This window comes from Syzygium oleosum, unplaced genomic scaffold, assembly GCF_021117445.2.
Source record: "Syzygium oleosum isolate NSW1041296 unplaced genomic scaffold, Sole_v2.1 Sole_v2.04, whole genome shotgun sequence".
In the NCBI taxonomy this organism is placed as follows: Eukaryota; Viridiplantae; Streptophyta; class Magnoliopsida; order Myrtales; family Myrtaceae; genus Syzygium; species Syzygium oleosum.
This window is the reverse complement of record NW_026607488.1, coordinates 5,022,835-5,134,504: the sequence shown is the minus strand read 5'-3', so window position 1 is coordinate 5,134,504 and position 111,670 is coordinate 5,022,835. Positions and strand designations below refer to the sequence as shown.

At 39.2% G+C, this 111,670-nt stretch overlaps 7 protein-coding genes and 1 pseudogene across 10 annotated transcripts; 4 read left to right on the top strand and 4 right to left on the bottom strand.

The window, feature by feature from the left end:
• Window positions 1-5,605: 5,605 nt before the first annotated feature.
• Window positions 5,606-12,091, top strand: LOC115674474 (carotenoid 9,10(9',10')-cleavage dioxygenase 1-like). Its single transcript, XM_056310760.1, has 13 exons — window positions 5,606-5,710; window positions 5,834-5,977; window positions 6,595-6,697; window positions 7,012-7,271; window positions 8,073-8,252; window positions 8,356-8,434; window positions 10,090-10,171; window positions 10,262-10,324; window positions 10,427-10,565; window positions 10,637-10,952; window positions 11,059-11,108; window positions 11,649-11,816; window positions 11,975-12,091. Exons 1-13 carry the CDS (start codon window positions 5,606-5,608, stop codon window positions 12,089-12,091), a joined length of 1,806 nt encoding a protein of 601 aa, XP_056166735.1.
• A 10,560-nt stretch (window positions 12,092-22,651) lies between these two features.
• Window positions 22,652-27,159, bottom strand: LOC115674475 (carotenoid 9,10(9',10')-cleavage dioxygenase-like). Its single transcript, XM_030596865.1, has 13 exons — window positions 27,052-27,159; window positions 26,659-26,796; window positions 26,411-26,516; window positions 25,770-26,028; window positions 24,951-25,131; window positions 24,779-24,857; window positions 24,616-24,697; window positions 24,450-24,512; window positions 24,225-24,363; window positions 23,821-24,145; window positions 23,649-23,713; window positions 22,894-23,055; window positions 22,652-22,807 (listed from the first exon to the last, which is right to left on the bottom strand). The coding sequence occupies exons 1-13, from the start codon at window positions 27,157-27,159 to the stop codon at window positions 22,652-22,654; spliced, it is 1,863 nt and encodes a 620-aa protein (XP_030452725.1).
• A 5,606-nt stretch (window positions 27,160-32,765) lies between these two features.
• Window positions 32,766-36,855, bottom strand: LOC115674476 (carotenoid 9,10(9',10')-cleavage dioxygenase 1-like). 2 transcript variants are annotated; one of them, XM_030596866.2, is made up of 13 exons: window positions 36,705-36,855; window positions 36,307-36,444; window positions 36,114-36,216; window positions 35,374-35,633; window positions 34,954-35,133; window positions 34,777-34,855; window positions 34,605-34,686; window positions 34,428-34,490; window positions 34,152-34,290; window positions 33,734-34,064; window positions 33,574-33,638; window positions 33,313-33,474; window positions 32,766-33,222 (listed from the first exon to the last, which is right to left on the bottom strand). In XM_030596866.2, the coding sequence occupies exons 1-13, from the start codon at window positions 36,810-36,812 to the stop codon at window positions 33,094-33,096; spliced, it is 1,839 nt and encodes a 612-aa protein (XP_030452726.1). In that variant the 5' UTR covers window positions 36,813-36,855; the 3' UTR covers window positions 32,766-33,093. The 2 variants fall into 2 exon arrangements, with proteins under 2 accessions (XP_030452726.1, XP_056167092.1); XM_056311117.1 differs by having other exon boundaries at window positions 35,377-35,633.
• A 6,912-nt stretch (window positions 36,856-43,767) lies between these two features.
• Window positions 43,768-47,349, bottom strand: LOC115674519 (carotenoid 9,10(9',10')-cleavage dioxygenase 1-like; annotated as a pseudogene).
• Window positions 47,350-49,604: 2,255 nt separating this feature from the next.
• On the bottom strand, window positions 49,605-52,953 carry LOC115674524 (exosome complex exonuclease RRP46 homolog). Its single transcript, XM_056310334.1, has 8 exons — window positions 52,719-52,953; window positions 52,430-52,543; window positions 52,254-52,354; window positions 51,641-51,661; window positions 50,845-50,917; window positions 50,685-50,752; window positions 50,129-50,261; window positions 49,605-49,924 (listed from the first exon to the last, which is right to left on the bottom strand). Exons 1-8 carry the CDS (start codon window positions 52,822-52,824, stop codon window positions 49,809-49,811), a joined length of 732 nt encoding a protein of 243 aa, XP_056166309.1. The 5' UTR covers window positions 52,825-52,953; the 3' UTR covers window positions 49,605-49,808.
• A 3,004-nt stretch (window positions 52,954-55,957) lies between these two features.
• LOC115674397 (probable glycosyltransferase At5g03795) lies at window positions 55,958-60,686 on the top strand. Of its 3 annotated transcripts, none has more exons than XM_030596785.2 (5): window positions 55,958-56,183; window positions 57,345-58,347; window positions 58,431-58,558; window positions 59,117-59,465; window positions 59,588-60,686. In XM_030596785.2, the coding sequence occupies exons 2-5, from the start codon at window positions 57,409-57,411 to the stop codon at window positions 60,251-60,253; spliced, it is 2,082 nt and encodes a 693-aa protein (XP_030452645.1). In that variant the 5' UTR covers window positions 55,958-56,183; window positions 57,345-57,408; the 3' UTR covers window positions 60,254-60,686. The 3 variants fall into 3 exon arrangements, with proteins under 3 accessions (XP_030452645.1, XP_030452643.1, XP_056166794.1); XM_030596783.2 differs by having other exon boundaries at window positions 57,361-58,347; window positions 59,588-60,375; XM_056310819.1 differs by lacking the exon at window positions 55,958-56,183 and adding an exon at window positions 56,303-56,622 and having other exon boundaries at window positions 57,361-58,347.
• A 1,157-nt stretch (window positions 60,687-61,843) lies between these two features.
• LOC115674437 (uncharacterized) lies at window positions 61,844-65,323 on the top strand. The gene is made up of 4 exons (XM_030596832.2): window positions 61,844-62,196; window positions 62,821-62,940; window positions 63,043-63,113; window positions 64,920-65,323. Exons 1-4 carry the CDS (start codon window positions 62,059-62,061, stop codon window positions 65,161-65,163), a joined length of 573 nt encoding a protein of 190 aa, XP_030452692.1. The 5' UTR covers window positions 61,844-62,058; the 3' UTR covers window positions 65,164-65,323.
• Window positions 65,324-77,480: 12,157 nt separating this feature from the next.
• On the top strand, window positions 77,481-79,023 carry LOC115674254 (ethylene-responsive transcription factor TINY-like). Its single transcript, XM_030596597.2, has 2 exons — window positions 77,481-78,253; window positions 78,367-79,023. The coding sequence occupies exons 1-2, from the start codon at window positions 77,836-77,838 to the stop codon at window positions 78,702-78,704; spliced, it is 756 nt and encodes a 251-aa protein (XP_030452457.1). The 5' UTR covers window positions 77,481-77,835; the 3' UTR covers window positions 78,705-79,023.
• The last annotated feature ends 32,647 nt before the right edge of the window (window positions 79,024-111,670 follow it).

The following is a 111,670-nucleotide window of genomic DNA, read 5'->3' as shown; positions in this document are numbered from 1 at the left end:
TATTTGTTGTCGTTCGTTATATGCTGTTGAGGATACCGTGTTAGAACTGGAGTTGAAAGTTGAGGTTCGATGGCATCAACCTCGATCTACGGTTGCTAAACTAGTTATGACACTTCATTTTCGTAGTATGTTAATATTATGTTCGTATCACGCTTTGTATCATGAAGATTCGTTGTTATATTATGGTGAATGGCCTTTGTATGTTTAGTGCGTGTTAATAGGTTAATTTTGAGCCATCATTAGTGTTATCAATGTAGTTTTACATATTAGATCTCAGGATAGCATTGGGATGTCACCGTGACCATCTAGGCCCGTTTAAGCCAAAAATGAGTACCAAAAGCCCGCTGTACAGCATCTTAAGCGTGCTATACAGTGGACTCTAGGTTCCATTACGGACCATTTGAGGGCTCCGGGTGGTCATGGAGCATATGTTTTAGCTTAATATGTCATTTAGGGTGTTTTTGGGCTTGCATGGGCCTTAGAGATCAAACCAGCGCTCCATGCTGGCTGTCCAGCGCCTTCAGTAGGCTTCGGGCTCTCATTCGGCTCCTATAGCGTTCCCGAGCAGTCTCGGGACGTCCCTTTTACCTTAATATAAGATTCGGGGTTAAAATCGCATATTTAGGCGTTAATATGGTGAAATTTGGGTCGTTATGGTTTATTAGTGGTGCAGCGTCATGTTTAGGGTCATTTAAATGCATAATCATGATATCTTTATAATAGATAGAAAAAAAGTGAAAAAAAATGATAACAGAAAAAGCAAGAAATTGGCATTTTAGTGATGAATCCCATATTTCGGAGTAGTTAAGTTCAAAATAGCTATACATTATTTTTAGCTCAATTTGTGGCATATGAGCACATTTTAGGGTAGCATAGGTGTTAGATTTTGTTATTTTAGGTATTAAATTGAAAATGGCAAGAAAAATGATAAGTGGAAAAGGTTAAAATAATGGAATTTGCATTTAGTGGGAATTTATTTTTTTGTAGTAACATTTTAGTTAGGGGCACTTAGCGTTGTTGGTAGATCATTAACATCGATTAGCTTTAAGATGCATGTAATCTAAAATACTAAAATTGGGTTGTTACTTGGTAATGACTTGCATGAGTAGGGTTAGTTTAGTTTATATTTGACCATAGTCCATTATTTGTCTTATGTGATCATCGCTTAGTTTTTATTTTATTTTATTAAGAAGCATGCATCATTTAATAAAAAAGGATAGGTGCACGTTTATTTTTTAGTATTAGCTCACGGGGTCCTGTCTCGGTCTTTAATAACATGGCGGTGAGATATTCTTAGCCCAATATTCTATCGGGTTTATTTTCCGCACTTTATGTTACGTTATTATATTTATGTATTTATTTATTTGTTTTGATATTGTGTTGCTATGTGAATGGTTGATGTAATTAAGCAAATTAACAATGCATGATCGCATATGTGCGTAGGAGCTTTAAAATGACCAAGATTGCATGAATAAATTGTTTCAAAACAGAGAGAAGAGGTACCAAGTTTGGGCATTAAATACAATTTAGCGTAACCAAGTCCTCGAACCCAAATCTCTTATTCGTGAAAGTAAAATGATATCCCGCATTTTACTTGGCCTCAAATTGGCCTCCAATAGGTTAGTGGTGCTTCCATAAGTGAAAAAGAAATTTACATAATTAACCGAGTCAACCAAAGTCACGACCAGTAGGATTTGGGAGAATCGAAACCAAGTATAAGCACCACCTCGTAAGAGTAACGTCCGCGCTAACTTGGTTATCTGTCAACTTGGTTTCATGAGGACCAATCACAATCCACTTGAAGGTACTTATAGCTTCTTCAATCCTCTTAGTGTGTCCAATACACATGTGTAGGAAGGCTATGGTGGCGAAGAGTGAAATAATGAAATTTAGTCCACAGATGGATCGAATCGAGGATATAATCATCGGCATCGTGTATCTCCTACATAATCCGATATCAATGAGCGACCAAAATTATTTTCCTGTGTGAAGAACCGGTCATGCTTTTATCATATTGCAAAGTGTTTGTTCGAAAATAAAATAGGTGAGAACCAAGTAAAAAATCAATCATCGTCTAGACCTCGATAGCTTAAGATATACATATGAAAATGATCTATTTCCAACGTGAGTAATTAATAAACAAGAAAGTGAATTGCATCACAGCTCATATGTTATGATCGTGTCAGTCATATGAAAAGCTAATCACGCCATAATGTCAAATTATTTGTATCAGCAATAAACTACTTAGTCATAACACTCGCTAAGTACGAGAAAGGAATCCAATTGAGACTGTCAACTTATTTTCATATTCTCGGACCACTACTTAATTGGGAAAATTGTCTAAAAGTACTAACCTATTTCACTTTTTCCAATTTAGTCGTAAAACTTTCAATTTTGCCAATTGAGCTCATTCGACCAATTTTAACCAGAAATCGCTGACGTAGATGTTGGCCGTCCTACGTGGCGTCAGCACCGGTCGATGCTGACATGAACAAATTTTAATAATATTTTAACGTTTTTTTTTATTTTTATTTGTATTTTTTCTTTTCTTTCTCTTTTCCTTCTACACTGCTTTCTCACTGTGGCCGGCAAGGTCGCCGGGCCCTTGCCGGCTGCAAGCGAAGGTCGCAACCCTCGCCCAGATTTCGGCGAGGCCATCGTGGCTACGGGCGACCAACCTTGCCTGAGGCCAGCGAGGCTACCCTCACCCGCGACCACGCGATGGCCTCACGCAATCAAGCGAGGCCAGGTGAGGGAGTCCTGGCCCTTGCCCACGGCTGGAGAGGGCCCGACGACCCTCGCCTAGTGGCCAACAAGGGTTGTTGGGCCCTCGCCGGTCGCCGACCACAGTAAGAAAGTAGTGAAGAAGGACAAGAGAAAGAAAAAGAAAAGAAAAAAGCAAAGAAAAAAATAAAAAATTAATGACGCCTGAGAAAGTGTAGAGAAGTAGGAGGTAACACAAGTGAAAACTTCAATAGATAGGTCGCTCGCCACTCGTAGGTAATTAACCTAACAGATAAGAGCAATACTCGCCATCCGTAAAAATCCATCAAAAGGATAAGAGTAAAACAAGAAATCCTTCTTGTTCTCTAGCCAAAGGCTCAATTAAGTTTTGAATCAAATAAGTCTTGTATTCTCATTCATCATAGCATACTTATATAGATGAGCATGGAACAACCCTCCAAGCATAAGTAATTATCAAGATTCTTTGGAAAGACAAAAGACTCATAGGAAAGACAAACAACATTTATTAAAAAACAACCATAATTATATAAGGACTCTAGAAACTTGAACAACACTTACTAGACCTTGAAAAGATGAGAATTAAGTTTAATTGGTTGTGGGTCTCCATGGATTACTAGTTCCAAAGACTGAATTAATGGCATTCATGTTTTTGAGGAACCGAACAGCATTCGGCACGTCGTGATCGATGAGTCAACTTGGAATCGACCATTGGCTTGCAAATCGACAACTTGTTAGTTGATTGATGAGATCAACAACTTGACGTCTTCAAGGAATGCTCCGGCATCAGTTAATAAAAATTTCGACAAAATATTAAAATATTATAAAAATTATCTGCGTCAACGCCGACTGCGCCACGTAAGACGGCCAGTGTCCATGTCAGCAATTTCCAGCCAAAATTGGCTAGATTGACTCAATTAGTAAAACATGAAAAGGTTTAGGACTCAATTGGCAAAATTGAAAAGTTTAAAACTGAATTAGCAATATATTTAGGACTTTTTGGACAATTTTCCCCTTCTTCATTGATAGTTGGCATTCAGGTAAACTCTCCTCTATCACATAAAGGCTTGTTATTTATTGATTTTGAGTGGCTCTTGTTTGCTTGAGGAAAGAGCCAAAGTTACATTGAAAAAAATTATGATTATGGTCGTTTGTACAGTATGCAATTGTCCTGAACTATTCTGGGCTAATTTAATTACCAACATTCATCTGATTATCCGTGAAGAAGAATGGAATTGCAGGCAATAATAAATTATTACCAAATGGGAGCTAAATTAATTGCATGCTTGACTTGATGCTATCAAGTTTTCATATAGCATATTCTTGCCATTACTAAAGGAATATAGCCACAGTCAGTTGTCACCTTACCAGCCAACACCAACACAAACAAAACCCGCAACATCTAAAAATAAATAGAAAAAAAAAACAGATGACGGCTTTCACAATGTGAAATTTTATGGGATCACAGTCAATAGTTTTAAAAGTTTCAGCTGTTAAATGAAGACGTGATTTAATATTTGAAATATTCTAACACATGAAAACTGAAGATCCAATCCCTTCGGCGACAAAAACTTGAGTTTTCCCGCTGACGGCCATTATGAAACTGCAGTTTCATCGCTAAAAGCTCCAGAGGGTAGCATGTCAACCTTCACATGAGATGCGGGCATTCGAATCTTCGTATATATGTGCTCTCGACCTCCCTAGTCTCATTCTATCAGTATCAGATCTTGTCAAAATCTGCCTACCTATCTATCTGCGCATCGAGTTTCCTCTTAGTCAGCCAAAGATGTGCTTCACGCATGAAGTGGATCTTTCCTAAAAGAAAATTTTGTTTCACTAAGAAGCAATTTGAATATTCTCAGGGCAATTGCAGATTATTCTGCTGGTACAACACTTTGTAGGGAAGCACACATCTGGGGCTTTCGCTTCTCTTTGTCTCTTATGTGCAAGACTTCGTGGATTTATTGGACAGAGCATATTCCAACGACACCATCGGGCAACTGGGGTTTTGTCGTTTTTGATCGGTCAGTTCTTTATTGGATAGAGCATCTGTCATTGGCTGTCATCGTGATCACTTATCCAAGGTTATATTAGAGTATTTCACTGAATATCTTAGCCACATATCTGTGTATCTAAATCTGTATTTCTTTTATAATGGTATTGCAAATGGAGCAATCTGGCGGTATCGCACAACGTTTTAGTCATTTTGCTTAGTTGGCAATGTAAGAGCTGTTTTCTCTGACATAAGCAGGGTTCTGATGTTGACACGTGTACAATTTTTAAATTTTGGTTAACGAACTCGTTCCATTAGCAGCTGAGAGCTTCAGTCTCATGAATGCTTTGTGTAAGAAAAATTTACAATGGTGGCGTAACTTAAATAAATCCTACTAAAAATGGATATGTGGACGGAGATCAAAACCGATTAGAGAAAGTTATGTTCTAGCAATGCATAGTATAACCACTCAAAAGATATATATTCTATTGAGATTAGGTAGGTGGCAAATAGAATGCGTCAAAAGTGGTAATAAACTTCTTGAACTTGACTAGAGTAGCTATTCGATTTACTCATTAACTAATTAAACAGAAAGTGGATGTTTCACATAAAAAGTGTGTAGTGAGAAAGTGGATTTTGTTAACGATGCTATGTAGACAGATAAATAGGCGAGCCAAATTCAAGGAAAACATGTGGTGTGACGCCAAATTTAATATGGTAGACCACCTATTCTTTAGTCATTCCTTAATATGTAGATGAACAAGCCGAGAGCAAGAGATTAATTACGTCATTGGTTTGATTTATTCACATGCGTTGTTTGTCTCTATAAAGAACATGAAACCATGTAACCCGTGAAGAGAGAATCAAAAAATGGCAGTCTCTCCTCTCGCTTTGCATGTGCATGCATCCACCAACAGGCACTCCGTTTCTCCTACCTTCGATCACCTTAAAAAGTCCATTTCCCCAGCTCTAAAGGTGTGTTACACGAAATCCAAATCTTTACGCACAAGAGATCTTGATCATGTGTGTGTTTTTTTTTGGTATTAATTCGAATAATTACTGGTTTGATCTAATTTCGAAAAAATTGCATGAGCACAGCCTATTTGGAAGGAGTTGCAGCAACAACTGGCGTTGAAGAAGATTGATGTATCCAACACAGTCAAGAAAGCTTCAGGGATTGTGTTGGATGTCTTAGTGGATGGCTTGTACCGGTTTGTGGATCAACCTTATCTGCCATCTCAGGTAATTAGAAGCGAGGTTCTCTCATATCTCATTTGCTCCATCTAAAAGTTTCCAGTTTCGGGATTGGCCTGTGGAAGAGGTGACACAGAACCCAGAAAATTTCATAGTTACTTCGTCAACAAATTTTCTGATGCTGATAAGCTAAACTTGAACAGTTTTTTTCCCTATCTTGGCGTGGTTGATAACACCACCATATCATGCAGCAACAAATAAGTAAACACGGGTTCGTCGATCTGCAAACACTCATTCAGGCGCACACGCTCACTGGCAACAATAGAAAGAAGTATCTTTTGTGTATTTTGTAAAGTACGATGAAAGTTGTCTTATTCATAGAAAAGATCAAATAAAAACCATGCAAACCCTAGGTGACACTAGCAAACCAAAAAATATCCTTAAACAGTAAAGAATTCAGAAAAATAAACAAAAGCCTAAAATAACGGGAAAAAATGATGTGAAAATAGTACTTCGAAATATGCCTAAACAATGATTTTGAGGTCAAAAATGACTGCAAGCAGGGCTCCAACACAACGTAGTGCTCTGAATAACATTGTATCCCTATATATGGAAACATAAGGATGCATATATATCTGATTTTTCTGAACTAATGACTTGAACAGAAGAACTTTGCACCTGTTCAAGAAATTGGAGAAGCTGTTGAAGTTGCTTGCTTGGAAGGGGAATTACCAGCTGGTTTCCCTGAAGGAGTTTTTGTTAGAAACGGTACATACCTAGTCTGAATTTATGTGCCATTTAAGTTTCATATGTATAAGATTTCACGTGTTAGGTATGCGTGTATGATGCATATTGTGTGTCAAAATTTAGGCTTTTACGAATAGGAGCAGCTGTAATCAAATATGTCAGATATAGATCTTTGCATTAGATAGAGTTGCGTAGGTACTGATGTCTCGTGCAATATGCGAGTTGTGCACATTGTTATCATATATCCAAGATCATGCTTATTATCTTCTTAATAGAAAAAAGTTGATGGCAATTTTCATTTATCAAACTTGATTATAAAATTTCCTCAATTTCAGGTCCAAATCCTCAATTTGGATGTCTACAATCCACAGTGTCGCCATTAGGAATAACGAATGAAACATGGGTAGAAGGAGAGGGAATGCTTCATGCATTGTTCTTCAAAAAGACTTGTGACTCAGACTGGAGCATCTCCTACAAGAACAGGTACGTCGAGTCCGAGACATTCAAGCTTGAAAAGCAAAGAAACAAACCCTCTTTCATCCCTGCCATTGAAGGAGATCCACTAGCTGTTGTAGCTGCATTTTCTCTGAATCGGGTAATTTTCGAGATGCTCTTTGCTCTGCCCATTCATGTATGTGATGAGTCTATGATTTGATCAATCTGCAATTGCTTGGAACATTTTAGATGCCTGTTAGGGTTCTATTTAAAAGTTCATCTTGTTTCATTCGAACAGTCCACAAGGATTTAGATTATGTGACTCACTTGTCCCCTCTTCGTGTGACCAAATGAACACAACAAACACCACAGTAGTAAAATGAACTAGATAATTCACAACTGGCGCACAAAAGATTTGACTTGGAAGACCCCAACCGGGGAAAAATTGCATTGCAAGCTCCCCAAGATACTCTCGCTATGTAAAATAGGATTACAGCTTGCCTCTTCTAGTATCACTAGAGGCAACACGATTACCAAAATAGGTCAAACCTCATTGAGCGAGATGTCGAAAATACTCTAACGGAGGAGACTTGTCAACGATTGACACCGGTCAACTTATAGTACCCAGTCATGAGCAACACATTAGAATTTCATGAAAACGTGACTGCCCGACTCCCTTTTTTTTAAAAAGATTTTCTGGTAGGTGGGTCCCAATCCAAGTGAGGTGGGACCCATCAACATTCTATCTAAATCATTATTGTGATATAAGGTATAAGAGTCACGGACTAACCAACAAACAATGAAAGCCCGAAAATTTCTTTCTTATTGTTTTGTATATGAATTATGAAATAAAAAAGTTAAATAGACTTAAACAACATCCTACACAATTTTGTGAAGATCCTTTTGTTAAAGGAGCCGAAGTGTTTAAAAGCTTGAAATTTATGATTCGGTGCTTCAACAGATTAGACTCAACGCTGATAACAAGTTCTTGTGCAACACAAGTGTGTTCGAGTACCTGGGGAAGCTATACGCGATATCGGAGAATTACTTGCCTCACGAGATCGATTCACAAACCCTAGAAACACTCACTGTTTGGGACTTCAATGGAGATTGGGATCGACCTTGCACTAGCCATCCAAAGGTATACTATTATTTTCACCTTAATTTTTCATTGAATCATACATGTTTATTGTACTGATGGATCTTTTTGAGGTTTGTTTTCCAAAATTATACGTATTGAACAGAAAGCTCCGGGGAGTGGCGAACTTGTAATAATGGGGATTGATATCAAGAAACCTTTCCTTGTGGTAGGGGTGGTATCTGGTAATATCTCTTCTCTTCTTAGTCACTTAGAAGTTGTATAGTTATTAGTTTTAAGTATTTGTTTGAACAAGTTTCATATGATTCCCATGAATATGTCTAGCACGTGAATGACATTTGAATTAGTATTAACAACAATCGATGCAAATTTACTACCCAAGTGGTTGTTATCGAAAACCGAAATTTCAACAGGATTTTCATTCTTTTTTACATTCACTAGTGTTTTAGGTAGAATTCTACTCCTCCATGCCCAAAGTACGAATTTTTTTTCCGTTGCTGGTATATTTAATTATAAGTGTCAAAAAAATATTGGTAACAAAAGAAATGACCGGTGACTTTTATGAAATATAAAAAATTACCAACTTTATTTACATAATTTACTTGCCCTTCAAATGTAGTAACTGTTATATGAAATTACCAACATAAATTAGAGTGAATTACTAACTTTTGTCAAATTAAGTGACCAACTAGTTTGGATTACCAACTGTCATTTGAGTTACTTACTAATGTTCATTTTTTTTTTAATTTACCAATTATTCTATAGAGTTATCAATTTTTATAATTTTCCTCGGTTAGCTAATCTTAAATTAGCTTGAGTCTCTAACTTTTGTCCCATTTAGCTAAGATCTAAAATTGGTTACTAACTCTTTTTTGAAACTACTAACCTTAGTTGATGAATTCATTTAAGTATTGTAAATGTAAGACGTTGATAAGAAAGCAAATGAAAGTTGGTAATAGATAAGAAAAGTGAGTTAAAAAGTTGCTAACCAAACCTAATGGGTCATTCAGCTGGGAAAAAGTTAAAATGTCACTCAAATAAAGGTTGGTGATTCTAAATAATAGTTGGTAACTTAGCCGTCGGTTAGAGTAAAGGTAAATGCAAAAGATGAGAAAATTTAGTTTTTATTGGAGATGAGAGAAGTTAGCAATTAAGAAAACTAAATCAGCCTTGACGACTAACTGAAATAAGAGTTTGTAAAATAAAAGAAAGTTAGTAAATTAATTGGAGAAAAGTTGGTAAATACTTTAATTAAGGTCAGTAATTTCTAAAAAGAGTTAAGTAACTTCAACGATTTGTAGGCATATGAAAGAGTTGGTAACCTAAAACTAGTTGTTGATTTAAATGGAAAAAAGTGTGCTAAGTCACTCAAATAAATATTGCTAGATTGATATATAAGTTAGTAAATTTATTAGCAGTTTTATTCGATGCTAGAATCACACCAGCTATTAATGTGGGATTTAAGGAGTTGGTAAGACAGACAACTAAAAGTTAGAGAAGATAAAAGAAATTTATAATTTGCAAATTGTCGAAAAAAGTTGATAATTTCGTAAAAGTGTTGGAAAGTTACCAAAACGTTACAAGGAATCAAGTGATTAATAATATTTTTTGTTAAGAGTTATTTTACACCTACATCTTCCTTCAAAAATCTACTAGAATAGAAAAGAAAATTGCTTTTCTTCAACGAACAATGGGATCGTCCGGGTCTCATATATTATCTTTAATTGCTAGGGTGATACTCTTTACCCTTTAATGCTTATCTGATAAGTTGATTTTTTTTATTTAATAAACTATGGTTTAGATTATGAGTTCACAGTACAGTTAATATGTGATTGAAGATTAGTAGCCTCTAATTGATCCTAGTTTGACCTGTTTTTAGCTGATGGAAAGGAGCTTCTTCATAAGGTGGATGTCCAATTGGACAAAGGTGTCTTCAGCCATGAGATTGGGGTCACAGAAAGGTTTTAGCAAACTATTATTTCGCCCGTTATCGATATTATTATAATTATTTCTTGACAAATTCGAGATTAAATCATGTTTTCCTCGTTCAGTTACAATATCATAGTGGATCAATCTCTTTCAGTGGACATATCAAGACTTGCCAAGGGAGGCCAGTGAGTACACATCTCATTGAAAAATAATGTTCCCAAATGATTGATCGTTCATACTAATATCAACAAGTTCCTAAAGTTGTGTCGGTTCTTCTCACAAAATAGATTGTTGAAGTATGATAAAGAAAAAACATCGAGGTTTGGAGTAATGCTGCGATACGGCGATGCCGATTCTGTCCAATGGTTCGAAGTAGAAACATGCAGCACGTTTCACATCCTCAATACATTTGAGGATGGAGATGAGGTATTAATTGCCTTCTTCACATCATAATCCTTCATTTCCTGTGTTTCTCACCAATTAATTAAGAAAAACAGGTTGTGGTAAGGGCTTGTAGGGCCGTGACATCCATATTCCCGGGTCCGGATTGGGGTGAGAACAAGTTGGATTGGTACACAAGAGGATATAAATTACCTCCAAAAAATGGAAAAAATGGCAATGAAGAAGAAGGTTTTCTTTTTCATTCTGTGTATGAGTGGAGATTGAACATGGCAACCGGAGATGTCAAGGAGAGAAATCTCAGTGGCCCTCACTCCTCCATGGAGTTTCCATTCATCAATGAGAATTTCATAGGATTGAAGAACAAATTCGGCTTTGCTCAAGTCGTCGATTCAGCGGCAAGTTCTACCTGCGGTAACGAATAATGATGGATTTATCTAGTGAAATTACTAGTGTGTAGGATTAATATCGTGAACAATATATATTGTCCTTACTGATTTTTCATCCTTTTAAATCACAGGGCTAGCTATGTATGGAGGTCTGGCAAAATTATACTTGGACGAACCTCAGGTTGAGCCATCTACCTCATGAATAGTTACATCTCTCTGATATCAATAAACCACTCTTTTTGTTTTTGAATCATTCTACATTCGTCACGCAATATTCTTAGGTGTCTGCTAGAATAAGCTAAGGATGAGAATAATTTGTTTCATCTGCCTGGCTGTACCAAAAAAGATAAGATATGCAAGATTATTGCAGCACGAAACAATAGAGTTCTGTGAGGATTACTACAGCAAAAGTTTCTAACATTATTAGGAGCTACAAATCTAAGTAATTTAAGGCAGAAAATGAAAAATTATTGTAAAAGTTCGGACATGTCTCTTACTAACGCCACCTAAATGCCAAGTGCTCCTTTTGACAAAGGTCATGAATCACGGGTCAATACCCTCTTGACCCAATGTTAAGTTTTCACTCAAGTCAATTGTTTTTTTTTTTCCTGACATGCTTGCAAATACCTTATGTTGTCCACAACTATTGTTTCGTTGTTTTAGTACTTATAGTATAGTTCGATTTGTTTCTAATGAATAGAGTCTATTACTGTTGGACCAGGAGGGAGAGAATGGACAGGCAGTCAAGGTTGAATATCACGAGTTTGGGGAGAGCAACTTTTGCAGCGGAAGTGTGTTCGTCGCTAAAAATGGCAGTGCTGAAGGAGAAGAAGAAGATGATGGTTGGATTACAGCTTTTGTTCACAATGAAGTGTCTGATGAGACTCAAGTAAGTTTCTTATCCCCCTAAATACTTGCCCATTGCACTTTTTCTTGGCTCGTCCCTAAAAGCATTTAGATTTATATCACTAGTGACCGCGAGTTTCAAAGAGGATCAATAAAGGTGCTTTGCCATTTATTAATGTTGGACATGCTCCATGCTTGCAGGTTCACATAATCGATGTGAAGGATTTCGAAGGCGAGCCGGCGGCGAAGATAAGGTTGCCACAGAGAGTGCCGTACGGATTTCATGGCACTTTCATGGCCACACCTAATAAGCACTAATTAGCCCACAACTTTGGTCTGTCATCAGGTTTCTGTGGCATAATAAGTATTAGCATGTCTTGTGTCTATGTAATTATATAAAGTGTTGTGATTTTCTCATTGTGATGCGCTCGTAGACTTGTGCATGTTTATGGAGGTCTAGACATATTTGGATGTGCTCTACGAATACTTTAATTGGGCTATTTATATAAGTGAGTTGTCAATGATTCTGTTAGAATATGTTTTGAGTTTGAGCCTGTTTGGCGAAACACGACCCGGTATATATATGTACAGGAAGCTTGGCTTATATTATTTGGGTAACCAAGTGTGGCGTCATTAATTAGGAATGTCCGGAAAGTTACCGGTTTTATCGAGTGAAAAATAAGGGTGTTAACTTCCTATTGCAGTCGGTCAAATCTTCTGAAAAAGAAGTTTCCTCAATTTCATCAATTATATAAATATTGTGTTTGAGGGATCTTTGTTTTTGGTCGAGAGGGCTTTACTCGTGGCTTTGAGTGCTGATGTTGATGTGCGTGTGCCTTGACTTGCCACATCCGTTCAATTACATCCTGGAATCATTTGAGAAGTGTTTCGAAGCCGCAGGGTAACTCTCCGTGATTTATTTCATCGAACAACTACATGAAGCTAAATACTATGGGTTTTAGTGTAATTTAGGGCTGGTAAATACTTGAGTGACCGAGCAATGGTAATTTTGTAATTCTCCAATTGATTTGTGAATTCTTTTCGGCCGGCTCTCTCCATGGAGTAGGTATCTATACGCGGATCAAATCAAGTAAATCTCTCTTGTTCTTATTGTTCCTCATTGATTTCTTTGGTGATTTCGTTCTCTTGCATTATTTTTGAATTGCAAAATCCATTAGCTTCTACATTATTTCACAACAATTGGCATCGGAGCTAGGGCTAGAGTTTTCTGGATTTTACTTGAGCTCTTGCTCGTCTGATTAGAAATATTGTTGCTACACTTACGTCTGGAGTGAAAGTAGAAATGGAGGAACTAAATGAAAGAGAACAATGTATGGTTACGGAGCATCAAGACGCGTGCGCTATTAAAGGATTTGATTTAGACCTTTGCTCGTTTGATCACTGTTCGGAAATATTGTTGTTATACTTATGTCTGCAGCAAAAGTAGAAATTAAGAAGTTTAGTGATGCCGAAACGCGATAGAAAAATTGACTGAACAAGAAAATTCGTCAGAAGAACAATTCGTCCTCCAAATATGATTATCAAATCAAAATTATCCAAGTCTGCTGAAAGAAACCCTAAAACAAGTTTATATAACCCCAAACGAAGCCCTACTAGGATTAGGAAACATCAAAACGTAAAATTACGAAACTACCCTTTACTAAATTAACCCATAAAACAATACTAAAAAAATAGAAAAACCCATCTAAACAATCTCGAATCGCGAAAATCCATCGTTAGTCACAGCCAAAGGCAGTGAGTATTGATCAGCACGCCGTTTCGCTTCAGCCGACCAAATTTGAGCTCAATCCGACATCATTGACTTCAAACCCGCCGATTCGTCTAGTCGCATAACGGGTCCGCCGGTCCCCATTAGGTTAGGTGCATCATCCTCCCCTGCTAGAGAAAGATTCGTCCTCGAATCTGCTTCGCCTTCATTGTTGTTGTCAATCTCCTCAGGATCTTCTTCCTCTTCATGGTAGTAAGGTGACAAATCTGCTACATTAAAAGTTCCGGATACATTATACTTACCCGGCAATTCGATCTTGTAAGCATTGTCACTAATTCGCTCCAAAACTCTGAAAGGTCCATCAGCTCTAGGTTGAAGCTTGCCAAACCTACCCGCTGGAAATCGTTCCTTCCTAAGGTGAATCCAAACTAGATCACCTTCCTTGAAGACAACTCTTTTCCTGCGCATATCCACGCGTTGCTTATACTTCATGTTCTGCCTGTTGATCTGATTATGGACCTGAGAATGCAGTTCTTTGATATGCTTTGCATGTTCTTCAGCTTCCGAACTAAATTGCTTGAGAACTGGTATCGGTGTAAGATCTAAGGGAGTAATTGGATTACGCCCATAAACCACTTCGAAAGGAGTCTTGCCAGTAGTTCGGTTCTCTGACCTGTTATATGCAAATTCCGCCTGAGGCAATGCCAAGTCCCACTGTCGCGGATTATCTCCAATCAAACTCCACAGCAAATTCCCTAAGCTTCGATTGACAACTTCTGTTTGACCATCAGTCTGTGGATGATGAGATGAACTAAATTTCAAACTTGTACCCATGTACCTCCAAAGAGTGCGCCAGAAGTGACTCACGAATTTCACATCACGATCTGAGGTAATGGACTTAGGAATTCCATGCAGCTTAACAATTTCCTGCAGAAATAATCGAGCAACCTGTGAAGCATCATAGGACTTGCTACACGGGACAAAGTGGGTCATCTTCGAGAATCTATCAACAACCACCATTATTGAATCCTTACTCCGTTGCGTTCTTGGTAAACCCAAGACAAAGTCAAGACTGACATCCTCCCACGGCGCAACTGGAACAGGTAGAGGCATATACAATCCTGCATTAGTACTCTTGGTCTTTGCCACATGACATACCCTGCACCTCTCTATAAAACGTGTCACGTCACGCTCCATCCGAGGCCAATAAAAGTGTTCACTCAACAAGGCCTTCGTTTTATCCACGCCAAAGTGCCCAGCTAAACCACCCGCATGTCCCTCAATAATAATAGATTCCCTCAAAGAACATTGAGGAATGCACAATCTGTTACCTTTAAATAGGTAACCCTTCACGATCTGAAATTGCTGAAAAGGCTCCGTTTTGCTCTTCCTCCAGATATCCCCAAAATGAGGATCATCAACATATAAATCTTTAAAAGTGTCAAAGCCTAGAACTTTTACCTTCATCGTAGACAGCAAAGAGTGTTTTCGGCTCAATGCATCTGCCACACTATTTAGCACTCCTGCCTTATGCTTGATGGAAAAACTGAAAACTTGAAGGAACTCCACCCACTTTGCATGCCTTGCATTCAATTTGTGCTGCCCATTGATATATTTCAAGGCTTCATGATCAGAAAACAAGATAAACTCTTTCGAAATAAGGTAGTGCCTCCAATGCTCCAAACTCCTCACAATAGCATAAAATTCTTTATCATAAGTTGAATATTTCCTTTTCGCCTCATTCAACTTCTCACTAAAGAATGCCACGGGTTTACATTTTTGACTTAGGACACCCCCAATACCCACACCTGAAGCATCACAATGCACCTCAAAAATCTCATTAAAATCAGGAAGCACGAGAACAGGTGCTTCAGTCACCTTCTTCTTTAATAATTGAAAGGCAGCTTCTGCCTCCTTAGTCCACACAAATTTACTTCCTTTCAGACAATCCGTCAGAGGTGGAATAATAGTACTGAAATCCCGAATAAATCTCCGATAAAAAGACGCAAGCCCATGAAAGCTACGTACCTCATGAATATTTTTCGGAATCTCCCAATTTGTAATAGCCTCAACCTTAGTTGGGTCCATATGAATGCCTTCCTTAGTTACTATATAGCCCAAAAAGGTCACACGATCAGTCAAGAAGTGACACTTCTTGGTATTAGCGTATAATTTCTGTTCCCTCAACGTCTCAAACACCATTCTCAAATGCTGCAAGTGTTGATCAGTCGATACACTATAAACCAAAATATCATCGAAATATACGACGACAAACTGGCCAATAAAAGGACGAAACACCTGATTCATCAATCTCATAAAGGTGCTCGGTGCGTTAGACAACCCGAAAGGCATCACCATCCACTCATACAGACCATCTCGAGTTTTAAAAGCGGTCTTCCACTCATATTGAGGACGCACCCTAATATGTTAATATCCACTCCTCAAGTCTATCTTCGAAAAGATAGTCGCTCCATGCAGTTGATCAATTAAATCATCAAACCTCGGAATAGGAAAGCGATACCTGATCGTGATCTTGTTAACAGCTCTGCTGTCCACGCACATTCTCCACGACCCGTCCTTCTTAGGAACCAACAAAGCTGGCACTGCACAAGGGCTCATGCTCTCTCGAATTGCACCTTTTTCTAATAGTTCATGCACTTGCCTCTGCATCTCCTCATGCTCCTTAGGATTCATTCTGTAAGCTGCCTTGTTAGGAATAGTAGCTCCTGGAACGAGATCTATACAATGCTGAATGTCCCTCATGGGTGGCAATCCAGGTGGCAATTCCTCTGGTACGACATCAGCAAACTCCTCAAGTATAGGTAGAACTTGAGTTGAAATTTCTGGACTATCAAGATTCTGCTCCACGACCACGACAGCAAAAAGCTCTGGGGCATTTATCGCCTCCTCCTGGAACTCTGATTTGGAAAGCAGATTACTTTTCCCTTCTTTTCTCAAATCTGAAGGACCCAGAGTAATGGTCCGGCCATCCTTCTTGAAGGTGTATGTATTTTTGAATCCATCATGCTGTGTTTTCCTGTCAAATTGCCAAGGCCTCCCCAACAGAATATGACAAGCATCCATTGGAACTACGTCACCCCACACTTCATCAGTATATTTCTTCCCAATCGAGAACTGCACTAAGCACCTCTTGCTCACTTTTACCTCATTCCCCTTCCTAAGCCATGACAGCTTATATGGCTGAGGATGTTCGACAGTTTTCAACCCCAACTTTTCTACCATAATGGTAGATATTACATTCTCACAACTTCCCCCATCAATGATCATACTACACACCTTTCCCCCACTAGTGCACTTAGTATGAAATATATTATGCCTGAGCCACGATTCATCATCTACCTCAGCAATATTTAAAACCCGACGCACAACTAAAGACTCACCAGAATCGGCATAGATAATGTCCTCCGGATCTGGATCTGCATCTGCTTGCTCGCCTTCTGATTCATCATAAATTGGGTCTTCATCGAAAGTTGGATTATCTACAAGTGTCACAAACTGTCGGTTCGGACAATCAGCAGCAAAATGCCCGAGTCCTTGACACTTAAAACATCGCTTGCTTGCAGCTCCTCCCCTGCTAGATCCAGCACTACCCTGCTCTCCTTTTGTTGCAGATTTTGAACCAGCGCCCTTAACTGCTGCCGGAGCTGAAGAACTCCCTGCTTTCCCCCGGGACTCTTTATCTGTCCACTTGGAACTGCTGCCTGTCCACTTAGAACCGCTGCTAGACCACTTGGACTTACTGCTTTTTCTTTTAAACTGCCCCTCCACCTTTTGGGCTAGTCTGCACACGTCCTCATATGTCCAATGCTGCTGCAATTGGACAACATCAGAGATCTCATATCGCAGCCCTGCCAGATATCGTGCAATCGTCTGCTCGTTTTCCTCTGCCACATCACAACGCATCCGCAATCGATCAAATTCTTCTGTGAATTCCTCAACTGTCTTATCATCTTGCTTGACGTTAAGATATTCGATAAACGCCTCTTGCCTATAATGGGTAGGCAAAAAAATTTTCTGCAATAACTTTTTCATCTTCTCCCAGCGATCCACCTTCGGCTTGCCCTCTCTAGCGCGTTGCTTTTTTACGTGTTCCCACCAAATCGAAGCATGTTTTCGCAGCCTGATAGCCACTAACTTCACTTTTTGTCCCTCAGTTAGGTCTTTAAGATCAAAAATCCGTTCTACCGTATACAACCAATCAATAAACTCATCAGGATGAGCCTTACCATTAAACTCAGGAATCTCGATCTTTATTCCGAAATTTTGTGAAGAACGCTGATTTCCAGGTCGTACTCCTCGATTCCGCCCCTGGTTCAGAACCCCAAAAGGGTTTACGTCCTCCTCTTCATCATCGGATGAATCCTCAGATTCCGCTCCTTCTTCGGATTGAACGCCCAACCTCGCCTCCGCAAGTTGTCGCTCCAAATCCTGGATTCGTCTTCTCTGTTCTTCAATTTCTACGTCTCGCAGATCTCTTAGACGCGGTTGATCGTCTGCTTCAGGAACGCCTCCACGCCCCCGGCCACCACGAGCCCGCCGTCCACGACCGCGATTCTGTTCAGCCATTGATTCAAGCAACCTGTGCTCTGATACCAATTGATGCCGAAACGCGATAGAAAAATTGACTGAACAAGAAAATTCGTCAGAAGAACAATTCGTCCTCCAAATATGATTATCAAATCAAAATTATCCAAGTCTGCTGAAAGAAACCCTAAAAAAAGTTTATATAACCCCAAACGAAGCCCTACTAGGATTAGGAAACATCAAAACGTAAAATTACGAAACTACCCTTTACTAAATTAACCCATAAAAAAAATACTAAAAAAATAGAAAAACCCATCTAAACAATCTCGAATCGCGAAAATCCATCGTTAGTCACAGCCAAAGGCAGTGAGTATTGATCAGCACGCCGTTTCGCTTCAGCCGACCAAATTTGAGCTCAATCCGACATCGTTGACTTCAAACCCGCCGATTCGTCTAGTCGCATAACGGGTCCGCCGGTCCCCATTAGGTTAGGTGCATCATTTAGCATAATAAATAACATTGTGTTGTGAAGCGTTAAGACGTGTGCGCTGCTTTTTTTTTTTTGGGTAGAACTCCCGCGCTATTAACAACCCAAAGTTTGAGTAAGGCGTTGATGAAAGATAAGTTATCGGAAATGATTACTGTGGCCGATAAGAATTAATTAATGGAGAAGGCAAAGAGTATAATCCTATTGAACCTATTAAATGAGGTGTTAGTAGCAGTGGCCAAGGAGAAGGATGTCGCAATGTTGTGGGCAAAATATAAGACCCTTTTTTATAATGAAGGGCCTATATAATCACTTATACATATTAAAGAGGATGTTTCAGTTTCGATTTGCTGAAGGTACTTCCATTAAAGTCCATTTCGATGAGTTTAACAAATTCATGATGGAGTCAAAGGATTCGACGAGGCCCTAATTGATGAAAAACAAGATATGATGATGTTGACGTCTCTACTAGAGCCATTGGAGTTCCATATTGATTCACTGTTATTAGGGCATATTACGATTACCTCAGAAAAGGTAAAATCCACATTGCTCTATAAGGAGTGGTAGAGAAACTAGCGAGATGACATTCTAGGGCAGGATGCAGCATGGGGACTAATGATTTGAGGTAGAGATGTACATTGGAGTCTAACAACAAAGGTAAAAGTAGGCCAAAGTCGCACTATTGGAGGTCCAATGGTTGTGTGAAGAGTTTTGAGTGTAACGAGGATGACACATGAGTAAGAATGCTGAAACTGGGATATAAAGGTGGTAGAATGCCACAACAAGTGTGGAAAACATTGCCAAGGAGAGCATTAATAGTGCGAAGACCATATTGCGCATGACTACCGGTTTGTCAGAAGACAAATGGGTACCGGATACAGGGTATTCTTATCATATGTCGTCTCATAGGAACTAGTTTATCATTTATCAGACTAAATATGGTGGTAGAGTTGTAATGGGGAATAACATAACCTACAAGGTTGTAGTGACGAGGGAGATTCTAATTCTAATGCATGATGGGTGAGAGTGCATACTAACAAACGTGAGACATGTATGAGAGCTTGAAGATAACCATATTTTTCTAAGGACATCAAGTGTGAGCATTCCACTAAAGGTGGATTACTTAATATCTCTCAATGTGCCATGAGAGTGATGAAAAGAAAGAAGGTAAATTCTCTCTATCATCTACGATGAGAGTCGTGATAGAATTTGCAGCATTTTCATCAAATGTATCATATTCACATGTGATTTAGCTACGATATGTTGTTGTTGGGTCACATTTAAGTTAGTTACCAATATTTTTGGTTTTTCTAAGTTACAAACTTCTCTTATTTCTAACAAAAATGCTTCTCTTAATGTCGGCAACTTCTATTTAAACTTTCTCACCAAAACCTTAAATTTGCAACTATTATATGAAATTCCCGAACTTTATTTGGTGACTTACCATCTTTATTCTTGATTATGTAATCCCGTAGAAAAGTTGATAAATTAAAAAAGTCAAATAAACGTCAACAACTAACTCAAATAAGATTTGGTAACCTAACTTGATCAGAGAAAATTTGATAACTGATTCATATTAAAGTTAGTAAGTTCATATAATAGTTTGGAAAAATGTAAAGTATAATTAAAATATATAAATAAAATTTGGTGAAATTTACAAAAGGTTGATAACTAAATAAATAAACTTAGTAAGTAATTCAAATGAAAGTTGATAACTCAAAACTAATTAGTAACTCAATCAGAAAAAACTCGGTGATCTACTCTAGTCAGATTGGTAATTTCTTTAAAAAGTTGGTGAATGTGTTGCTAAAAAATGCAAACAAAAATTTATAAGCAATATGAAAAGCTGACAATGTTAAAATAGCCAATAAATGAAGATCGCTAATAACTCAAATTAGTGTTGGTAATCAATACTGTCCAAAGGAAAATCGAAATGATCACTATATAGACATGACTACATATAAGTATCAATTTTTTGGGGGATCTCGGCTAAAGAGAAGGATCAACTCTGTCAACTTCGATGTGCGTGAGAGAAGAGAGAGAGAGAGAGAGAGAGAGAGAGAGAGAGAGATTACGTTTGAAGGGGTCAAAGTAGATCAAATGGAGCGCAGAGCAATGAACTTGAAGTGTCATGCGTGAAGATAGCATTTCTTTGTCTCTCCTTTCTAAAGGGTCGATAAGGTTTATATACTCGTACTTATTGAGTCCATGCGATGCGATTATGTAATTTAACAATTTTACATAGAGCCAAAGGATTATTGTTTCATTTGAAAATTTATTCTACGAATATCCCTGCTTAGTTTGCATTCAATGAAAGAAGACACTTTGTTAGGCTGGTCCAAATTGGAAAGGGATGTATTAGTTTGCCGAGGACGACAAAGTATTAGATCTATTGTCACACACCAAGCCATCAGTCGACACGGATGCTAATACTCAACACAGTATTCGTCCACCCACTTCCCTCCACTTTTCTCCGTGATCTCTAATATGGGTTAAATGCATATTTGGCGTGCTCTGATTGGTTGTTCCCTACCACATCAAGCAAAATATTACATACATCTGTTTTGCCATGTGGGTCGTGCATAAGTCCACTCATTGATTGTCATGTGGCCATAATGGGCCCACTTCTCTCTCCTTCATTAGTCTCTCTCTTCTCTTACTGTTTTTTTTTTCCTTTTCTTTTTGCCTTTTGAGGCCATGGACGACCCTCGCGGCCGTGGATTGCAGCATCACCGGCAGCATGCCAACACTCATCCATGGCCGTTGTCGGCATCATTCGGGCATTGCTAATGATTCCCTGGGTATCAATCTTTCCCATCCACCATGGACAAAGGAGGGATTCTTTTGACAGATCTCACTGGCCAGCCATGGACGACCGGCTCACGAGCGACGCTGACGCTCATCCATTGCCGTTGTCGACATCGTTCAGGAATTTTATTAATCCCTCTGCTAAACGACACCTCATTGTTATCATTTTCAATACGTTGCGATTGCTCGGAACGAGCAGCTCACGGTTCATCCATGGTCATCATCAGGCATTGTTCGGCTAGATTTGGTTGGCTCAGTCAGAGCCAGCGACTCTGCCGGTGACGACGATGGGGGAGGCATAGAGGTCGGGCTCAAGTGAGGTAGAGGGCATGTGAACATCGGTCCCCGTGCAGGTGCAGGAGAAAGAAAGAGGAGGTAACGAAGGAGAGAGATTAGATCTTAAAAGTAGGCCTATTATGGCTACATAACAATCGATGAGTGGACTTATGCATGGCTTATGTGGCGATATAGGTGTACCTATTATTTTTTCACCACATCAATGTCACATGTCACGAGACTCAAAGCCATGGATTATTTCCACGAAAATGTCATTTCCTCGTCAGGATGATCAGAAATTAATCACTTCAATGAGAAAACGATGACAGTGAAAGTTCCTGATTTGTTGAAGATGGCGTGTAATGCCAATTGTCTTAAGCCCACTTGACATAAATTGGGTTGGTAAGGCTGTTTTGGCATTATTGTTAGGCTGAAGGGTCGGAGGAATATGCCTCTTTTGAATTGACTCACTCGCATGCTCAAATAGGTAACATGTTGATGTGCTATGTTGGTCATTGCCATATCTAAATGTGGAATTGACTCCGAATTTTCAAGAATTTTTAAATATCCATATACGTGAAACTGCTAATAGTTTCAGAAGCTTGGGGAAATGTAGGTAAGAGCTTCATAAAAATGAGCGTTTGGCATCCAACTTTACATCAATTCTTGCGGTGAGGGGCGTAATTATGAGAAAAATTACGAAAATCCTCTTCCACTTTATTTCCGATATCAAATACCCTTCTCATATTTCAAAATATTACAATTATTATACATATTCTTTACAATAATTTTCAGGCCCACACATGATTTAGCATATTGGCATTATATTTCTCAAAACACCCCATCCAAAAAATAAAAATAAAAAACACCAACATCTCCCTCTCCACCGCGCACCACCATTGCTCCTTCGGAGGCCGTCGCTGACCCCAGCTCAAGGCCAGATCGAGATTGAACTCCTGCCATGGTCGAGCTCTGCTAACGAGCTCAATGCCGACCTCACACAGCCTCGATGGCCCTGAGTCGTGGGCTCAGTTCAAGCTTGTATGGCCTCGCCGTCACGAACCGCGAACGGTCTCACCACATGGGGTTTGACAATGAAAGTTCCGTGGAAACCGTATGGAACTCGAGAGGGCAGCATTATTTTCGCAACCGGCTCGCCACAAAAGTTCCTGGTGTCAACTATATGTACCTGCAATGAAGTAGCAAGAACTAGTGAAATTTGAACTTACATGAAAAAACCATAAAAAATTATACTTGTCGTGAATATTCACGAACTTGGGAGATGTCGGTAGATTCGTCGTGAACGAAGGTGGTTATCCAACCATCGTCCTCTTCTAATCCAGTTTCTTCAGGAACAAATGCAGCTCCGCTGCAGAAGACGTTCTCTCCAAATTTATGGTACTCAACCTTAATCGTGTCCTCAAACGGCTTCTCTTTCTGGTGCAAACAAGAAGATGAACATGTGCATGAATTACGCATAATTGCATCAACGAGTAGGAAACAAGGCAAAAAGAACAGAAAAAAATGTTTAAAAAGCCTCTTTTTTTACGGCAAAAGGACACTATAAGTGCCATAACTTGTGTACGGCGCTCACTTTGGTGCCATAACTTTTTTTCGGATCACTTTGGTGCCAAGTCGGAGGGAAAACGATCACTTAAGTGTCAAAACTTTTTTTTGGATCACTTCAGTGCTAAAATTTTTGAAAAACGATCACTTAAGTGCTAAAATTTTTGAAAAACGATCATTTAAGTGCTAAAATTTTTTAAAAACGATCACTTAAGTGCCAATCTCCGGCGAGCCACGTCAGTTTCAAAAATTAATAAAAAAAATGCCGCGTCAGATTTCCGGCGAAAAATTGTGTACGGCACCGGAGTTGGCACTTAAGTGATCGTTTTTCGAAAATTTTAGCACTTAAGTGATCGTTTTTCAAAAATTTTAGCACTAAAGTGATCCAAAAAAAAGTTATGGCACTAAAGTGAGCGCCGTACACAAGTTATGGCACTTGTAGTGTTCTTTTGCCCTTTTTTTACCGATGAAAATCCGGCTTCCGGTTCGTCTAACCATAGCTTGGCTAGGCCTCCATACTTGGGCATGCCTGAATTTATCATAAAAGTCGAAAAAATCGGTAAGGATGATCGACAAGATTCACGGAGCAGGTTCATAGTTTTGGAGGATGACAGAGTTTAATATATGATCAATCACCTGAGGTAGAGCTTGCTGACAAGTCTGCAACTTGGGTATATCCAAATTTGTTTTTAAGGCCTGTGAAGTTGCCATTGATCATAGGGAAGTCCATGGAGTATTTGGTTCCTGTGAGATTTCTTTCCTTAACTTCTCCGGTTTTCATGTTCAATCGCCATTCATACGCACACAAAAAGAATGATGTTTCGTCTTCTGTCGAGGTGGCAACACTTCCTTCGCTTGATCTAATTGGCTTCAATCTTTTCGAAAACCATTCATATTTGTTCAAACCAAAATCCGGGCCTGGAATGACTGATTCAAGAGACCTACAGCCCCACACTACAACCTTGTTCAATGCCATGAATTTTTACACAATTTTAGAATTGATCCCTGAAAAATATAATCGCGGTTCAGATAATAGTTACCTCGTCGCCATCCTCGAAGCAATTCAGAATATGCAGAGCGCTATTGGGTTCCACATCGAACCAGCAGACTGAACTAGCATCACCATAGCGAGGCATTACCCCGATCCTTGCATACTCTTCCTTCTCGAATTTTATCAATCTACATTGTCAATCAAAAGTTGAATTCCAATCAACATGAGTCGCATATACACACTAGGATTGAAGTTATAGGGCCGTATTACTCACGTTCCTCCTCTGATGAGTCGATTTATGTCTATTGTGATTGGAAAATCCATGATCACATTGTACCTGCACATAATCCTTGGTCGCATCAACAGATTCACTAGCTTCGACAGATATTAAATTGACCAGCAGGCCGCATATTTTGTTAACAGGACACACATATACTAACCTCTGCGTGACCCCAATTTCATGACAGAGGGGACATCTATTGAGATTGAGATCGGCTTTATGAACTAGTTCCTTGCCATCAGCTGAATATTTGGATCAGAAATTTGTAAAAAAAGCTTTTACCAAGTTGACGACAGAGTGTCGTAAAAATTAAGAAGAGTTACCAGAGATCACTCCAAGTTCCATGAACGGTTTTACCGCATCTACCCCAACCATAATTAACTCCCCGGTCTCCGGTGCTCTCTGGCATATGTGAAACGAGAGAGAATGGGTTTTTTTCAGCTGCATAATATAATGCATGATGTTCAGATAATGTACAGGTTCATGGTGACGAACCTTTGGGTGGCTTGTAAATGGTCGATTCCACCCTCCATTCACATTCCAATCGCCTAGAGTTTCGAGCGAGAAAATGTCGATCTCTTGAGGCAGGTAATTTTCTGCGATCGAGTAGATTTTCCCTCCATGTTCGAGGACATTAGTGTTGCTAAACAGTTTGTTCACCTTCCCAAATCTCAACCGAGAAATTTCAAGGGAGAAATAGCACGGTCAGAACAGGTTAGCTTAACATCTGCAACATTTTCTACCATCTAGTTTTGAAATCACCAAAATTCGTACTCAGAATCATCAGTTAATCAATGGCAAAAGAACACTATAAGTGCCATAAGTTATGTACGGAGATCACTTTGATACTATAACTTTTTTTTCGGATCACTTTGGTGCCAAATCGGAGGAAAAGAGATCACTTTAGTGACTCCAGCCAAAATTCCGGCCAAAAAAAGAGCCACGTCAGATTTCCGGCGAGCCATGTCAACATCGAAAATTAATAAAAAAAGAGTCACATTAGATTTCTAGCGGCCATGTCAGCATTGGCACTAAAGTGATCGTTTTTCAAAAAAGTTGGCATCAAAGTGATCCGAAAAAAAGTTATAGCACCAAAGTGATCTCCGTACACAACTTATGGCACTTATAGTGTCCTTTTGCCGTTAATCAATATTGATATCAAACTGCGCATATTTACACAAATAAACCCCTTAACTACATTCAAAGGTCCCCAGTTCATTCCTGAAATGTCCTGATATTTCCCTTAAACGACAAACTTAGGCCTATTATTTTTAATTATGCAAGGATGGACATGATTAGGTTGGTGGACGCACCAGATTTAGCAGATGAGCAGACAAAACGGCCAAGGAGTCGCCTTCAATTGCAGGTAGAAAGGACGGTTTGTCCCTTTGTTTTTCTAGCTTGTACGTTTCCGTTTCAACATATCTGTTCTTGTATCGTAAAGTCCACATCCCGTCAATATATTTGTTCAAGTACACAGCATGAAGCATTCCTTCTCCTTCGATCCAAGCATGACTTGATCGTCCAAACATGGATTTGGTTGATTTTAGTCCTCCAAATAGTGGGTTTGACCCTGCAATTGTGGTAACAGAAACTAAGAAAGAAGAAGTAAATACGACTTCATACTTCAAGGGGAAATTCGTTCGTAAAGTGAGCAGCATACATGAAGCGAGGCATCTTAGGATTAGTTCATAATAGTTTAAGCTTTTTGTCCCATCAGTAGATGACATTGAGTCTGAACAAATTGTATGACAAGGCCAAATTTGTAGCATATCGCTCACAGTTTCGTTTCATTCGACAACTATAAAACCAATAAGCACCAAAAATAAACAGCAGTTACGCTTCTCTACTGCTATTTTTAGCCTGAGCTAGTGCATGCTTTAGCTTCTGTAGCAGCATCATAAGATAAAATTCATTTTACTACAAGATATAATCGGAAACGTGCATGTCCTGACCGTTTCTAATGTAAACACCCTCTGGAAAATCATCCGGTATATGCCCTTCAATATTGTCGCTGATGTTAACGGCACTTCCCAATTCACTAACTGGCGCGAAATTTCTCTGCACATATCCGATGAATTGAACAGAGGAATAAATGAGAACCCGGTTGGTCCTTCACATGTAATATCTTTAAAAAGGTGATCTTGAATTCCCCTCGTCTAGTGAATTATCTCCTTAACTGAATGGGGTCTAAATAGCTAACCTGAGATGGGAATAATGGTTGGTCATCGAACTCAAACACCGAGTCGACAAATGCATCCAATATTTTCAGGTACACCTTCTTGATCACCTTCGAAACATCAACTCGAACAGGAGATTGCTGCAAATCTTTCCCATGTGGCTGCTCACAAAAGTTGCAAAATACGCAGTCAGTTTGGCAGATTGTCAAGATATCTCCTTGTGAGTGACTAGTTAAGCACTTCAACGACACTCGGAGCTACATGATTCGAATTGAGTGTGATAATTTCACTAAGCTAAACTCAAGTTAGATGTGGCTAAAGTGATGAAATCATAGTGTTAGTGTGTGTGTGTGTGTGTGTGTGTGTGTGTGTGTGTGTGTGTGTGAGAGAGAGAGAGAGAGAGAGAGAGACTTTACTTTGAAAGCAGTAGAGAGGTTAGACTTGAAGTGATCAAAACTGAGGGGATTGGAGGACCTCTGAACGGAGCAGTTCACTTGAAATGCCATGAGTGAAGAAGCAGCCATCTCTGCTCTCTTCTGCAGAGTTGAAGATTGACAATGTTTATGTTCATGCGCTATTTGGCGCATAGGTCAGCCCTTCATGCAAACATTTGTTCTGCGAAGGAGTACTTATTCTGTCCCCCGCCGGTCCAAAAAACAAAAACTTTGACGAGACTGCTTTGTTAGATGTGCCGACACAAAAGAAAAGACGGGCTTGAAATCAACTTATTTGAGGAACAGCAGTTGCGACCCCAATTGAAAATAGAGTTAATATTACGAAAAATCTCAAATCAGTACATATATAACAAATTTATTTAAATTAATTTTTTTTAACATCAAAAATCTCAAACCGGTATACCTGTAATAAATTTACCCTCCGTTAGTTTTCATTAAATTTTATTATCAAATTATTTTGTTAAATGACACGCGATAGTTGATAAATGTATCAGTTTTGGATATTACCCTCCGTTTATCACATGTGTACATATCTGTGATTTTTTGTGATATTAATCAGTTTAATGGAAACTAACGAAGAATAAATTTATCACAAATGTACCAATTTAGGGTTTACGGTGGTCAAAAAATTAGTTTGGGATAAATTTTTCACGGACCTTCGGAACCATATCACATCTCGGATCTGATGAAATAAGATGAATTGAGACGGTATTTTGTAAATACGTAATTATCAATTAGTTTTGGTAAATTTATGTGTACCAATTTAGGGGTTTTCGTGGTATTAACTCTTGAAAATAAGATGATAGAGAAGCTCACGGTTTGGACACGAGATGACTGCCTCCAGATAGTCCAGTATTTACTTCCACTTAGCTGGCTCACGACATGACCCGTTTGCACGACACATAGTCAAAAACTCAGTGGAGTTGGCATCCATGTATGAACACTTTATACGACAACATCACAGCAATATACTTACAAGAAATTACATTGATAATTTAGTTTTGTCGATTGCCGGTGTGAGCAGGGGGATCATTCTAAGCCTTTAGTAATAAGAAGACATATGCCTTTTTGTCTTTTTCGTTGAATAGGAATCTCCGGTGATCCTTTAAAATGGCACCTTCCATCTCCAAATGCCCCCAATCGCTGGCCGGCTGCAAAAGCCCCCAATTCGCTGGCCGGTCAAGTTGACGTAACTTAACATTTCTTAGAGGTGCATTAGGGAGCACTTTTTTAGAGAAAGTCTTCGAGAAAATGTGAATCGGGGGCTTTTTCAAAACTAAACTTTGTAAAGAACTTTTGCTAGTATTGTTTTATAAAAAATCTCAAACTTTTACCCGCGAAACTCAGCTGCCGGCAAACCTCGCCTAAGGTCGCTTGACCTCAGGCGACCGTCGCTTGGGTTCCCACAACCTCAGGTGAGGCTTGCCGACTGCCAACCTGAACTCTCACCGGTGACATCGCATGAGGTGGGGACATTTTTTGGAATTAAGAAAGATTAGCAAGGGCAAAGTTGGAAGAAAAATATATATTTGCATTCCGAAAATGCTCAAAGCACTTCCAGACCTGCATCTGGCTAAATGCTTTAGAGACCTTTGAAAATGCAATCATCTCTCCAAAACTCTTAAAAAAATTTGCCAAACGATACTTACATTTGCCCAACGTGCTTTAGGAAAGCGTTTCCTAAGGAACTTTGGGAGCCATAATACAGGTGTTTGGGAACAATTTTAAAAAGCCCATTCAGCAAAAATCATAGGGAAGGCTCTAAGCCCAAGACTGAAAGCTGCCTTGGGTTTTCAGCTTTCTCAGCATGCAATGTTCTTGAGTTAGTAAAAAAAATTTCTTCCGAAACTACCCTCATAGATTTTTTGATTTTTCGGTTTTGCCATCATCTATGACTATTCATCATCTTCTCTGCTAAGCTCAACCAGCATGGTCACACATGGCTACGTGGGGATGGTGACGGGCCAGTGTGGTCACACGACCCAGTGATCATCGCCTGGGGTCGCATGACCTCTGCGAGGGCCTACGTGACCCAGACGGCCCTCACCTAGAGGTCACGCAACCTCGAAGAGGCGCCATGTGACCCAAGCGAGGGCCACCTGAGGTCGCGCTACCCAGAAGACCCTCGGGGATCGCGCGACCTCCGTGAGGGGTTGCAAGGGTCACGCAACCTCGGCGAGGGGCCGCTTGGGGTCGAGTGACCCAAACAGCCCTCACCTGGGTCGAGCGACCTCCGTGAGGGGTCGCAAGGGTTGCGCGGCCTCAAGCAATCCTCACCTAGGTTGCATGACCCTCGTTGAGGGTCACTCGACCCCAAGCGGCCCTTGTTGGTGGTCGTTGGAGGCTACATTAGGTCGTTTGACCTCAGGCGACGGTCGCCGGCGCCAAATCTAGGTCGCCAATGAGCGCCTACCCTTTGTCGGCTCCGATGAAGGGTTTGAGTTTTTTTTATAAAAAAAAAAAAGAAGAAAAGTTCTTTGCAAGAATAATTTTTCCAAACACTATTTTACCCAAAGTTGCTTTGCAATCTAACAAACACAATTTGCATTTTAAGTCCTTTGCATTTTTCCAAAGACTTTCCCAAAAGTCTAACCAAACGCAGCCATAATATACGTTAGATATGAAGAATGAGTTATATCCATTCAACAAAGCATTATATGTATCAGAAATACTCATTCAATCAACAATATCAAATCAAACATTAATTGTCCATTTCATTAAACAATTGTCTTGCTTAAAGTCCCGTGACAAGGGCCACAAAGATCCCCCTTTAGCTAAGTCCCAACTATTTAGCCGGTGACTTGGCCCAAAAGTATGTTTTGAAAACAGTATGCATACTCACAACCCCTTAACGGGTTCATAACATAACAACAATGAGCATCAAACCACTATCATCATCCTCTAATAATGCACAAAGTCAATCCAAAATTCAAAAAAAAAATCCAAAATTCATCTCATGAATCGATTTTACAAACCAAAATATAGAACATTCCATAAATCAATTCATCAAGCAGAATACACTTCATAAATCGAGCTTATAAAGCAATACATATAACCTATTGCAATTTCTTTCGTAAGACATTTCTCAAACCATTCAGAAATAATCAACTCAAACTATTTTAAAAGGATACTTTACTATACCAATTCAGATAACCAAAATCATAGTAAACGATCGATCCAACTCTCAACAATTATGCTCTAAACATTAATTTTTTGTTTTAACAAATTCATACCATGCAATGCCTTGCATAACTATGTATTTAATCCCTCTCACTTTCAAAATATGAGTTTACATAAACAATGAAAAAATAAGCACTACGCACCTGATAATGCAATCAAACAACAAAAACTATTTCGAGCCGACGAATCGAAATCCTATCACTTAAGTGAGAAATGGATATCAAAATCAAATAGATAACTCCCTTAACTAAAACTTGACTAACTAAGCATATTCAGTGACAAAATGACTCCGATGTGCCAACAAAAAGCTCGGCTAAAGCAAACCATTTATTGTTGTCAGCTGTAATGGGAGAGCTCGCGCGTGGAATTTGGTCGAATCATATCTCTCTCTATCAGACTCCAATTCCAATAAGCTTACGGTCAAAAGAAAGCTACTTTCGAAGTAATAAAAGATCCTAAACATCATCAACCCAAAAGATGGCCAAAAATGGGCAAAACGAATGGCAAACACAGCAATTCCAAACGTTTCCATCCAAGTACGTGAAACTTCAAAAATTTACCCCATTCAAACCGTAACTCCAAATTGACTTTTGTAAAACCCCATAGCTCCATGACACCCTAAAATTTCATTATTACATAATTTTGCAGTTAAACAACTCCTAGATTGAACCCAGTAACTTCGAATTTGAATAACTCTGGATTACAACTTAACTACCAAAATTTCTTTGATTAAATGAATAAAGGCTGTGAATCATTGCCGAGCACTACGAAACGGAGTTAATCTGGCTTGTTGGGACCTCCGGAGCGTACATGCAAGGAAACCCCTCTTTTCTTTCTCTCTTTCTGGTGTCTTCTCCATTTTCTCTCTCTCCCTTCTCTAACTCATGAATGGTGCTGTAAGAGGAAGAAGGAGACTTCTTGGGCGGAGGAGGTGGCTGAGGCCTTGCTGAAGAAATATTTAGGCTTTTGGCCTCCCATTTTTTATTTTTTTTTTTTTGAGCCCGATTATTACAAATGTGATGTCTCACTATGCCATTCTACGCAAAACTGATCAAACTCTGCCAAACATAGCTCCAAACCTATGTTAGTCACTTGATCTTCCTTCCTATCTGCTTTTCGATCATTGCCTTCCTATTTATTCAGGGGATGATAGCTTTACAGCAATATACTTTATAAAGAGTAACATCACAAAATTATAATTTAAGTCTTGTTGATTGCTGGTGGGAGCAGGGGAATTATATTCTGAAGTCTTTAGTATAAGAAAACAGACAACTTGTTTTTTCCTTCTTCTTTTTGGCGTGTGTTAGACATAAATTGATTGAATTCGAAACTCTGGCGATCCTTGAAGATGCCCTCTTCCGTCTGCGAATGCCTTAGCTGGCTGGTCGAGTTGATATAAGTTATCATTTGTCAGGTGAGATCTTATTTTGGCTTTATTGAGAGATTGTTGGCTATTGGAAGATGCTTCTTTTAGTTGACAAAGAGTACTCAAAAGGAAACATGTCATACAAAACTCATTTTTATAACGTGATAGAGTCAACTTTGTTTCATCCACAACTACAAGGTACCTTCTTGTCACCACGACAAGAAACTGAGCGTTTAAAGAACGGGAAATTCCTGTGTGCGGCGTAGCCGAGCCGGCGCTTCGCTTTCATCGATTGCGAATACTTCAGCTCTAACACTTGATATGGTATTTAAAAGCAACAATGCATTTGCTGATGTTTCTTTCTGTTCTATTGTGAAAGCCCGCTTAACACTTCATTATTAATGGGTAAGATTCTCGAGCATGCAGATGTTGACACCTAAAATTGCGGGGAGGTCGCGACAACAGAGAACCAGAGCAATACTTAAGAGCATCACCCACAAATGCGCCAATTAAGTTTTGTACATCACCTACCCCTATACAAAAGACATGACTTCTTGGACTTTCTGAGAAGATCAAGATTACAGTATGCATGCATTATTCCAAGCCTCGTCTCTTGGAGATTCCAAATTCCAATGCCTACTTGATTCCATAATCATCGGTCCCGTGAAATTAATATGGTCCCCCTTCATGAATCACGACTCAGAACACAGTAGGATCATGTCTTTTTCCCATGAAAATCAGTTTAAATACTTCCTTGTTGCGTTGGATTGTTTCCCCATAGGACCAACCAATACATGTTGAAGAAGATGCAAATGGGTGACTGGTCCTATGATTAGCCATACATTAGTGCAAAAGTGAAAACAATTGGGAATATACAAATGATTAGCCGTTCGTACCTCGCGTAATCCGCAATGTTTTTGCTCGGGTCGATGTCATTATCGTTGATGGGTGATTATGATTTTAGTGGTTAGACAAACTATTTTATTTGGTATCTGCTGCTAAAGATTGAATTCTTTCGTAAACATAATCTATAATAGTAAGTGTGAATAAGTTACGTGATTAAATCCCTTCAATTGTGAACCTAATTTCAACTATATTCTCGTGCTTTCTCTGGTTGTCATTCAATGGGTTGATCGTCTAAAACCGCTTCTGAATCATATAAATTAAATATATGCGAAATGAATTTTTACGAAACCTAACGTCCACGTGGGCATCTCAGTGCTCGCCACGTGTGACCGGCATCTTCAGGACCCGAACAAGAACTACGGTTACAAGACGTGAGCTCAGCTGAAAAAAGATCTCACAATAGCGACAGTTTGACCGCAAATGCTCTGTTCTTCTACAAAAACTCTGCTTCTTCGTTGCAGAAATCTAGCGCAGCACTTACCACTTCGTCTCCCTCTGCCTTTGACTGGTTTGATTTGCAACTTCTCATATTTATGTGCAAAGTATACTGACTACGCCTGGAGATCGATCTGCTTTGGTTGGGAAATAAAAGCTCCATGGAAACCATATGGAACTCGGCAGGGTAGAGTAATCTTGGCGACGGGCTTGCCAGAAAAATTCTTGCAGTCGATTAGATTTACCTGCAATACGATAACGAAAATGCTTCAATCTAGATGCAGCACAAAAGAGATCATCAATAATGATTAGAAGTTCCGCGGTTATTCATGTACTTGAGAAGTGTTAGTTGATTCATTGTGAACGAAAGTGATTATCCAGCCATCGTCCTCTTCGAATCCGTTCTCTTTAGGGACAAATGCAGCACCAGTGCAGAAGATGTTCTCTCCAAATTCATGATACTCCAACTTAATGGCATCTTCAAACTGGTCCTCTTTCTGGTGAGTAGAAGAACAAATTGCACATTAATTGACCTTACTTTGATCAAAGAAAAGGCGACAAGATCAACGAGGGGGGGGGGGGAAGCCTTTTGTTACCGAGGAAATTCCAGTTCTCGGTTCATCGAGATATAGCTTGGCTAGGCCGCCGTACTTGGGCATGCCTGAATTCATCGCAATAACAAATCAGAACAGATATCAAGAATAATTTTGCAGAAGAGACCTGTAAATCTGGAGGAAGACGGTATTCTATAGTCACCTGAGATAGAGCTTGCTGAGGAATCTACAACTTGGGTGTATCCAAATTTGTTTTTAAGGCCTGTGAAGTTACTATTGATCATAGGGAAGTCCATGGAGTACTTTGTCCCTGTGAGATTTCTTTCGTCAGCTTCTCCGGTTATCATGTTTAATCTCCACTCATATGCGCGCGAAAATAATGACCCTTCTTCTTCTTCCTCAGTTGTCGGGGCGACATTTTCTTCACTTGATCTAATTGGCTTGAGTCTCTTAGAGAACCATTGGAATTTGTCCAACCCAAAATCAGGGCCCGGGATGATCGATTCGAGAGCCCTGCACCCCCGCACTACAACCTGTGATCCAGTTTCATGAATAAGTCCATTGCTTTGGAGGAATGATCCTCGCAAAAAAAAGTTTCTTAGTTCCAGATCATCTGTTACCTCATCGCCATCCTCAAAACAGTTCAGAATGTGAAACATGCAGCTCGTTTCAACGTCGAACCATCGCATCGAGTTACCATCACCGTAGCGAGGCATTATCCCGATCCTCGCATACTCTTTCTTATTGAATTGTATCAATCTACCCAACGAATGAAAAACATCGCAACTAGTCAACATTGTTTTAGTACTTTCACCATATGAAAGAGTGGGAATTGGAAAACAGAAACAGTTAATTTTCTGGGAAGAATGTTCTAATAACGACAGCAGGTAACTCACGGTCCTCCTCTAACCAGTCGATTTATGTCTATTGTAAGGGGAAAATCCATGATCACATTGTACCTGCAGAGCCGGTGTCCACATTTAGAATTGCAAGCTTAAATAGATGTTGGAACCATGATGTGTACTAGTCACATATCCTGGTAAGATTACATACAATAATCTCTCTATATATACCTCTGAGTGACCCCGATCTCATGGCAGAGGCTGCACCGGTTGAGTTTGAGATCAGCTTTATGAAGTAATTTCTTCCCATCAGCTGAATTTGAATCAAAAAGCGATCAAGATACTCCCAATTTTGACTATAAATCAGCATACAGCTCACCTTAATAAATTTCTTGAGAATTACCTGAGATGATACCGAGTTCCATGAAAGGCTTTACTGCATCAACCCCCATTATAACTAACTCCCCCGTACCTGGAGCTCTCTGCCACATGGAAAAAAAAAAAAAGATGTCGCTTTTTATTGTCCATATGCAGGCGATGCACAATCTTTTTATGTCTGTGCAGGTTCACAAAGACAGACCTTTGGATGGCTCGTGAATGGTCGATTCCAATCTCTATCTACATTCCAATTGCCTCGAGTCTCCAGTGTAAAAATGTCGATCTCTTGAGGCATGTGATTTTCTGCAATCGAGTAGAATTTCCCTCCATGCTCGAAAACATTAGTATTACTAATCAGTTTGTTCACTGTCCCAAATCTCAACTGGAAAAAAAGAGTTTATAGTGAGCAAAATTCTCGGTTAGTAATGCTTCATATGACATGTTCATGATATACTACAGCTCTTGCTGTACAGCAGAACTTATTTCCCCATATCTTCTATCTGAATCACATAGATAACAAGATCAGACTGTGCATGTGTCAAAAAATAAGCTAAATGCATGATCCTTTAAACAGAAAGACTCGAATTATGAAAGAGGAACGTAAGTAGATCAGTGAAAGCACCGCATTTAGCAGATAAGCTGACAAAATGGCCGGCGGATCACCCTCTATGGCAGGTAAAAAGGATGGTCTGTTCCTTTGTTTTTCTTGCTTGTATGTTTCAGTTTCGACATGTCTGTTGTTGTATTGGACAATCCATCTCCCATCACTATCTTTGTCGATGTACACGGCATGAAGCATCCCTTCTCCATCAATCCAAGTGTGACTTGACCGTCCAAATATGGATTTGGTTGATTTTAGCCCCTCAAAGAGAGGATTTGGCCCTACAATCAGCAAAAAGCAGAAATGAACTAATCAAAATTTCATTACTATGGAAAGCATCCATGAAAGCCAGACATTTTGGAATTAATCGTAAACCAAATCATATTTTACCTTTCACAATCAGTACATACATCCTTGTCCCATATAAACAGAACCCTTCGTTTGGTTTATCGGGTAGGAAGTTTGGATAAATCCAGCCGAAGAACGAATGTTATTTTGTTATTTTTTCATTGTCCATGGTCCAGGTCTAATTTTTATGATTAGGCTATTTTTGTTTTGCATATTGCATTGTTGTACGATAATTTCGAGCACTTGCATCTCATTCGACAACTATAATATTCCAAAGCAAAGCATAGGTCACTACATCATACCTCCTTCATCTTTTTTATGTAGGCTTATCATGTGAATGTCTGGCTCGTGTGAAAAAGATGAGATAAAACACTCGCTACGAGACACATATTTGGCACAGTGCATGTCGTTACCGTTTCTAACGTAAACACCCACCGGAAAATCATCCGGGATTTTCCCTTCAATGTTGTCGACTTTAATGGCTTCTCCTAATTCACTGACCGGAGCGAAATTTCTCTGCACAATTATCGTCTCACAGGATCTTCAAAATATGAACTTCACTGTGCTATGAATATTGTATTAAAAAGTCAGTTCTGGTAAGTTTACCTGAGATGGGAGCAATGGTTGGTCCATGAACTCGAAGACCAAACTTACCAACGCATCCAACGCATTCGAGCATGCAATCTTGATTGCACTTGGAAAATCAACTCGAAGAGGGGCTCGCTGCGGATCTTTCGAACATGGCTGCTCATGGATTCGCACCATTCAGTCAGCACACCAGATCATATCTCCGTTCGATTCATTGTATATGAATATCAGTTAAAGCTTCAAGATTTGAATCTATAACTCTAATTTGCCCGATCACGGACTCAGTTTAATGGGACGAAATTTCTGAACATTGACGTTGAGAGCAATAAGATGTACATGTTTAAAACGGAATAGACCTTAAGTTCTAGGCGTGGCGCAGTTGCAGAAACTATGTGATGTGGCTTCACTGAACGTACCTGCAGAGCTGGAGAATAAATGGAGGTTTTGAGGCGTTCAACGTTGGGAGAGATGGAATGCCCACAGTTGGATGCGTTTACTTGCAAAGCGAAAGAGGAGAGAGCCATCTTTTCCCCCTTCTTCCTCTTGTTTGTTCACCAGTTGACCTGATTTTCTCCCTTGTATATGTAGGCCCAGAAGGTAGAGACATTTTATGCTTTACGCAATAGAATTCTATAGTCATGACAAAAAGAACCAAAGAAATATTATTCAAATATATTACGTTTATTTGTATGGCAAGCCCATCGCTATCCGTGATATGCTTGTTTGTACTAGGAAAGTTTCTCTTAAAACTCGGAAATTCTTCTCTTGGGCTACATATTTTATTTGACGATGTTGATATTGTCACGCAAAACTGCAGAAGCGTAAGCAAAACTGGACAATCTAAGCGAGAAATAAAGGCAGAAATTGAACTTGACACCGAAGATTTACGTGGTTCGGCTAGGCATGCGCACTCCGCGAGGAGAGACCGATGAGTTATTCCACTATATCAAGGTAAAGAGTATACAATGCTCGATTCACGCACTCATTCAAGTGTATCCCGGCCCCAGTTAGACCGAATAAGCTTCCCAAGCAATAATCAAGGAAACCTTACTCTCTCAGTTACTCCTGAGGGCTCTCTAGAGCTCTCTCTAAAGTTAGGCTTGACGTAATGAGCGCAATAGGTCAAATTCTGCATTAAGCATAGGACAACTGCTCCACCTTTTCCCTAGTGCATATTGACAATCCAATTGGCAATTTACAACAGTCGACAAGAGGGGAACTTACAATTGCATAAACTGAATGTCCAAACGCTTAGACACTTTTCTTATACGACTCATCCAACTCACCCGTAACATCCCAATAGTTTTCCTTTGCATCTCCATGCTCGACACTTCCTTCCTACACCCAAAACTATCAATTGTCACTCCAATTCAATTGCCTTCGCTGATCATTGTGAAGCTTCATACTCAGCTCTTGCCTCAAAACTGTTAGCCGCTATGGAATCTTGCGACTCTATGAACCTGATACATATGTCACACGCTAAATATCTCTTGGCTCCATGTGCAGCTCCACCTATGTCTGGACATCGTCTAGACATCTTTGGCAACTAATCCCTAACTTCTCATAAACAGAGTAGAGTCGTCAAAGGTGACGTTCTTACGTAAAATCATGTTGACTCTTCTCAGTGCACCGTAGCACGTGTCCCTTCACCCCTTATGCATAACCCACGAAAATGCCCTTTGCTCTAGCGTACCTTCACTCACACGAGCATAAGCGAGGAAACCAAACACCCTCGGTCCAATGTAATCAGCAAACACACTTGACCACGTTTCTTCAAAACTTCTACATTCAATTGCATGCAATAGTGATCTGTTTCCTAATTAATAGGTCGTATTACCTGCATCAGCCTAGAATCCTTATCTATTCTAGCAATGGAGGGTAGTAAGCGAGCTCTCTCCAATGTAGTTTTTTAGTTTCTCCATTCTGCGACTCCTCCATGCTGTGGCAACTTTATTGGAAATAACGTGTTCGAGGCAAAATACGTTGCTTGTTGTAACCAGAAAAATAATAACTTCGATAACAACTTTAATAATGACCAAGTCAATGAATAAATATATTGAATGAATCTTCTCAACAAGTGAATAGTGCACCAATGCAAACCAAATATAGACTAGCAAAATTGCTACAAAAATGTAACAAAATTAAACCGCTAACCAAATCTCCTTAAGGCAATTAGTTCCTGTTAATGGTACTGAGTAGCTTAACAAACTATGCCTCTCAAAATACAATATCTCGAACCCGTTTGAATTAGCACTATGAAAACAAAACCTTGATGAACACGTCTTGAAAGCGACACAATTAAAGAAAAAATTTGAAGAGAACTTTTTACTCTACTTCTCTATACTCTCTATACTCCACGTATTATATCTTCTTTGGAATGAAGAATAGTTTGATTCTATTTATAGAGTTTGAATGGACATGAACCGAAAAGACACATGAACTCAAAAGATTCATGAACTTAACCAATACATGTACCGAAAAGATTCATAAACTCAAGAGATACATGAGTTGAAGATATTCATGAACTAAAGAGATTCATGAACTTTACAGATACATGAACTGAAGAGATTCATGAACATAAGATATTTATGAACTTAACAGATACATGAACTGTAGTGGCATGTGAACTAAAGAGGCATGTCTTGTTTTGGTCACATACGTTGTGTAACAGTCTGAATTTTCGATTCTTTTTCCGGGATTTGTAAAATGAATATTTTTACCAATGCACTTATAGTAAGATCTCACCCAGAACCGCGCATTCTCGGGATGCTAACCTTAGGGGTAAGGCCAGCATGGGATTGAGTTCGCGTGATCAAAGAACTCGACCTTGGTTCGATCTTTGACCATAACGATTGACGAGAGAATGTTTTGAGCCAACAGAGACCGGTCTATTTGATTGATCGTGTCCAAAGGGAACTAGTGACAGACCCTCGCAATTATATGACAATCAAGGTCGTCTTGGTTCGAGCAAACTTAAACCTGATTTGACTTAGTATCGGTCACGGGTCGAGAGCGCGTAATCCTAATGAGCCACCCGTTAGCAAGAGATAAACTAAAGTTGCAATTGTTTGATCTTAGTCATTTCTTGGAATTCGGGCCCGGGAATCGAGAATTTTGAAAGTGACAATTTTGAGCGGCCGATGACGTTTTTGGCTTGGCCAACCTTGGGGCCATCCATTTCTGCAAAAAAATGAATTTCGGTCCGGGGCCGGAAAAATGACCATTTTGCCCCTGAGACCGCGAACGAATTTTTAGGACTGGATTAAGTCGGGGGACTGAGAAATATCCTGTATGGCCGAAATTATGGAGGACAAGAATGCCCCTCACCTTTTTGGATAATTACAATAATGCCCTTTGACTTTTTGGGCAAGAACGATCGTGGGCCGTCAGATTTTGGATGAGATTGAATCGTGGCTGTTAGATCGGAGGGTAGTGAGAAGGGTATTTTGGTAATTTTCCGGAGTCAATTATTGGGGGGGTAGTATTTTAATAGCATTCTCTCTCTCTCTCTCTCTCTCTCTCTCTCTCTCTCTCTCTCTCTCTCTCTCTCTCTCTCTCTCTCTCTCTCTCTCTCTCTCTCTCTCTCTCTCTCTCTCACGTTCTCTCTCTCTCCTCACCCCCACCCCCACCGATCGGTCTCTCTCTCTCTCTCCCCTCTCCTTCGTGCGTGACCCAGCAAGGCTGGCCACCCGCTCGCCGCCGCCGGTCGCTGCCTAGCCCAGCCGCCCGCCGCCGCTGCTTCTCCTTTTCGGCCACCGTCCGTCCGCCTCTCTCTCTCTCTCTCTCTCTCTCTCTCTCTCTCTCTCTCTCTCTCTCTCTCTCTCTCTCTCTCTCTCTCTCTCTCTCTCTCTCTCTCTCTCTCTCTCTCTCTCTCTCCCTCTCCCTCCCTGTTTTCCTATTCCGATCAGCCCAGCCATCGTCGAGCCACCCTTGGCCGCCCTCCCCTGCCCTGTACGACCAGGACGCCACCCCCAGCCGGCCGTGAACCGCCCGCCAGCCACCCGCCCGCCGTGGAGCAGCCGCACGCCCGCCTGGCTACTGGCGACGTTACTGCTGCTGGTCCGCTATCCCCGCCCCTGTTCAGCCGAGTTGTTTTGTTTTTCTAGGGTAAGTGTTTTCCCCAAATGCCACTTAGGACCTCGGGTATTGCTAGGCTCGTTTAGGACTCGAATTTGGTAGTTTAGGTGGTTATTTTGGGACTGAATTTTGTGGCTGGTTGTTTGGTTGTCGTGGGCTGTTTTGGCGATGAAATTTCGAGGTTTAGTGGACTCGGTTAGGGTTGAGGTGTTGTGTAATGGTTGCGGCTGAATTGTGCAATTGATTGGCGAGATTGTGCTTTGAATGGAAATTTTGTATGTGGTTGTGTGAATTGTGTTTATTGGCTGATTTTCGAGTGATTGTCGGACTGAATGTGGCGTGTTAGTGTGGCCGTGTGCCTCGCGTGTGTGTGGACGTGGATGTGGTGGTGATGGTGTGATCGTATATTGGGGTTGCGTGTTAAATGTGTATGGTCGTGTGGTGTTCGTGTGACAAGAATGTGCATTTGTAGAGTGTGTGTGAGGCGTGAGGTTGTGTATGACCGTGGGTGTGGTTGGCCGTGTGCATGTGTGGTTTGAGTGGAACGAGGATACAGAAATGTAGGATTGGTTGGAAAGGATCCGTCCTGAGGCGTGTTCGTTTACGCGGGACGATGCTGTCCCTGACGAGGTGACGATGCCCGGCCCAACGGGGTGACGATGCCTGAGGTGGTCAGAAGACCGTTGACCTGATGCGTTTTACGCGGGCGCGGTAGAAGGAAAGTGTGTGTAGGATTCCGTCTAGAGGCGTGTTCGTTTACGCGGGACGATGCCGTCCCTGACGAGGTGACGATGCCCGGCCCGACGGGGTGTCGATGCCTGACGAGGTCAGAAGACCGTTGGCCTAATGCGTTTTACGCGGGCGCCGTAGCGGTGGAAAAGTTGAGAATGAGCGGGAATTGGCTTGAGGTGCGAGGTTTGCGAAAGTGATGCGTGATGTGAGTCAATGTGCGAGTGTGTTTGTATCGAGTGCTGTGGTGCTCGATTATGAGGTAAAATACTGCTAGGCACGGTATGTGACGTGTCCAAGTAGGTTTTGCTTTATAATCGAGACACGTGCGCAACTGTGATTTACTGTTGTGGTGTATTGGCTGTGTTATTGGCTAACGTGCAAGGACGTGTATGATAGATTCCAGGTAGGGTCGCATGTGATTGTTAGTTTGATTGATTGTAGTGTGTTATGCGTGTTTTCGTTTGGCAGTACGTGAGTGCCTACGTGGAGTTTGGGGTTGTACACTTATTGAGATTCGTCTCATGATTGTATAACCATCACTTTCAGACCCCCAGCCGTAAACCCAGGGAGCCCGCTTCCTCTTTTTGAAGTACGAAGAGCCGCCATGGTGCCCAGTGAAATTGCAGGCGATGCCCAAGAAATTTTTCGGAGGATCAAGCTGGATGAATCAGGAGCTGAATGGAGAAGGGCGACCCTTAGGCTTTCCCTAAGGAATTTTAGGGGTTGTGCAGAATAGGTCGACCTATAGGGAAGCTAAGTTAACCGGGCCATCTGACCTTTCTGTTATGTCGATGGTTCGAATGCTTGTCTGTTAAGTTTGCTGTAATACTCTGTTTGTATGCGTGGTGTAATAGCGTTGTATATATAAATGAATGGTTGTTGTTCTTTGGCTGTCCTGTAGTCGTCTTTTATAGTCAGGAGTTTTGTGTTCGCTTCCGCATGCGTTTCTGATATTTGGGTTGGGTCGGCGATGTTCCTGGGACGTCACAACTATTCGACCGGAGCAGGGGATGTCGCGAGCTCGTTGGGGTTCGGGGCGTGACACGTTGATCCATTAACCCATAATTACAACAATCCCCCACATTAATAGATCAACAAAATATTTTTAACTCAAAGAAATTCTAAGAGTACCTGTGGAAATACACTGCATCAAGATAGGTAGCTTTCACTTTGAACCTTCTTTAGTGAAAGCCTATCTGACTTAGTTAACTAGTTGATGGATAAAGCCTTGAATCGCTAGTTGTTTGTGTAAGCTTAGACAATAGACATCAGACAGAGTATCTCCGATTCAAGATTGGTTCTCGATTGTGTTCATTCTTTCGGCCCTGAATCTCTCGGGATTCATTCGTGCTTTAGAAAGTCTAGCCTTTAAAAATTTTCATAGAGTTGGCCAGCTCCATGCATATAGGTGCATTTAGCATGTCATATCTTACTATGATGTTGTATTCCTAGCTTAATGAATCATTAAACGCATAGCGTAGCTTAAGACGCTGTAGGAAGCACTCGAATCCATTTGCTTTAGGACCAAAGGCAGCTCCGCTGCAGAAGATGTTCTCTTCGAATTTTTGGTACTCGACCTTGAACGTATCTTCATACTGCTTCAGATAGTCCAGTAATTACTTCTGTCTAGTTAGGATTTAGTTGCATAATCATTTGTTGATTTCCTAAATCTCAATTGCATACATTTCAATTGTCTAATGTATAATATAACAGTGACTGCTGAAACTGTTTCGCAGGCAATGATCAGTAGGGGAAAACATCTTGCTAACTGAAATTGTCCACATATAAACTAAGACTTTGTTAGGATTCCCCATAAATAAAATTGGGATATAAATCGGGGCTCATGACATGACTCGTTTGTATCAAACATTGTGAAGCTCGTCGGAGTAGGCATGACCCGATTATGAAAACTTTATTAAAGGTATGATGAAATCACAGCAATGTACCTATTAGAAAAAGACATCACAACAATATTATTTAGTTTTGTTGATTGCTGGTGTGAGCAGGGAGATTAGATTCTAAGCCTTTGGTACTATGAAAACGGATAACTTCTTTTTTATTGTGTGCGTTAGAGATGGTTTGATTGAATTGGAAACTACGGTGATCCTTAAAAACGACATCTTCAGTCTGAAAATGCCTTCGCTGGCCAGTCCTTTTGATAGAAGTTGACATTTGTTAAGTGATGTCTTGTTTTGGCTTCATTGAGAGATTGTAGGCTATTAGAAGATGCTTCGTCTAGTTGATAAAGAGTAAACAAAAGGAAGCATGTTATACAAAACTCTTTCTTCCAACGGGATAGAGTCAACTATGTTTCGTTGATTGTGAATATTTCAGGTCTATCACTTACGATATTCAAAAGCTACAATGCATTTGCTGTTGTCTGTTTCTGTTCTATTGTGAAAGCCCAGTTAAGCCTTCATTATAAATTGGTAAGATTCTCAATCATACAGAATTAGAGAAATAATTAAGAGGACAGAATGAAAAATAATTGGCACCCACCAATACCATTTCATTTTATAGCTGGGGACAAAGATTGCAAACTTTCACCTTCCCCCTAAACAAAAAACAAGAATTTCTTGGACCTTCTGAGAAGACCAGAGCAAAAGTATGCATGTATAGGCTTGCAAAATTCACATCCATCGTACATAGAACATTTAACTGGATTGATTTGCAACTTCTCATATATATGTGCAAAGTACACTGACTATGCCTGCGGATCGATATGCTTTGTTTGGGCAACAAAAGTTCCATGGAAACCATATGGAACTCGGCAAGGCAGTGTAATCTTGGCGACTGGCTCGCCAGAAAAATTCTTGCAGTCGATTATATATACCTGCAATTCAGTAACGGAAATGCCTAAATCTAGATGCAACATAAAAAATCAGCAATAAAGATAGTAAGTGCTGTGGTTATTCATGTACTTGAGAGGTATCAGTTGATTCATTGTGAACGAAAGTGATTATCCAGCCATCGTCCTCTTCAAATCCATTTTCTTTAGGAACAAATGCAGCACCAGTGCAGAATATATTCTGTCCTAGTTCATGATAATCCAACATGATTGCATCTTCGAACCGGTTCTCTTTCCGGTGCATAGAAGAATAAATTGCACGTTAATGACCTTACTGTCATCAAAGAAAAGGTGACAAGATCAAGGGGGGGAAGAAGCCTTTGTTTACCGAGGATATTCCAGTTCTCGGTTGGTCAAGATATAACTTGGCTAGGCCACCATACTTGGACATGCCTGAACTCATTACAATAACATATCAGGATAGATATCGAGAACGATTCGCGAAAGAGACGTGTAAATTCGAGGAAGATGGTATTCTATAGTCACCTGAGACTGAGCTTGCTAAGGAATCAACAACTAGGGTGTATCCATATCTGTTTTTAAGGCCTGTGAAGTTACTATTGATCATAGGGAAGTCCATCGAATATTTTGTTCCTGTGAGATTTCTTTCCTTAGCTTCTCCTGTTTTCATATTTAATCTCCTTTCATATGCACGAGAAAAAAATGACCCTTCTTCTTCTTCTTCTTCAGTTGTCGCAGAGACATTTTCTTTACTTGATCTAATTGGTTTGAGTCTCTTAGAGAACCATTGGAATTTGTCCAACCCAAAATCAGGGCCCGGGATGATTGAATCGAGAGCCCTGCACGCCCACACTACAACCTGTAATTCAGTTTCATGAAATAAGTCCATAGCTTTTCGAGAAATGATTCTCGGAAAAAAAAATGCTTAACTCCAAATAATTTTACCTCATCGCCATCCTCAAAACAGTTCAGAATGTGAAACGTGCAGCCTGTTTCAACATCGAATCATTGCATGGAGTTTCCATCACCGTAGCGAGGTATTATCCCAACCCTTGCATACTCTTTCTTGTTGAATCGTATCAATCTACATGATGAATTAAAATATTGCCACAAGTCAAACATTGTTTTAGTTCCTCTGTATGAAAGAATGGGAATTGGCAAGAAAATGAATGTTCTAATAAGGACAGCGGGTAACTCACGGTCCTCCTCTGACAAGTCGGTTTATGTCTATCGTGAGCGGAAAATCCATGATCACATTGTACCTGCAGAGCCGGAATCTACATTTATAATTGCAAGCTTATAGAGATGTCTGAACCACGATGTGTACTAGTCAAATATCTGGTACGATTACATAAATAATTCACTATATATATTGCTAACCTCTGAGTGACCCCAATCTCGAGGCAGAGGCTACATCGGTCGAGTTTAAGATCAGCTTTATGAAGTAATTTCTTCCCATCAGCTGAATTTGAATCAAAAGGCCATCAAGATACTACCAATTTTGAAAATGAAATTGCATAAAGCTCACTTTAATAAGTTTCTCGAAAAATACCTGAGATGATACTGAGTTCCATGAAAGGCTTTACTGCATCAACCCCCATTATAACTAACTCTCCTGTACCTGGAGCTCTCTGCCACATGAAAAAAAGACAAGGGAGTTTGGTTTTTGTTGTTCATATGCAATCAATGCACAATGCTTATGTCTGTGCAGGTTCACGAAGACAGACCTTTGGATGGCTCGTGAATGGTCGACTCCAATCTCTATCTGCATTCCAATTGCCTAGAGTTTCTAGTGTAAACATGTCGATCTCTTGAGGCATGTGATTTTCCGCAATCGAGTAGAATTTCCCTCCATGCTCAAAAACATTAGTGTTACTAATCAGTTTGTTCACTGTCCCAAATCTCAACTGGAAAGAAAAAGTTTAAAATGGGCAGAATTCTCGGTTAGTACTGTTTATATGACATGTTCAGGATGTACTGCTCATACAATACTGCAGAATTAAATTGGCCAGACTGCATGTGTCAATAAATAAGCTAACTATGAAAGAGGAACTTAAGGAGATCAGTGAAAGCACCGAATTCAGTAGATAAGCTGTCAAAATGGCCGGCGGATCACCCTCTATGGCAGGTAAAAAGGATGGTCTGTTCCTTTGTTTTTCTAGTTTGTATGTTTCAGTTTCGACATGTCTGTTGTTGTATTGGACAATCTCCCATCACTATCTTTGTCGATGTAAACGGCATGAAGCATCCCTTCTCCATCAATCCAAATGTGACTCGACCATCCAAATACGGATTTGGTTGATTTTAGCCCTCCAAAGAGAGGATTTGGCCCTGCGATCTGTAAGAAACAGAAATGGATTGACAATGCTGGCTAGGCGAAATTTCATTATTATGAAAAGCACCCGTGAAAGCCAGACATCTCGGAATTAGTCACAAACGAAATCATATTTGATTTTTCCTTATCTCATATGGACATTACCCTTTTTGATTTATCAGGTAGGAAGTTTAGATAAATACAGCAGAAGAACGAGCATCATATTTTGTTATTTCTTCATTGTCCATGGCCATAGTCAAATTTGTACAACTACGCTATTTTGTTTTGCATGTTGTATGGTTGTACATTGATTTATGTCGAGCACTTGCGTCACATTCGACTATTCATAAAAAGTATCCCAAAAAAAAAAAGGATAGCTCACCATATCATGCCTCCTTTTATCTGTTTTTTGTAGGCCTATCATTTGAATGTCTGGCTTTTGTGTGGAAAATATTGAGATAAACCCATTCACTACAAGACCCAATTTTGGCATAGTGCGTGTCCTTACACAATTTTGTTTTGCATATTGTATTGTTGTATGATGATTTGTGTTGAGCACTTGCATCGCATTGGACTATTCATAAAAAGTATCCCAAAAAAAAAAGCATAGCTCACTATATCATGCCTCCATTATCTGTTCTTTTATAGGCCTATCATTTGAATGTCTGGCTTTTGTGTGGAAAAGATTTAGATAAACCCATTCACTACAAGACACAATTTTGGCATAGTGTGTGTCCTCACCGTTTCTAATGTAAATACCCCCGGAAAATCATCCGGAATTGTCCCTTCAATGTTGTCGACGTTAACATCTTCTCCTAACTCACTGACTGGAGCGAAATTTCTCTGCACAGCTCAGATGATCACACAAATAAGAAACCGAAAATCGGTTAGCCTTGCACAGGATCTTCAAAATATGAACTTCACTGTGTTTTAAATAGTCTTAAAAGAAGTGTAGTTTCGATAAGTTAACCTGAGATGGGAGCAATGGTTGGTCCACGAACTCGAACACTGAACTGACGAATGCATCCATCGCATTCACGCACAGATTCTTGATAGCACTCGGAAAATCAACTCGAATAGGGGCTCGCTGCAAATCTTTTGACAATGGCTGCTCATGGAGTTGCAACATTTAGTCAGTTTAGCAGCTTATATCTCCATACAAGATTTGAATTATTAACTCCATTTCTCCTGATCATGGACTCAATTTAGACGAGCATATCATTAATTAAGAAACTTGTAGTTAAAGGAGAAGTGACAATAACCATTGCCATTCAAAGGAAAATCAGCATGCTCACCTTATAGACATGACTACATATAACTATCAACTCTTATAGGGAGCTCGACAAAAGAGCAGGATCGACCTTGTCAACTTTTATGTGAATGTGTGAGTGTGTGTGTGTGTAAGAGAGAGAGAGAGCTACTCTGAGAACACGAGAGAGACTGCATTTGAAGCGATCAAAGTTGATGTGAATGGATGGCCTCTGCACAGAGCAGTTAACTTGAAGCGCCATAAGTGAAGATGACATCTCTCTGTCTCTCCTTCTACCTAAAGGGTTGACAGGGTTTAAATACTCGTACTTATTGAGTCAATGCAATGCAATTATGTATTTTAATTGTTCCACCTAGAATAAAGGATTATTGTATCATTTGAAAATTCTATTCAGCAAATATCACCACTTAGTTTGCATACAATGAGAGAGGACACTTCGTGAGGCTGGTCCACATTGGACAACGACGTACCAATTTACCAAGGACGACATAATATTAGATTGATTGTCACACACCACGTCATTGGTTGATGTGACATGCTACTACTCCTTACAGTATTTATCTCCGCTTCTCCCTGTGATCTCTAAAATGGGTTGAGACTCCAATCATGTTTGGCATGCTCTACTTGTTTGTCGCATGCCACATCAATTGGTGATTTCATGCATTACGAGACTCATTATCGTGGATTACTTTCTTGAAAATGTCACTTTGACATCATGGATAACCAGAAATCAATCACTTTTAAGAGACAATGATAACAGTGAAAATTTCTGATAATTGACTGATGGGTGTAATGTCAGATACCTTAAGCCCACTAGGTCAAGAATTATTGGGGAAGAAGAGAACTTTCGTTTTTGGCTGGAGTAGGATGGAAGTATTTCATTGTTCTCACAGAGTATCTTCTTGTGTACATATGCTTCCATTTTCAGTGGCTAGCTGGTGGAGTTGCTATCTGATAGGTGTTGGGGATGCTATTTGGCTTTATTGCTAGATTGGAGGGTCAGAGGAATATGCCTCTTTTGAATTGTCTCGTTCACATGGTCAAATAGGTAATCACTGAAGGAGAAAAACAAAATAGAATGTCAAGCTGGAAGAAACACACCCCCGACAGACAGTGAAGAAAATAGACTCTGAAGGTTGTAACCTATGAAAAATGACAACATGAAGTTCTACATCTCTTCCTTATGTGAGAATCTTCTACTGATGTGTTATTAACCATCTCTGATCCGTTAGGATTAGGCACACAAACATAACAAAATAGAGAGTAAAAACGAGAAAGAGAAATCGAGACACGAGATTTATCCTGACCATTAAACTAGGGTTACATCAAACATAAGATTTCCTTATAATTAGCACCTCTCACGTCTCTGTTACAACTCTCAATTATAAGATGAAAAGATTATATATAAGCGGCAGCTATTCATGGGCCCAAACTCAAACTACTAAAAAAATATGAATTCGAACTATAAAAGTCCTCTGACAGCTCGGGAGTGTTGCCCCTTACGACCCCCGCCAGGACAGCCTCCCAAACCCCCGCCCTCTCACCGGGGAGTGGAACTCCGGTGCCTTCCTGTCTACGAGAAATATAAACCGCACCCAACATCATCCACAATCATAAACCTATAGCTGATTCAAATTACTTGTCCTCTATCTCTTGCCATCTCGAATTCATGGTGAAAACCCAGCCAAGGTGAATTCTCCACCCATTTTTCATTTAAAAAAACTGATATTAGCATGTCGTCTGTGAATGCCAGTGAATGACATTCCTAGAGTAATTTTCCAATTCATGTGGCTAACAAAACAGGGATGGTCAAATTTCAATCGGCTAAGACAATGTTTATAGCAGCAAGATGCACGTGCACCAGGAATAGGATATATCTACACAGGTTTGACATGTGCGAGTATGTAGCCATTCATTCGTGACCAAAACCTAAGTAAGAAGGAAAGGAGTGCGCCTTGGGGACGAAAACTAAGTTGATAAGTTGATAACTACCTTGTACAAATGAGCACCCACATTTGTGAGCTCGAGTAGATGAGAAGATTCATGATGACTCATTACCTGAAATTTCTCGTTTGCAGCCAAACATGGACTCCAAAAGAAAGAACACAGCAAGATCACCAAAATATATATTATCTATGTGTATAACTGCTTCTCAATAGATGTCTCGAACAACTCTGTGGAAGTCAGACACATATTTCCCCCTATCTGCAGCATCATTGAAAGATCCGCCTAAAAGTTCACAAAATTTTCACAAAAGAAACTTGTTGACAATTACAAGGGTCAATATCAAACACGAGCTACGGATTGCAGCAGTGTATTCATCCTGCCTTGGATGAGTCACCAGAAAGCTGTGGTTGTAAATTTCTCCGGAGGAAATCAGACATTTTTGAGGTTGCCGCACGACCGCGTTCTAAGCAGTGAAGATAATCATCCACTTGAAGAAAGAGAAGCAAACCAAAAATTTCAGAATTAGGTTGAACGGAGGCATGTTGAAACCAAATCAGGAACCATTTCATGAGACAGAAATGCATTATCCTCTCAAAGCCAAAAACTTTAGCAATCTTAAATTTTTGCATTGAAAAAGTCTGTTTATCATAGGAAACATTTAATGATAAACTTAACCATCTGGATTTAATACCTGACATGACGCCATGAGTAACAGATGTAATAAGCCCATGTTCCATTTGTTCACCTTTTTCTGATGATGATTCTTCAGGAAGGACAGAGAGAATCGAGTTCGGTAAAACCAGATACACAAATGCCTTCATTTTCTGCCAAAACATTCAACAGAAAACATAGGTCATTGGATCCCTGACTATACACAAATATGTGTTCCGCATACATGGCTATTTTGGGGAAAGAATAAATACATCAGACTCAAACAAATATGCATATTTTCCGATTATTCTTTAGAAAACAAAGAAAGATTGTCGAGAGAAAAACCTGTTCACTGTTTAAATAAACTGCCCATACCGATAAAATTCAAGCAATGGTATCTCGTCTGTGTTAGGTTAAAACAAATAGAACCTTGTTTCGCCATCCACAAATCATAAAGTATTTCTACGAATAAAGCTATTCATCACATACATCCAGACGTTTAATGGCCAAAAGAAAGGGTTGCGCTTATCAACTGATGCAATTTAGAAAATCCAACTGTTCACCATAGAGATAAAACTCCATGAAGAAAAAGTCACCTCTTCCTCTAACTTAGTGGGGTCCAACATCACGAGTCCACTTTCGGCCAAACAACAACATATTGCAACTGCATAAACCAACAAAAGTATCAGTAGAAATTCCAATTCATATTGTTACAAGACATGAAAAGTTTTACAAAAAACAATGAGCTTCAATTACCAGCAAGATGCTTCAGAGGAATGCCAGCGTCTACAAGAGCAGCACATGATGCATTTATGGCACAAGGGAGAAGCTACCAAGATTCAGTCAAGGAAGTTTCATTGTAACAACTCATAAGGAACAGAATTGAAATTTCACGTGCAATATTATGTCAAGAAAGTCGAAGATGCTCTATTGCTCCATTTGTCAATTTGGGATAAATCCAACATCGACAACAGTCACAACTAATAAAGCCTTTATTGTAGTGCTTGAGAGTGAAGCCTGACACACATCATCTTCTCTTAATATCGGTTGTTTTCCTAGGCAAGAAGAGCTCACAACGAAATCCAAACCACCATTCAAGCTATAAAAGTGTCCAAATTATGATGCAAATCCAGAAGTTGACAAATTCATACCCAAGAAACTTGCAAAGCTGCCTCTGTATTTTTCCATCCACTATCAGCCCCTAAAATCAATATCTGATCTATTTTTTCCCTAGATCAAATAACATTCTTTAAGATTGATCTCAGCCATCACAAAGGCCAACCACCATCTAAAATCTTCCGATCATCAAAAAGCCTCTAATTAGCACTACAATGTCTGACAACAAACAGAAAAGGCACTTTAATGGGTCAAGCACAACAATACAGACTAAGTTTACAAGACCTATCTCCATGTGAACTACCCCTAACTAATTCTTCATCTTAGATTTCTCTGCCTTCATTAAATTATCCACCTATCTAACCCAGAAATGATGACGCATCTTGAAAGACTGTAGAAACCACTTGCATATATAATTCACAGTCATCATGGATACAGCACCGTCATCATGGACAACCTGCAAAATAGAATAGATCACCCAGCATAAGGAAAATACATAACAGACTCAAATCATTGTATCTGACCACCTTGCATCATGAATAGCAAACTTGTCAGAATGACAAACTTGTCTTGCATCATAACTAGCAGCTGGACAAGAAATCAAGCAAAATCCAGCTCAAAGGAACCTTTGAAGTTCCAGAGGTGTGCACGACGGGAAAAAAGAAACCACGGTGGTTGTTTGTCTCAGATTCTAGAACTCTCAAGCCACCAAAGTTTCCCAGCTAAGCTATCTTAGATGCATCCCACCAGAATTAAGCAAAAGCGAACGTCAATGCTCAAGACCAATAAAGAAGCTAATACATGTAGTGCTGATTAAACGCAGTATTAACTAACTGAAAAAATGTTGGCCTCCTGGTTACATCTAGCTGCCAAAATAAGGTGAAGATCGATAGACCGGTTAGGGACACTAAACCCATACATTAGGTGCGAAGCTCAACTAAAGGACAACAACCAATATCTAGCATCTAGCACACTTGCCGTTCGTAGAAGTAAAGCGAATCCTCTGCACATGGAAAAACACAGACCCGCGCACAATGCGAACAACTAACCTGAACAATCACCGAGGTCGTGGTATTCGGATGTATAGTCAGAATGCAGATGCTCTGCAATGTCCTCTTCAGCACCATCTCATATTCCTTCTCCTGCTTCCCTGCAATCACTCGAGAATTGATGCAACGTGCAATTCTCCACAGCAACATACGAAGGAGGCAAAAGGAATCCTCACCAATCTGCCCTGTTTTGGGTTTCCAGATCACCTCAACGGAAGCTTTCTCCGGGTTCTCGTTCTTCTTGGTCCCCCCCTTCGGCCCATAAACCGCAGCAAGAACCTGGGTATTCCCTGCACACCCACAAGAAATCCCCCCAAGAAAAACAAAACCCACTTCGATTTCAAACGAATTAAGCCGAAAAGAAACGCCTTTGATCGAAAAAAGAAGGGGAGACAAAACCAACACCTCGAACGGCAATGCTACGGGAGAAAACGCAAGAAGGCAAAGAACAGAGAGGAGTTTTACCTTGAGCCCAGCTGGCGGAGCCGTGAGCCCGGTTGAGGACGCCGCGCGAACAAGAGAGGGGCCTCAGCTGGTTGGGGCTGCGGCCGTCGGCTCTGTCGATCTCCATCTCCGCCGCGAAGACCGGCGGGATCAGCGGCCCTGGTCGTGTGCTCTGTGTGGGGAGCTTGAAACTTAGGGTTTAAGGGCTTCGCCGGATGCAAGTCGACGCCCATGGCCGTTGCGCCGTTTGCGCTAAAACCCCCCCACTTTTCTTTTTTCCAAAAAAAAAAAAGGAATCGAAAATTTATTAGACTTATGAGATATTTATTTAGGTTAATACCACGAAAAACCCCAAACTGGAACATTTGTGACAATTTTACCCCAAACTAATTTTTTGACCATAAAAAACCTCAAACTGGTACACTTATGACAAATTTACCCTCAGTTTGTTTTCATTAAATTTTACTGTCAAATTGCTTTGTTAAATGATACGCGACAATTAACTGATGTACCAGTTTTATGTTTGATCCTCCATTTGTCACAGGTGTACTAGTTTGTGATTTTTTATAGTATTAATTCAATTTAACGGAAACTAACTGAGGATAAATTTGTCACAAATGTACCGGTTTAGGATTTTTAATGGTCAAAATATTAGGTTGGGGTAAATTTATCAAAGGTGTATCAATTTTGGGTTTTTTGTTGTCAAAAAAATAGTTTGGGGTAAAATTATCACAGGTGTACCAGTTTGGGGTTTTTCGTGGTATTAACCCATATTATTATTAGTATAAAGTCGAGATATTTAGCTTATTTATTCAAACGAAATAAATTACTTGTAGGATGAGAATGGTTGAAATAGTAAAAAGACGTAAGAGGCATTGATGGCATGAAGTAAAATTTATATTGGCCGTCTAAAATTACTAGTTAAAAAAACACCACGCGAGGGAAATAATAAGAGAGCGATCAATGTTTTTAAGATCCGTTTGATCCTAGAAGAACAGGCTCATATTTGTGTGAAAACAAGAAAACGATTTGAGTTATCAAAAGAAAAAAAAGCGAAAGACACGAGAATTTTAATTCTGATTACCGTCAGGATTTGATATCAGCAACGCAGACTTTATGTAATCAGGATTTTATTGACATAATTAAAAGGTTTAGGACTGAATTGACAAAAAATGCAATAACTTTAGGACGTTTTGTATAAATTTCCCGTCAATCAGATATATTTCTAGACTTTGAGTCGGCCCATCTCGGGAAACCCCCATTCCCGCAAGGGAAACGATGACCACTAACTTTTTACGCCATAATATTATAGATAATTCACTTTGTAAGATACTCGGATTTGTCGTATACGTCCCGATTCATTTCAGCACGGAAAGAGACTTATTTACCAAATTATTAATTAAACGTAGGTTAGTATCCACATAATATTTTTTATACACCTAAAAAGAAAGAATAGGGGTTGGTGTGCTTATACACGAGTTTGGCACGACTCTATTGTTAAATTGGCGTGCAATTGTGCATGTAGTTTTGCGGCGAGGATTGATGATGATTCGGAAATCGATCCAACGAAGGTGACATCTGGGTGGGCCTATCATGCATGCTCGTGGAGAATCTGTCTGAAATTTTGGCTCACGCTCGTTGAAAGGCGCGTGGGGACCACGTTGCCTTGGTCAATTGAAACAAGCCGACATTGATTTTGGAGTTAATATCACGGAAATTCTTGAACTGGTATACATGTAATAAATTTACTTCAAATTAATTTTTTGACCACCAAAAACTCCAAACCGGTACATTTACGACAAATTTGCCATCCGTTAAATTGGATTAATACAAAAAGCAAAAGGTAGAATCCTAAACTGGTACATTTGCCAACTGCCACATGTCATTTAACTCAGCAATTTGACAGTAAAACTTAACGGAAAATAACGGAGGGTAAATTTGTCACATATGTAACAGTTTGGAATTTTTCATGGTATTAACCATTGATTTTACGGAAGATGAAACGAATAGTCCCAGAATTTTAGTTTAATGCGCAATGTAGTCCCTAAAATTTAGCCCAGTGTGTAATGTAGTCCATGAACTGTAGTTACTTATTCAATTTAGTCATATAAAAATGTTCAATGTTGTCATTTCATTAATTTAACTTCAGGGACAATACCGACCATTTTCATATAATTCAGGGAATGTATTAAACATGTACCGAGATTTTAGGGATCACATTGAATATTTTAAAAGTTTGATAATAACATTACACATTGGGCTAAAGTTCATAGACCACGTTGCACATTAGGCCAAAGTTTGAAGATCACTTATGTAATTATCCCTTGATTTTTAGGAGAGGAAAGCGTGTTTGGAATTTCAAATCCTCTTTGGAAATTGTATTTTTCTTTGCCAAACATTGTATGGATTTTCAAATGAGCCCATGGGAGCCTGTACGCTACTACTTATTCGCTATTTCTGCCTTATTTATATTCATATATTTAAGTTAACCACCATTCTATCCAAATTTTAAAACTCGCGTTTCGCCCTCATTTACATATTGCTCTTATCTCGAACACTGTAATGCAATTTAGTTTTGAAGAGAAAAATAGAAGTCAAATTGGCTAAAGAAAAATTGATAAAAATGATTAAAAGCGAAGAGCCAGCCCCCTTCTTTTCATAACAAACCCATTTGATGAAACTCATTAATTCTCCTTGCAGTGCAATGACCAACTTTATCGAGTGTTTTCTTTCTAAAAAAGAATCCAGACGGTGGTAAAAATAAAAGGAAAAGAAAATGATATCGGATATATATTTTTTTCGTCGTCCCGGCAAAGTCGTTTTTTGTATAGCTGATTCATTATAGCGTCGCCTAAAGAATAATATAATTGCACTTGCGCACAGCGAATGCATGAAAAAAAACTACTATGATCTTATGCGACGATAAAAAAATCCAGCCGGGTGAATGCATCAATATTTTCAACATTTTAGAACATTTTTTTTAAAATTGATGAAAATTAAAGTGCGAGTTCCATACTATTTGGAAAAAAAAGAAATTTTTTAAAAAATATAAAAATATAAAAATCGTACGGCGCTCCGCTCGACAAGACCTCGCGACACGCGCCGGAACGCGCGCGGGCCTGAGCAGCAGAACTCCTTCCCCGGTCCCCGCCGTGCGTAACGAAACCGAAAATGATGAGTGGCAATTCGCGTAAATATCCATCGAAACCAAGGCCGGCCACTTCAGGCTCGCTCGTTTGGCTGCTTTTCGCTTTCGTCACGACAGGAGAAGAGGAGCGCTCTCGGGGAATCCCGGATAAGCTCACGCTCGAGCAGTCTTCTCTCCCTCAATCATTCGCTCGTTCGTTCACGTATTGCGGAGGAAGTCGCCGAGAAGGCGACGACGGTGATGCTTTGCTTGCTCGACCGGCTTTCTGGGGGCGGGGGGCAATCTCGCGATTCTTGCAGCTGCCCATGTTGACTTTGCGTTGACGGAGCCGAGCGCCGGTGAGTGTCGCGTTCCGATCGGCGCCTCTTCGGTGCTGGTTTCTGGGTCCGAGCTCTTTGTCCGTCCCGTGTCTTGTCGTGTGATGTGGTGCGTGCTTGGGTACGAAGAGGGGTGGGGTGAAGTGGGTGAAGCTGGGTCCCCGGTTCTTGGCTCCGTTGACGGTGGGTGATCGCCGAGTTGGGTGGTCCTCGGTGCTCGCTGCGGCGCGGCGAGGTTGGGTCGCGTTTTTGGGCCGCCGTGATTCGGCGTGGCTCCGGGGAATGCGAGGGGGGGTGGTGAATGGAGTTGTGGGTCTTCGGCAGTGAAGACGAGGGGTGTCGTTTGGATGTACGGGGGTGCCGCATCTGGCGTGGTCGAATGGAGTTTCGAAATTCGACCTCGTTTTAGTGCGGATTGATGTCTCGTTGGTTGGAGAAAATGCTCGATAGAAGAAGATTGGTAGTGGTCCGGTTGCCCTGCTGTCATGCATTTTTTGCTTTGAATTTTTAACTAGTGGGTTGCATGAGTCCCTCCATATGATTCATACACTGTTTATGAACTGAAAAGCCTAGCTCAGGTGTCCCTCTATTTGTTTACTGAAAAAGTAAATGGGAAGGGATTGAAATGAACAAAGAAGAGACTCGACCATATTGCCGTTGAAGCTCTGTACCCATTACGCATGTAACTTTGCGTTAGCATGACGAGATTGATGCCAAAACCCGGGTAATGGATCTATTGGCTGAGTTCCCCGATTAGGTATGTTAGAATTATGCGTTATGTGTAGATGCGTGACAAATTGGCTTTGCCAACTTATGAAGTAATGGAGAGGACTCTTTAGCATTCTTATAAACTCTCCTAATTGTTGGTTGAGCATGTAGGTGCAGCTGCTAAATTTTTATGCTTTCCTTATTGAAATTGCTTGGACTGCTTCAACCTTTCAATTAAGACACTTCTTTTCGCTCTCGTATTTCAATAGAAGAACCAGGGAAACAGAGTTGCCGCTGTACAGATATTGCTGATGTTTTGTGTAACATTAACTCTATGGAGCTGGAGTTGCTCTGTTTTCCTTGCATCTGGAACTCTAGTTAGCAATTTCAGTAACATTTACTTATAGGTTACATAGAAGTAGCGGAAATCATGTACATTTTGGTTCAGTAATTTGGGAATGCTGACTCTTGCAGTTGGAAAAATGTGCAGGGTTGTGGGTCTGCAGGGTTTTATCTTGAGCTTAGAGGCTACAAGCTAATGATTTGCTTCCCAATGGATCATAAATTTCATTCAATATGTCAGCTGGAGACAAGAAAGTTGCTATGGCTCGTGGGAATATCATTTGCTATGGTTCTATTGCTTCAGTCTATCGAACTTCCACGTGGGAACGTCCTCGGATCTCTATTTTCTGCAATCAAGGTTCCGATTGAAGGGGATATTGTTGATGTGGAAGAATCGCCATTTATATCAGATATGTCAGGTAATAAGACACTTTCAAATGACTCGGACACAACTACTGCTTCTACCGTTCATGAAGGAGTGGATGACCATGGCTTTGAAGAGAGAGGCTCAGTTTTGTACAATGGCACTTTACCAAAGAGTAATACAGTCTCCAATGAATCTTATGGTGTAAATAACTATACAACTGGTGATGAGAAGTCATCAATAGAGAATCAAGTGGGGGTAAATGGAACTACCGCGCCCATTGCCAATATATCAATCGGTGGATATGCACCGGAGGAAACTATGGTGCCTGACAGTAATGAGAGGCTTTCTCTAAATAGTTCTACTATGTACAGTAACTCCTCAGCTGCCAATAAGAAGAACAATGTCAAAATACCTGAAAATGATGAAAGCACAGTTAGTTATATAGCTCCCTCACCTGCACGTGCAATTCCACCTGTAGATTCATCTTCGAACTCCGCCTCATCAATAAAAGAAGGCCCCCATGTGACAATTTCCATTCCATCATCTGTTTCCAATACTTCTTCGACAGAAGTATACTGGACTCCAACTCCTAAGCAAGATGTTAAGTCTAACCAAATGCAGGGTGATGTCTCCTCATTAAGTGACAGTTCTCCTACTGCTTCCATTCACGATAGGTATAAAACACCTCAGGCACCAACACCAGAAGTAATTACAATAGCAGAGATGAATGCTTTATTGCTTCAAAGCCGTGTTGCGTACCGGTCAATGGTAAGAGCTGCACTTTTATTTATTGGACCGTGGTAACATGAACTCCATCTGTAGAAATTCACATGTTTGCATTGTGGTTGCAGAAGCCACAGTGGTCTTCAGTAGTTGATCAAGAATTGTTAAAAGCGAAATTGCAAATTGAGAATGCTCCCATCATGAGTGACACAAGCCTGTACGCCCCTCTTTATCAAAATGTTTCCATGTTCAAAAGGTAAGACATGCACTTGATCCTTTTTCTTTTTGTTCTCATTTTTGTTTTTTCCGAAACCGGGGCGGGGGGGGGGGGGGGGGGTGGGTGGGGGTGTTTGGTTGTTTGTGCTGTGGTGCAAATTCATACACGAGAGCCTGCATCATTTACTTTTCGTTTCTTTTACCAGCACTCTTTCTATTAAATCCATTCTAGTCATTATGCATGGTAAAATGAACATGGGGAATCAAGCTGGGTGAATTTAATGTAAGATATTACTTATGTCTTATAGCTTTATGTTCGTGACTGGGCATAAAAGTTGTATACTTGAGTAGGAAGTGCTCCTTATGAGGTTCAAGAACTATTGAGTTAAATTAGTGACTCAGCTAGTCAGCTTAATTCCAATTTGGGCAACAAGTTTACTGTTGATATGGTAGGTTTCTTTGGACAAGAAAAGACAGTAGGTTCACAACCTATACCATGTCCATAAAAGAAATGCAAGTTGGTTCACACCATAGATGATGTCTGCGTAAAGGATGTCTTGCAACTCTTTGCTCTAAAATCATAACTGAAAAATTGCAGGAGCTATGAATTAATGGAAGAGATGCTCAAAGTATACATTTACAAGGAAGGACAAAAGCCAATTGTACATCAACCGGTGCTCCAAGGGATATACGCTTCTGAAGGATGGTTTATGAAGCTACTGGAAGCAAACAAGAAATTTGTTACTAAGCATGCTAGAAAGGCCCACCTATTTTACTTGCCATTTAGCTCTCGGATGCTCGAGGAAACCTTGTATGTCCCCAATTCCCACAGTCATAAGAACCTTATACAATTTTTGCGAAATTATTTGGATGTTATCAAGGGAAAGCACCCATTCTGGAATAGAACCGGAGGAGCAGACCATTTTCTTGTAGCTTGCCACGACTGGGTATGCTTTAAGTTTTACTTTCAGCACATACGTATGTATGCAAATCACATTAGTTCGTCTGCTGTAACTATATGCTTTATTTATAGCCACCATCTTCTGAGTTCCTTCAAAAACTTCCTCAGGCCCCATCTGAAACAAGGAGAGTTATGGCCAGGTGCATAAGGGCGCTCTGCAATTCTGATGTCAAAGAAGGCTTTGTTTTTGGTAAGGATGTCTCGCTACCAGAAACCTATGTGCGGTCAGCTCAGAAACCTCTCAGAAATCTTGGAGGCAAACGCCCTTCTCGGAGGTCAATCCTGGCTTTCTTTGCTGGAAACATGCACGGATATGTTAGGCCGATTCTATTACAGCACTGGGGCAACAAAGATCCCGACATGAGGATATTCGGTCCCATGCCCAACGACAAGGGTAATATGAACTACATTCAGCACATGAGAAGTAGCAAGTACTGCATATGCGCGAAAGGTTATGAAGTAAACAGTCCTAGAGTTGTGGAAGCCATCTTCTACGAGTGCGTGCCCGTGATCATATCCGACAATTTCGTGCCCCCGTTTTTCGAGACTCTGAACTGGGAATCCTTTGCCGTTTTTGTACTGGAGAAGGATATCCCAAACTTGAAGAACATACTCCTCTCTATCCCGGAGAAAAGATACCGGCGGATGCAGATGCGGGTCAAGAAGGTACAGCAGCATTTCCTTTGGCACAGTAGGCCAGTTAAGTACGACATCTTTCATATGATACTCCATTCGATTTGGTTCAACAGAGTGTTTCAAATTAACCCCAGGTAGATATGGTAAATTGAAAGAGATGTACATAAGTGGTTCGGGTAGTGGATTTTCGCGAGAAATGTACACTGTACAGACATCCACGCTCTATTTCCTTCCTCAATTGTTTCCCAGTTATTCAGTCATCAGCTGCGCTTGCGCACAGAGTATATTACTCATTGCCAATGGAGCATCCACCAATAAAGATCATTTATTTCATGCCTGTTCGATGTAAACACCGAAGGGTTCCTCTTCTTGCGCGCGTATCGGGTCAAGTTAACGACGGAAAAAACCGCATGTGGGGGCGAGATCGAAACGGGTTCCAAGGAAAGATACAGAAGGGAGCAATCTGGTCATGTGTTTTTGTTGTACCAAACTGGTGATCTGTTCCTTAGAGAAAAGCACGGAGGAGAGACGAACAATGGAGGATGAATGCTTTATTCTTGTGCTTTTGACCTGTCTATCTTGCTTTGTTCTGCGCCTCCTTTCCGCCGACCCACTAGCAAAGATTCGCGACCCATGCTGCATCTTGCTATGATCCGCAAGATGCAACTTGCGCTTTTGCGTAAAGTTTGTGATGCTGCAACACTCCTAAGAAAAAACCTGCACAGGATGTTTAAAATGTAACGAAATTTCGTACAGCGATCGTTGTACTTATTGAAGTTTGGCGCAAGGCGAGGAAAAAATTAAAAGTTTGGGCATGTTTGGTTCGTGAAATTGTCTATTTTTTCGACTTTTCATTTTCATTTGAGAGTGAAAACAATTCGGAGAAAGCATTAGGCTAAATTTCGAAAAACGTCCTTGAAATTGAAATGAGGAAAATTGTTCTCCAAATCAAAGTGGCAAATATCTAATACATCTTGTTTTTTTTTTCTCGGGATTCTTCCCACATTAAATTAATGTGTTTGGAAAATCACAAGAAAAGTTTCTCTCTATTAAAATTTTTTCCTTGCACTTAGGATCCGGGGGACGCCCTCGCCTGGCCAGATTTGGAAGGGCGTTGAGGCACTCACCAGATCTGGGCGAGGGGTCGCGCGCCCTCGCCCTCGCCCAATGCCGGCAACCTTGCCTATGTGGCCAGCGAGGGTCGTTGGTCCTAAGTTTAAGGAAAAAAAAGAATAAAAATGAATAAAAAATTCAAAAAAACTATTAATTTAAAAATTCTCCCCGCCAACATCAGCTAGTCGTGTCACGTAAAATTACTGACATTCATATCGGCGATTTCTGGTCAAAATTGGCCAGATGGACTGAATTAATACAAATGCAAAAAGTTTAAGATTTCATTGGCAAAAAAAAAATTTCAGTAATGAATTGACACAATTATAATAAGTTTAAAATATTATTTTTTATAATATCGGCAACATCCATCTTTGGCCAGAAATCCAATCTCAGCCGCCGGATCACGCCGACAAGATTTACCGGAAGCCAAGGGCACGACTTCTTCCTCCAGCAGCCGTCGTCCCGTTCACGCGCGACGGGACGCAACCGTCTCGCCATCCGTTCCACGTCGGATGGCGGCGGCGTGGGGGCATTCGAGTCATTTCAGCCGCGCCCGGTCTCACCGAACGAAGAAGAGGTTCCAAGCTAAAGTTAAAAAAAGGGCGGTTAAAGCAGAGAGAAATAAAACGGACTTTTGACCTCCGAATGCGACTTCGATCTTCCTCTTCTCCTCCAGATTCCGCGTTCTCGAATTCCGATCTCGATCCGGCGATCCGACGGGATCGCGATCGCGCATGAATCGCCGTCGCCGGTGAGGGGATCCGATCGACGACGACGACGACGGGGCCGGTCCAGCGGGGGAATCCCGGCCGATCGCGGCGGCGGCGGCGATGGAGAGCAGATCCGGCGTGACGATGAAGGTGAGATTCGACGGCTCGGCAGCTCACGGCAGGAAGATCGAGAGCTCCTCGAGCCGAGACTCCATCGCCTCGAAGCACAAATCCGCCTCGGCCGTGGTGAAAACCGAGGTATGCTTGTGCCGTTCTCTGTTTGAAAACGGGGGGGTTGGTGCGGAGTGGGATCGCGGCTGGAGCTGGATTGCGGCTGAAATGCGTCCTTGATTTGTGTTCTGATTGATCGACCGCGGTTTGGTCGCGGTTGGAGCTGGATTGCCGCTGAAATGGGATCTTGATTTGTGTTCTGATTGATCGACCGCGGTTTGGTCGCGGCTGGAGCTGGATTGCCGCTGAAATGCGACCTTGATTTGTGTTTTGATTGATCGACCACGGTTTGGTTGCGGTTGGAGCTGGATTGCAGCTGAAATGCGTTTTTCATTTGTGTTCTGATTGATTGACCGCGGTTTGATCGCGGTTGGAGCTGGATTGCAGCTGAAATGCGTTTTTGATTTGTGTTCTGATTGATCAACCGCGGTTGGAGCTAAATTGCAGCTGAAATGCGATCTTGATTTGTGTTCTGATTGATTCAGTCGATTGAGTCGAGCTCGTTTGATGGATTATAGGTTCTACGAATGACATTGAAAGTGAAATCGAGTTTTATCCGGTTCTTCCTCGAATGCAATTTTATGTTCTTCTCGCTTTTTGAATGTGGTGCGAATTTGAGAATGACAAGGTTTTATGTCAATGTTTTTGAAGGTGAAGTCTAAGACGACGCCGAGCTCATCAAAGACCGCGACGACGAGAACGACGACCACTAAAGTGAGAGAGAAGAAAGTGTTCAGTTTGGCCGGCCAGAAGTTTGATCCTCCTGAAGAGGTTCTTCATCTACTGCCAAGCAACTCTTGTGCATAAAATGTCAGCTGGTGTTGGAATGAAATTCATTTCTCCATTTTTTTTTGTTTTGTTCCCTATTGTCAGAGAGAACCCTTGAGGATATTTTACGAGTCGTTGTCAAAACAAATCCCAACGAGCGAAATGGCAGAGTTCTGGTGAGTATTGACGATCTTGTTTATTTACGACGGTTGCGTCATAGGAGTTCAATTGTAAATTGCTGTATTGGATATAAGAGAACACAATGGTAATCTCTGTTCAATGTTTTATGTTCTGGATGCGATTTCTTCATCAAAGAGTAAATTATTCGTCGATAAACTTGCTTCTAATTACTCAAGAAAGAAAACTGTTAACTTGGTGACCATTTGATACAACAAAAGCCATCTGTATCTGGAAGTATATAAACCGGTTTTACCTAAGGACCTCCTCTTATGATAGAATTCTGATTTTTCCAATGAGTATAAGTAAGAAACAGGCATGTTCCATCTGTTTATGATCCTTGTTTGGTGGTTGAGATTAGTAATTTTTTCTTGTTATTTCTAATTGTCAACTGTGATTTAAGTAAATTTGGATTTATTTTGTGTTAGAATTTGTGTCGTGTAATCACCCACTTGTTGCCACTAGTAATTCTAGTGAAATGTAGGCTATGTTTGGTGACTTCTGGTAAAGAGTTCATGGTCTTAAGCTTATATTTGCCAGCTGGAGGTGACTTTGAAGAGGTGAACAAGGAAGAATCGTGTTTCTTCTTTGTTTCATTGCCAGAGGTGATGCTTATCAGCAATCAGTATCTGTAGTTCCAAAAGGTTCCTGTTTACAAACTAGGTGAAGTTTGTCAAAGCAGAGTTCATAGAGTTAGCTAGAGTTAGCTAGAGTGGCTAAACAGGGAACTGGAACATCGGCTGGGGATGAGATGACATGCAGGAAAACTCCAATGGATAACCTTCAATTTAACCCCCCCCAAAACCCAGTTGAGAAAGTTAGAAGGAGGTGTGGTATTTCATATAATTGTTATAACTGGTTGTACTTAGGTGGTGATTTGAATTTCTGCACCAGCCAACTTCCTGGAACTTGCTGGATCTAGAGAACTCATGGTTCTTTCCTTGAACTGGAACGTATACCCATAATCCTAGTATTGAGTCTGATAAAATCGAGTTACTTTATATATGATTTTTGAAGATTTTTTATAGGGATGAATGTACTGTATAGAAACTTTTTTGTTGTCATAACAGAGCTGAACTCTGACTGCTCAAATTGAGGAGATGATGGATTCTATTCTGGCTTAGATGCTCAATTATCTTGAGAAAATTTACTGACTGGTGGCCATGAGGATTAATTTGGGGACAGCTAGGTGAAATGTTAAGATAATCAACTGAACTAAGACGTGAAGGAATGGTCTTGTAGAATCTTGACATAATATGCTTTTCAACTCCTATGTTTGGCACAATGAACTCTACACCTACAATTCTCTCTCTCTCTCTCTCTCTCTCTCTCTCTCTCTCTCTCTCTCTCTCTCTCTCTCTCTCACTACGCATGCACATCAAATTCTGCTCATGCAAATGTGATTCGTCAATCTAAAAGCTTCAATTTGCAAGAAAATCTTTAGTTCTAGAGGAATTACATTCTTTTGTGAGCAGATTCTCCCCTGGATTTGTTAAGGAGAAGAAACTCAGGAGAAAGGATTCTCTAGTTTTCTTGCTATACCAGGATTTCAATAGCATTGCATAGATGTGAACTAGCTTGGAACAGGCCAACTATTAGCAATCACTGAGCATTGAGGCATTCTATTAAGAAACAAGCTTGGATTTTGCCGCAGCACTATAATTAGCGCTTTTGTCATATTGCAGTAGGTTATTATTTCACATCCTTGGTTAATAAATGATGCTATGTATTGCTAGTCCTGTTAAACGTGTTTGATTTTTTATTTGACAATAACTCAGAAGGTTTCTCATGCTTATGATGAACAGGATGATGGAACATGGCTTGTTGTCCCCTGAAAGAGCAAAAAGAGCATATGAGAAGAAACAGAAGAAGCAAAAGCAAATACGCACAGGAACCCCCATTAAGTCACCATATACACCTAGCAAACCCGAGAGTTCACAGAAACAGCAAGCCTCAAAAAATGGCGACTTAAAGGCCAAGAGAAGAATTATCCAGGACAGTGATGACGACGACAACTTCATTTTAAGTCATAGGAGAAGGAAAGTTTAGGAGATACCATAAAATGTTTGTTTAGACATTGCTTCATTTACTTATAAGAACACGAGACTGCAAAGCAGGGGTAGTGAGTGAAGCAATCGATGTTGCAAGAAAAAGTACATTCTTTTTTAACTTATGAGGACAATAGACAATAAAATGAAAACTTGGATACCACCGGGAATTTCCTGTTCTTGGATGTTATAATTGTTGACAGGGAAATGATAACTCTCAGGCAAGTTTGTGATTCATCTGCAGGTAAAAGTTTGTCTTTAGAATTCCGGATCTCAAATAAGCAAAACACTGAAAGCTTTAACAGAATACAGTCACAGATGCCCAGTGTACCGTGGCATCATGCCAACATCTTTTTAACAGAGGATTACACTGCGTTGTGCTTTTCTGCTTCCCTTGAGGTATGTCTAATCTTTATTCATAAGCTGCTGAAGTTTATAAAGCGAATATTCAAGTCTCATGGAATCTTCAATGTCAGTGTGAAACCAATTCCATGCAATAAGCTAATTGATGCCCTCTTCTATATTCCTTTTCTTCTATTTTCCTGTTTAGAAAAGTTATCAGATGCATCATTTGGTGTATGAGGTAAATTGCAGTGTAATGATAATTTTGCCGCGATACCGTGATTAATAAGCAAAACCTAGGTAAGAGAGGAAACATGAAGAATTGATTTGCACAGAAAATCCAATCATAGCAGGGGAAAAATTGACAGAAGAAAGGTATTTGTTTTCTATCAAAGGGTACAAAGATTTGGCGACTCTACACAAGTGTTAGGGTGCTGTGATAGGGTAAGCCAGAGAGCCCGTTATGGTGGCATCAACAGTGATGGGCTTGTCAAGACACGGACTCGTTGTTGTGGCCTCAAGAGCTTGAATGTGTGCTCTCCTATAATTATCTGGTGTGCACGGGTCGCCCAGCGTCGGACGCAGTAAGGATTAGTCAGATTCTCAAACAATCATAACCATCTCATTGTTAGTGGGTAAAAGAGGAAACAAAGCCTGAATCCTGTAAGACTGTAGACCCTAGTCAAGTCCTTAACGAGTGACAGTACACTTGAAAACTCCTGTTCTAGTTAACAGCACTGCTTACGTAATGGTATGTATGTTGCCTTATTTGAGACCATACACATCCCTAATTGTGCTAAAGGCCAACGTCCTTATCATGACTTAGAAAGTCACACAGAACCATCGCCACACTACCAAAGATCTCGTAGCAGAAAGTCTATGCACAAGGCAATGTCGAACAACAAAGCTGGAGGGCCCATTGGAGTCAATCCTACATAACACTCTTCGGTAACTCGGGCTAGGGAACCCGCTGCCTTAATGGTTCTTAGGAAGACAGTAATGAGCACAAATCACGTCTCATATTATTGATCTTTATTTCTCCATGATTAAATAATCTTTTGCCTCGCTCTGTCTCTCTCTCTCTTTCCGTCTTTGATCGCTGAAATTTTTATGGTATTATATAGAACAAATCTTTGTACCACAAGGCACCTCATACACACGATGCATCAGACAAAGGTAAAGCTGTTAATGTTGCTCCTGACCAAACTTTAGGGTAAGATCACTGAGTTACTTCTTGTTTCTTCAAGTGCTGCTAGTGCCAGACCATCAGAGGCTGATGCAGTAAGATAGTAGATTACCCCTTGGTGAAAAACAGAGAATCGTATTTCTAATCTTATTGAATGGAAGAGCCAATTAATGATAGGTCCCAGCAGAACATCATTTTCTGACCATGTGACTGCAAAATACAGTCTATATCTGCCTCATAATTCAGAAAGAACAAGTGGCAACCACATTCAAAGAGAGGAATTAATCTTCTATCATGAAGCATCCTTGTGTAGTAGCTCTTGTAGGAAAAAAGAAAAAGGCACGAGCTTCTAAACCCAACGTCATTATCATCTACAATCTCAGTTCATTCACACAGACACATGATCCAGAATCGTAGAAGAATTCGACTAAGTAAATTGAGATCGAGAAGATAGATGAGAGTTCAGTAATTGCCAAAGAGAAGAGAAATAATTTGCGGAAAATTTCACGGGGACAAGTTTTTGCTTCCAATTACTAGATCTTGTCATGCCATGCTTCCTTGAACGTCACAACCCGTTCAAGAGCAGGAAAATGATACAGTGAAAACAACAAGAGCAGGGTCTGCCACATGAAATTACACATGTGAATAGACAGAAGATAAACTACACATGCTCATTAAATGAGGGCATGATTTATCAGAGAAAAGGGAGGGGAAAAATTAAAACAATAAAGAAAAAGAAAAGAAAAGAAGCAATACCTGTTTGGACCCACCTCATGCTTATATGCACCAGATTAATGTGAAGACTCTCAAGCCCTCTCATGTTGTTTTCCCTCCATCGTATGGGCAACCCATGTGACAGACACAAGCGGTGAATCCACATGATTCAGTGGAATCATCTCTCAACACCTCCATGTCCATCTTAAATGCAAGAAAGCTCAATGAGACGTGTCTACATCCGATGGCTGTGACTGCTCAAGTTGTGTATGTCTGTTACCAATCTTTTCTTTCGTTTTCCAATTTTCTTTTTCATGCGGGTTTGGTCAAATTTGATCAAGGGATGGATATGTTGAAGCTTGACAGCGCATTGAATGTTCAGGAGAAGTGATGCAGAATACATAATGGGGATGGAATTCAAGAAAGCTCAGTGAAACATGTTTGCATCAGATGGCTGTGACTGCTCAAATTGTCTATGTGTGCTAGCAATTTTTTTTTTCCACTTTTCTTTCTCATGTGGGTTTGGTCAAAATTAATCAAGGGATGGAGTATATTGAAGCTTGACAGTGCATTGAATATCCAGGATAAATGATGTGCAGAAAGCACATAATTGGGGATGGTCAACCTAATTTATTACACCTTGGGGACCCAGTTTCAGCTTTTGCTGAGCCTATTATAATGACCTCGGTTGATCTCTTATAACCAATTTTACCTGTTGAAGAATGTCAAGGATTGGACAATGTTAGGTTGCTTGGATCATGTGAACTGAAGCGATGAAAGCCCAATTACTTCTTCAGGACAAACCAGCTTTTAATGAAAAAAGAAGGGGAAAAAAATCACAGTTTGTTCTGCTCATAACACAATGTAATTTGAGATCCAAAAGAGGCTGGCCGACGGATTTTTTTCTTTTCGAGCATTACGGTCGAAAAACATGCTGGAGAAGCACATTTCAATAGATCTCAGATGGCTTCAGATGATTTGGATTACCACGAACGCTCCTGCAAATGCAAGTTCATTGGAAAATTTCTTATCCAAACTTGAACAATGGACCTCTTCGAAGACTTTCGTGTAACTGCTAATCATGTTTGGAAAAAGGGAAAGTTCGAAAGGGTCACCGTGGACGAAACATGATTTTTCATGCAAGTTGCTTCTAAAGACGCATATTTGTCCACAACTTGCATCAGTCTCACTTAAAATCCTAACTTTTATCGATCGCGTCTTAGGAAAACTCTTTTTTACTTTCCTTTTGAGTTGTGCAAATCGAAGAAAATATGAATATGAGTTCTAAATTTGTTATATTATAACTTATAAGGCTCCCTCGATACTGCTCTCCAATGGTACCTGAAAATTACTCTGCAGCCATCTTGGGACGAAATTTTTATTGACAAATGGAGACAACATGCAGTCAATCCTGATGAATTTCCATCCCTTCTGGCTCCATCACGTGTCTGAGCTGAAACTTTTATTCCCTGATCATCATCATCATCATCATCATCATCATCATCTTCATCATCAACTTGTACCTTCTCAAAAATACAACACTACTTATCAGAGAGTCAAAAAAAGCTGATCATACAGCTCGCTCCTGCCCCAAAACAGTAGTAAACTTGTACTGTTTACTCTTATGGACACAATCTGTCCTCGATAGAGCACAGTGTCTTTGCACATGCTATGGATAAACTAGGGACTCAGGCGAGGTTCTAGACCTAGTCAGGGAGGTTCATTTTTTGAAAGAAGAAAGGAGAAAGATTTACAGTGTCCTTTCAGTCACAGTCAAACAGAACCAGCTGTCTCTGTGAAAATTATTTGTTTCAAGTGCTTCTTTTTCATCTGCATGCAATGCATGGACACGAATGCGCCTGCCCCAAAAATGGTAAGTCAGTTTCATCTTTTTACCGTACCGCTCTCCTTTTTGCATTGAAATGACTGGGATGCTTTGCTGCTTTAGTTTTCTTCCACAAAAAATGGTGGTATTCAGAAAGCAACTCGTTTACCAAAAGAAAATCTTGGGTCTTCTCGGGTTCCATTATCCAATTAAGTGTGCAGGAAGCAGTGGTTATGTGTTTGCAGGAGCCTGTCTTCTATATTCTCTATGCATAGGATTCTTTTCTACTTGAAGCTCACATTTACATGTTACAGAGAATAACTTTAGGGATATCAGACCTTATTCCAAATAATTTTTAGATATTTCGAAAACAAATTGTCTATTCTTGAAGTACTAACCAATCGAGAACCACGCTTGGCCTTCTGTAATCTCTATAAATCCACAACAGCCTGCATCGGAAATAACTGTTAGTCGGAACTTCGACGATTGCAAACCGAAAATATGGAAATTTAATATGTCTAAGGCATGCAAGTGCCGTTCTCAAAGTGAGTTTTTCCTCGAAAATTCAACGGACCTCCTAAGCAGGAACAACATGATATGCGAAAGTAGCAGAGAGCAAATGCGAAGACTATTTCACGTGTAAAAGATTTTTTGGGTGCATAGATTTGGGCATGTCAAAGAATGCACAAAGTGGTCAGTATTGATAGAAGAAAGACTGAGTATATGGGCAATGACAAGTTTAAATGAAAACACATCTCAGAACGGCAAGTGAAATAGCTGGGCAATTGCTTGCATATTCGGCTGGTAGAAAGTCAATAATGTTCGAATGTCATATGTATGGACAGCTGATTTTATTGGGAATTAGACTTTTTGAAATACACTTCATACGACCATCCCTCACGTGTCCAAAAGCCAATTAAAGAAGAGAAGGAACAAGGCAGGTTTCACTGTGAAGTGCAATGCATCGAATCTGGTGTCTTTTGGACTACTAGCTTGAAGCTTCTATGAACCAAGGATTGTTGTTGTAAGTCAGAGTTCTCAATAATCTCATCGCGCTCTCCTGATTTAGGCTGTTCAGAGCAGGTTTATGCTAATAAGCCGTGCATACACCTGATTATTCACGAGTGCTATAGAAATTCGAGGATGAATCTCATAATAGTGGCCTCACTCCACACTCATGTAAGTGATTCCATCAAGTGTACATTGTAAATAAATGTACCACTCGTAAGAGATATGGAACTTATTAAAAGCACAACTCACAGCTTAGCACCAATCACATTCACCATAGGAGGTTCAACCAAAAAAAAAACATGCACCATAGAATCAACAAAATAGCGCAGCTATTATTCATGTAAACCTACTTCATGGGATTCTCAATCACATGGGTTGGGTTGCTGTCATCATTGATAGCTCAAATTGGAATAAGTCACGTTCCTCTCGATGCTTCAATTATTTGCTTCTTTCCCAAAGGTTTAGTCGTCAGAGGATTCGATATAATTCCATGTTTCAGCAGCTACTTTATGATATCATGTTTCAATTGAATGTGTTTTCTCCTGTCACTGTAAGTTTTCATCTTGGCAACAATTAATGTTGCTTTTCAATCACATTGCATAGATATAGAGGACGTTGGGTTTCATGCCCAATGGAATTTCTTAGTAGAAATTTCTCAGCCTCACTACTACCCAAACTCAAGAGCTTTAAACTCTGAGTCAAAAGTGGATTTTGAAAGAATAGTTCTGTTTGGCTGAAGTCTAACATCCTGTAACACCACAAAAAATGAATACATAACCACAAGTAGGTTTTGTCCCATCTGAATCTGAGATCCAGTTGGCATTACCATTTCCTTCTAACACAGCCCGAAACCCATTATACAAAAATCATATTACATCATATATGTGTCTCAACTGATTAGTGATTCATTCCGATTAGAAAGGCATCCCAGAATGTGGAGAACATATAGCATGTAGCATCATGACTCCATATCATATTGTCAGACCATAGTCCATAACAGAGATTTTCATCTTGATAACGAGGCATCACTCCAAAGAGCAGGATAGGCCATGACTAGAGCTCGTATCATATACAAATATGGACCATGTCATTGCAAGTCATGTTATAAACACAATACAGCCCCCACCATATACATTTATATGCAAGTGCATGTAGAATCTTCAATCTGCTTCGTTGTCAAATTATAAATTGCCAAGTCAAGTGAGGCCAGTCTCATTGGAAAGATAAGACAACGCATTGCATTGAACAACACGTATCGTTCCCGACACAACAAAAAGGTCAGAAATTGGTTAATGTTAGTCATGATGGTGTCTCGCGATACCATTCACTAGCGTGTATGTTTGGTAAAGAAATTCATATCTCACTAACCGTAACTCCAAATCAAGCACCTTAAGTTGCTTCGGCTCGCTAACGAACCGAAGAATCTGAATAAAATGTCAGAGAAATCAAAACAGATCTATAGAGATGCAGCAATTACAACTTCGCCGCTAATCAATCAGTATCTCATCAAGAAGAACAATATCTCATTTGCTCGACATTTCCATCTCAATTAGGTGGAGTATCAGAGATCAAGCTGGCTTAAACACACGAGATTTCACTTGTCCGATTCAAGCATGCCACATGTCAACAGAAATGAATCAAGTAATCACGTTTCTGAAATACATTTTCACACCTGCTCCCAAAAAACAATCGTCCTCATAGCGAAACAGACATGTCAAGTACCATCAATTTCATTTCCGGGGAAGGCTCATGGCGTCAATGGCGTAACGTTAGGTCATTTTTATCTATCCACCAAGCTCTTGATTCTAGAGCATCCATGTCCTTCACGATCGACTTGGACCTATCAAAAAGTTGAAATCAGCGACTCTTTGGGAATAGTAAGTTCAATCTACTCACGAAACTATGAAAGAGACAATTGGAAGAGAGGGGCAAAAATGATTGGTACGACGACAAGTTTCAACCTCACAAGGAGGTCCCCTCCTCCTCCTCCTCCTCCTCCTCCTCTCTCCCTCAACTTTTTCCTTGGTGATTCAGCAAGCAAGCAAGTCTCAAAATCGACATATTTGTCTAGGGATAGGCCAACCAAATTTTTGATAAAATTAAAAAGTCCAGTTCCTGAAGTTGAACCATTATTGGGAGTTATTTTCGGTATTTATAGTATTAAAAGGTTGCGTTTTCCTTCGTCCTTGATTCTTTCGAACTAGCCTTTTAATACGGGCGATGTCTATGTTTATCATCCACTAATTAAAAGATTTTTTTTGGATCAAACACTAATTAAAAGATTGGATTGAAGAAAATTGCCACCTATCAATATTGAAGCAGAACGTAACCCTACGTAGAAAGGAGCTTTTGAGTCGGCTGTTTCGACTTCTCTCGTACACGTTGACTGGGCTAATTCTTAATTGAAATAACCTTTGAGACGGCTCGAAATAACTCGAGAAATTTTTGCGAGACCCATGGTTTATTTAAGTCGATTTACTACACATTCCCTATTAGGTTTTTGCAGTAAAACCTCCATTGGTAGCATTTCAAAAACTGTCTGAGGATTCGGGGAGGCAAATGGAGCATGAAAATATTTGAACTCAGGACTTCCGACTTTGATACCATGTGAGATTTTGGTGGGACCATCGCCAAATATTTTAAAAGCTTAAACTATTAGATGAATGCATGGTTTAATATTTAATTATTCTAACATAGGACAAGGGCATAACCAAGTAATATACTTCTTTTTCCCAATTTTATTTTCCTTTCATTCACTAAAAGAGAGTTCTGGCAATAAAACCCTAGACATGGACCAAGGTTGCGCTCATCTGGATTAATCCTTTTCTTAGTGGATGTTGCATGAACTTTGACTCCTCATACCCCAACTTCTTTTAGGAAAAATCTCCCAATTCGGCCCATCCTCAGCCATTCAGGGATTGAAATTGTCCTCGATCAGGTACAATGTCTATTCAAAATACAATGATGGTCATGATGGGATTTCTGAAGATTCCGGAAGTCCCCATTGTTTGAGGTCGGCCACGGGAAGCCATTGAAGTTGGGTCCTTCAGTTTTCCTAAGATTCAGTCGATTTGCATCTATTATTTACTTCTTCTTTTTATGCCGCGGGGTCGATTTTCAATTGGTAATTAACCACTCTTGGATGAGCGACGTCGATTTCGAATTCGTGTCGCTCGTGAGACGACAGTTGTGTAATTCTATCAATGCGCAAGGCCTAATTCGATCTTGAAATACAAATGGAAGGACTACGGGGTTTTGGAGCCATCAATAAGTTTGGACCCCATTGATGAGTTGTGAGAGCAAGTGTTTGGTAAGAGAGAGAGAGAGAAAGAGCATAGATCATAATATTTACAACTACCACCAGAAAATGAGATGGAAGCTCATGGAGCAATGATCAAATCATAATATTTGCAACTAGTATCGGAAATATGGAAAGGGAAGCTCATGGAGCATATAGGGGAAAATTGTCCAAAAAGTTCTAAGTATATTATACGACGACCAATTCGGTTTCGAACTTTTCAATCGTGTCAATTTAGTCCCAAACCGTTTGACGATTTACTAATGTAATCCTTCCGGCCAATTTTGGTAAAAAAATTGCTGACATGGACGCCGGCCGTCCTACATGGCAACTGCGACGACTGGCCGATGTTGATGTGGATGATTTTTTGTAATTTTTCAAAATACGAAAGGGAATCTCATGGAGCATATGGGATTGGACCCCATCCAATATGACAAGAGGTTATGCCTTGTATATAAGAGTGGCTAGCCGCCTATTTTGGTGAGCAGGCTCCATCATTGATCTGGTACTAATGAGGAAATGAAGATTGAAACAAGGTACGACTTTCAAGAAAATGGAGAAATGGACAGAGTCGGAATGAGCACCGATGATGTTTTCATGTACGGCTGTGGACTTCAATTGCAACCACTCGTACGTATGGTGAAAAGATTGGGTAGATTTCTTTTTAATAAATTTTAAAATATTATTATTATTTATTTATAATTCTTTTTAAAGTGACTTGTAAATTAAATTGTTTCTTAATAAGTTTACTAGGTGGCTGAGAAATCGAAACCGAAACCGAAACCGAAACTGAAAGGATGCTAAGGCTCCGAAAAAGTTGGTAAGCAAAAAAAAAAACCTATACAGATATAGTTATTTTCTGATTTGGAGTAAGGAAATGACTTGCATTTATGTCCCAACTAATCGTGATAAAGTTTAGCACAAGAAGAATTCTGTTGTCATCAATTTTTGTCATAGGTAAACCCTACGTAAGCATATGCTCGGAAAGATTCTTCTAACTATTTCTGTTTCAATTTGTTGTTTCTATTCTCCTCAATTTTCCTCTCAACAATAAGCATCCGGTATGAAATGGCTCGTGCTTTTGGATTGGATCACGCCGATCTTATCAGGTCCGTATATATCTTCGGCCGAACGTCGAAAGTAAAAGCTGAAAGCTTATGAGATTGATTTCTAATTTCGGATAGCGCTCTTGGCTTCGACAGGATGAGTTTCGATGGGGCTTATCACGAAGAGCAAAGCGAACTAAAATTCATGAATTACAAAATGAATTCAAGGCTCGACAAATCCTTCAAATGTCATGACAATATCCCAAGGAAATTTTTTTTTTTAGAAAATGTGCATTAAATTTGATAATGGAAGATTGGGCCCACGAGGAAATAAATATCTAGGTTCCCGAGACGGGACCGGACGATTATGGGGGCCTCAAGTTCCACGTAAATCCCAATTTAATTAAAAATTTATTAGAGACAAATCATGCAAAAATAAAAACATAAATTGCAAATATTTGATGCTGTGGCTCTCTACTCTTTGCCCCAAGAAATAAATTCTATTTTCTCATAAAATCAATGTAAAAAATAGAGCTATTTTCTTTAAAAAAAATTTTAGTTCTCCACAAACCGTGCTCACATGAAAACATTCATCTACTAACAAAAGGGATAAGTGCATTGAAGTCCTAAAACTTATTATGAAAGTGCAATTGAGTTCTAAGACTTTCGAAAAATACAATTGAGTCTTTGAACTTGTCGCAAAAGTGCAATTCGAGTTTTAAAACTTGTCAAATTGATCCAAATCAAGTCCTTTCGTTGATTGCACTTTTTGAAGATTTTAGGGCCCGATTGCACTTTCGTGATAAATTTTAGGAGTTGATTGCACTTTTTGAAAGTTTTAGGACTTAATTACGCTTTCGTGATAAATTTTAAGATTTCCAGTGCACTTGTTCATTAACAAAATAGATAAGAATTAACAAGAATATAAGTTTTTAGAAAATGAATTACAAAATGAATTCAAGGCTCGACAAATCCTTCAAATGTCATGACAATATCCCAAGGAAATTTTTTTTTTTAGAAAATGTGCATTAAATTTGATAATGGAAGATTGGGCCCACGAGGAAATAAATATCTAGGTTCCCGAGATGGGACCGGACGATTATGGGGGCCTCAAGTTCCACGTAAATCCCAATTTAATTAAAACTTTATTAGAGACAAATCATGCAAAAATAAAAACATAAATTGCAAATATTTGATGCTGTGGCTCTCTACTCTTTGCCCCAAGAAATAAATTCTATTTTCTCATAAAATCAATGTAAAAAATAGAGCTATTTTCTTTAAAAAAAAATTTAGTTCTCCACAAACCGTGCTCACATGAAAACATTCATCTACTAACAAAAGGGATAAGTGCATTGAAGTCCTAAAACTTATTATGAAAGTGCAATTGAGTTCTAAGACTTTCGAAAAGTACAATTGAGTCTTTGAACTTGTCGCAAAAGTGCAATTCGAGTTTTAAAACTTGTCAAATTGATCCAAATCAAGTCCTTTCGTTGATTGCACTTTTTGAAGATTTTAGGGCCCGATTGCACTTTCGTGATAAATTTTAGGAGTTGATTGCACTTTTTGAAAGTTTTAGGACTTAATTACGCTTTCGTGATAAATTTTAAGATTTCCAGTGCACTTGTTCATTAACAAAATATATAAGAATTAACAAGAATATAAGTTTTTAGAAAATGAATTACAAAATGAATTCAAGGCTCGACAAATCCTTCAAATGTCATGACAATATCCCAAGGAAATTTTTTTTTTTAGAAAATGTGCATTAAATTTGATAATGGAAGATTGGGCCCACGAGGAAATAAATATCTAGGTTCCCGAGATGGGACCGGACGATTATGGGCCTCAAGTTCCACGTAAATCCCAATTTAATTAAAACTTTATTAGAGACAAATCATGCAAAAATAAAAACATAAATTGCAAATATTTGATGCTGTGGCTCTCTACTCTTTGCCCCAAGAAATAAATTCTATTTTCTCATAAAATCAATGTAAAAAATAGAGCTATTTTCTTTAAAAAAAAATTTAGTTCTCCACAACCGCGCTCACATGAAAACATTCATCTACTAACAAAAGGGATAAGTACATTGAAGTCCTAAAACTTATTATGAAAGTGCAATTGAGTTCTAAGACTTTCAAAAAGTACAATTGAGTCCTTGAACTTGTCGCAAAAGTGCAATTCGAGTTTTAAAACTTGTCAAATTGATCCAAATCAAGTCCTTTCGTTGATTGCATTTTTTGAAGATTTTAGGGTCCGATTGCACTTTCGTGATAAGTTTTAGGATTTGATTGCACTTTTTGAAAGTTTTAGGACTTAATTGCGCTTTCGTGATAAGTTTTAAGATTTCCAGTGCACTTATTCATTAACAAAATAGATAAGAATTAACAAGAATATAAGTAACCTATTTATGTTTGACTACTTTACCCTTTGCCCATGAAATGAAACTCCTTTTGTATGTATAGTTTCTATCAACCACCTATAGATAGAAAAAAATCCCGCATCGAATTTCGAGATATGTTCGTACGAAATACCATTAACACCTAAATGTCTTGAATCCAATCACCACAACCTTTCGAAATTCCTATGACGAGGTCCTAATCTTGCTAGCGACAAACTCCGGTCCAGAAAGTTCGGACTTCTCGTAGAAAAGACTATTTCGATCGCACCCGCGTGATGCGATCCTAGGTTTTTTCCTCGAATATCGACCGCGTGGCCCGACTCCGAGTAGTCGTCCCTTCCCTCTCTTTTACTAATTCATGATTGGCTTTCGACGTCGGATCATGCACTAAATGCACAGTTTGGTTAGATATTTCAGCATTTGATTTCGCTGCTAATGAACAGCAAAGGGTGGGGGGATAAACAAACAGGGCGTAAGAGAAAAACCTAAATAAAAAAGAGAAGTGAAAACACTTCGTTGCTGCTGTAATAGGCGTGTAGATTGCGTGGTCGCTCGGCACTCTTTTGAACAGTGCCTTTGTCTTGGCGACCTGTTTATAAAGCGTTGATGCGCTCACAGGGAAAAGATGGAAGCAGATTGAAAGAGATAGTCCTCTCTCTCGCTCTCTCTCTCTCTCTCTCTCTCTCTCTCTCTCTCTCTCTTCTTCATCTTCATCTTCATCGCCTTCATCACCGTCGTCTCTCGCTCTTGTAGATGTTGTCTGCCATTCGGAGATCACCAGTTCTTTCCGTTTGAGGTGACCAGGGTGGTGTGTGTCTCTCCCCCCCCCCTGGTTCTCCCAGCTTGTCTCGGATTGATGAAAATGGCGGAAGCATCGAACGAGGAGGAGCACCCGGAAACGAGCTCCTCCTCCTCGTCTTCCTCGTCCTCCTCGTCCTCGCCAAACTCGCCTGCGGCCGCGGCCCGCGACCCGTCGAGATCCTCCTCCAAGCCGAGCAAGCACCCGGTGTACCGCGGGGTCCGGATGAGGAACTGGGGCAAGTGGGTGTCGGAGATCCGGGAGCCCCGCAAGAAGTCTCGCATCTGGCTTGGCACCTTCCCCACCCCGGAGATGGCCGCCCGCGCCCACGATGTCGCCGCCCTCCACATCAAGGGCTCCTCCGCCTTCCTCAACTTCCCCGACCTCGCCCCCTCCCTCCCCCGCCCCTCCTCCCTCTCCCCGCGCGACGTCCAGGCCGCCGCCTCCCTCGCCGCCCGTATGCCCGACCACCAAGGTACGATCGCTTCCGCCAATGCTCATCAAAGCTCGGGCTGAAACTCAAGCATATCAATTCTACAACTTGTCCATATGTCTCCGAAATCTGACGGGCAAAGCATGAATGGACAGGAACGGCCGAGACCTTGCGGCCGACGGCGGAGCTCGACGCTCAGCACTCGCCATTGCCCTCGAGGTCGCTGTCGTCCATGGTGTCGGCGATGGACATATCCGCGGCGACGGTGGAGCTGAGCGAGATCGTCAAGCTGCCGAGCCTCGGGGCCAGCTGCGACGAGCTGGGGAGCGAGTTCGCCTTCTCCGACTCGGCCGGCGCCGAGTGGGGCTACTACTACGACGACTACCAGCCGACGTGGCCGGATCGCCTCGAGGACTGCGGGCCGTACGACTGCGGTCACCAGGCGGCGGCGGCGCCGGGGAGCGGTGGCTCGCTGCTGTGGGATCATGACTGAGCGAGTGTGGGATCTTAGTGTTTGGGGAGAGAAGTCTGTGAATTTCTTGTGAAAAGAAAATGAATTTTTTTTCCTTTTTTTTTAATGAATTATGGTGCTTATTTAATTCCATTGTTGTCTTTTTTTTAATAATTTTTTTAAATCTTTTTACCGAGTCCTTTTGGTATTTTCTTTGAAAGGGCCGGTCAAAGGTGTGTGTGTGGTGTCCCCCTCGCAGGGCTGCATCCACTAACGTGTTTGGATAAACTTTGCTGTGTACAGATCCTCTATGTTCATGTGACTTTTGGGGGAAAAAATATGTTTATTTTGACTTCATTTATATCATTTCTCATTTTGTTGCTTTTTTTTTTTCGCCTTTCCTACTCGCGAATATATGAAATAGCCCGGGAAAAATATATGTTCGTCGCTTTGGTTTCTCGAAATTTCGCAGTTTGTTACTCACGTGATATGCATCTCGACTAATTTTAAATTTGAATTCAAAATGTACCCTTTAAGATTGGCTTGGTTTTTAATCTTTTTTATCTACTTTTTGTGTTTTGTTCTGGGTCTTCGTCCATTACAAATGAAGTGGACATGCTTTGAGTTAAGGATATTGTATAAAAAGCAGCTATGACAAGATAAAATGAGCGAATATGTCCAATATCCTAAAAAAAAAAAAGTGAAAAAGTTAGCTAACTTGGCCTGCAAGCTGCAAAGCAAGAAAGATTGGGATAGGTTTAAAAAAATTGTAATCTTATGATATGTCTATTTGACAAGAAAAATTGGGATAGGTTTCAAAAATTGTAATCTTTAATGTGGTTATAGATATAAGAAATTTTTTGCACAAATGCTGTTTCAAAAGTGAAAAAAATTTCTCCCAATTGAATCTTCACCATCGCCTCACCCAAAAGAAAACTCTGATTCGCTAACCCTTCTCGAACATTATCTTCTCAGTGTTTCGGCCTTCACTATACTTTGTAATATTTATCAAATGCTCCATAAAAGCTGCCACTGCAATAGCGAAAGCACCCATTCGAGAAATTTTTTTGCTAAAATTGTTTCGATCTCATATAAAAATTTCGATATTTCAAAAGGGAAGTATTAATATATGTGTGACATGGCCAAGATTAAAGAGTTTTGTTTGGTCCCAAAAGTTCAGGTATTGATAGTGACCCTTTTAATGAGAACAAAGAGACAACAAGTTACGTCTAAAGGGTGAATTATGTGAGTGTGTATATAGCCATTCTCATTTTGGTGCTAACTTATGGAATTAAAATACAAACAAAGAAAAGAAAACGAAAATGTCGCGTCTTTACCTAATTAAAAAAGACAAAACAATCGATTGGAAGAATCAAGGAGAAGAGATCATAGGCCATATCTTCTAGGGCATACACTTGTTCATTCATCTTCTTCTTTCATCCAACAAAAGAAGCTTTGGTAGGAAGATTTGAAGCTATGGCCCCCTTTTGATTCCCTTTTCTTGCTTTACGACCTCTTGTGCTCCTTTTTCCTCGTTTCGCTTTCCACGCAACAGCTCTATAGAAAGGCATTCTTCTTTGACACCCTTTTTTTTTTGGTAACCAATTCTTTGACACCCTTCACTGATTTAAAAACCAAGTAATTGAAGGTGATAAGCGCTACACGGTTAATGTAATGAATCGGTAATCTTTTTGATGGAAGAATGAGAAATTCTTTTGAAATGATTGCTACAGCACGTGCCACCGATCAGGATTTGCCGTAATGCGCATGCAATAACTTGTCGATTGTTGGCCGATTCATTGTTCTCCAAGTTCGCGGTACGTTGACATTTGGAGTTATGGCCAGATGGGATTTAACAAATTCATGCATCGATGCACGGTAATGATACGCGAAGAAGCAAATGAGACTTTTTTCAAAATTCAAACGTAAAGTTAGTAGAGATCCAAAAAATACGAGCATTGTGATCGACTTGTTAGATTACATATACTTGTACAAGTGGTACGTCTTGTTGGCCATCAATTGGGCTACTAAGTATCGGGTCATAGAGTATAAACGTATGGTTGAGAAAGGGACAACAGGGGCCTCTTCTAGATCTCTTAGCATCTACTTTATATCATAATCTACGCCTTCATTTTTCTAACTGAATTTATAATTTGGGTATTTGGGTGTCACTCAAGGTCTACCCTCGTCTTATTGTTCGGTTAAATATTTTAAGAGCACACGGCAATTAGCAGAAATTTAATTTTTGCAGTTGGCCGTTTCTGCTGCACCAGCACCATACCAAAGCTTTCCTGATGTGATGGCATATCCACACACTGTTTGTTAGCTAAAGAAAAAATAAAATTGGTTAGGCAATTATTTAGCAATGAAAGCCTTCCCTAATAAGAAACTATATGTGGTATGCAAAGATTTTCTATTCTTTAGTGTTGACTAAACTAATCCAAGATAATGAATTTAGAGTATTTATAATGGATAATGATCCACTTGTAAAGAAACAACTTGCCCCAAGGTTTTTAGATTGAATTTACTAGAGGTTAATTATGCTGTTACCTTTGTGGGTGCATTACTAAATTTAGTATTTATAAAACCTTTTTGTATTTTCTTTTCCTCATCTAGTGAAAGAGACAATCGGGTGCATGTAGGGGCTGATGCAATGAATGACATGCCCAAAACATCATTTAAAGTCTTTGTTTAATTTAGTGGGACTCTTAATCTTTGATTTGGTGGACACCTCAAGAACTAGGGCATCCCTAAAAACTATCGGGTAGGTTATATATATAGGGCAATCTAGCAATGGCCTTGGAAGCTTTTTGTAACGACCTAGTTCGACGATAACCAGGAGTGATTTCGAGGGTTAGAAAGTCTGGACAAGAAGCGACTCCTAATAGGCTTTTCGAATGGTGAAAGGGGCACAAATGAAATAAATTGCACACCAAATAAAGAGAGAACGGTTCTGGGATATATATGTGAAACTAGAATCAACTTATTAAAGATGCATTTTGACGTAACGACAAACTCTAATGTTAAGTCTGCTCATGCAAAAGCACTTCCATGATGTGTGTACGCCAAAGGACAAAATCATGAGATTTGGTATAGAACGGGTCAAAGTGGACAATATATTGAGTGAGTTAATTCAAGGATGTTACACTTTTGCTCCTACATGGAAACAAATATACTTTATATACATAACAAATATATTTCACCATTACACAAAAAAAAAATTTCCACCATGAGGGCAAAGTGAGAAAGTTCTAGACCACAACATTGAATAGGTCAATCTTTGAGAAAATTGTCCAAGAAGTTCTAAACCTATTGCACTTTTGCCAATTCAGTCTTGAAACATTTCAATTGTGCCAATTGAGTCATAAACCTTTTTAAAATTTGCCAATGTAATCTATTCGACCAATTTTGGTCGGAAATCACTAATGTGGTAGCCAGCCGTTCTATATGACACGGCGGCACTAACGTAGAAATTTTTTATTAATTTTATAATATATATTTTTTGAAATATTTTATTTTTAATTTCTTTTTCTTTTCTTCCCTTTTTTCTCCTTCCTCCGCTAGTCGCTGAACCTCAATGATGGTCGGCGACCAGCAAGAGGCTAAGACTTGCAAGTATCACCCTCGCTAGGATCTAGGGAGGGAGCCTTGCTAGAGGCCGGTGAGGTCGCCCCTCGCCTGCTTCGAGCAAGGTTAAGCCTCGCCCACGTTAATGAGGCTAGCGAGGTTGCCACTTGCCAGATCTCGGTGAGGGCGACCCTAGCCAGTCATAGCCTTGGCTAGTTATCAACCATTGCCGAGGCTAGGCGACCGGCGGAGGAAAAATGAGAAAAAAAAGAAAGAAAAGGAAAGAAAAGAAAAAATAAATAATATAATTATAATAAACAAATTTGAAAAATATTTACAAAATTAATAAAATTTATTCATGTCAACGCCGCCCCCGCCCGTGCCATATAGGACGGTTAGCATCCACGTTAACGATTTTCGGTCAAATTGGCCAGATGAACTACATTGGTAAATTTTTAAAAGATTTAGGACTGGATTGACATAATTGAAAGGTTTAGAATTGAATACATGAATTGTAAAGACCAGAACAGAAGGATGCCACCTTTGTTATCTCTCCCTGTTTTTTATTGTTTTTTGGTCGAAGTTATCTCTCCCTGTTGAACGCGTTGTTTTTGCTCCTGTTCAGATCCATTTGTGCGACAAATCTCTTCTTCTTGACCCCATCTCCGATCTTTCCCATCCTTTTCTTCTCTTTTTTCTCTTTTCCTTTCTCATTTGATCTTCTTTTCCCTAGACATGTCAATGATAAAGAGCGAAAATAGCTTATCCAAGATGACATTGCTATTGCTTCCACGGTAAGCATACATTAGCCACTCTTATTTCATGAAGTTACCGCATGTGACGAGAGAAGCTTAGTCCTAATTATAAATCACGACAAAGATTTACATGTTATCTACTTGTTTTTCGGTGTATTAATTAACGACACATGATATAACGATATAGACACCAATGGTCTCTGGTTCGATTTATCTTGTGATGTTTCAATAACCCAAGAGTTTGTGTTTATTAACTTTCAGTTTTTGTTTACTTATTTTTTATTTCTTTCTTCCACTTTCAAAATGTTGTGATTTTTTTATATGGAATACCCAAATCACTTAAAAAAAAAAAGAATAGTGACATGTAAAATTGCATATAACTAATTCGTAAATTTTAAAAACTTAAAATGCTTTTACCATTTTCAATTTATTTTAAAAAAACCAGTAAAAGGATATTTATGCTGATTGATTTCTCTTATCAAAATTTACTTTCCAATTACAACTCTCTATTTAAGTTGCCAAGAAATATAGGCCTTGACCATTATTTAAGTAGCTCGGACAATGATTTAATTGTAAATATTGTCTATTAGACGTTTCTCTGTTCTTGTATTAGAATATCGCGTTTTCGCCTCTATGTAAATTACTGTTTTTCCCGTCCTTTCTGCGAAATTAAATATATGCTGACATACATTTCCGATCTTCATCAATCATTAGTCATTTGGCGATATAGTTTTTTTCTCTTTTGGGACTATCTGTTTCCCGACTTTTTCCTTCTTTATTTGATTAGATATTATAAGTTGAGAAGACTTTCGTTTTCAACCTTTCTTGGCTAAGTTCCCGCCGAGACGGAGGATAAAATCCCAGTTTGGACTTTCTTATTCAGGAAGATGGCCGCTTAAAAAATGACCCAATCGTGCAAAGGCATGCGTTCCATATTGGAAAATATCCGTCTACCAAAAAAAAAACAGGGGGGAGGGGGGAGGGCACATTTTCAAATAAAGGCCCGAAGTGGGCAGCTTTATCAAAAGATGGTTCAAAGTGGACAATGTCTTAGATAAGGTCCTCGAGTAGCCAATTTAGTCTTAAATAAGAATCTGATTTCACCAACTAGCTAAATATTATCCACGTCCAGAGGCATTCTTATCCAAGTGTATTTTTTTCTTTATATCTCTTTTTCTTGTTTTTGTTTTCTTTCCCTTCTTTTTCTTTCTTCATCTTCCTCTCGCCTCCATCTTTGACTCTATCTATCGCCGAACGAAAAAGAAATGTCTGTGAGACCTTCTTGGAGCACAAAGAAGCACTCAACTTCTCCAGTGCTGAATTTCTCCAACTCCACTGAATTGATCACCAAAGTAGTAAGGCTACGTTTGGTAGACAAGATAAAATTTAAAAAAGGATAAACTTTATCTTATCTTGTGTTTGGTTCCTGCCCAAGATAGGAAAAAGTTGGACGTAGAGGGATATAGCCTATATAAAATTATCCCATGAGGGAGGTGGGATAAACGTGGATAGGATTTCTAATTTCCACAATATAAAAATTATTTTTCTTGAATAACAAACTTCTTAAATTAATAAAATTAAAATCATATTTGTATATAAATAATATTTAAATTATAATATAAAAAATTCAAAATAACAAACAAATAATTGCATTTTATGTTATTATATAAATTCAATATTTTGTAAATATATAATTAGTATTTATATATATTACATATTTTAGGTATATTAGTATAGTTTACTATTTAGTAAATTTTTATTAGAGAATGATGGAAGTGGAAAAAAGAAATAAAAAATAGAGAGGGAAAGTAATAAAAAAATAAGTAAATAAAAATGAAGTAGCAAGAGTGTCATGAGAGATTCTTGGTTCATTTTCACTGATATGCCATAGATGTGAAAATATCTAGCTTTATTACTACAATTCACCAAACAATGAATAAAATATAGCAAAATCCTTGGATTTCGTATCCTATCCTATCTAATTCTATCATGGCTAAAATCCAAATGACAAAATGCAATTTGAGGGATGTGGCCAAAAACAGAGTACGAACAGCGGAGTCGTGAAGCCACAAGGGAAATTACTGACTTGAGGAGGACACCGAGGCAACGGCAGGATGAACTCTTGGATTGGTTATGGAGCAAACACCGGATGGGGAATTAGTGTGGACAATGGCGACTGGGTGTGCTCGATCACAAGATGTTGATTCGGAGTGGAGATGCTCATGAATTGGTGGCAGCTGATGGAAAGACGCCGCAAAGGAGGGAGTCGCGACTTTGTAAGATTTCGTGGGACCATTGCCAACTGTTCAAAAAGTTTAAACTGTTAAATAAATGCGTGACTTAATATTTAAATATTCTATCACTTCCCCTCATGCTTAGTTTAGTCTTTTTACCTAGTACTAAGTGTGAACATATTTATTTGGAAAGGTAAATGGGGCCTGGAAATATTTTAAAAAAAAAATCTCTTGCTCTGATATTATATAAGATTTTGTAGGACTACCGCCAACTGTTCTAAAAATTTAGATCGGAGCTAGGCAACTTGCAAAAGAGAAATCGGGCGTAGTGATGGCAACAGGGCATCAAGCAAGGGTGTCTGGACTGGAGCAAGTACCATCGGAGCTCGCCTAAAATTGTTGGCCATGTAAGGTGGAAGAGCCACAGCAGGTTGGTGATCGATAGCGAAGCGCGGGACAACCAAGACAGGATGAAGAAAGAAAAAATAAAGAAAACAAAACAAAAACATGAAACAAAGAGAGGAAGAAAAAGAAAAAGAAAAATAAAGAAAAAAATGTATATGGATGAGAATGCCCCTAGACGTAGACAAAATTTGGTTAGTTGGGGAAGTTAGGCCTTTATTTTAGACTAAATTGGCCACCTGAGGCCCTCATTTGAGACAATGTCCACTTTGGGCCTTCTTTTGAGAATATGGCCACACTTAGAGCCCTTATTTAGGTGTGAACAGTTTCAGGTTCCGTACAGATTTTATCTAAAACCTGAAATATACCCGTTAGAATAGATTCCTCATTTTTTGGAATCTAAAACCTACCATGCATATCTTGAAACCTAGAACCTATCCTGTCACAAATTCCAGAGTTGGTTTCGAGGTCTATATGTTCTACTTGTATTATTTATTGAACGATTGCAGTGAATCATCACCTTAATGATCACTACTTGTCGCTACAATCCATTGACCACGACTTATATTTAGACACACAAAGAATATGAAACATTAGCAAAGTAAAAGTATCTGTCATAAAGTGGAAGCTCGGACTAGTTGTTTCAAATTATACACTCATCATCGGACACTCTGGAATACCGCAGGATCACGCGAAAGTATAGACCAAGAAAAACACAAAAACTTGTTACAGGTTCCACGTTCCAAATTCCAGGTTGTAGGTTCCAAGTTCTACCTACATAGAACCTGTAATCTACCTGTCAAAACAGATTCCCTAATTTTTGGAATCTGGAATCTAGCATATATATCCTAGAACCTCAGAACCATACCGTCCGGTAGAGGTGTCAAAATGGGTCTTAAACCCATATCTGACCCATTTAAAAATAAATGGGTCATATATGGGTCACTTTAATTTTAAAGAGTCAACCTTAAATGGGTTTTAAATTTTAAAGCTTAAAGATAAATGGGTCTAAATGGGTTGAGTTTGGAACCCATGTTCAACCCACCTACTAGACCCATCCACATACTCTCTCCCTCTTTACAAAAATGTTTAAAAAAAATCGAAATTTAATTATTTTTTTTCTCTTTTTCGTTTATTTTTATTTTTTCTTTTCTCTTCTTTCTTTTTCTTTTTTTTTTATTCCGACCGGTGGTCGGCCACGGCGACCGGCCACCGGGGCGGGACGACCTCGCCAGAGGCCGGCGAAGCTCGAGCTTGCTGGCCTCGGGCGAGGCTTGAGCCTCGCCGATCTTGCGAGCCTCGAGCTCGCCCGATTCCGGCGACCTCGAGGCTTGCCCGATCCCGGCGAGGCTCCACCTCGCCAGATCCGGCGAGGTCGAGCTCGCCTGAGGCCGGCGAGCTCGAGTCTCGCCAGATCGGCGAGGCTGGAGCCTCGCCTGTGGTCGGTCGCCGGCCACGGCGGCCGGCGATCGGCCAAAAATAAAGGAAAAAGAAAAAAATAAAAATAAAATAAAAAATAATTAAAAATTCGATTAAAAATTCAAAAAAATATTAAATTTTTTATTTATTTTCTTGGATAATGACTTTATGGAAAATATTTTTTAGAAATGTCGCATTTTTTGTAAAACAAACAAACCTCAATTTTAAAAAAAATTATAAAATTTTTTCACTAGCTTTGTATTGCATAAAATGTTTTAGCAGTATAATTTTAACAAAAAAATCATAAGAAACAAGTATTTCTAGATTAGGTTAAATATAAAAGTGTTTTAGCAACATGGGTCGGGTCGGGTCGGGTCGGGTCGGGTATGGGTCGGGTATGGGTCGGGTATGGGTCGGGTCGGGTATGGGTCGAGATATTTACACTATGAATAAATGGGTCATAAACGGGTTAATGGGTCAATTTGGGTCGGACCATTTATGACCCGACCCAAACCCGACCCGACCCACCCGTTTAACAGGTCTACCGTCCGGTTCTCATATTCTACTCTAGGACCATGCTCACCCCTATCCTTATTTGAAATTTTCCCAAAAAAATTGAAAAAAATATAACAAACACATATCATTTCTCGTCCACCACTTACGTACTTCTACTTTCAAAAATACCAAATACATAAATTAGTTTTAGTTTGGATACTACTTTGCGCTTTTACATCAATTATCTTTGTTTCTCTATTTATTGAAAAAATCATATTCTTTCCAAAATTTCCTATCCTCACCCTAAATTTTCACCCCCAAAAACGTCGAAGCCAAATCACCTAAATCTTATACGAGATGATAAAATGAGTTTGCAAAATGGGTCAATTTGGTCATTTTCATGTGCGATTTCGCTTATGGGTTTGTGAATGTTACTTACAATAATGGAGGATTCTAATTGATCATCCAGTCAACCTTTTCCTTCCTAACCACCAGTTCTGGTGGTAAAAAAAAAATATATCGACGTCCGGTCCACCTAGAGGAATTAGATTCCGATGAGGCTGGACTGGATTGCGGTGGGAGAAATTTTCATGGCGATTACGACGAGTGCCGAGTTAGCAAAGGCTGTGGTATGGTTTGCCCGTGGTTTTTACAAAACAAGCTTTGACATTCAAGATATAGGTAATATCACTACTTTCCTACGGATGTTTTTGTTTCTCTTCTCCTAGACAAAAATGAAAACTTTTAAAGACAAGTGATGGATAATATTCTTTTTAAGCTTTAATATATTATTGGGAAAATTCTAAAAAGGGACCCGAAATGGAGTCATTTTCTCAAATAAGGGCCTGAAATGAACATTGTCTCAAATAAGAGCATGAAGTGACTTCATTTTCTCAAATAATGGCTTGAAGTAAATCTTATCTCAAATAATAGCCTGAAGTTGCCATATCAGTCTCAAATAAGGACCTAACCTCACCGGCCAAAGGGTATTTTTGTCTTTAACTTTTTTGGTTTTTTTTCCTTTTTCTATTTTTTTTTCTTTTCCTCTTCCTTTTCTTTATTTTTTTTCCTCTCTTCCCTTTGCTGGCCATCTCCTCCGCTGGCCTCAGGCAGAGGCCGCCCTCACCGGCGACGGGCGAGGGTGAGGACAGCCCAGGCGAGGCAACCCTTGCCTGACACCAGCAAGGGCCGCCCTTGCCCGGCTAGGCGCAATGAAGACTGGGAGGGAAGAAGAAAAAAAGAAAAATACAAAAGAAAAAGGAAAAGAAAAAGAAAGTTAAAAAAAAACAAAAAAATATACTTATAATGTTTTTGACTAAAATGCCCCTTCTCCGGCGACGGAATAGTCACCGGCCAGCTAAAGGTCCTTTTTTGAGATAATTTGGCCACTTCATGCCTTTATTTGAGATAATGTTCATTTCGGACTCTTATTTTAGAAAATGACTCCACTTCGGACCCCTTTTTGAATTTTTTTTATATTATTAAATGGTACGATCATTAATCCCAATCTTGTTATATTTTAATTATTTCCCGATCAAACAAAATACTCCTTCAGTCCAAATCATTGGATAGGGCTAATTAATAACCTTGTCACTAATCAGGACAAAGTTTGATTGGAAAACCTTACAATCACGTTGTCTCTATATGGCACATCGTTAATCACGAGTTGTATTCTTTAATCATATCTTTATAGGTGAGTTTTATCAGATTTCGATTTCTCAGACATATTGACTTGACAGTTTTTAAGTTTTAATAGTTGAGGTGCCTCACTTCATATGATTTCGAGGCTTCAATGGGAGTCGAATCAATGAACTAATCATTCTATGTCCAACAATTAAGCGCGCCTTTTGAGGCCACAATCATTCATTATCTTGTGGGATCCATCGTCCTCGTTGGGCAATCGAGCGGTCAAAATGAATTTATTTGTTAATCCAAATTATGAGTGATTGATGATTCTCATATGGGAATCGGGAACCGGATTAGAAGGGTCAATTTCTAGTTTGTGAAACCTAAAACTAGCCTTTTTTATCCTGAAATCGGACTGAACTGGTTCTCAAGTGGGTAGAGAAACCGTCATAATTTCTCACTTTCTTTATTTTTTTTCCTATTTCTTGGCATGGAATGGAACACTGAAACTGGATAAAGCATTGGAAAGAACGTTGTTTTTAAACTCTTGCAAGGAATGGAACACTCTTGCAGAGTGCAAGTGTGTCTATGAATTGTTTTTGTTCTCTTCTCCGGCCTTTTGGCAATAAAAAAAACCTATCAGTCCGGCACAGGTGATCTGAGTGGTTAGGTCTACATCTGGAATCGAGAACCGGATTGATTATCACTGGTTCTAAATTTTAGGTACTGGGAATTGCCTAGAACCGGCCGCTTCAATCCAGTTCCCATGTTCACACCTAATCCAAATGATTCTAATTTGTCATTATTTGGATTAGTTTAGTTGACGAAGAAAGAAGATGTGATACCCCACATGTTTAATTAATTAACTAGTGATTCTGGCCGCTTGGTGGGATGATTAAAGGTTCCTTATTTGTGCACATGCTTTTACTTAATTAACCCAACATGTGTTCTAATAGTCCATCACAAAGATTCTTTTCATGGCAACTCGCCAATTTGCACTTATAGATATCAGCGTCTCTCATTTGACCACAAGAAAAGAGACCCACTTTTTAATAATCATGTTTTGGATAGTATTTAATTATGAAATAGTTAACTGCATTGAGGATTAGATAATTAATTGAAAGTGCACACTCTAGGGATGTTTTTTTTATCCCTATATATACACCCTATCCACAAAAAAATTATTTCATATTAGATTATATTACTTGAAGATAAACATATCATTAAAATAATCAGAACTATATTATGTCGACTCATTAAACAAATCAAGACAATCACACTTTAAAAAACGGTGAGAATCACAATCCAATTTTAATCAAAACAACAAGCTTATATGTTCACTCAAGACGATGAGACCACGACGTTGATTCTTGATAATTGTTTTCTTAACAATGGTAAGGAAATATGAAATGCATTTCAGAACTGTGAAGGTACTCGAAAAATAGTAAAATATAAAAGATAGTATTTAATTTGATATGGAGAGAAAACTATCAATGCCTAATCATTCTCTATATTAAAAAAAAAATCCAAAAGAAAGGTGATTACCTCCAACTAAGGACCTCCATTTTCAAAAATGAGAGATTGCTGCTAAGGTCAAGGTTATACCATCATGATTTAAGTATGTGCTCCGTTTTATTTTCTAATAACTTAAGTTTTTAGATCAAATAACTGCGCACTCATGACTCAATTTTGCAGTGTCGAGGTAACTATTAAATAAAATTATCGTCTTCCTATATTGGGTTTGTTCTAACAATAATTGATAGCGAAACAGAAATTGTTTTTTTTTTTGGTAAGAAAAAGGGGCAAAGCCGGAAAATTACCTCCTTACTCTCCTAAAAAAATTAATCCAACTTAATCCCCTAACTAATGCAAGATTATTACATGCATTAGTGGACTAAAAGATCCAATTAACTAACCAATCTGCACATGCATTTCCCTCCCTTAAATAATGGAGAATCTCGGCCTGTTGAAAATATTTGAGCATTTTTCCAATTTGGGAAATGAGCGTGTCACTAAAATGTGAAGAGAGGAAGTTGATTTCTGAATAAACAAAAAACCGAGAAAGATCAATTTGAATAAAAGGCTTGACAATCCCCATTATTGTACCTGCTCCCATCTCTCTTCCAAATGAATTCGATGCATTCAAGCCTTGGTAATGTACACGCAAGTTTCTCCCACATTTCTCCCAAACACAGATGGGTCCATTTCATGCCCCTAGCAGTTCACACGTGGCTCGATCGGTCCCCATAACAAAACCTAAAGCCATTGAAAGAGAGATTGATGTATTGACTCCGAATAGGATGGTCCCTTTTCACATTCATTCATATCTTTAAGTATATTTATAGTCTGTCTCTTGTGTGCGAACTAGACGAAGAACGACGTTTTGTACGTTTTAGAAAACTGAGAAATAAGATGGACATGAATTAATCTAAAATAGAAAATGAATGTCAAATGAGCGATGAATTATTGGATGAGAATGATGCATATTCTTCTTTCACCCTTTTTCAACCTTATAAATAGGATCGAGGAAAATACGACTTTTTAATCCATGCTGCACGAAACGGAGCCAGACAGGAGTTAATAAGTCGTATGGCTCCTTCATATATTAGACGACCACTAATTATTGAAACCCTAGCAAATCTCCCTCTAGGGCTCTACACATTCAAAAAGCCTTATTCATTTAACTATGTAAATAATTACTGGGACTTATTAATTTGCTCCATTATTGGTTGGTACCCCAAGCATATGGAATTCCAGCTGAAAAAGTAAAATTCAACTACAAATTTCCATTTTCTTTCCTCCCAAAAGAGTGGGGAATCTTCAAAAGTTATCGTGTACTTAGGTACCTCACCTTTTGTCACAGTAATAAGATTCTTATTTGACAATTTTGAGATGGACGTTGCTTTTTCGAGTGACATGGAAAGTTGAGTTGTCAGGGCTTGATTAGATGCCATCGTAGTACGTAATGAAAGCGTAATTATTGTGCAATTTCTGCCCTTTTTTCCCCTTCGTGATATCATTATTCGAGGGACGAAATATTCGAACGCAGAAACTTCTAATTATTCTGTTTTATAGTTATCTTGTTAATATCTTACAGGGATTGAAACTAAAATCTAGATTGCCTTTATTTCGTAAAAAATGAATGATTTAAAAATATACATTTTTAAAAATAATCGTTTATCTCACTTAAAATAATTAGACAATAAAATACATTTTCATTCCTACTAAATTCTAAAGATAACTGTTCTAATATCATGATAAAATTTAGCGTGCAACTAAATTCTCTAATCATCTCAACATTTACTATATAGCCATCGTTTGTATTTTATTTATTACATCTTTTGTAAAAACTTAAACTGGTAGGGAATAGTCTTAACCTTGCAAGCACATAATTTGTTAGAGAATTGTGTACCATATACTTTGTATCTTGACAATATGGTATATTGGTATGTACATATTTTGGATGAGAAAATTAAGCTATTTTAGTCTACCAATAGAATTATTTAAAGAAAGAAAACTCTCATTTCATCTTTTAGGTGGTCCTTGAATTTCAAAAGTCTTTCCACTAATTTACATTTCGAGAAGTATTATAACTATGGATCTCACCAATATGATTTTCAAAGTGTCCAATCCCACAGGAAGGACGTCTTCAACAAGTAATTTCGAAATTATTATTGGAATTTACTTAACATTGGGTGATTAAACGATATAGTTGGATATTTGACCAAAAAAAAATGACATAAATGGATCAGTTTGAACATATATCAAAAGTTCAAAGATCACATTAAACAAATTATAAGTTCATGGACTATATTGCATATTGAACTAAAGTTCATAGGCCACATTAAACAAATTAAACGTTCTATGACGATAGTATATATAGGGTCAAAGTTCAGGGATTATTTATGTAAAAAATCCAACTATGTCGGAAAAACAGATTGTGTGAACATCGAAGTGGGTCGGGTCAACCATAGTATATTGTTTTTTTATTTTTCGTTTTGTCTTATCTTTTATTTTTTTGCTCCAAGTTTTGACTTATCTTAGGAGGTAATAATATGAAAGAAAACTGATGGTGAGGGCTGAAAACGACTGTCGGCATCCACACACAATGCCACGTGTTCTCAATTATAATTATCTTTCATTATCCAATTAATGTCTTCATGTTTCCGTAGAATTAGGTATCAGATATCTAATAGTCATTATTTTCCCTTTTCTTTTCCATATTTTGTGACTGTAGATTAAAGAATTGTGGTGTATTTGTTTCTGAGCACCTTTTTTTCCCTTCCCGGTTTAGGTTATTTGACGTTTATTTAACCTTACTAAATGATGCGAATATGGATTTGTGGATTTGCACAAGTTTTTCAAAATTCAATTACGCTTTCGTTTTCGAATTTTGTGGGGCAAATCCAAACAATTTTTGTTGTTATTCTATTTGTTCCTGTCTGTCAATTCATGAGTACGACAGTGCTAATAGTTTGATTTTTTTTTTACAACATGAGAAATCTTTCAAAGGATATAAATATAGGTATATAAATTTGCTTAAGTTTTTCATAAATCTTTCAAAACTTCAAGTACCTTTTGGTTTTCAAATTTTAAGGATGAAAAACAATTCCAAACAATATCTAATGTTCATTCATATCTCTCTCAATAGTCACGATAATGAACCATCATGAACCTATTTTAATTAAGTTATATATCTACTGGTGTTAATAATTTCACCCTGATAAGGTGAACTTTCTTCTCTAAATTGAACTTAGTTTAGATCATGTGATATTGTGAAGTCTCATCCTCTACAAATAGCCTTTGTACTAGTATTTAACAATAACATTTTGTAGAGCTTTCAATTTGTAGATCTAAAGCCATGTCCTTTCTATCTAATTCATTTCTAAGGGTTTGTTAGGAGCGGCCTTTAATATTTTCTTTTTAAAATCTTGTGACTCATGCATTTTGACATTTATTATACAAGAAGCGCCTAAATCATTCAAAACTCATGAATATCGGGTTGTAGGTTTTATATAATTATTTCTTGTAAGCTTTTAAAACATGAAATAATTTACATAGAATTCATAATTTATAAAGGAAAAAAAAGTTGCTTTAAAAAAGAGCTACTCGACAAATTCTTGACATGCATTCTGTAGACAGTGGGAAAACCAAGCTTTCAAGAACTACAGGTCTCTTTCCAAGCAACATCATGAAATGACCTCACAAATAAGAATCTCAAATCTCCCAACTCTTTCTATATTATACAAGGAAGCATTGACGTTGTGAATTGACCTAATCTGATGGGTCGTTGATGTAATTGTCATCCGGATTCTGATTAATGTCCTCAAAGAAATGTTAGTATCCACACTAGACATGCCCGCAAAAGTACACACTTACTCAAACACGCGAGAGAGCGAAGAACACCACGAACTGAAACAGTTTCTCTCATGTTTAAAACCTGAAACAAAGGAAAAATTAATGAAACACCACCTACGTATCAAATTGACTGCGACATGCCAATGCAGACCTCTTCTTGCAGAGGGCAAAAATCTCATCTCAGAATGCGTGCGAGAGAGAGAAAGAGAGAGAGAGATTTTCATTAGAAAATTGAGTGTACGAAAGGACTAACTTTCGACACGTTGCATGAACATTTTATTGAAGATAAAAGCTATATAAATCCTATTATTGAAAGGAATGCATGCATTTTGTCAGCAGGAATGTTCCCCATTGAGGACAATTCAAAAAGATGATGACCCATATTAGGGCAAGTAATCATTATGATAATGGAGAGAGAGAGAGAGAGAGAGAGAGAGAGAGAGAGAGAGAGAGAGAGAGAGAGATTTTCATTAGAAAACTGAGTGTACGAGAGGACTAGCTTTCGACACGTCGCATGAACATTATCTTGAATTTAAAAGCTATATATTATAGACTGGATTACTTGCATTTTGTCAGCCGGAATGTAATACATCGAGGACAATTCAAAATGATGATGACCCATATTAGGGAAAAAATCATTATGATAATGGCCTACACCATTGACATTAGGGCAACCCCAAGAAACAGATTCTGATTGATCTGATCAGAATATTAATTTATAAGAACTCCGTGTCAAGATAAATATCATTAGAAAACCCCACCATCACATTAACTAGAAATATATAGTACGAAAACATTTTTATTACGTAATAAACAATGTAAATCCACATTTCTTCATTTATATTCGATCTAAGAAATGCACGGATTTTGTCATTTGTATTGAGACTTCATATAGTTACTTTTCTCTGAGAAGGCCTGGTGCAAATAGTGATTTCGTTAGAACTCCTATTTGTTGCGAAGCGAGAGTGGACCAAGATATGTGCATTTTGTATTGTATTTTTGAAAAATGTAACTAAGAAAGGGAAGGACATGTAGTTGCATGAAATGGTGGTTCCTCTGTGTGGTCATCATATGGAAATTGCTGCCAAAAAAAATCATCATTGATAATGAATAAGGACGAAATGTATACGTCTATTTCACAATTATTAACAATTGAAAAGGATGACCTAGTTGATTCTATTCTAAATATACATACTTCCACAACCAATGATAGCTATAGTTGTGGAAGAATCTGGTTGTATTATTGTAAAAAGGAAAACCAGAAAGATATGCTAGGAGGAATCTTTTTTTTTTTTTTTTAAATATGAAGACATTATTGCATCAATTGATTTTCATTTTTTATATGCCTTTAATGGAAAAAAAGAAATCAACTCACACTTTTGGTATAAGGATATTGACATAAAGTGTCATGAAAATTGTTTAAGGAATGGTCGTACATTTTGTAGATCTAAATTGCACCCCAGTCAATATCCCGATTGATAGGCGTCTGGTGAGCACAAAGTCAATAACTTGATACTACGTGCAAGAATTTTTACATTGTACTAACAAATGGATAAAATAAAAATTACGATTAGATCGTGAAAGACAAAGACGGGGTAGTGATGATTCTCCTCTCTCATGATGATTGTCATTGACTAGGGGAATCTGGACTTGACCAAGTCCTTAAAAAGGCTCCATCTCGGGTCTCGTCTGGACCTCGAGATTCTTGCAATGTAAATCAATCAGAAGGAATTCCCTCTCTTTAGGGGAAACAAAGATATGAAGGGAATTAGGGGTGCGAGGCATGCGGGTATCAATATGTTAAAATAAAGAATTCATCCATGAAGCCCACTTCACAGGATGAGGATAGGCTATGGAGGCCCTTGTAAGAGCGAAAGCTTCCTTCCCTTTGTGAGGTTACTATTAACCAAAGTCAATACTTGATACAATGTGCGAAAATTTTTACGTTGCACTGACAATGGACAAAATAAAAAGGGAAAATGCCACAAAAAACCCCAAACTATATCACTTGTGACACATTTACCCTAAACTTTTTTTGTGACACGAAAAACCCCAAATTATGCCACTTGTGACAAATTTACCCTGAACTTTTTTTATGACACGAAAAACCCCAAACTATGCCACTTGTGACACATTTACCCCACAATACTTTGACCCATGGGCATTTTCGTCTTTTTCCTTTTTCTTTTTTTTTTTCCTTTCTTCTCTGGTGGAGGGAAGCCGGCAAGGGCGGTCCTCGCAGGTGGTGGGTGGGACGAGGGCTGCCCTCGCCCCACCTGGCGAGGGCGACCCTCGCCGGCGTCGGGCGAGGGCTGCCGTCGCCGGATCTGGAGAGGACGACCCTCGCCCGATGCCGGCGAGGGTCACCCATGCCTGGCCGGGCGAGGATGACCCTCGCCGGTGTCAGGCGAGGGTCGTCCTCGCCAAATCCGGCGAGGGCAGCCCTCGCCAAACGCCGGCGAAGGTTGCCCTTGCCCAACCCACCGCCGGCGAGGACCGCCCTCGCCGGCTTCCCTCCGCCGGAGAAGAAAGGAAAACAAAAAGAAAATAAAAGAAAAAGGAAAAAGATGAAAATGCCCATGGGTCAAAGTATTGTGGGGTAAATGTGTCACAAGTGGCATAGTTTGGGGTTTTTTGTGTCATAAAAAAAAGTTCAGGGTAAATTTATCACAAGTGGCATAGTTTGGGGTTTTTCGTGTCACAAAAAAAAGTTCAGGGTAAATGTGTCACAAATGGCATAGTTTAGGATTTTTGGTGGCATTTTCCCAAATAAAAATTACGATTAGCTCGTGAAAGATGTGGACAGGGTAGTGATGATTCTCCTCTCTCATGATGATTGTCATTTACTAGGGGAGTCACATATATACAACATTATCTTTCCTCTTTGTATGTATCTAATTGGGTTATAGGAAAGCCTCCGTAGGGATTAGGGAGAGAGTTGGTTTCCCTCTATGAATGAAGGATCTTTCATATGCATCATCATGCTATAAAGCTGGCTAAGTCATATGCACTCACCAAGTGATTTTGTGTATGGAGCACCGAATCCACGAAAGGTGTTAATCAAGAAAGGTGAAAGGTTCAAATGAGTTACTTTTTAGCAAGGCATTGGCGCACTTATCGTGAGTGGAAAAGTAAGGAGCTAATGAGCTAGAGCGCGATGTCAATAGCTTAGGGAGCCAAAAACAAGCTCTTTAGTGCAAGTTGAAACTTAGAGGTCTATAGGTGACCAATCTAGAATTGAAAGGTTTAAGAGTAGAAGCTAGACATGGTTAGAACTATTTGATTAGAGGAATTAATAACCAATAATTGTCCAAGTTTGCTAAATAGAAGAGCATGAAAATTTTTCAATGTTCATAATTCATAATTTTTTAACAATCTATGTTCTATCGGTCTAGGGCATGAGGTTTCCTTTTTTTCCTTTTCTTTTTGGCCGATGATTTCTATGTAGGGGACTATTCTATTATTTTGTTTCTAAAAAACCGAGTCTTTTCTCTATTGGTAAACTTTTTAAAGAGTTGATAAGCGTCAAGAAATTGTTAGTAAAGAAAAGTTACCGGTCACCTGATTTCCAACTAAATTTGGATTAACAATTCTCGTTTGAGTTGCATACCAACATTTATTTGTTATTTGTAATTTACGAACTTTTCTAATAAGTAAACGCTTTGTTTGTATTACTTACAAGCCCTTTTGTACGATTAATTACCGTCTAACTTTGCATTACCAACTATTATTTGTGTAAGTTACCAATTTTTATCTGGTTTTTTTTATAAAACAATCTTCTTTTATCTCTGATAAATTTTTTTATACAATTTATGGATTTTTTTTTTATATTTTCTTACTAACACCTAAAAATACCTCCTATTATATAAAATTATCGACTTTTATTTGGTGATTACAGATTAAGTAATCCAATAGAAATTTTGGTAAATTAAAAAGAACAAATGAACATTGATAAATAATTCAAATGAGCATTAGTAATCCAGAATTAGCTGATAACTTGGTTGGAGAAAAGTTGATTAGTCACTTATAATTATCATGAGTATTATCATATAAAAATTGGTAAAATTAAGACATAATCAAGAAAGTTGAATAAGTTGGTTAAAATAAGAAAAATTGGTCAATAAAAAGAAAAATAAACTTGGTAAGTAACTCAAATGAGAGTTGGTAACCTAAAATAGTATATAAATTAGTTACGAAAATTGTCCAAAAAGTCCTAAACTTATTGTATGATTGTCAATTGAGTCCTAAATTTTAATTTTGCCTATTTAGTCATAAACATTTTAATAATTGTCCAATGTAATCCTTCCAACCAATTTTGGACGATATTGTTGACGTTGCAGTCCAGTTAGGGCCAGCTCTCTACATCGAGACCCTCACTAAGATCGGCCACAGGCAAAAAGGGAAAGAAAAAATCCAGAAAATGTAATAAATTTTTTTTAAAAATTGTCGGCAACTCATTCCAAAAGCTAATAAGATATAAAAGAAAGAACAATTTAACATCGGTAAGTAATTCAAATGAAAGTTGATAACCAAATATTAATTGATAATTTATCCCAATAAAAGTCAATAAATCAGTCTAAGTAATTCCATAAAGGAGATATTAATTCGAAGCATTCGGTAAATTATGCAAATAAGGACTACCAAGTTCGTACAAAAGTTGCTTATTTACAAACTATCAAGGAAGGTAGGCACGCAAGGCCTATACCAAAGGAGCCGATCAGTAATCATGGGCTTGGCAGACCATCAAAGGCCTAATATAATCCTATGAAGTAAAGTTGTCTTTTTGTAATCACGAGGAGGCTTGCGAGAGGTTTTTAGGCCTATATCTAGGTAGCATGCGACCAAACTTAAGCCTTGATCAAGTAACTTGTTCCAAAAACCAAGTGGGCGTCGCTCAGTTGTCGAGGTTCCCCTCGCGAAAACGGGGAGGTGGTGGTTTCAATCCTCACCTCTTGCGGTTCGCACCGCGGACTGATGCACAAGAAATGTCGCTATTTCGTTTCTATCCTATGGAGTACTGAGTTCGTATCTATTCTTTTGTTTTAGCTTCAAATTTATCTAGATACAGCGGTGGGGGCCCCTGCCGCTGCCGCATCCCCATCCCCGTGGGGGAGCCCACCTGATGCAACGGGCTCCATCAAGGACGGTGCGAGTTTTCCTGTAGTTTTCTCAAGAGAAGAGCGAGCTGTTCCGAGTTTTCAACCCTAGCGAGAAGCTTCTCAATTTTAGGCATCCAAAGGGAGGAATCCAAAATGTGTCCCATGAAATATCAAGAAACGTACACGAGTGGCCCGCTTGAAGCACACCCCTTTCTTCGGATACCCTTTCTTTTGTGGTCACTTTCCTAGCTAGCATCTAGAGAGCTAAGCAGCATTTGGGGTGGACAAGCACATCAAATTACACATCAAATGACCTTAGGCTGTTTTTCCTTTAAGGAGTGATTGGCGAAGAAATTAGGTGGGTTACAGCATTGAAAAGTCTGCTGTCTCCTCATGTTTATCCAACACGATTTGCGAAGAAGACATGATTGGTTTCTTCAATCCCTGTCATTTTCCTTGCTGCTCATCCTAATGTTGCTTCCAATAGCATGACAAAACAACAAAGAAGATGAACTTTATTATAAAGAATACCCGAGCGTGCAAAAAATTAAATTATAGTAGTGTTTTCTAATTGTTTAAAATTGCAGAAAGACAGTTTGGAATTCCCTTATGTCTTAAAATTGAACAGCTTTCATAAGGTGACCAGTAAGTGAAAAAATTGAAATATAATCAACGAGTTGCGTTGTTCATATGGAGGAGAAACTAATAGCTGTCTGACAAAGTGGCTGTGTTATGACACATATGAAAATCTATTTTTGATCATGAAATTTGCTAAACTGTTACGTATGATTATATTTGCAGTGTCACTAAACCTTTTATAGAGAAAAAAATTGGAATTAGCCAAATTAGCAAACGAAATAGGCCTCCTGTAAATCCGACTTTCCAAAAAAGAAAACAAAAGAAATTACGCTCGCCTCGAATTGCTATAATCATATTGATTATTCAGCCAAACCTAAGCTGGCTAAATTCAATATTTTCCCCTACAGATAATATTTTTTTTTTTATAGAATGTCGATTTTTCCTCTGGTCGGCACGCCAATAGTTAGCTTTTTCAAAGAAAAAAAGTTCAGGAAAACAACATTAGAATGTCATAACTTTTTCACGGATGCTCACTTTAGTACCATAGTGGTACTAAAGTAACTCCAATAAAAAGTTCAGGTACTGAAATGAGCGACGTATAGAAATCATAACACTTTTGATATTATTACTTCGAAAAAGTAATTAGGTATATTTAAAGTAGGAGAGATCATCTCTAATTTCCTAGCACAATTTAAATGAATCACTGCACAGGAAATGGCACAAATGAAGTAAGGAAATAATGAAAGGTATCATGTTCTACTTAAATGGCAGCGGAGTGCGGGTCCCATGCACCGCGAAGATACGTGGCTCATGCAGCATTATTAGCCGTCAGATCGTGAATTGGCTTCGCCTGCGACTTTTTGATGAAGGTGATGTGTCCTCTCTTTATCGGGACGCCGTACGCACATCACATCATTCATCATCCATCATCCATCATCGTTCAACCCCAATGCAGATTTTTGGAAAAAAATGCCATTCACTGTTTATTTTGTCGTATTGAGAAGCTGATTATTGATTGAGAAGATAATGAAAACCATATACAATTTTACTTCTCGTATCAAATATCTTTATCAAATTTCAAGATTCATGCTTTTCATTAATGGATTTTTACGATATATTTCAAGTTACATTTTTTTTATTTATATAGAGTTTATCAAATTACCCTTTTATTTCCCGATATCCCATCCATACTTGTTCACATGATTTTCTCCCCATTTGCGAGACTTGCTTGGTTCGACACACCAACCGACACGTTTCTTCCTATCAACTTCACGCAAGGCTAACACAATTGTTGTGCCAGCTCAAGGCTAGATCGAGGTCGATCGATATGGCCGTGCTTTGCTGCAGAGCTAGCGCGGCTCGAGATCCTATCACCAAGGCTTGAGGCCAACCTCACATGCCTCGGCAACCATGAGCTGTAGGCTCAAGCCAAGCTTGCATGGCCTCGTCATCGTGAGTCACAAATGATCTTGCCACAGATAGAGATATGGATGTAGGGAGACGGGCACGGGCACGGGCACGGGCACGGGCTAGGGCAAGGGTGTCGTCATCAGTGTCGGTGTTAAGGTCGGGCTGTGATGTCGAGCAGTGGCTCGACACTATGGGGATGGCTCTCGATAGTTGTTGTGCCATGCTGCTGAATGCGAAGAGAGAGAAAGGGCAGGAGAAGAGAGTAGCATAGGGTTTTGGGCATGGTCATTGGGCACGCACGAGGGCAGATGAGTCTGTTTAAATTACGGAGATGCAAAACATAGGTTTTGATGCGAGGAAGGTATTTGATAAGTGGGTTAATACCATCGAAAACTCTAAATTGGTACATCGTAATAATTTTACCCCGAATTAAATTTTTAACTACTAAAAACCCCAAACTGGTATACCCGTGACAAATTTACACCGAACTATTTTTTTAATCACAAAAAACCCTAAAATTGTACACTTGTGATAATTTTACTCAGAACTAATTTTTTGACTACCAAAAATCCCAAACTGGTACACCTGTGACAATTCTACCAAAAAATAATTTTTGACTACTAAAAACCCCAAACTGATACATTTGTGACAAATTTACCCTCCGTTAGTATCCGTTAAATTGGATTAATATCACAAAAAATCACAAATTTGTAAACTTGTAACAAACAGAGGGGTAAAACCCCAAACTGGTACACCTGTCAACTACCACGTGTCATTAAACTTAGCAATTTGACAGTAAGATTTAACGGAAACTAACGGAGGGTAAATTTGTTACAAGTATACCAATTTAGGATTTTTGGTGGTCAAAAAATTAGTTCGGGGTAAAATTTTCACAGGTATACCAGTGTGGGATTTTTTGTGGTAAAAAAAAATAGTTCGGGATAAATTTGGCATAGGTGTACCAGTTTTGGGTTTTTCGTGGTATTAACCCTTGATAAGTAAAGTAAAATCGCACGTGATGTTCGTAATTATCCCCACGAACTCTGCGGGCCGGAAATTAATCTATATTTCCCATCTTTCTCATGATTGTCTAGTAGAAGAACTTGTAATTACGTTCAATGTCATGTTAGTTTCGATCACACTATACAATCATTCTTCCTCTGCTCGGGGGTTGGTGATGAAGTTGCATTTTCCATAACTCACTAGAAATTATCGTTACCATCAGACCAAAGGTTTTGCATAGCAGCAACGACAGTGAACGAACACCACTCACATTCTGAGACCAAATCTCTCCCACCTGCTCTATGTACGCCACGTCCAATAATTTCGCTTCTGTCACTTTTTTTTTGCTAGAATTCGCTTCTGTCACTTGTGTGTTTGCCAGAGATTGAATAACTTCACCCTCCTCTCTCTCTCTCTCTCTCTCTCCCTCTCTCTGCATCTCTCTGTCTCTGTGCATGATCTCTCTCATTCATCCGTATGGATGAGACATAAATTCTTCAACACCCTCATAATCTACGGAGAGATTGATATTAACCCCACCACCCGAAATCGAGACCACCCATGCGTTGTCAAGTTATCAGCAGAGCTAGGGTTTCTTCGTGGGACTCCACACGTGGGTGTTGAACCTACGAAGCTAAGAGCGTGTGTAGGGAGACAAAGTCCAGCTATTACTACTGGTCCGCCACCTAAAGATGGAGACCGCCCATGAGTTGTCGAGTTCTGTTGCACCGAGAAGGAAGTTTCATAGCTCCATCACAACACATGGGGGTGAAATTGAGTCAGTGATATGCATGTGTCGCGGACAAGATGTTTTCTGCACGAAAGTCCATAAATGATCCACGAAGGACAGGCGAACCTTGAAGCTTCTAAATCCTAGGGTTTTCTTTTGTAGTCTAGCTATAACACTCCTGGAGCGGGCAATATTGTAAATATACACTACTGTAATAAATACGATAGTTGATAGATGGAGAGATGTAATCACTACCGTTAGATTGATAAGAAATCTACGGCTATAGTTAGGCACGTACTTGTATATAAAAGGGTCTCCTCCCATCATTTGTATCATCTCATAAATACTAAAATATTCGGAGCTTCTCTCTACGATCCTTGTGAGTGTTAGTGAGTAATGCTAACTTGAAAAAAGATTCCTAAGGCCATACGGATAAAGGAACGTTAAATTAACAGACTCGTGACACATGGCTCCAGATATATGTGAGTAGTGCGTTCGACAATATCTTCGAGACATATATTTGGGGCCAATCTCCTTCGATAAGCTCAGCACTGTATTTCCTTTTTTAGATTGCAGTAACACACTAACATGGTATCTTAAGCCGGCTTCTCCCATTTAGACCGAAACCCCATTCTTGATATGGTCCAAGGGGAGTCATTCACATCAAGATTATGAGGGTAAGTTCCCTTGGTGGATAATAAGCTTTAGTGAAAATTGGATAGCGAACTTTGATTTCGATTGCCGAATGCAAAGTTTTTGAACTTTTCTAATTGTTGCACCTTAATCAGTGTCCGGCGGATTTTCTGAGGTATTGGTGATAGGGTATCCACGCGGGAATGACGTGGTGCATGAAAAATCGGTCGCGTGCACGTTAATAGTTTCCCGAAAAATTTGTTGGATTCGAATCAAAGTGCATAGATTTAAAAAAAAACAAATAATAATGAAAGTTTTAGTGCATTTGGTGATGGAAATGAATCTGCAATAATTTCACTAAAGTTCAATGACCATAAATGGAATTTTCCCAGAGTAAGGGATTCATAAAAGGATTTGATTCTAGTTTAGTTCTATGAGACTATGCTAGATGTATACCGATCTCATTAAATGCTTCCACTTGAGGATTGCGCTTAGTCTAGCTCCATGAGATTCACATAAAGAATTGCTTCCCGTATGGGGAAAGCCCATACTGACATTTCGAATAGTAGATTTACAGTTTAATTAAGTTTGGTCCGACCCACCAAGGAAGAAATTGCAATAAGCCCATAGTCATTTTATTTTGACCTAGATTAATATTGGTGGCAGCCTCAAAATGTCGGCCCACTTTTTATTAAAGACCTCGCTACTGGCCCAATGTTTAAAAAATGAAACTTAATATTAATGTACTATTGAATAATCTTAATTAGAAGGTATCGTTTCGGTGGTAACAGAATTGTCAGCTTCAGGATCGATCCCGATTTAGAACATGGAGAAACTTAAACAAATAAATTAGCAAACATTGAAGAGAAAGGGGAGAGGGAGATGAGTGATTTAATTGTTAGTATTATTATGGTCGGAGAAAGATAAAAACTCTAATGTTGCTAACTAAGCAAAATGACATATAAAATAAATAAGTTTATAAATCATCACCCGCATTTTGTCCTCATCGACAACTTTTATGTACAATTTTATAAATATAACCGAACTACAAAATCCTAAATACACCCATCATTAATTGTATTTAAGACATACTAAATCAGTTTTAATATAATTAACATCGCTGCACAGAAAAAAGGATCGTACTCTCTTAAAAACACTTTTTATTATAAGCAATATTTTAAAATATATATCTATATAGATTTAATATAACACAGTCTTCCCTAAGTGGTGCCGCTAAGTGTACCGCCATGAGATTGTTGATCGTTAGAATTGGACTCTCCTCATTGCAAGAAAAGGTCTTGGTGCTTTATTTAAAATGTAACTAATTTTTATTTAAAATAAGGTTAATTTATCTTCACCAAACTCAAAAATAAATAAATAAATAAAACGCTCTTAAATGCGATAAATGACAAAAGGGGCCAAGAAAATTGCCTCACCTCTAATTAATTATTAAGTGATGGTTATCATATAAAACCCTAGAAATTGACTGCCTAATCTCCAATATTTGGACAGCCTACTCCAAGGAGCTGAATCACGCAAAAGACACCAAGAAAAGAACACTACAAAGTCCAAACACACTTCGTTTGTGGAGTTTCGAATCTAACTACAATATGATACGTATGCGTCCGATTCCGCTTTGAAATGTTTTGATACTTTGATTGACTCATAGGCAACAACAAAAGAAAACAATATAATTTTTAGGGTTAATACCATGAAAAACCCCAAATTAGTACACCTATGACAAATTTACCCTAAACTAAGTTTTTCATCACCAAAAATCCCAAACCGATACATCTGTGACAAATTTACCCTCCGTAAGTTTCCGTTAAATTTTACAATTAAATCGCTGAATTAAATTACGCGTGGCAGTGATGGATGTATCAGTTTGGGATTTTACCCTTTATTTGTCACATGTATATTAGTTTGTGATTTTTTTGTATTAATCCAATTTAACAAAGGGTAAAATTGTCACAAATGTACAAATTTAGGGTTTTTTGTGGTTAAAAAATTAGTTTGTGGTAAATTTGTCATAGAAATATTAGTTTAGAGTTTTTTGTAGTAAAAGATTAGTTTTGGGTAAATTGTCACAGGTATACCAATTTGGGACTTTTCGTGATATTAACCCTAATTTTTACTGCGTAATATGCACAATCAATATTTTGAAGATCGAACAATTGCTTATTTAGTATAAGTTCTCCAAGACACTTGTTGATTTGACTGATTAATTAGTGAAACTCGTGTTACTTAATTACACTAGACACTTAAGATATTTGTATCACTAAGATTTATGGTCGTCCCAAACGTCTATGATGAGTATTTTGCTTCCACATTGACTTTACACTTGCGACTTCGTTGCCCTTAACTCTCCAAATTTTCAAAACTTATCCATTAATAGTAGCATATATATGTAGAGTCATCCCAACTTTTATTGTGGTGTCTGTTCCTCTTCGGGGTGGAAAATACTCATAACGCCGAACACTGCATTTATCGAAAAGTCGGTCGCAATTTTTCTCTGGAAACCGGCTGACTTGTGTATCCGATTTGCATGCAAAAAATTCTTAGTTTTTTTTTTTTCAACACTAGTGATCCCAAAAATCCCACCTAATGGGGTTTTCAAGGTGGTGATGTTTAAATAAAGAAAATACATAGTTTGCGAAAAAAATAAAGTGCAGAATAACAAGAGAAAGAAAGTAAAGACGGAATAAGTAGTGTTTTGAATGCTACTTAGGTGGTGAATGTTCTGTTCTTGAATAATAAATCTGCATCAGAATCTTTTGAATGCCCTTGGGACATTTTCCTAGGATGCTTTCCTACGTTCTCAATGTCTTATTATAGATTCATCTGGTGCCCTCTCGTCCTGATCCTATTCTGTTTTCTTTTGCCTTCTTTTCTGTTTTTCTAGGGTTTTGGGCCGGAACCCTTTTTGCTAAATAGCATCTGTGTTACATTAAAAAAGGCAAAAGGACACTATAAGTGCCATAACTTGTGTACGGAGATCACTTTGATGCCATAACTTTTTTTCAGATCACTTTGGTGCCAAGTCGGAGGAAAAACGATCACTTAAGTGTCATAAGTTTTTTTTGGATCACTTCAGTGCTAAAATTTTTGAAAAACGATCACTTAAGTGCTAAAATTTTTTAAAAACGATCATTTAAGTGCTAAAAATTTTGAAAAACGATCACTTAAGTGCCAATCTCCGGCGAGCCTCCGGTGAGCCACGTCAGCTTCAGAAATTAATAAAAAAAATGCCACGTCGGATTTCCGGCGAAAAATTGTGTACGGCACCGGAGTTGGCACTTAAGTGATCGTTTTTCAAAAATTTTAGCACTAAAGTGATCCAAAAAAAACTTATGGCACCAAAGTGAACACCGTACACAAGTTATGGCACTTGTAGTGTTCTTTTGCCCATTAAAAAATGAGAAAAGAAGAAAAGTACGATGTGAAGTCTTAATAGATGCATAGAGTACAGCAGACGTGACTAATCACAAAACCAACAATAATGCTGTAATATATAATTCTTTTGCTTGATGAATCTACGCGACCAAATCGATCCATCAGAACGAGTCTAGACGAGAAAAAGCAACTTAAGTTCGATTTCAATCCCACTTGCTAAGACTCCCCTTGCCCATTGGAAATCAAGAAGCTGCTTACAAAAGAGCCCATTGATCATCAGGAAGGAGACAAGGGTCGTCCTGATTCGTTCACCGCACGAGCTACTGGAGATGTGCTTGCAATCATGTCCCTCCTTAGGGATTAGCATCTGGATGAACGAGTTAAGACAAGATGCCCTGTGCAAATAAGTCCAAGGATCTCAACAATGAAGAGACAAATGACTGGATGGACTTCATCATTGCAACTCTAGCAAACTCCAGCAAGGCACTCTCGAAACACTGCATCCGACAGGCATATTAATTTTGTTGCACTTATTCTCCATCTAATAGGACGTGGAGTCGACTGTATTAGACTTTGTCCACTTCGTGAAGGTCGAGAAAACTTTCGCAATTTCTAAGCTGAAAAATCTACTAATGACAATTACGTGTTGATTAGGACATATTATTATTGGGTGAAGAAGTTGGCGAGTCGTGGCTTTCATTTGAGACGGTCGAAAGCGAAATTTACCTCCGGAAAATCTAGGAATCATCATTTACTTTGAAAATGCGACAAATATTGCTTCGCACGTAATTTAAGTTTACTATGGGCTTAACGTTTTGTTCTTGGCTTCTAGTAATGACGTTGATGTTCTGCCTTCGAATGTCCACGGGGAAACCCTAGCTTCATGCTCGTCTTCTTGATCCTATTTTTTTTTTTTCGTTTAACAGGGAGTGAATTTTCTTGTATAATTGTGATGTGGTTTCATTTTGGGCTGTTCTTCAAACACAGATTCAAGCTCCCAGAATCTTGCAGAAGACGGTATATATGGATAGGGATTCAAGCTTACTAACCAGCGTGATATTTTGAAAAAAAAAAACACATTTGGATTTCTTTCATATGCAATGTTAGATGCATATAACAAGTTTTCCTTATGTATTCTTTTAATCTCTGCGCATGATATGGAACTTCATGTTAGGTGGATAAATTCTGGTCCCATGAAGATGCGCAAGCGACCTCTGACAAGTTTTTTCTTTTTAAATTGTCTAGGGTCACTGGTGAAGAGGCCTTGCTGCCTGGAAACTCTGGAAACACTCTGAAAACCCCACACATTGGTCAAGATCAGCCTTTTGGCCTCCCAGGTAGCCTCGATTTAAAGCAGTTCACAATTTTCACTATTATGCACGATTCATTATTTCGATACTTTTACGTTTTAGAATGTCACAAGTGCGCACTTAAATAATAGACGTCATATTCTAAGCGCAATAAGATTTGAAGAGGTGAAAAGTAAGAATAGGAATAATACTATGCCAAGTTAAGAAGGGCCTTCCTAATTTAAGTCCTACGATTTGATTGATACTTGATAATATATCAAAGAAAATCTTATAAGGGCCATAATGTTGAGATGCACGTGTGAGTTATATTAAAAAAATTCCACATCAGAGAATTAATGTGGCGTGGAATATTTAATATATCATAGTTGGTTGATAACTCAGTAGCTTAAGCTTTTGAGCAAATGTGGGTTCAACTAGATATATTAATGGGCTCGGACTTAAGCTCCCTCTTGACAATCTCCCAAGCGAAGATAGTGGACTTCCGCTGTGCGCTCCCAACACCTAGTGCCCCGGAAACTTATAACTTCCAACACTTGATATAGAAGGAATAGGACATGATTTCAAAGAGTGAACAAGGTCACCAACTGCTCCCATTATCAATATTTTTTGTACAAGTTAGTTGTCTTTCACGCAATGAAATTCTTCGGGAAAATTACCAAAAAAGTCATAAATCTATTGCAATTATGCCAATTCAGTCCTAAACCATTGTTGTTTGCTAATTGAGTCCTAAACCTTTTGTAATTGTGCCAATTAGTCCATCCAAACAATTTTGGCCAGAAATTGCTGACATGGACACTGGTCATCCTACGTGGCACGATCGGCGCTTACGTGGACAAATTTTAATAATTTTTTTAATTTTTTTTTATTTTTCTTGTCTTTATTTTTCTTTTCCTTCCTTCGTCCACCATGACCGGCGAGGGTCACGGCCCTCGCCCGGCATTGCCCATATGTGGGTGAGGCCATTGCAACCGCGGATGAGGTCACCTTGCCGAGATCTGGACAAGGGTAGCCTCTCCATGGCCTTGCAGGGAAAGGCAGCTAGGCCACGTCTGCGCCTCGAGATGGTCTGGGTGAGGCCAACCTCTCTGGTCGCGGGCCATGGTGAGGCTGCCCTTGCCTAGTGGCCGGCGAGCTTTGGCAACCCTTGCTAGCCACAATGGGTGAAGGAGGAAAAGAAAAAATAAAAAGAAGGAACGAAAAGAAAAAATAAAAGGAAAAAAGAAAAGAAAAGAAAAGAATAAAAATAAATAAATAAACTGAAAAATATTAAAAAATCTAAAAAATTTGTTTGTGTTAGCGTCGGTCATGCCACGTAAGACGTTCAGTGTCCATATAAGCGATTTCCAGTCAAAATTGGTCGGATGGATTAGATTGGCACAAATGCAAAAGGTTTATGACTCAATTAACAAAAAAAAAAGGGTCAGGACTAAATTGGCACAATTGTGATAGGTTTATGACTTTTTTGGTAATTTTCCCGAAATTCGTCCCATTGAATCTACGAATCAATCCGCTCCCTTATAATGCTAATTAGCTGCGAGTCACTCACCAACTCGACTTCGTTTTTTCTTCATAAAAAACAAAGAGCATTAGGGTCTCATCGTTGAGTCAGCAAGGTTAAACCTTAGCCAAATAATTCAAACCTATCATCATAATCATCGAATTTGATAATCTCACCAAGGGCAAAAGCTCGAGAGAGAGTCCAACGAGAGTTTGAGAAGTAAATAGGGATCGAGTACTAAGAGCATCATCTAGTGATTGGACAATTCTCCAAAAACCACAAGCTATTTTGTATTCTTCTAGGATTTGAGATTTGAAAGCACCCTTTTGAAATTAAGAAAAAGGGAAATAAAAACAAAATTAATCGGTTGCTTATTTGTCCTGGATCTTCTAGGAAACGTCTCTTGAATTTCTTCGCCATCTCCATCACGTTGAAACTAAGCAAATTGCGAAATGTACGTTCCAATGACCAATTACCCAAGTGGCAAATGTTACACATGAGGAGTGCGTCAGCATATCAGCATTTCCCATCATCAGTCCACATTCTTGATCATGGGATTGGACACCTAATTAAATTAAGGAAAGTATCGCCTTGTTGTGGGAAACCCTAATTTTGTCCGCCATGTCCGAACCATTTGATTTTGTATTCTGTGGGAATCAACCGAGGCATGAAGCGACCGGAGCAATTACGAGGGTCGTGATTTCTTTGGACAATTTCTTAGCAGTCTCCGTCACTGACGTGACCGGTTGGAGATCAATGGGGCGAATTTAAATGTTGTTTATGAGTAATATTCATAATGGAAGTTGGGCTTTAATGATAGCGCTTCCCTCATTTTTAAGAATCTTCGTTTAGAATAAACAAGTTGCTGGCCACTCGCACGATAATACATAGTCAAAAGAATACTCGATCATGCTTCGTCGACGAATCGTGTCTTCTTTCATACTTTTTTTTTTTTTTTGGGACTGGGTAACCTTCTAAATTAGCATTTGGGCATCGGACTCGATCTAGCTCTTCATCCAATCAAAGGGTGGTCCGTCTGGTACAATTACTAGGGAAAACTCGTGATCTAATCCTAGAAGAGTACAAGCATCGAACAAGAATCGAACCCGAGAAACTGAGACTTTGTATCTCTTAATCGGAACTGGCTTACAAATTAGATTGACTTTCTAGGGATTCGATAATTAGATAATAGTTTGCTGCCTCTCTTTTTATCCCATTGGTTTTTGTAGTTGATTGAAATTAAGAAATCTAGGGAACATTCGACTGCAATGGACTGAAGTTTAAGCGAGAAGATAGAAGCAACTTGTATTATTAGAAAAAGGCAGGGGCAAAAAACATCTGAAAAACTTGTAATTTTGAGCAGACGAGATTGTCATAAGGCCTATGACTTCCGTTCACGATGTGAAGGCACAAATTAAATTGATAAAATCATTTTGAAAAGAAAGGGGGAGCTATATGTGGCAAACAAGGTGGACCCAAAAAGGGTACTATAAATGTG

What these genes read in the sequence shown, in the direction of transcription:
- LOC115674474 (XM_056310760.1), top strand. Translation starts at nt 5,606, where the DNA reads ATGGCAGTCTCTCCTCTCGCTTTGCATGTGCATGCATCCACCAACAGG. An exon ending in TGTGGTAGGGGTGGTATCTG is followed by an intron (nt 8,435 to 10,089) that starts GTAATATCTCTT and finishes ACCTGTTTTTAG; the next exon opens with CTGATGGAAAGGAGCTTCTT. An exon ending in GAGATTGGGGTCACAGAAAG is followed by an intron (nt 10,172 to 10,261) that starts GTTTTAGCAAAC and finishes TTCCTCGTTCAG; the next exon opens with TTACAATATCATAGTGGATC.
- LOC115674475 (XM_030596865.1), bottom strand. Translation starts at nt 27,159, where the DNA reads ATGGCTGCTTCTTCACTCATGGCATTTCAAGTGAACTGCTCCGTTCAG. An exon ending in GGGTGTTTACATTAGAAACG is followed by an intron (nt 26,029 to 26,410) that starts GTCAGGACATGC and finishes CCACAATTGCAG; the next exon opens with GGTCAAACCCACTATTTGGA. An exon ending in TCTGCTCATCTGCTAAATCT is followed by an intron (nt 25,132 to 25,769) that starts GGTGCGTCCACC and finishes TGAAATTTCTCG; the next exon opens with GTTGAGATTTGGGAAGGTGA.
- LOC115674476 (XM_030596866.2), bottom strand. Translation starts at nt 36,812, where the DNA reads ATGGCTCTCTCCTCTTTCGCTTTGCAAGTAAACGCATCCAACTGTGGG. An exon ending in CAGCTTATCTGCTAAATGCG is followed by an intron (nt 35,134 to 35,373) that starts GTGCTTTCACTG and finishes CTTTTTTTCCAG; the next exon opens with TTGAGATTTGGGACAGTGAA. An exon ending in GGAACTCGGTATCATCTCAG is followed by an intron (nt 34,687 to 34,776) that starts GTAATTCTCAAG and finishes ATTCAAATTCAG; the next exon opens with CTGATGGGAAGAAATTACTT.
- LOC115674524 (XM_056310334.1), bottom strand. Translation starts at nt 52,824, where the DNA reads ATGGAGATCGACAGAGCCGACGGCCGCAGCCCCAACCAGCTGAGGCCC. An exon ending in CTCCGCCAGCTGGGCTCAAG is followed by an intron (nt 52,544 to 52,718) that starts GTAAAACTCCTC and finishes GTGGGTGTGCAG; the next exon opens with GGAATACCCAGGTTCTTGCT. An exon ending in TCCTCTGAAGCATCTTGCTG is followed by an intron (nt 50,753 to 50,844) that starts GTAATTGAAGCT and finishes TGGTTTATGCAG; the next exon opens with TTGCAATATGTTGTTGTTTG.
- LOC115674397 (XM_056310819.1), top strand. Translation starts at nt 56,581, where the DNA reads ATGTCTCGTTGGTTGGAGAAAATGCTCGATAGAAGAAGATTG. An exon ending in GTGTTGCGTACCGGTCAATG is followed by an intron (nt 58,348 to 58,430) that starts GTAAGAGCTGCA and finishes TTGTGGTTGCAG; the next exon opens with AAGCCACAGTGGTCTTCAGT. An exon ending in AATGTTTCCATGTTCAAAAG is followed by an intron (nt 58,559 to 59,116) that starts GTAAGACATGCA and finishes GAAAAATTGCAG; the next exon opens with GAGCTATGAATTAATGGAAG.
- LOC115674437 (XM_030596832.2), top strand. Translation starts at nt 62,059, where the DNA reads ATGGAGAGCAGATCCGGCGTGACGATGAAGGTGAGATTCGACGGCTCG. An exon ending in CGGCCGTGGTGAAAACCGAG is followed by an intron (nt 62,197 to 62,820) that starts GTATGCTTGTGC and finishes ATGTTTTTGAAG; the next exon opens with GTGAAGTCTAAGACGACGCC. An exon ending in AGTTTGATCCTCCTGAAGAG is followed by an intron (nt 62,941 to 63,042) that starts GTTCTTCATCTA and finishes CCCTATTGTCAG; the next exon opens with AGAGAACCCTTGAGGATATT.
- LOC115674254 (XM_030596597.2), top strand. Translation starts at nt 77,836, where the DNA reads ATGAAAATGGCGGAAGCATCGAACGAGGAGGAGCACCCGGAAACGAGC. An exon ending in CCGTATGCCCGACCACCAAG is followed by an intron (nt 78,254 to 78,366) that starts GTACGATCGCTT and finishes ATGAATGGACAG; the next exon opens with GAACGGCCGAGACCTTGCGG.